The 144179-nt window shown below is 46.2% G+C and overlaps 1 protein-coding gene across 1 annotated transcript; it reads left to right on the forward strand.

Moving 5' to 3' along the window:
• The first annotated feature begins 25570 nt into the window (after positions 1–25570).
• On the forward strand, positions 25571–106787 carry LOC144772155 (pepsin A-like). Its single transcript, XM_078656303.1, has 9 exons — positions 25571–25667; positions 28838–28994; positions 38780–38897; positions 52254–52372; positions 66495–66691; positions 71048–71164; positions 84033–84177; positions 102045–102143; positions 106571–106787. Exons 1-9 carry the CDS (start codon positions 25615–25617, stop codon positions 106706–106708), a joined length of 1143 nt encoding a protein of 380 aa, XP_078512429.1. The 5' UTR covers positions 25571–25614; the 3' UTR covers positions 106709–106787.
• Positions 106788–144179: the final 37392 nt, after the last annotated feature.

A 144179-nucleotide genomic window follows, 5' to 3' on the forward strand; every position in this document is an offset into this window, starting at 1 on the left:
TTTTGTGAATACCAAATAGTAGTACGTTTAGGATTTAGTCTTAAGTTCATTTTGTGAATCGGGCCCTTCATTCTGTGAATCCCGAAAGTAGTAAGTTCACTCTGTGAATCCCGAAAGTAGTAAGTGCATTCTGTGAATACCAAATAGTAGTAAGTTTAGGATTTAGTCTTAAGTTCATTCTGTGAATCGGGCCCTATGTGTTTTGTTTTTTCGGATAACCAAATCTTATTCTCACTTTGCCATGACAAATAAACAATCGTACCCCATCTAGATTTGCACTCTAAATTCCAAATCTAGGTAAACAGTAGAAAGATTGCCCCTCACGCAATCAAATCAGAGCAGCCAAGTTCAGAATAAGTCCACCATCGACCCCATATCTTGGCATACTTACGCCAGCAGCCCCTGGCCCGGTAAATGAGTTCATCCAGTTTGGGACACCAGTCCATTGCCAGGTGAGAGTCCTCAATCTTGGGACGGTGTGTGGCATTCCAGTAGCACGAGTTTAGCGAGCAACATACCCATGCCCACCAACATGATTTTCACCAGGGTTCTCCGAAGTTCACCAAGATTACCAGTAGCCGTAGTTTAGGGGAAAGTTTGACTGGCCTCTCTAATACTTCGGTCAGCACCCTGCCATGGGACAACCAGTACTGGTCAATACTGGGACAAGACCACACCACATGGTAAACGTCAGCGTTTGAGGCTTCACACAGGTTAGACTGCAAGTTCCCCTACCTGACTTTCAGAGGCACATTGGGGTAAGGTGAACAACATGCAGATAATGGAGCTGGATGAGTCGCAGGCAGAAGGAGATAATAATTATTCAGGGGGGGCATTCATGTATCTCTTCAATCTGCATTACCAACTAGTCTACCCAAGCTTCCTATTTTTGTTTGAGGAGACAACATTTATCAGGGAAATTGATGATCAGTGATTTACATAGCTGTGAAATCCCTCTTTTACCTTGTGGGTCCTGAAGCAGTTTGGCCTTGAGTGGGTTATATTTGGGGTGGGGTACAGTGGTCACAGCTGTAGGTACTTGTGGAGCTCTGTAGCGGAAAGTGAGAACTGTGCTTGCAAATCTTGGAATGTTATGACTGATGTTCACTTCCACACATCACCCAGGTATGGAATATCAATTCTGTCCCATTTCTGAAAACTTTCCAGGCAAGACACTTGTACAGTCTTTGAATACTCCTAGATGTGTTTGTTGGGTGGTTATCTTTTCCCAACCCAGTTGTTTCAACTCCATTTACAATGTGGAAATTACCACCCTGGTAGGTTCTGGGAGGAAGCAGGGGAGAGGGCCCCGGTAGAGCAAATGAAGTACATTGTACAGACCAAGCAGGGAAAGCTCCAGTTTATATGCTGGGTATCCCCACCCCCCATTCATCCAGCCATTAATAACCAACAGTTGCAAGGCCCAGTAATACAGGTGGAAGTCAACCCCGCCCAGGCCCCCATTAACGGTTGATTGCCAACATTTGTTTCAGGCAATGTGAGGGGGAGTGCCCCACCAAGAGCAAGGATCTAAATATTGCCATTCAATCCTGGGGCCATGCCACGGGGATATATTATGGAAAGTTTGGCAGAACATAAAAAATCTCATCAAAACAGTCATTTTAATAGCGCTACTCTGCCAAGTACCAGGAGGGGGAGGTGCCTAAAGACCTATTTCATTTTAGTCAGAAGTCGGGGGGGGATTTAGGAACCAGATCAGGGCAGGTTCCAGTGAGGCACACATACCAAGATAGAGAAAGCTAAGACGTTTGACCACAATTAGGAGCGACTTTGCCCTGTTAGTGTGTTTGTGTGTAATCCTGAGACCTCCCTGTAAAGGGACAACATTCTCATCACTCATAGAGCCAAGTCCTATGGGTTTCATCAAATAAAGGATGATATCATCCCAGTAAGGCAGTATTCTGTCCTCCACTCCCCCTCACTAGCACCAGCCCTGTATCATAAAGGTGAAGAGCTACGATGATAAGGGGCAGCCCTGCCGAGTTCCTTTGCGGATGGGAAGGGGTCCAATATTCCCTCGTCGGCTCACACCTGTGTAGAGGGGGAAGAGTATAAGAGTTTAACTTATTGTGTGAACCTCAGCCTGAAATCAATGCGTGGCCGTTCTTGATCTAGAAATCCCCAGTCAACAGAATCGAAGGCCTTCTCAAAATCGATAAGCAAGAGGGCGTGCAACTCTTCGATCTCTGTGTGTCCGTCCAGCACCATAGACAGCCGCCTAATGCAAGGCCTCATACTGCACCCTGGTTGGAATCTAAATATGCTGTACCCTTCTCCCCAAGGCATTCTGGTTATCAGCTACAAACTAGGCATTAGATGACAAATTGGTCATGTCTACCCTCGTTGCATGATGCCGCGCGCATAACAAACTTGCTCGCTACCGCGCACGCTGAGGCTGTGAGCTGTGTACACACAGAGCCTACGTTGTTTCATGTAAGTACCTCTATGGAGGATCCGGGTAACTGTCTAGGACCCGCTCTTAATGCGCACCATGTCTATCTGCGTAAACGCTGCCCAGACACTGATAATCCTCTCACGAGGTGGCACCATTGTTCGTTAATTTAAATCGATCAGTCGGTGTATCGCACGTAGTTGTAACCGCTGTTGAACAATTGAGGAATAATGCATGTTATGCGGATATCTTGGGACACTGTTTACTTTCATTAGCATGTTTCACTCGTTATCCATGCGTCAGGACTTGTGCACACTGGATTATCTTCGAGTATTATTTATATCCATATACATACAGGTCTGTTGTTTCACATTTTTGAAGTTAAAGCTGTAGCACATCTATGAGGTTATGGTTATGGGCATAATAGTATATGATATGGCATTGATATCGTTTTGTTTTCCTTTATGTTTATAGAGCTATCCCCTGAAGAAGGGCTTTAACTCAGCCCGAAATGCATTGGGAGTTATGACCATTGGATAAATATCGTTTATGGATAATGCTGATTTTGAAAAACTCATGATTTTTGAAAACTTGAGACATGGAATAAATCATTGATGAACTGTCATTAGTCTTTTGGACTTAACTGTTGTTGAACTGAAACACTGGTACTAGACAGGATTGTCTTTTTCACGCAGTGCACCGGGAGTCTCCTCCCAGCGGGGGGAGCCTTTTAATAGTCCTTGAACTTTACGCTGTTAGGCCAGACGGCGTCGTTCCTGGGAGCACGCTATTAACATATAATTTGTTTAACGAGGATTTACTGAGCTGTGCAAGTCTGCTTCAACTTGTTGTTGATGGTGGAATTAATCAGGCTGGGGGAGGACAGGACCGACACAACCTCTGGCATAATCATCGGACCGTTTACTTGTTCGACCAGACCTCCAATTTTGACCATACATTCTCGGTGTTGCCATCACGGCCAACCATGTCCAACTTACAGACTTCCATTATATTTTTTAAACACTCTGCTAATCTGGGAGGGGCAGCTGACTTCCATTCTTTACATATTTCTCTTCTAGCGATAACAACCACATAAAAAATAAACTGTGAATGTAAGTTATTGATGTTGTAGTCATGTGGTAAACCAAAAAATACTAGCCTGGGTGTACATATAATAATTGTTAATAGTACCTCACCCAGGAAGCCAACTATCCCTCTCCAGTACTCCTGAATCTCCGGGCAATCCAAAAATATATGGATGTCATCTGCAGCTATAAGTTTACAGCGGGGGCAGTGGTAATTGTTCTGCGTTATCTTATATAATTTAGCCGGGGTCCAATATACTGTATAGGCCGTGAATAAATGATTCCGCCTTAAATTAGCTGGTTTAATTAATTTCTGGGATAAAGAGAAGGAATCTGACCAGATTTTACTGCGCTCTTCGGGTAATTCAGCTATTATGTTACCCCAGAGGCTTGTCAGTTCCAGACGTAAATTATTCTCTTCGTCAGTAGTAAACAATTCATACCAGAATGAAACTTCTCTAATCCATCTCCCCCTTCTACAAATTGCGTCCAGGATTCCAGTGTCTTTTTCCCGCTGTAAAGTCTGGCTTGACCACCAAGCAGATAATTGGTAGAATTTGAATCTCGTCAGTAGCCAGTTTGTAAGCAATGTTAGGGAGTTCCAGTCCATAAGGCCTGAGTCTACCCATAAATCCCCCAATTCAAAATTCCAGCTAGTCTCAACGGAAGTGAAAGTTGATCCTGAAGATACAAAGGAGTGCCAGGAGAATCCCAGATTGGGGTATATGTGTGATAATAGGGAATTCCCAACACCTTACGGATAAACCCCAAGGGGCAGATTTATGTGGGACTTGCGCCACGTTTACGCCGCCGTTGCGTCACGCAATGGCGCGGAAACGTGGCGCATCCCTGCGACCTATTTACAACGTGACGCATCTAGGCAGATGCGTGACGTTGTAAAGCCCTGCGCCACATGAAACCTGCGCCAGGTTTCATGTGGGCATTCTGTCGCAGGGTGGGCGTTCCCTCGTAGGAAAGCCCCATAAAACTAACGCAGTGAAATCTACAAGATTTCACGGAGTCAGTTTTACGACGCTGCTGGGTCAAATCCTTACGCCTGCTTGAAGCAGGCATAAGGAGTGACGCACCATGTTATGTATGGGTGGCCTCTGTACATTGCAGGAGTTGCGTCGCACTTGCTACGCTACTCCAGCAATGCGCCGCCCGTACACCACAAGATGCGTCACGCATCTGCCCTTCCTTGCACCATGGTGCGCCGCATTGTAAATGCGGCGCATCTGTGGTGCCGCAAGGAGGGAATTGCGTGACGCATCAGTTCTGGCGCATCCCTACTGATTTGCAGAGATGCGCCAGAAGGAGTAGTTTCTGTCCTGTAACTCCAGTTCTGTAGTAGGGGTATCTCTGTTATAGTCATAATCTAGTGAATAGTCCCGCCCATGTGCGTGGACCCCGGAGCAATCAAAAATAATCTCTTACAGTGTCAAAAAATGCAGAAAATGCATAGACACTTAAGAGAGAATTTAAAGACAGATAATGCAGCCAAAAGGCTACACTGTCCAGTACTTCAACTAGAAATTTCCACCATAAAATCCACAAAACAGCAAAGCCTGTACAGATTTCCCTTGCTTAACAGCAAAATCCCTCAGGAATGATAGAGAGAAGAACCTGGACAGACAAGCCCCATAGGCTGCCATTATGTGGCTTAATTAGGATACTGTGCCTTTAAGAGAACCTTCCAGAACCTTCTCTCAGTATCCCAGAATGCATAGCAGGTCCAACTTAGCCTCAGTTCTTTTCGAGGGCGTAGGAAACGCCAGACCTGTAGCATTATGATCATGAACAACACTCCACCGGGGAGGCGGGAGGGCGCTTATGACTATAACAGAGATACCCCTACTACAGAACTGGAGTTACAGGACAGAAACTACTCCTTCTGTAGTAGGGGATCTCTGTGTATAGTCATAATCTAGTGAATAGAATGGCAAGCCCATCCCCACACCAAGCGGCGGTGGAGAATAAAATAACGCCACTACTGTGCGAACAGATTCCGCAGCGAAGCCTGCCCAACCTGAGCGTCTGCCCTGGCATCAGTGTCCAGGCAGTAATGCTTAGCAAAGGTATGGACCGACTTCCAAGTGGCCGCCTTGCAGATCTCTGCAATGGGAACATTACGGAGCATAGCTGTCGTAGCAGCTTTGCCCCTGGTGGAATGAGCCTTAGGCTTACCTCCTAAGGTCTTATTAGCTTTGTAGTAACACAACTGTATGCAGGACACAATCCACCTCGAGATGGACTGTTTAGAGGTAGCAAGACCTGTCCTGACTGAGCCATAATTGACGAACAATTGGTCTGACCTACGAATATCTTTAGTCTTATCAAGATAAAACTTCAGCACCCTCCGCACATCCAGGGAATGTAAAGACCTTTCCGCCGGAGATGAAGGATTCTGAAAGAACGTAGGCAAAGTGATAGTCTGATTGATATGAAAATCAGAAACAACCTTGGGAAGAAACTTAGGGTGAGTACGCATAACAACTTTAGCATTATGAAATACAGTATAAGGTTCTTGGCAACACAATGCCTGAATCTCACTCACCCTGCGGGCCGATGTAATGGCCACGAGGAACGCCGCCTTCCAGGACAGGTGCTGCAACGAAGCCTTATGAATGGGTTCAAAAGGCTCCTTCATCAATCTGGACAGCACCACATTCAAGTCCCATGAAGGCGAAGGAAGCCTGACAGGAGGGAACACTTTCTTCAAGCCTTCCAAAAAATCTTTGATCACAGGGATCTGGAAAAAGGAAGTCTGTGAAGGGCCTTTCCTGTAGGCAGTCAAAGCAGCCAGATGAACCTTAATGGAATGGACATTAAGGCCCGACTGCGCCAGATGAAGCAGATATGGAAGGATGACATCTTCCTTGCATGACGTAGGGTCATAGTTCTTAGACTTGCACCAGATGCAAAACCTCTTCCACTTGTAAGCATAGGAAGTCCTAGTGGAAGGTCGCTTAGCCTCCTTCAGTATGCCCATACAATCCTCTGGGAGATTCAGATGGCCATATTGCACTATTTCAGGAGCCATGCCGCCAAACTCAAAGACGAGAGGTTGGGGTGCACCATCCGCCCCCCGAACTTCGTGAGAAGGTCCGGCCTGCACGGCAGCTTCATGTGAGGAAGGAGAGATCGGTGAAGCAGGTCCGTGAACCACCACTGTCTGGGCCATTCCGGGGCAATCAGAATCATTCTCGCCCTGGATTGAGACAGCTTGATGAGAACCGCCGGAATCAGGGGAATTGGTGGAAAAGCGTACAGAAAGCTGTTCGACCAGTTGATCCATAACGCGTTCCCCAGCGTCCCTGGCTGGTAGTACCTGGAGGCGAAGCCTCGGCATTTGCTGTTTTCGGCGGTGGCAAACAGATCTACGTCTGGAGTTCCCCACCTTGCGAAGACTTCTCCTAGTACTTCGTCGTTTATGACCCATTCGTGGTTTTCCTGCACGATTCTGCTCAGCTCGTCTGCCTGAACATTCTGCACACCTGGCAGATGGGTGGCCGTTATCGACAGTCCTCGAGCCAGAAGCCAGTGCCAGATCGCCTGCGCCTCCTGCGACAGAGTGCGCGATCTCGAGCCCCCCTGCTTGTTGAGGTAATACATCGTAGTCGTGTTGTCCGTCTGAACAAGCAGAGAGTTGGTCTGAAAGGACGGATGAAAGGCCTTCAGTGCCAAGTGAACAGCTCTCAGTTCCAGGAAATTGATGTGGTACGTGGACTCCGTCGGGGACCACGTCCCTTGAATTTGCAGATCTCCGGAATGCGCCCCCCAACCTAGGAGAGACGCATCCGTCACGATGGTCTGTGTGGGAATGTCCTTGTGGAAGGGAACGCCTCTGAGGAGATTCTCCTTCGAGCACCACCACTTCAGAGACTGAAGAGCATGTAGAGACAGTCGTATCCTGTCGTCCCAAGAACCTCTCCTCTGGTCCCACTGATCCTCCAAGCACTCCTGCAGAGGACGCATCTGTAGCCGTGCGTGAGGAGTGAGAAAAATGCAAGAGGCCATCGATCCCAGTAGAGAAGACACGGTCCTCACCGTCGTAGACGGAGTTTTCATGAGAGCCTGAGCCTTCCGAACGAGTGATAAACGTCGCTCTTCCGAAGGAGACACGCTTGCTGACAGCGTATTGATGGAGGCCCCCAAGTACTGGATGCACTGCACCGGAATCGGGACCGACTTGGACATGTTGATGTGCAACCCCAGCCTGTTCAAGAGAACGCACGTCTTCTGGAAGTGTGCTCGAGCTTCCGAGAAGGAGGAGGCCTTGATCAACCAATCGTCCAGGTACGGGTAGACAAACACCTTGTTCTTCCTCAGGTGTGCCGCTACCACTGCCATACATTTTGAGAATGTCCTGGGTGCAGACTTCAGTCCGAAGGGTAGCACCGTGTACTGATAGTGATTGGTGCCGACTTGAAAGCGCAGAAATTTTCTGTGTTTGCATGCAATGGGCACGTGGAAGTATGCGTCCTGTAGATCTATGGCACACATCCAGTCTCCCCGTTGCAGCTGAGGGTAGATCTGATGCAACGACAGCATGCGAAACTTTTCTCTGCGAATCCACTTGTTTGCCTGCCGCAAATCCAGAATGGGCCTGAACTCGTTTTTGTCCTTCTTGCGGACAAGAAAGAACCGAGAGTACAGACCTCTTCCTCTTTGAGACAGAGGTACGTCTTCGATCGCCCTTTTCCTTAGCAGAACGTCCGCCTCCGTCTGAAGCTCGCGCAGTTGATACTGCGAGCTGACGGGAGGAATCGATGGAGGAGGGCTGGTGAAACGTAGACTGTATCCATTGCAAACAATATTCAGCACCCACTTGTCCTGAGTAATTTTTCTCCACTCTGCCAGAAAAAATTGAACGCTTCCCCCCACCGGAGCGGGTAACGGACGAGGGGGAAGTAACAGCTCAGGGACGGGACCCGGCCGGGCCCTTGGTCGCGGTAGAGGACTGTTGACGACCTCTACCACCCTGTCGCTTCTGGAAGGGCTGCCTGTACTGCTGCTGCTGCTGCCGCTGTTGATGTTGACCAGCAGACTGCCCCCTTCCACGACCCTGCGCCCCAAACCGACGCTGGTACTGTCGGAAGGGTTTCTTTTCCTTGGGCTTTTCCAGGCCCACTGCCGTCAGGGTCTCCGCTTCGGCCTTCATCCTGGCCATCTCATCATCCGCGTGCTTCCCGAAGAGGGTATCTCCGGAAAACGGGAGATTCGCCACGCGTTGCTGCGCCTCCGGTTTCAACGATGTCAACCTGAGCCAAGCATGGCGTCTCTGGTGAATCCCGTGGCAATATCCGTGCGCGGACAGCAACGATATGTCTGCTGCAGCGCCGATGGCCTGATTAGAGACCAACATCCCCTCCTTGACGATCTCCACAAAGTCCTCCTTGCGGTCTCGAGGGACGAGGTCTGCGAACTGCTCCATCGAGTCCCAAAGGGACCGGTCGTAACGTCCCAGCAAAGCCGAGTCACTGGCAGCCTTCATGGACGAGGCGGATGTCCCACACGCCTTGCGACCAGCAGAATCGATCCACCGGCTCTCCTTGTCCGGAGGCACCGTGGACGCAGGGGAGGTGGAATGAAGCTTCCGAGCAGCAGTCACGATGACTGAATCCGGTACCGGGTCTTTCCTCAAGAAGGCTGGGTCTGAGTCCGGAGCCCTGTACTTTTTCAGTATCCTGGAAGGGACAGATCTCACCGTCGCCGGCGTCAGGAATAGCTGTTCGGCGGGCTCAAGGAGCCCCGGCACCAGAGGTAACAGGGGGCGAGACAAGTGCCTCTTGTGTAAAGTCTCAAAGATTACCGAGGTAGAAGCCGTAGGCGCTTCAACCTCAATGCCCAACTTCGCCGCACCACGCAGGAGAACCTCCTGAAATGTGCTAATATCGTCTATCGGAGACACCCTAGTCTCCGGCGAATCGGACAGCGTGGGCGAGTAGGAACGGGTCCCAGAAGGAGAACGTGACCTGGACCGACGCCTCTTGTGATGATGCCTGGATCGTGATGAAGATCCGCGGCCACTCCTCGATCTGTCCCGTCTCCCCGAGCGAGACCTCGACCTCTTGGGCCTCGGACGCTCCTTCGGCCTCCCAGGGTCAGGAGCTCCAGGCTTCTTAGGAGTCTTCTTCGGAGGCGTCGGGAACTTAGGCATCGACACCTCCCTCGGTGGGATCGGGGGTGGAGGGGCAACCGGACGCGGGTCCCGCGGAGCCGGCTTCGGAGGCGGGGTAGGGGCCTTCGGAGGAGGACCCTTCGGCACAGCAGGCCGCGGAGGAGGCGTAGACGGCTTCATCGGAGTATCCACCCCGGAATGCGCCAGTCCCGGCGAGCCATCACCTCTACCAGAGAGTGGGGAGCCCCCCACAGTCCTGGGCCTGTCCTTAGGACCTACAGACGCTGAAGACCGGTGTCCAGACGACGACCGATGTCCCCTCGACGTCGAACGGTCCTTCGGCGTCGACCGAATCACACTCCTCGACGTCGAACCGTGTCTACGTCTCGACGTCGACCCCGACCAGATCGACGAGCCACGAAACCTCGACGACGGGCGATGGTGCCTCGACGGCGACCTCGACCTCTTCGCCGGTCTCGACGTCGACTTCCTGGATCGCTTCGACGGCGACCCTTTGGATCTCCTCGACGTCGACCTCTCCGACCTTCTCGACGTCGATCTTCTCGACCGTCTCGACGTCGGCCTTTCGGAATGCTTCGACGTCGACCTCTTCGGCGCCGGAGATGCCTTTTGTCTCGACGGCGACCTTGACGACGAGGATCCCCTCGACGACGATGTCCTCGACGGCGAACGGCGGTGTCGCCTCGACGGCGAGCGCCGACGCCGGGCCCTCCGATGTCGATCACTCGACGCCGACAGCGACGACGAGGATATCGACACCGGCTTCGACGGCGGCCGGAACACGTTCCTCGACGTCGACGGGCGACGTTTTCTCGACCCAGAGCCCTGGGGAGACCTGGAACTGGCCGTTGACCGTCCCCTCGACGTCGTGGTCAGCGCAACTGACCCAGACGGAGACCTTGGGCGCGGGCTGGTCTTCCTGCCCCTGGGGAGCCCCCCAGAGGCCTCAGCATGGGTAGAAGGAGCCCCTCCTGACCCACCTCGTGCCTTCAGCTTCCTCTCCTCAAGCCCCTGAAGCCTGATCTTCTTCCTCTCCTTCAGGGTCCTTCCAGAGAAGCTTCTGCAGATCCTACACTCCTCAGGGATGTGGGAAGAGGGAAGGCAGAGAATACAGACCTCATGGGAGTCTGTCTTGGCCTTCTTTCTTGAGCACTCAGGGCACTTGTCGAATAATGCAGGCATTATTGGACAAAAAAGAGTGCAGAAACACAGAAAGAAAGTCACCAGAGTACTTTAAAAGTACCAAAAATCGAAATCAGTGTAAAACACCAACAAAAACCCTTGAAAGGGAGAGCTCAATGCTCCAGGGTCCTGCTTGCAGGAGCCGGAAAAAAGAACTGAGGCTAAGTTGGACCTGCTATGCATTCTGGGATACTGAGAGAAGGTTCTGGAAGGTTCTCTTAAAGGCACAGTATCCTAATTAAGCCACATAATGGCAGCCTATGGGGCTTGTCTGTCCAGGTTCTTCTCTCTATCATTCCTGAGGGATTTTGCTGTTAAGCAAGGGAAATCTGTACAGGCTTTGCTGTTTTGTGGATTTTATGGTGGAAATTTCTAGTTGAAGTACTGGACAGTGTAGCCTTTTGGCTGCATTATCTGTCTTTAAATTCTCTCTTAAGTGTCTATGCATTTTCTGCATTTTTTGACACTGTAAGAGATTATTTTTGATTGCTCCGGGGTCCACGCACATGGGCGGGACTATTCACTAGATTATGACTATACACAGAGATCCCCTACTACAGAACTCATAAATCTGCCCCCCAGTTTTTTAGTGCGGTCTGTAAGATCTTAAGATGAACTTTCTTGAAAAATGTTTGGTCTCCAAACCTAAATAGAAAGAAGTCATGACCTTGTGGTAAATCATGCAATAAAGCCTGGAACAGACCGCCCTGTGAAGATGCGTCTAATTTGTTAGCAAGTAACCTAAAGTTTTTAAAATGGAAGGCGTGGCAATATGCTAGTAAGTCCGGTAAGGCCAGACCTCCAATTTTTAAGCCCGTCCTCAATTTTTTCCAGGCTATCCTGGAGGATTTACAGGCCCATATAAAAGATCCAATCTTACCCTGGAGGTTGGTAATATCTTTTACCGGGAAAGATAAAGGGATGGAATTATAAAGAAAAGTCAATTTGGGGAGTATGGTCATTTTAATGAGATTAACTCGTCCATATATATTTAATGGGAGATTACCCCATCTAGTTAATGTTTTAGTGATGTCTTTAACAACTGTCTGCAGACTAATTATCGGTAAATTTTTTAGATCTTGAGTTAAATAAATTCCCAAATATCTCATCTTTTGTTTCACCCCCTGTATGGGAATATCATTGTTCCACCCCATTATCTCTGTCTTCTCCTTGTTAATCTGATAGCCTGACAGTTTTCCGAATTCCTCTGCCAGGTGGAATAGCCTAGGTATAGCTTCTGTATGGTTAGATGTATATAAGAGGAGATCATCAGCATATAGGGCAGTTTTTAACTCCAAGTTAGCCATCCTGAATGGTTGAATAACATTATCCCTTCTAATGCCACAAACAAAAGGCTCCATAAAAATGTCAAACAAAAGAGGGGATAAGGGGCAGCCCTGTCGAGTTCCTTGGGAAATGTCAAACCCGTCGGATAATACCCCGTTAACCAGTACTTTTGCCGATGGATTGTAGTACAATGATTTAATACCCTTTATAAACCCTGGGGGAAAACCAAATGCATTCATTGTGGCCCAAAGATAGTTCCAATTGACCTGATCAAAGGCCTTGGCGGCGTCAATCGCCACCAAGGCTAACGGGAGGCCTATATCTTTGGCGTAATCTATGGCTCCTATCACTTGAAAGGTTAATTCATTAAGTTGTCTCCCTGGGATAAAGCCTCTTTGATCGATGTGAATTATGGATTTTATAATCTTCGCGAGTCTGGTCGCTAAAATCCCAGAATATAATTTCATGTCTATATTTAGAAGAGAGATTGGCCTGTAAGACTCAATTCTCTTGGGGTCTTTATTGGGTTGAGCGATAAGCGTTATTGTGGCTTCAGCCCAAGTAGAGGGGATGCTGTGACCGTGGGATAATAAGTGGTTAAAAAGTGTTATAAGTATGGGTAGCAATTGTTCTATATGGTCTAAATAGAGCTCAAACGGAAGCCCATCTGAACCTGCCGCTTTGCCCCGTTTCATATTATTTAATTAGTTTAATATTTCCCCCTCCCTAATCTCACTTTCTAGAATTCTCTTATCCAGGTCAGAAACTTGCGGTAAGTTTTTCTGAGACAACCAGGTTTCTATCTCTTCTAACTTTGGATCTTTATCTTCAGTATAGAGGCTTTTCATAAAACTCCTAGCTTCATCTCTAATATCAGCGTCTTCCACAATCGGGTCTCCTGTCTCTCTCTGAGTTAAGACTTTTATATTGTTCCTGGTTCTTTCCTCTCTAGATTTCCAAGCTAGGAGAGCCCCACATTTTTCGCCATATTCGAAGTTCTTTAATTTACTAGTCTCCCATTTTTCTTTTATAATTTTCTCGTCACAGATTTTAAGCTGAAGTTGTAACTCACCAAGCTCCTTTTCTAAAACCCGGAACATTGATTCTGACCCACTGTGAATCAGTATTTTGTGAACAAACTTAATTTGCAAAATATCAACGGATTCAATAGAAATTGTTGAGCAAATTGCAACCTCTTCTACAGAATCTATTCTTCTACATCCCAATTAAAAAATCACAAACTCTAAAAAATTATGTTTTGTACTTTTCCATTTTTGAAATGAAACTATTGTACATGAAGGCCCTGGCTCTTTGTCTGGTCTAGCAGCAGAAACCACGTATTTTTCACTTATTCTTCACATTGGAAGAAGTATCTTGTGTAATCACACAGAATGTGCAGGATTTGTAAACCTGGTGTTGACCCCTCTCACTTGCCTCCACAGAGTACACCCTTTCTGAGTGCTTCTTTCCTTGTGGATTTCCCTCTGCTTTTCTTTCCATTCTATCTCTACAAAGTAAGCACAATTATTTTAACCACTTATCCTTATCAGTTTTTAATGCAGCTGCCAAGGTGAAAATACCTGCAAATTGAGCCACTAATCTGAAGTTCTTTGACCTTTCCCTGTGTGTTATCTGTGTGTTTAAATAAGTTATTATGACTTTGCTGTATTATATTTTATTACAAATTGATAAGAAACACAAACATCAGTTGAATCAATTTTTGACTGAAACATACATTTTATTTTGAAAGATCAGTGGTTGGATTATTTACAGAGGGTAAGCAAGAGGCCCCTTAAGTGCGGCCAATGATACCCCTGAGGACCAACCAGGGGCAAAGACGACCTCTGGTTCCTCAAGGGATACAGCAAAGAACCAACTCACCATCTTAGGCATTAGGGCTGGGTGGAATGTTTCATTGTGCCCGCAAAATTGGTGGAATTTGGTGACTCCGCATTAGCCTTGTAATGCGGAGTTCTGGCCAAATCGACGCGTGGCTGAAATTCTTCCTTCCAGGTTCCTGAAATAAGAGTGATTTTTGTAAAGTGGGCGGTCGCCAGCAGTCGCGGTCAGAGGTCTTCTTTTGGAGTAGATCTGCTGCCACTCGAGTAGATTTGCTGCTTCTGAAGTAGATTTACTGCCATTCAAGTAGATTTGCTGCTCCTGAAGTAGATTTGCTGCCATTCTAGTAGATTCGCTGCTTCTCGAGGAAATTTACTGCCACTAGAGTAGATTTTCTACCTAAGCGGTAGAAAAATGAACTTGAATGGACAGGACGACGCTTACCTGGGCTTGACGCCACTTCCTCCCACAGTGCTATTTCACGGCTCGCGGCACCCGCTTCGCGGGAGCCGCTCCTAGCCGGAGTCTGTGCTGTTTGTTTTGCTGCTGCTCCCAATGCCCGGGAACCACAAGGACCAGAAGCACCTGGACAACGCTTACCTGGGCTTGACGCCACTTCCTCCCTCAGTGCTATTTCACGGCTCGCGGCACCCGCTTCGCGGGAGCCGCTCCTAGCCGGAGTCTGTGCTGTTTGTTTTGCTGCTGCTCCCAATGCCCGGGAAGCACAAGGATCAGAAGCACCTGGATGAGGCTTACCTGGGCTTGACGCCACTTCCTCAGAGCAGTGCTATTTCACGGCTCGCGGCACCCGCTTCGCGGGAGCCGCTCCTAGCTGGAGTCTGTGCTGTTTGTTTTGCTGCTGCTCCCAATGCCCGGGAAGCACAAGGACCAGAAGCACCTGGACGATGCTTACCTGGGCTTGACGCCACTTCCGCCCACAGCGCTATTTCACGGATCGCGGGCGCCGCTCGTAGCCGGAGTCTGTGCTGTTTGTTTTGCTGCTGCTCCCAACGCCCGGGGACCACAAGGACCAGGAGCACCTGGACGACGCTTACCTGGGCTTGACGCCACTTCCGCCCACAGTGCCTTTTCACGGCTTGTGGTGCGTGCCAGGGCGAAGCCCGGGCCAAGGGCGGGCCTGTCTGAGCCCGTCCGAGGCCGTTTGGGGCCGGGCTGGGCCACCACTCGAACACCTAAGGACCTGTAAGCATATTTATAAATTGGACTTTGAACTATATAGCCCATTTGAAATATATTTTATTTTGTGAACATAACAGTGTGCAGTCTAAGGACAAATGGCGGCACGTGCTGGACAAGGGAGAAAGGCAGCGATTGGTTGGAGTGTTATGGGAACACTGGATAATTTTATAACTACGGCCACTACTGTATTAGAGCATGAAATAGCCCTAACAGAACGCCGTCTCTCACTAGAACCACTGTATTCTAAATGATCATCACTGGGGAGAATAACGTTAGCAGTTACACCAGAGCAATGAAGAAAAAACACCAATGATAATAATGTGAGAGACAGCGATGGCCACCAGTCACTTGAAATGATTATTTTAGCCGCGACAATTGATAGTAGTCCCATTGCTGTAATGAATGATTCCAGTGAGTCAAGCTCAGCTAACATATCGATTGAAACCGCCCCACATTCTTTGAGGAGATCCAAGTCTAAAAATCCTCAAATTGCACAGCAGCTGTTAGTCATGGGATCAAATGCAAAGGGGAAACAGGGAGGGAAGTCTCTGAAGGTAAAAAGTGTGAAAGCGATTAATAAGCATAGAATAACTAAAAACGCTGTAACACAGACCTCAACTTCATTAGAAACTATACCTCCAATGATTCCTAATCCCTTGTCCAAAACAGTGTCTGTGGATTGGGCTAAACCCTGTGCGCCTCCCCCACAATTTGCAGAGGATTTTATGGGGAAGATTGAGCATTTCTTTAAATCATTAATGTTACCCTTGCTTGAGAGGATAAAAATGATAGGTGACAGGCTAGGAAAACTCGAACACGCAACTTTAGTTAACAACGAGATAGTGAGGAAATATGCTGAGAATATTCGTAGACAAGGTCTGGTGAATCCAATTAAGGACTCGGCAAGCACAATAGCCCCATTGTTTACCCCAACACTGACTAATATACCCCCGCAGCTGACGAATGGAACCAGCCAGGATATTTTAGTTTTAGAAAATAGGACACCGAGCACATAGGGAGGGGAAGACAAGGGAAGGAGGTAGGGGGGTTGGTAAAGGCATTAAGCGACAATGGGTTGGCCAAAAAAGACAGATGCGTAGTTAAGAGAACACAAGATACTGTAAAACAAAAGAATATACTTCCATGTATTGATTTACCACCAGAGTCTTTTCCATACACTGTCGTGCTGACGGGGATCCCTGAGTTGGATGAGGGTAAATTAGAAAATGATCCCGAATTGAAAAATAAAGTAACCTTCTGGCTGAATAAGAATAGACCTATCGCGACTTACATGCATGGCGAAATCCTGCATGTCCGAAGAATAAGTTGGGTGGGCCATAGACCTAAGGACCTACCAGGCAAATGTGTTATTGTCAATTTCTATAGACAGACGGGTGGTTAGTCATATTTGTGGATTGATCAAACAAAGAGGAGTGGGTGGGATTCAAACCTTAGATTTAAGAAATTTTTATCCTCCTTTTTTATTTGCTCCATTACATTTTTATCCCCTGGGGTTGCCAGCAGGAGGAGGCACCACGGTAGCACATAATAATCAATTTAATATCCCCACCTTTAATCGTTTTGACACTCTCTATGGACGTCAGGGAGTGGATTGACTGTGTCGGGGGAATTCTAGTGCTGGTAATTTAGAACATAATCCTTCAAGAATGACATCTATGACAAAACTACCCCTAGAAGAGAAAACTGCTCACAAGTAGCCGTTAGCGTGAGAGTAGGGGTCACTGATTTTGAAGAGCCGGTTGCATTGAGGGATAGTGGTACTGAAATGAATATTTTGAGTGAAGAGCTTAATAATGTTAATCGTAATTTGAGTAGTACTACACAGGTTGATACCATCCCAAAAAAGGGCACGCAGTCAATAATGTTCTGGAATATCGCGGGCATAAAAACTAAGATGTCTAATCAAATCTGGTTGAACCTTGTCAATGAATTTGATATAGTTCGTTTGCAAGAATCCTGGGCTAAGGTTGCGCACCATTTGTGTGGTTTTAAAACTTTTTTTTCACCAGCAGTAGGCTCAGTTTTTGGTAGAGCCAAAGGGGGGCTATGCACTTATGTATCGAATCTTTTTAAATGTGTGAAAATAGAGTTTCCCATTAATAATGGACACTATCATATGGTTAAGGTACATATTAATAACGTGCTGTGTCTGCTTATTGTAAATTTTGATAACAACGCTTCGGTGGAGGTATTGAATGATATGTTAAAAGGACTGAGTGCAGATCTTAAATATATGTTAGGAGGGAAAACCAAGGAAGTCTTCTCTATCTGGGAGGCGACTTTAACTCCTCATTATGTAAAAGAGGGGAACAAGGAGTATGCGGTACATTGTTGAATAAAGAGATTAGTTTATCTCTCTTCGAACATTCTGTATGTGGGGCTCTTTTGAAAGAGATTATGTTCTTATGTTCTTGTGCGATATGGGCTTTGCAAACAAAGCTTGTCAACCGGAGGTCCCTTTTCCCCCCACATTTAATGGGAGAGGTGCATTCTCAACAATTGATTTTATTTTAACTTCGGCTAGATATAGTGAGCAGGTTATACATTTTAACACTCTAGATACTGCACTAATTAATCACTTCCCGCTAAGCATGGACATTTTTTCCGATTATGATTTTGACAAAGACAGCGTAATAAGACAGGTTGCAGATGATATTGTTCTGAACCGACAAAACGGGTATTCCCTGAAATGGACCAAAGTGGTCCTGGAAGATTTCCTTCAGAATTTAATTAGGAAATGTGAACCCAGTTTTGACGTTTGTCTGGATGGAAATGCTTCTGACTCAGCAATTATTAAAAATTTCTTAATTATAAGCACACACCTTCAGACTAGCCTGTGGGTTGGTAAGAAAAACCCTAAAGATAATGTAGCTAGCTGGTTTGATACAGCTTGCACTAAGGCTTATTCTAACCTTAAACATGCCGTAACTGATCCTGTAAGAGAATAGAATTTAATTAGGGAATTGCGAAAGGTTTACAAAAATATGTTGAAACAGAGAAAGGATACCCTGAAAAAGGAGGCATGGGAATCCTTGTGTGAGGCTTCCTTGAGTAGAGACACTGCTGCTTTCTGGAAAGCAGTCAACGCACCCTTCCTTGGTGAGAAACTTAAGGCTAGAATAGAGATAGCTATCTCGGATAGTGAATGGCTAGAGCATTATGTAGATATATATAGTGTGGCGATGCCTCTGGATCAGATTCCACCTGTTAATGTGGTGGATGAGGAGATTTTAAATAGTAATAGAAAAATGGAACTGTGTATTATTCTGAATGAAGTCATCGCGGGTATAAAAGCTAGCCTGGGAGGTATGGCCCCTTGCCCCGATGGGGTGCCAGTTGATCTGTATAAAAACAACATGGCCTTATGGGGTCCAATCCTTACGAAACTTTTTAATGCATCTTACTCGAATGGATTGTTACCCTCTTGGTTTGAGTCTATTATTGTACCTATATTTAAAAAGGGAGATAGGACAAGTTGTATCTGCTATCGCCCAATATCATTGTTAGACTCAACCATTAAGATTTTTGGGCGCGTAATTTTAAAAAGACTGCAAATATGGGCTGAAACACTCAATAATAAGTGATCTTCAATATGGTTTAAGGAACGCCTTGGCACCATTGAACAGGGTCTTAATCTGCACATTATTTTAATAAAATATACCTCTGTTAGGAGAAGTCGCATATTCTTAACTTTTGTCCACCTAACGTCGGCATTTGATTGCGTCACCCATAGTAAGCTTTGGCTTATTTTGCAAAAATTGGGTGTGGAGGAAAATATAGTTTCTTTCCTTAGGGAACTTTACATGGGAGCACGGGCCATAGTTAGATTTGGTAGGAATGGAGAATGTACTAAGCCTATCAATATCGCAAGAGGAGTACGGCAAGGTTGCGTGCTTGTTCCCTTCTTATTCACAATCTACATTAACGATCTGGAAAAAATATTACTCCGGTAGTGCAGGGACATGCCTATGAAAGCCAAAAGATCGGTCCCTGCACTACTAAACGCGGATGATGCGGTTTTGATGGCCTGGACACCCTTGGCCATGCAAAGGATGATTACATCTTTTTCCAATTTCATGACCAATTTGGATTTAAGAATTAATTGTACAAAAACGTTTTGAATGAATTGTGGTCCTGGGGCACAAAAGAAGAAGAAAGTAATGTACATTAATTCTAAACCATTGGAATTTACTCCAACTTTCCCGTACTTAGGTATACTGTTTGATCAAACTGGCCTATGGAATACAACAATAAAGACACGGAGGTTGTTGTTTTGTAAATCCATAATGGCCCTTACAAATTTTAGCAGAAAATTGGGCAAGAAACCGATTGGGGAACTTTTAACTTTATATAGAGCGACATGTGTTTCAATCGTCGCATATGGCACAGGAATATGGGGGTATGCTATTGTGAAATCATTACAGGTGGCAGAAAATTGTTTTATGAGATACCTCCTAACAGTCCCAGACAGTGTGTTTACGTATATTTGCCACGCTGAACTGGGACAACCATATATAGAGGATGATATCAAAGTCCAACCAGTACTACTGTGACATAGGGTTTGGACTAAGGAGGAGTGTGTCTTTAACCAATTGATATTGAGAGATGCGATGAATCTGGATAATGCCAGTAAAATAAGATGGTTATCATATCTAAAGATGTTTCTCTCAGAAATAGGCCACCGAGATTACTTTGATGATCCGTTAATGCTGACTCATGTGTCAAGGACAGAATTAAAGAAACTATGTATGACGGACTTGGGGGATCAAAGAACGAGCATTGAGATTAGGAAAAGTACTGTGGTTGCTCATCAATTGACAATGATCACTAGCGATACCCAGCCATATGTTAAATTACACATGAAAGATTTTGAAAGGTTTTTATTGACCCGTTTTAGATTAAACATTTTATTTAGATTCTTTAGTTTCCCCAAAATGAATGATTGGACAAAGCAACTTAGCAAATGTCCATGTGATGAATTGTCCAATCAATCGGATATGCATATATTGCTATTTTGTAAGTTTTATATTGTGCAGAGGAAAAGATGGATTGTGCCCATATTGAAGATCGTGGATTTTAATCAGTGTCGCCCTGCTTTTTTAGCCATCCAGAAACTACATAACATTCTAACTATTGCTTCTGTCTCTGCCTTTTTTAAAAATGTTTTTAGAGTACGAAAATCAATTCAAGCCTCACCGTAATATGTTACCTTTTTTTAAAGTGTAATGATGATTGTGTATATATATTTGTCTTTTTTATATTTTGTTTTTATGTTGTAATTTAAAAAAATGTACTTTTATTGTTGTTTTTCTTTTCATGCAACAACCGAATAAAGTTAATAATGAATGAATGAATGAATGAATGAATGAATGGCCAGGTGCTCTTGTGCACTTCATGGTGCCAATCATGTAGTTTTTTTCACTGCTGGTCAAGCTACTGGAACAAAATTGCAGCGTGTCATGCATATTTCCACCCATTTGTGGAGTTCTACAGAATCTTGCAAAGTTTATATGTAACTCTGCAAGTTCAGCCCACTCCTATTTGACATTAGAACAATATTGTTTGAAACAAGGCAGGGTAGGAATAAGTATGAGTGAAATTGGTGGTATACTGGGAAACTGATGCACAATTTGTGAATTTGTTATTACATGAAGTATACTTATATGGTGGTGTTTGGTTTAGCATGAATTATTTCCAATTATTTTTAGACACGGAACAGAGACTCAAGCAGAAGATATCTCACTGGGGGGATTTCTTTCCTTTCACGACTTTCAGATTAAAAGTATGCCCTCATGTGCTTCTTTCATGGGAGATACCGGCCGGTTATATTGTACACAACGCTTTCATATATTTTGTACAATACTTTGCAAACTTCATAGACACTTACACAGGATCTTAAAATGTACAATTCACAATTTCGAGCTTTTAAAGCTATACGTGCAGTAAAATGCAACACACCAAAAACACGCTAGTTTATTAAATAACCCACTTCTTAGACCACACTATGCACTAACATCCACATTGCACATGAAATGCTGAATACTTTTCACCTGTTAAAATCCGCAATATTTTTCCTGTCAAAATTTAATGAAAGGTGAGATATGTTACTCATTGAGGGGCATATGTATGAAAATCCGTGTTTACGATTCCCAAATAGCGATTTTTTGAGAATCGCTATTTGAGAATTGCAAAATAGGATGTAGTTAGAAATTCGAAATAGTTTTGCGATTTCTTAGTGTTCCTTAGTTGCGATTAGCAAATTGCAAAATCACAATTAAGGAATACCTTCCCATTCATTCCTATGGGCCAGGAGGCCCATAGGAATAAATGGGAAGTCATTCTCAATTTGCGATTCGCAATTTGCGAATTGCAATTTGAGAATAATTTCAAGGGTGCAAGTTTCATAAGGACACCCTGATGCACCCCTGAAATGAGCATGTGTGCGCATATGGCACCTTGAAAAATGGCAAAAGTGAATTTTTGAAAGAAATCGCAAATTACCACCAACTTCAAGTTGGTGGTAATTTATGATTTCTTAAGGAGAAATCGCACAACTTGGGTGCTTGTTACATAGCATTTAAGGAATCGCAATTTGCGATTCCTTAAATGCTTACGCAAAATTAAGGGATCTGCAATTTTGCGATTCCTTAAAGTTGCGATGAGAAAACAGCTTATACATCGTGTTTAGCGATTTTTTATTTGCAAACGCTGTTTTTTTGTGAATCGCAGCGTTTGCGAATAAAAAATCGCTTGATACATATGCCCCCAAGTGATTACTGGGAAAGCTAAATAACACTTAACTTGTAATTGCGACCCCTGTGCAAATAAACAGGCTATATCCTTACTGAGTGACCTCTTGGCGCACAGCATGCCCATCAATAACTAACATGTAAAAAAAGAAAATCGGGGGGGACTGATGTTAATATCCCTTTGCCAGGCCTCATGTTCTCAAAATAATATCTGTCGATCTGAGGCCAAAGAGTTTCCTTTTTTATGCAATTTTCCAAGTCTCAACACTATATAAGAGCAACACACAGCAAAGAGGTCACCCCTACAAGCATTGGCAAAGGGAGCTATTCAATGATCTGCGCCATACACTTTGACCAATTCATTCAAGTAGTCCACTTCTGCCAGCCGGGGGCTCTCCTCTTTAGGTTAGGTCTTTCAGAAATCCAACAGCTGGGACTCAACTAGCTCAACCTAAGGATTACCTTGGCAAGCATCGTACATTTGCACACTTTCGCGGATACTTCTACCACTGATGTGCTGCTTGGACCTTAAGTTATTGATTGTGAGTTGGAGATTTCCAAACCAAACCCCAGATCACAGGGTAACATTAGTTCACGCTCTAAATGCCAATGCAGATATGGCATCTTTGAAGCTACGTGCGAAGGTAACTGTTTCAGTCCTTTCTCAGTTATGACCTTCTGAGTTTCATTAACAACTACAACTGTTAACCCAGTTTTATGTGTTTCACAAGTATTTCACTGACATGACTTTCCATCTTTACTGGTTCCAGTTGATTGTCATAGTCCATCTGGACCCAAAGCATTACCCTTCCTAGAGTCCACCTTGCCTCCTCGACTGCTTTACCAGTAGAGAATCAAATGTACGAAGAAGCCTTGGCAAATTATTCAGAACAGGAGTTCACATGTATGTGAGACATGATTGGAAAACAAATACACCAACCAAGGACATTGCCCAGTGACTAACAGCTGCTTCAAAACCTTGAGGACAGTCCTGACATGGGGCCCGATGTGCAAAGCGTTTTTGAGTTCATTAATTAGACAATATGCTTTTTGTTCTAAACAAACATGAAACATGAATGGGTCATTTTCAGGTGCTCTCTCAGTCTTCCTTTCTATGTTATTTGTATGTTTTTTGGACTGATGTGTAGAAATACATTGTTCAATATTTATTCACAAGTCCTTGGCTTGTGGTGGTGTGCACTTTTGTTAAGGTTTGTCTGTTAGTGTGTAGGTAGCATGGTATTTTATAACAAGGATGTATCTATTAATTATAATTATCGTACTCCTTTGTTGTTTATTAGGATTCTAACTTTACATTGTAGCGTGTCATTCATTCTATTGGTGCACTATGCAAATCAACATAACATAACATAACTTATTTTAGGTTTATTGAGGGTGAGTGATTGCCCTGTTCTTAGTTGTTGGTTGCTTTGTTCTTTTTGTAGGGCTACCCTGAATTTGAGTGTAGGTTGGGTTCTCCCGAGAGTGGCTTGAAAGGCATTCCTCCATTCATCTACTGTGTTGTTGCTTTTGACTTCTTGAGCCCTGGTGCTGTCATAGACATTCCACCATGGCATTTGGAATTTGGGTTCTGTAAATTAGTCCAATAGACAACTTAGTTTGTGTTCCATCATTGGACCTCTAATAAGAAGGTTGTAGTGATTAGCTACCTTTGTTAGAGGGACATAGGCGAGTGTTATTAGTTTCTTTACTACAAAGGCACACTGCCTGTTTGTTGCATATGCTAGACTTGATGCATATTTCTGGAGATATCTCCAAGTGCTTTGATTAAAATGGTAGCAAACATCTTGAATGGCTGTGTGGGTACAGTTTAAGTATTGTTTATACCATAGTGTGTTCAAAGTCTATTCATATTTTACAATGTTACATGTGGGAGTAGTTGTTTGTTTTAGTTTTCATGAGGTTTAGTAGTTTATAATAAGTGACACTTTGTTTATTAGGTAGCAAGGCGTACATGAGGGGTATATTAGTGTTTTGTTATTTATCATGCATGATATAGAACTGAGTGAATGGTTTAGGACATATTTAGAATGTTATGTCCAAAATCTATTTTTTGATATTGGCTTAGGCTTAATAAGTTATTTGCTGTAGCAAATATAATAATGCATTTTTCATTATTTAGGTTCTCATGTGGAATGAAGGGTTTATCATTAAGTGCGGTCATTAAGCGGGACAGCAGGAGTGTCACCGTTGCGTTTTTTATCTCTTAAACATTTTAAAGTTGTTATATCTGGTAGCTCTCTTGAGATTTGTACAAATACTTTAGGGATATTTTTAGAGATGTATATTTTAGGAGATTGGCTGTGGGTTCTTGCGGACTAGTGTTTCTTGTTTTAAATCTTGAAACACAGAACATACTTCAATTTGGGTGACATTTGGGTGTGGTTGTGTTCTCTCATGTTAATAACATCCCTTTTTTGCAGTAGCCCTCCCATAACGGGAACTACAGTAGTATGTTGTACATTTCTAGTTAACATTTCAGTGCTTGTGCTCTCTTGGCTGTGGCAAGTGTTGAACTGTTCTGTGACTCTTACGTGGTATTTTTAATTAAGTTCCTATTATTATTGGATAGCTTGCTTTATGGTTGTTTTAACTGGTTAATGTTAATTTAGTTGGATTTTTTTGCATCATCTGTTGCCTTGTACGGTGGACGCTAATTAGTGTTAATGGTGAAGGCTAACTAGTATTTATGTGTTATTGTGTTATTTTGGATGCAAGTTTTTGTTACATTTTGTTTAGTAATGTTTACGCTTTATATTGCATCAATAGTTGAAAGTATCTTTTGTTTGCTTATTTTTTTATCATTTGCAATGTATTTAAAGAATTTTTTATATGTATTTTGAGGGTATTTTTTTGTTATGAAATTTAAATAATATAGCTAGATTATTTATGGATTTATGTACTCCTTAATTTTGTGGGTTGTTTTAATTAAAATAGTTATTATATTAGTTAGTCATATTGTCTTTATTTTTTGTGCTATTAGTTTAGATATTATTTTGTGTTTCGATATTTTTGATCTTTCAAATATTTATTTTGTTTGTAAGAATATTTTTGTTTAGGATATTTGTTGTTTCGATATTAGTTGAAATGGACATTTTTAGCTGCAATATTTTAGTCATCTATATATATGTTGTTGGTAATTAAGTAGAGGATGGCAATATTTTTTGTAAATTGTATTTTTTTCAGATATTTTTGTGAATCGATATTGTTTTCAACAATTTGGTCATTGATCCCAAATTTGTTACCTACAACATTGTAAGTCTCTAAGTAGTTCCTTATCACATTGTTCAAGGTGCCTTAGTTCTGACAATGTGACATAATATAAACATGTTCTATTGGAAATGTGCATTTATGTATTGATAGATTAGCATGCCCTTGAAAGTAGGTTCACGTTTTTCCTAAACTTTATCTGACCTATGCTACTGACAAAAGTGTGCTTGCGTCACTAACATTACTTAAAGTTACTGAGATTAGAAGTGTTGAAAATGGTCTCTTATCTGGGTCTTTGATAAGATTTTTATCTCTTATCTCACTCAAACCTTCTTATCAGGCTGTGAAGGTTGTGTGAGGGGCACCCACAGCAGTATATTAGGGACCCTCTTGACTTTGCCCTTCACAGCTGAAAGCCTGAGTCTTAGATTCATTCTGATACTTTGGACAGAAGTAAGAACCATGAAGTGGCTGCTGCTCCTGGGGCTGGTGGCCCTCTCTGAGTGTGTAGTCAGGTGAGTAGTTACGAAAAAGCTTATTTTAGCAGAGGGTTCTGCATGAGAAAGATTGAGGTATTTATTCTCAAAGCACAGACTGAAAACTGTGTCACAGAGACTGGAGGACTGAAATAAAGGGGGTCTCAGAAGTTGTTCAACTAAGGGCACATTGAAAGGGAGTTTGGCCTAGACTGTGCTGTGACATTTCCATATTGCTGATCAGATATCCATGAAATGTGTAGGGTGTGAATACTTATGTTGTATATATGAAATATTTTCAGTATATCAATTCATAACATACTTTTTTTGCTACTTCTAAGCAGTTTCAGTAGCAAATGCTACTATTTCATTTTAATTGTTGTCATATGAGGATTGATCATACTTGGACGAACATGTGGCATAGTTGGTCTTTTGCATTTAACACTCCAGGGCTCAGATTTACTAACAATCATGCAACGTGGCACAGCAAGTAAAGTTCTTGGACTGCGTTACGCGAACAAGAAACAGCAGAGCTGTTCCATATCTACCAAGATGTGGTGCTGCTCTGCTCTGCACTTTTAGCTGCAGATACAGACACCCTTGCACCACAGTGCAAAGTTGCATGTGTTGTGGTGAGCATTGATTTTGCACAGGAAGGGGTCCCTTCCAGCACAAATGAAAAGTGGAAAAAAAAGATAAATGAAAACATTTCTCCTTGTTACACCTGCATCTGGGAGCACAGGATATTGGCACACACCTCTGTCTGCAATGTTTTTTTACATGAGGATGTGTCAGCACCCATGGTTGGTTGCATGGCAACACTCATGCACCCCCCATGGAATGCCACCTTGACCCAAACTACTTCAAGGAAGTGAAAGGCTCAGCTTTGCGTTACTTTTGATTATCATCCAAAGCAAATCACAATGTGTGTGGAATTGTAAATCCCACACTACACTTTGTGGCAGGTTTGTTTTTCAAAAATAGCACAAACTAGAAGCAGTGCAGTGATATACAGAGTTGGTTGGTTTACAAAAACACTTGCCAGCCAGAGCCCGACAGCGGAGATAGAGTGTATGGTGATATTTCTTGTGTACTTACCAGGCAGCAATTCATATTGTAGAATATAATTAATGAAAAAAGTATATGAATGAAACCTTTGCATTTCTGAAACGTGCCCTAACTAGTGAGTTTTGGGAATAGTGATTATTAGTACAGCTCTGGATTTGGGGTTACCCATATTATCATTATTCTAAATATGGGCCGATATGTCGGCCACATGCATGTGTCTCACTGGGTCATCTTGCCAGCCCATGATTTATCAGGCACAGAGAGCACCCATTGTGAAATGTGGTGCAGTCCTGCATATGTAGGACCCATGCTTCCCAAACATAGAGCAATTAGATCCTGTTTACTTTATATTTACACTCTTGTGGAGATCACAGTGTTGTCAGCTAGTTATCAGCTGTCCCAGCAGGGGCTTTATCAACAAACCAGACCTAGTGTGACTTAAAAGAGGTCTGCTTTTATGGTCACCATTGCTGGAAGGCTTGTCTTGCTTACTCTTTAGGAGATCCTTCCCTAGGACTCATATCCCATTAAACACTGGACCGGTGAGTGAAGTGGGAGCCCCAGATACCCTCTGAAGCACTAAGTGCCTGTTTTAATTTCTGAGGCCCATTCCTCCTTCAAGGACCTGATGGTCACGTATTTAGATACAAGTCTTCATCTCTTGGTTCACATAGTCAGAGGAGGCAGCATCCTCGGCTCCGAGCAGGCACCTCCCCACTGCTGAACGCTCATGGTTGTGAGGGTGAGGGGCGTGGACCTGGCCATGCTAAAGGCATGGATCCTCAATAAATCAATCAATCAGGATTTGTAGAGTGCGGCAAATCACCCGTGAGGGTCATCGGCCACTACTATGCTAGGTGCTTCGTAGTGATCTGTTCATTCGACCAGCCAGGTCTTGAGTCCTTTCCTGAATTGCTTTAGCGTTGGGGAGGTGCAGGGGAAGGTTGTTCTAGAGATTGGCCACCAGGTGTGAGAAGGAGCGTCCTTCGCTGTTGGCTCAATGTATCCGGGGACAAAGCGTCCTCCATTGTTGGCTCGTGGGTCCGGAGAGTGTCCATGAGGAAGAGGGAGGCGGAATGTAGATGTCTGTTTATGTACTTTGGTCCCTCGTTGTGCACGGCCTTGTATGCGTGGATCACCATCTTGAATCTCCTCACATCTATATACTTGCTGATGCCCACGAACATACTGTTCCAACTATGGAAACACTTGTGAATTTAAACCTAATAAAGACAGAGAGAGGGTGTGTAGGGAGCACCCCCATATTTCATGTGATGTGGGGGCAGACAGCATCACAAGGGGAAACATTCTGGCTCTTCAGAAACCTTGCACCTGTATGAAGGCATAAACTACAGGACTTTACAGGGGCCAGGAGGAGAGTTCTTTGAACCCGAGTCTGACTGACTGTCCCAGGGGCACTCAGAGGATGTTTAAAAATCACCAATCCCCTAAAGTCTATTCTGAATGTAGGAAGAGAGCTGCATGAGTAGATTGGAAAGCTTCAGCAGGACTTTGAAACAAAGGAACTGATTTACAAAGAAGACACTGTTGAAATACTTTGTGTGGCCCATCGCCTCTGTACCCTGCACTGCTGATCTGAGCTGAGGAAGGGGCTTTGTGTGGCCCATCTCCCCTGCACCCTGCACTGCTGATCTAAGAAGAGGAAGGTGCTTTGTGTGGCCCATCTCCCCTGTACCCCTGCACTGCTGATCATAGCAGGGGAAGGTGCTTTGTGTGGCCCATCGCCCCAGTACCTCTGCACTGCTGAGCTGAGCTGAGGATGGTGCTTTGTTTGTCCCATGACCCCTGTCTCCCTGGACTGCTTATCTGAACAGAGGAAGGTGCTTTGTGTGGCCCATATACTACATCAAAATGTCTTTGAGTATTTGTCAATGACATGGATTTTTCCACCTTGTGGTTCCAAGTGATACTATCATGAACCCTCACCTCACTCTTGACCCCTATCTAATGTCACTTGAAACCCTTGATGGAAAACAACCCTGTTTTTCACAGAGATCCTTGCACCTATATATGCCCGTCACTTTATAAATGCAATCCTGTCCTTCCTCAGGTTGAAGCTCAATGCCTGTTCTGCTCCTGCCCTCTCTGTCTTCTACTTACTGTGTTTTCCTTCCCTTCAGGGTCCCTCTGACCAAAGGGAAATCCCTCCGGGATCATCTGAGGGAAGAGGGCAAGCTGAGCGATTACTTGAAGACGTACGAAGAAGAAGCGGCCAGTAAATTCTCACAGACCGAGGACGCTGTGGTCACCTATGAGTCAATGAGGAATTTCTTGGATGTGAGTAAAAGAGCCCTTTTCAGCCACAAAAACCCTTCCTTATGAGGACTGTCTGCAACCTGCCATGATTGCAGGCATGAATTTGTTTTGTTGTGGATCCTGTGAGCTGTAGTGTCTGCCCATGGACAATCAAAGGCCCAGAGGGCTCTCCGATCTATCTTTGGGAAGGAGATGAGGTTTGAGTTGATTTACTTGACTGTCCATTGTACCCTTGTGTATAGGAGGCTGTAAATATAATCTCTAGGACCAGATGGATGTGTGGTGTGTCTGTGTGTGATGGGTGTGTGATGGATGGGTGGTGGGGTGTGGTGGGTGTGCAGTGTGTGTGTGTGTGTGTGTGGTAGGGGTGTGGGAAGTGCGTGGTGGGTGTTTGGTGGGGTGGAGGTGTGGTGGGGTGGATGTGTGGTGGGTGGTCAATGATGGTGCAGACTACATTTGTAACACATCTGCATGAAAAGTGACATTACCTCCATGTGTGGCTGCTCACTTATCTTTTGGATCATAAGACTCTGTACTTCCATGAATGTAGGGTACCTCTCTGGTATTTTGTTTCTGACAGGCTTAGAGCACAGAGGTTGAAAACTGATGTGATGCAAGCCAAAGTCTGCTTGGAGTTTGGGTGCAGTCGAAGTCAGAATGAACCCACAGGAATGGGGAAGCAAAAGGCAGCATGTCTGCACTAACGTAAGGGTGAAAAAATATATATATATATTCCAACATGTGTGGGCGCTGGTGAGGATGTACAGCACTGCTCATGTGTTCCATCAGGTGTGTGCACACAGCACTGCTCATGTGTTCCACCAGGTGTGTGCACGTAGCACTGCTCATGTGTTCCACCAGCTGTGTGAACGCAGCACTGCACATGAGTTCCACCAGGTGTAAGTACGCAGCACTGCACATGTGTTCCACCAGGTGTGGGCACGCAGCACCTGCTCATGAGTTCCACCAGGTGTGGGCATACATCACCTGATCATGAGTTCCACCAGGTGTGGGCACGCAGCACCTGCTCATGAGTTACACCAGGTGTGTGCATACAGCACCTGCTCATGAGTACCACCAGGTGTGTGCACACAGCACTGCTCTTGAGTTCCACCAGCTGTGGGCATGCAGCACTGCTAATGTGTTCCAGCAGGTGTGGGCACACAGCACTGCTCATGAGTTCCACCAGGTGTGGGCATACAGCACCTGCTCATGAGTTCCACCAGGTGTGTGCACACAGCACTGCTCATGAGTTCCACCAGGTGTGGGCATACAGCACCTGCTCATGAGTTCCACCAGGTGTGTGCACACAGCACTGCTCATGAGTTCCACCAGGTGTGGGCATACAGCACCTGCTCATGAGTTCCACCAGGTGTGTGCACACAGCACCTGCTCATGAGTTCCACCAGGTGTGTGCACACAGCACTGCTCATGAGTTCCACCCGGTGTGGGCATACAGCACCTGCTCATGAGTTCCACCAGGTGTGGGCACACATCACTGCTCATGAGTTCCACCAGGTGTGGGCATACAGCACCTGCTCATAAGTTCCACCAGGTGTTGGCACACATCACTGCTCATGAGTTCCACCAGGTGTGGGCACACATCACTGCTCATGAGTTCCACCAGGTGTGTGCATGCAGCACTGCTCATGAGTTCCACCCGGTGTGGGCATACCGCACTGTTCAGGCACCAGATCCTCCTTTGTTTTCTTGTTTGGTAGCGCTGCTTCTGTGTTGACGCGCTGTATTCTAAGGATATTGAATTTCCTCTTTCCTATGAGTAGCATTGTTCACATACCCTCCTCCTTTTTACTTATCGTGTCTGACATTGAAACCTAACTGTGGAATCGGCTCTAAGGAAGAGCGTGTGCATGGTATGTTATTCTCTCAAAGAGCATACAATGCTGCATTAGGTGGACCGTGGTGTCATCAGGCTTCAGTACACTCTATACACAAATGTAGGGGATCATTTATGGGAAAGTCTACCAGTGAAGTGCAGCAAATGACCTTTCTACACTGCCTGACAGGGAAAGGACAGGAATACGCTCTATTTAGGACAATGCTGCACAATCCTGTCCTTTCCCTTCTGCTTGCACCCTTTTGGCAGTCTAGTGCCAACGCAGGCGCCCGTGCACTATAGTGCCATGGTGCCTGCATTGCATGCAGGTTTGTTTCTGGGCAGAAAGGGACACTTTGCTGCCGAAAAACAATCCTCCGAGGCAAATTCACATTTCTATGTGTGCTGCAGAATACAGCACAAATATAACGAGGAAGAACCTGGGAGAAATAGAGATATTTTTCCTTGTTTTTGCTCCCCTGGAAAGATGTGGGAGTTTTGCATATCCCACAATTTACGAGTTCTTGTAAGTCTAGGAATGCATCAAAATCCTTGGGAAATGTGTGGGAACACACGCAACACCCACGGAAAGCCTCCCGAAGTCAGAGTAATTCAATACAGCGATTCGGGCTGGTTGCATTACTCCAGATTTTTGGAGCCACTCAGAGCCACACAAAGGGGCTTTGCATGCTTCAAAAATCTGTCTTAAATTTTGCATCGCTCTTGCACCACATTACATGGTGCAAGAGCGAAGCAAACAGGTTGATAAATAGGCCCAGTGTATTCTTTTTAGTTGCTGTTTTTGTAAAGAGCGACTTCCTGGCCTCAAATTGTATGCATACATTGCATTTATGTCCTTCCTTCATGTTGGCTCTTCTCCATTTGCAGCCGCCTCTAACAAAAGGTAGTGGGCGGTGGGTGGAGTGTGGGGAGGTAGGGCAAAGGGGGGGATTTTGGGTTAATAATAATTTTTAAAAAGTACCTGGCGCCTCCTGCATTGCGTTGCTCCTGCTGCCCTTTTCCAGGGTCCCAGCAGCCCCTTGGACAGACCCCCAGCCAATCTCTGTGCTGTAGAGCACTGCTGGGATTGGCCTGAGTGGGCTGAAAAGACATCCTGCACAGACCAGGTAGTATGTGGGGGTTTCTCCAGCCCGGCAGCTAAATGCATCCGGGCTGGAGAAACCTAAGTGTGCATGTGTGTTTTGGTGGGCCTGAGACGGCCAGCCAAACACACATGAACACTACCGGAGTGAACAAGCACTCCTCTTCCACCCTTCCATTTCTGCCCCTCCATGCACACGCTGGCGAACGAAAAATAAAACCATGCCAAAAGCATTGTGTTATTTTTCGTTTGCTGGCTCTGCCCCAGGCAGGGGGGCGACCTTAATCCGCCTTTGTGCAGGAGCCGCCACTGCTCTTCGGTGCAGTAACCCTCCATAATGACCCTTAGAAAATCTGTATTAAGTATAATTTTCTTTGTGATGGGGCTATTACTCACAGATGTATTAAAACATAATTTAAGCCTGAGTGTTAACATCACCTCTAGACACAGTTCAGACTGTGTGGACATGCCAGCCTGCAGAGGAAACCCACCTCAATCACACATCTTGCAATATTAAGTTTGGGTTTAGTGCGAGGACACTAAACGTTCCAAGGAAAAGGGCAACCTATGCCTATGGGTCACAAGTAAACCCCCAGACATTGGTCACTCTCAGGGGGTGCATGCAGGTACAGAGTGCCTCCACCAGAGAAACAAACATCTCTAATAAGAAGCATTTTGATGCACTAATACCTGTTTGTGCTGACCTCACACTTGAGGATTGTCCGCCATGGAATATGAGGCATAGGGACATCCCCTGGAAATGTACTATCTGCCAGTGTTATGTGAATGGTGATGGGGATGTTGTGAGCCTCAGAATGTGGAGACTTTACTTAAGGATACGAGGAAACCTCATTTGAGTATATTTAAAACTTTTAGAACTAAGTGTGAACCGACGACTTTGGCTGTTTGACCTCAATTTGGCAGCCTGCTGCGCCGTTTCAACCCGGCCCGGAGACACCGATGCCTGATTTCCCTGTCCGTCCATCCTGGAACTGCTCCCTATTGCTACCTTGCCTCATTGCTCTTCTGACTGGGGCTGCCACTCTATCCTGACCGGTACTCAGCTACCCGTTGAGGGTTGTTTTCTCTGCAGCTTCTACAATGTGGCCTACAATACCCTTGTGAGCCTGCGACTTTAAAATTGAACCGCAGCCTCGCTCGGCAGTCCGACACCGAGCGTACGGATGACTTTGACTGTCCCTAGGGCTGTCTCCTCACCCTGATTTAATTTGTAGCCCTGCCTAGCTTTTTGGGGATTTTCCAAAATCTATAATTATAAGCACTGGCCATTAATCTTATTGTTTTTGCTAACTCTGTAGCAACCAGTCGTATACTATGTGTCTCGCAAGTTTAAAACCATGACTTATATGTAGCAGCCTATCTTATACTGTGTGTTATGCAAGTTTAAACAACTACCTATATGTAGCAGCCTGTCTTGTACTATGTGTTATGATAGTTGAATACTAGGTGTCATACAAGTTTAAAACCACAACTTATATGCAGCCGCTTGTCTTATACTGTATGTTATGATAACTGAAAATAATGACTTGCATGTAGCAGCCTATTTTATACTTTGTGTTATGCAAGCTTATAACAACGACTTATATGCAGCAGTCGGTCTTATACTGTGTGTCATGCTAGTTTAAAATAAGTATTTAAATGTAGCAGCCTATCTTATACTGTATGTTATGCTAGTTTAAAATATTGACCTACATGTAGCAGTCTGTCTCTTAATGTGTGCTGCTCAAGTTTAAAACAACAACTTACATGTAGCAACCTGTCGTATATTGTATGTTAGGCTAGTTTAAAATAACCTCTTACATGTAGTAGCCTTGTCTTATATTGTGTGTTATTCCAAGTTTTAAAAAAACGACTTACTTGTTCACTTATCCCCCCAATAGCTACTCGACCCTTACGTCTGCTCTCTACCTCACACCCCTAACTCTGAACTCCCTCTCTCACCTTCTCGCCGCCTGCCCCTCCACCTTCAACTCAGCGACCTAACGTGCCCCCCCTAAATCACCCCCTCACCCCCGAGGCTCTACCCTAATCAGACATGGCCCCAACTCATGGTCAATTACTTATCTTCCTAATCTCTCAAAAAATGCTTAGAATTGTTTTAAACATAAATTGCTAATTCAGCATCCTAAAACACTCATTGTATAGAACAACCTCAGCCTTGCCTCTCCGATAAAAACCAACTACATCTTCCACTCCAAACGCCCCTCCAAATGGAAGAGCATCTTCCTTTAACACCTCCCAATATCTAAATCTATGAAAATTCCTTATGGATTCAAACTATCCACTACCCCGTCCCCAATTTTTCGCGCAGAAATTGATATCCCCATATTTAAAACTGGTAACATTCTCATACAATCCTCCGAACACCACCTTTCCATCTTTGAGCAGCACTTCCAGACTCTGTCCTTCCATCTATCCAAATCCTTGTCTAACTCCCCTTCTACTCAACCCCTCAATGCCCTTTGGCACTCTCTATCTCCCCGACTCAAATCCTCCCTCCCCCCAACGTCTCTACAGCTAATGCTGAACCTCAACTCTCTTCCTCCAGTCACACAGTCTCTCCTGAGAGCCTCCCCCGGCCCCCAAACTACTTCATCCATCTCCCTAACTCTTGCACTCTCCGATGACTTTTCCCCTCCAACCCCTATTGTTTCCCCAGATCACACTCCTGTCGCCGTTTCCCCCTCCCCAGAACCCCCTAATTCCCCTCATTTGACCCAGACCCCTTTCTTACCCTCTTTGAACTGCAGTCCCCCCTACACCCACTGTCGCTTACCCCCTCCCTCATCACAGCTTAGCACCTTCTCAAGACCCTCCTCCGAACTCTAGGAATGTCCCGACCTCCCCATCGGACATCCTTACTTCTTACAACGCAGACTCTCCTCCTATCCCCCTTCCCTAACTGTCTCCTTCACCTCACACCAGGTCTTCTCCGACCAATACAGAAGCCTTCCTTCCCCCACCCCTTCCCTAACTGCACTCTCCCACACCCTTTTAATTCAGACTCTGTCCAAGATTGAACACAATCTCACAACCTTGATCACTGAACTCACACGACTGAGAGAAGATGTCAACTCCCTCTACTCTAGATCCCCATCTAACCGCTCCAACTCCGTCTACCCTGGCCCTCAACACTTATCGAATCCTCAACTATGGAACACCACTCCCTTTGGCTGCCCTTCTCTTAGGCCCCACTGCACATAGAATCACCTCACCGCTTCTGACCTTCATACCCTCTGCAACACCTACCCTCCTAACTCCACTAGTAACGTTCCTCCCCCTCCTCACTCCAACATCCCCATTATTTTGGAGACCAGCAGATTCCCCCCCTCTCCTGTCTCCCCAGTCCCTCTCCCCAATGCACCACCATCCATTCACGCTTTCCCCTCATAGACTTCCCTAAACCCCTCTCCTGCATTCTCCCTAGATCCAACATTCCTGTCATTGTAGGTACCACCAAATGCCCACCCTCTCCAGTCTCCCCCATCCCAACGTACTACCATCCATTCATGCCCTCCCCCCAAAGACTGCACTAAACCCCTCGCCTGCATGCTAGTGAACTGCTGTTCGGCCTTCAGGAATGCAACTGAAATTTCAGAAACCATTCTTAGCGAAAACATCGACATAGCCTTCCCCAGTGAAACCTGGCTCAATGACCACTCTACTTCCAGCCTTGACTTACTCTCTACCCTCCCCCCCCTGGGTTACTCTATCATTAGAGAAAAGACAGGACAGAGAGAACAGGGGGTGAACTAGCGATTATTTTTAAAAATGAACTCCAACCTTCCCTTGTCAAAAATCCTGACCGCAATACCCTCGAATACCTTGAAACCAAACTTATGTCTCAAGGTTTCCCCCGATTCGACTGCACAATATCTATCACCCACCTGGTGACCCACTCCCCTTCGTTGAGGAACTATCCGAACTTCTTAACCAATCCTCTCTCTCTAACCCCAAAACCTCTTCCTTGAAGATTTTAATCTTCACTGGAACATGACTGATGACTCCTCAGTCCATCTCCTCACCAATCTTCTTGAGATCAATGAACTCAAACAACTCTGCCAATCTCCCACCCACTTCAAATGAGCCACTCGTGATGACTTGGCTTCACTCTCTGACATCATACCCATCAACTGGTCTGATCATAACCTCATTCTGTTCTCTTTCGCATACATTGACCCTTCCCCCCTCACCAACAACATTAAAGTCTCAAAGTGGACCAGAAATCTTAATCGAATCCCCCCTGCTAAACCTGAATCTAAACTCCAAACCCAACTTCTGCTTTTCCCTCTCTCCCTAAATGCTAATGAACTCACTGAACATTTTAACGAAACCGCCATCGATGTCCTAGACCAAATTGCCCTGTCCAAACTTAAAACCCTAAGAAACATTCCATCTAAATCATGGCACAATTCCAACCTCAATTTCGAAAGGGGTGCTCTTAGACTCACTGAAATAACCTGGAGACAACAAGCTTCCCCCGCCCATCTTGCTCTCCTCAGATCCGCCAGAGCCACATATAAGAAAAACATTTTCTCGGAAAAGGCCTCCTTCTTCCGTACCCAATTCAATCGAGCGAAAAATTGACCCAGAGAGCTGTTCAGCATAGTTCGAAACCAAACCTCCTCGGCCCCTCCAACCCTGACGGCCACAACTGACAAATGTGAAGAAATTGCTAACTTCTTCTCCGAAAAAATAGCCATTGTAGACCAATCCTTCATAGCATCTCCACCACATCCCCTACCTATCGATGTCTCTACTTCTCAACCTCCCTCCCTATCAACTACCCCCTCCTTCCTCCCTTCTGACGCTACCGCTCCGGACTCCAATATGTCTACCCCTCATCCTAAAAACAACGCCTCCTGGCTCAATTTTCACCCCGTTATGGAACATGAAGTCTCTAACATCATCTCCAAACTTAAACCTTTCTCACACACCAAAGACCCTCTTTCCTGCTAACCTCGTTCAGGAGCTGAAGCACAACATTGCTCCTTACAGGACCTCTATCATCAATTTCTCCTTTACCTCGGGATGTATCCCTCCCTCCCTCCCTCCAACTCGGACAAATCACTTCTATTTTTAAAAATCCCAATGCTGACCCTAAGGACCTCAATAATCTCCGCCCCATCTCCAACCTCCCCCTCCTTTCTAAAGCTCTTGAAAAATGTGCCCTTCATCAACTGGACAAACGCATTGTCTCCTTTAACCTACTTGACTCCTTACAATCCGGATTCCAAAAAGGCTGCAGAACAGAAACTGCCATACTAAGTATTGTTGACAACATCCATCACTCCCTTGACAATGGCAAGACGTACCTACTCATTCTCATTGACCTCTGTGCAACTTTTGATATGGTTAACCACCCTGCCATACTTAATGCGCTCAAAATTAGATTTGGCATAAATGGCCTTGTACTTAAATGGTTCTCCTCCTTCCTACACCACAGAACTCATCAAAATCTACGATTGCCTCTCTAATGCCACACCCATATTCCTAGGTGTCCCTCAGGCTTCTATTCTCCCCCACTCGCTCTTCAACCTCTTTATGGAGCCTTACCATCATTCTAAAACAAGCCGGTATCAACTATCACCTATATGCCGATAACACCCAACTTTACTATAAGATCAGATCCCACTCTGATGTTCTACACCTTAATAACACCCTGTCTAAAATCCAATCCAGGTTCCACTCTAACCATCTCAAACTTAACCTTAAAAAAACGGAAATTATTCTCTTCTCTCCAAAAAACAGCCCTCTTCCTATCCAAAGATGGATCTCTGACCTTAATGCCCTCAATTGTCACCTCACCTTATCTAGCTCAGAAAAATCACTTGGCACCACCATTGACAACATCCTAACACTTGAGACCCACATAAAAAATGTGATCAAAGGAGTGCTGTTCACCCTACGCCATCTCAAGAAAATCAAACCCTTAATCCCAGCTAATGACTTTAAATCGGTCGTCCAATCACTGGTCCTCTCAAAAATGGATTATGGTAACGCCCTCTTCTCCGGAGCCCTAAAAGTTCACCTAGCCCCTCTCAAATCTGTGCTAAACCTAGCGGCCAGACTGATCACTGACTGCAAACGCTTCAACCACATCTCCCCAGCCCTTAAGGCCCTGAAATAGCTGCCCATTGCAGGCAGATCCACCTATAAGATGGCATGCATTACGCACAAAGCCCTTCACCAAAAAGCCCCACTTTATCTAACTGATAAACTCCACAAAACAGGATGTGCCCGACCGTTGAGAAGCACCAACGTCCTCCTCCTCATCCCACCCCTGACAAAAAAGAAAAACACTCAGTCTCGCTCTTTCTCTGGCAATACCCCCAGCATATGGAATGTCCTCCCCAAAGACCTGCGCTGCAACCCCTCCTACACCAGCTTAAAAAAAGACCTCAAACCTGAACTTGCTCAAGAAATATTGGGGTCCATAATCCTTTCTTTCCCCTACCTTTCCCTCCCCCTCCTCCTTTTCCTCTCCTTTTCCCTACCTGCCTTACCTCCTAGCCCTCCTCCATCTCAGGATACTATATACTACACGACCACTTGTACCCATTTATTTCTGTTTCTTATCCCTCTCGCGTCGTCATTTTGTCTATTTGTATTTTGCTACTTGTTCTCCTAAATCGAACCTCGGTTATCCCCATGATCCGAACAAATGAAATATACCTGTATTATCTTCACTCATGTAAAGCACTCTGATACCACCGGGTCCAGCCAGCACTATACAAAACCTTTAAAATAAATAAATAAAGTGTGTGCATTGCGTGTGTGAGAGTAGAATATTAAAGAGTCGCAATTCTGCAAATTGTAATTTATTTTCCCTTCATTCTCCTTCAGGCGTGCTATTACGGCACAATCGCCATTGGGACCCCACCTCAGGCCTTTAGGGTGATGTTTGACACGGGCTCCTCCAATCTCTGGGTACCGTCCATCAACTGCAACAGTCCTGCCTGCAGTAAGTATGTGTACGAACATTGAACAGTCAAGGGGCATACCGTCAAGCCCTCATTTTATGTTACTCTTTATCAATGCTACTTCTTGAACCGCAGACACAACCACACACGCACTCCCAAGCACACACACACATGCACACACACACCCACACATAGACAAACACATGCACACACACACACACGCACACACACACACATACAAGTGCAAAAACACACGCAAGCACACGCATACACACACAACACATGCATACACACACAACACATGCACACACATGCACACACAAGCACACACACACACAAGCACACACACATGCACACACACATATACATGCGCACATGCACACACAAGTTCATTCACACATGCATACATGCACACACCTACAGACGCATACACAAAAACACACACACACACACATGCACATACCTTCCATGTAACAGAATTAAAAACAATTTAAGCTGTGCTGCGTGCTTTCTTCTACCTGGCAGACGTCCCAGCCATGAAACATACACACATGCATGCATGCAAACACGCATAAACACACATACATTCCATATTGTTGTGTGTTTTCTTCTACCCAGAATCAGGCATAACAATACAAAGCAACACACATACGCACACACGCACACATGCACGCATACACGCACACACTTACGCAGACATTCTATGTAACAGAATTAAAAACAATTCACAGATCAATGGGGAGAAAACATATCATTTAGCAATTACACATGGATTGTTGTGCAGAAGTGTCCACTAGAAGGTACGCGTACATCAACAAGATTCACTTGAAGGCCTTGGAGCGAAGAGCGCTTACAGAGCCTGGTGGGGATGGAGCAAGGTCTGTTACCTTGAAGGGTGAATGCCCATTCTCTACTGAGACTTCCCAGTTGCATTAGCGATAATAGCTTGCTGGGGTTTGATGTGTAATCATAAGAATGTTCTCACAAACAAAATGTGGGGACAGAACTCACATTCAAACAATTTCAAAGGACCTAAGGGTAAGACAGGGATTCTGCCACAGCCCAACCTGTATTTAGGATTGTACATTAATAACTTAGTAGTCACTTTAGAAGAAGCAGCATCCTCAGGAGTGCTACTAGAGAATGTATTGATTAGTACCTGCTCTACACAGATGGTCTTTCCCACTCACATAAAGCTCTTAAAAAGAGATGCCTGTTACACAGAGCTGGAGCATAAAGTGCTGAAATAAGTAAAACTACCACCAATCCAAAGCAATGGTCTTTAGTAAACTCCTAGGTAAAAGAACAACCAAAACCAGTTTCTGGTAAAGGAGGACATCTGATAATTAAACCTGGGGCCAGATTTATCAAGGTTTTGTGTCAAACTAGTGCCATGCATGGGGGCGCAAGGGCACTGCAAAACCTAAGTGAGATGTATCATGCACCTCAAGCCCACTTTGTGTGGCCCTGCATGGCTTGATACATCTGGAGTAACACAACATATATTGCTCCCTTGCATTACACTGCCCCAGGGAGACATTCCATGGGTAGAGCCTGGGTGTTCGAACTCATCCACCCATAGATTTTGCAGCATTCCCAGATTTATAATTAGTGGTAGACCTGCGATTGCATCAACATGTGACACCTCCCCAGGTAAGGCATAGTGAGGAGAAACATCTTTATTTCTCCTCGTGTCTTCCTCTTTCTACATGTGCTTCCTTCTGCAGCATGCATCGAAAGAGGAAAATGCCTCCATGACTTGTTTTTGTGCACGAAGGTGTTCCTGCCTACAATGCAGGCACCGTTGCACCATGACGCAATAGTGTCTGCTTTGGATCTAGACAGCCAAAAGTGAGCCAGCACTAGGAAAGGACAGGAATGTGCCTTATAATGTTAAATATGGTGAATTCCAGCCCTTGCCCTTTCATGCAGCACAGCACAGCAAGGTAGCTCGCTGCGTTGCATTGATGAAAACATGATAAAATATAGGCCCTTGGACATGAACTGACTCCAAGGACAAAGGAAGGAGTCCACCTGTAAAACCGTGGATGGAGATTTTTGGGGTTGTCAAAGCAGTACCGTTCTAGGACAGAAACATCTGGAACCCCACAAACCAATGGTTAAGCTAATGGGAATCAAGTCTAAGAGAGAACACACAACTGCAGGTCGATTTGTTGAAGGCCCAAAGGAATGCTTCAGATGATGCAGACTGAGTTGAGTTTCAAGGAATTTGAGAAACAGACTGGTCGGGGGGGAGTCAGTGATTAGGAGAGAGAGAGAGTCTGAAAGAAAGAGGAAGTGATGGGACAAGAAAACAGGGTGGTCAGGAGAGAGGGTGAGACAGAGTAGGAACAAAGAGAGATAGAGAGGGAGCGAAATGAGAGGGGACAGTAAAAGCTAGAGAGATGCAAAGAGTGACAACAAATTTGGAAGAAGAATAAGAGGGAAAGACAGGGATAGAGAATTGTGGGGAAGTACAAAGAGACAGTGAGAGGAGATAGAAAGACAGGAAGTAGAGTATGGGGCAAGGAGATTACACATTATGGAAACTAGAGCAAGAGAGAGAAAGCAGGATATAGAAGAAAGGAGTCAGTGGAAGGGAGAGGGAGATAAAGATAATTAAGACAGAGAATAGCAAGAAAAGAAAAAGAATCAGTGAGGTGGAGAAAAACAGAGTGAAATAAAATGAGAGACAAAGAGATGGGGGACTGGCGAGAGGCACAAAGACAAATAGGGGCATAGAAAGAGTGAGCTGGAGGAAGAAAAAGAGAGAAGAAGACATATAGTAAGAGTAAGAGATAGAGAGAAACAGTGTGACGCCCGCACACTAGCACCTCCTTTGGAGAGAATCCTAAATGTATGACTTTGTTTGGATGGTTACAATATGACCATGCCTCACCTCAGTACTTGATGACTGTGCGCATCCAGCGTGGCGCAGTTTTTTTACTTAGTAGCCTGATTACAATCTTGGTAGATGGGTTACTGCATCACAATGGTGACGGATATTCTGGCTGATGGGATTTATATTGTGGCGTATGCGATATCCGTCACCGCTGTGACAGAGTAACCCACCCTTCAGGATCGTAATCAGGCCCTCAGTGGTGCAAACTTTCAACATTCCTGACTCCCTTCTTGCTCCTGGTGTACACAGTTATCAGCATTTGCAACATCCTTGAACCCCGAAAACAATTACAGTATTACATAGGGATCGCACGTCCTTGCGCAGCCCCTTCTATAATTCAGAACATCAAGTGCAAACCTAGCGCCGGTGTGACATACATGGAGCCAATTGGGGTCCACTCACAGATACGGGTGGACAGATTCACCAATATGGGATGATCTCAAGGGTGTGTAAATGAGGGAATCTTCCTCCTTGGCATCGATCCATATTACCGATGCAGGTGTAGAGGCAAAGAGTCCAATGAGAGGCCCACTGGTTAGAGGTTCTACAGAGTCAATGCAGCCATGGCTGCACCACTTAAAAATACAATATTAGGGGCCGTGGGACATCCAAGGCATTCCCCTTCAAGCAAGGGCAGTCAATCAATACAACCTCCTCCAGGAGGGACTCTGACCCTCTTTGAAAGCCAGGCCACTTTACTCCTGCAAAGGAAAAGGCAGATCAGAGGCTTAAAATAGCCAGCCTGGGGGGTGTGGCTTGGCTAGCCATCATGACGGACATGTGCTAAGTGAGGTCCGTCCAGCCCGCTGCATTATCCTACAGATATCCTGCTCCTCCGGCTGCAGCATCCACACAGGACTCCCCCTGTGGTGTAGAGACTTGGTGTCGCTTCCAGGGGCAAATATGGACCTCCGCCATATCCTGCGGCGGCAGGGTGGTGACTTTAGCCCCTGAGGCCTTGCGGCGGCGCTGAGACCGCGGACTTGAGTGAGGCTCTGCCTGCGATCTTGGGAGGGGGAGAAGCCGCGGTGATTGATCTGTCCCTCCTGGTGGAGCTGAATGGGCTTTCGTCTCCCTCCCGGAGTCTGTCCTCGGCTGAGCTCTCATTCCTCCACTGTGCAGGGCCCCCCCCTTACTCAGTGATCGCATCGGATCACAGGGGTGAGTGGGCAGGATCAGGTGCCACCTGGTGCGGATACCGCCATTTTGTGCCACCCGGGCCGCGGAGTGCTTGGCCCCCAGTGGTGCGGTGGATTTATCGTTTGTGGCCAGGTGCCCTGAAGATAGAGCTCCTATGAGTTGGTGGCGTAGTGGGCATTGGTGCCTGCCCTGTGCAGAGTCCTGGGGCGGCGGTGCTCACGTGCTTGTTGCTGGAACCTGCGGGTGACCTGGGGATCGTGGCCCGGCAAGGGGCCCTCCCCTCGTAAGCTTGGAACTGCGGGGGTGAATCAGGCCTCTTCTCGGTGTTCTGCGATGGGCCCTGCACATCCATCGGATTCCATCCTTCGGTCCTGGCCTGTCATGAAACTGAATCTCCCTGCTCGGCGGCCAATTGGGGACGTAGGAGTGGTGCCCTGGTGGCTCATGGAACACTGACTGAGTCACCGCCAGCCATATGATGCCTGGATCGTGGTGTGAGTAGCTTATCCCTAGTTTGCTGCCTTTCCTTGGGTGGCCATGGGGGGCTTCTGACTATGTGTGCACCAGTTCAAGTTCAAGTTCAAATGATCTTTATTCGGAATTTAGGACATCCATAAAAGTACATACAGAATGAAACACATTAAAAGCACATAGAAAAAACATGTATAAAAGTTAAAAACAAGGTTTTCCAATTGAGTTTGAGCAGCTTATATGGCATACATGATAAAAGAAACATGTACATATAATCATAGGTTTCAATTGATCCACTCCCTAAAATAATCATACATATCCAGACACACATATAGTTAATTTGTGTACAAATTATATCTGAATAGTAAAGTGCAATGTGCATTCCGTAGCGCAATACTGTAGTCCATTATGCATGTTCCATACTTGCCCTTGATCTCACACAGACTTTTATAAAACAGCTTACAGTATATATAACTTCATCTGTTGACAACATTTGCAAAAATCTTAGTGCCAGATTAAAATCCCTTAGGTTATATTTGCGGAAGATTGGCATTAAATATTGGCGGATATACAATTTATAATAGCCACAGAACAGAAAGTAATGCAACAAACTTTGTTTCCCACCTTCAGAACAAGGACAGTCCAACTCTTCAAATTTTTTGTTATAACCAAGGGGGAAGCTTAGTAAGTTAACAATGCTTCCGTCCCGGAACCGGAATAAAAGACTTTGGTTCCATCTTCCTATTGCGCCAGTTACCAGTGTGAGGTTCCCCCCTTGCCCCCCTGACCGGGGTTTGGCAGCATTTTCGGGCCGCGTGGGGGTGTTGGCTTAAGATCACCACCTGGGGCCGCTTGCCTGCCTCGTGGTGGCCCTGTGGTGTGTCCCTTGGGTCCTGTCCTCATGGGGATTGATTTGGCGATTGGCTCGAGCCGCGTGGATTACTGTTGGGCGCCGTCGCCACCCTTGGATCACCGGAGTTGACCGGTTGACCGAGGACGGGTGTGCCATCAACAAACCACCTGGTGAAGGTGGTGGGAGGGAACACTTGGTCCGTCATGACGAGGAACAGGCCCGGGGGTGGCTCATCCAAACAGAGCACACTGGATACATTTGCTGGTCCTGGGAACCCCGCGGCGGCATCAGGTGTGACCCAGGGAGATGTGCTGACAATGACCCTCTCCTGGCTGTTATTACTCAGTCCAGGGACATGCTTGATGCCAAAATCGGAGCTGTGGGATCAGACATTCTATATTGTGTCAGGACCTGCGAAATGCTGTGGCATGCATCACGGACACTGAGACGAGAATCTCCGGAGTGGAAGACGCTGATCACCACCTTGCAACAGCGAGTGTTGTCCTTGGAGAGCACCCAGCGTGGCCTGGCATCACGGGTGGAGGATGCGGAGGGCTGGGCACGCTTTGTTGGTTTTCCGGAGGGGTGTGAGTCCGGAGATATGGAGAGGTTCCTTACCCAGTGGCTGGAGTGTTGGCTGCAACCAGAATCCCTATCCAAGTGGTTTGTGGTTGAGCCTGCCCATAGGGCTCTGATGCAGAATCCCTAGCCGGGGGCTCGCCCGCTGCCAGTGATTGCGAAATTGCTTAATTATCATGACAGAGACGCTACCCTGAAACAGGCCGGGCCAAAGAAGCCCTGAGGCACGGTAATGTCTGCCTCCTGATATTCCCTGACTATACTAAACTGGTCCAACAGCAGCCGCAATCATTCCTAGTGGCCAAGGCCCTTCTGCATGAGCTCAACTTCCGTATCCATTGCTCTATCCGGCTCGGCTGCGGGTCATTTATCGTTCTCCCCAGAGGAGGTGTTCCAGTGGACGGACAAGACGGTGCAGCCGTGCCCTCACTCGCTGCCTGGGAGAGACCTGATTCGTCCTCGAGTGGAGTGGCTAGAACTTTGCCTAATGTCAAGGGGAAGGGGTCTACGCGATCCAGGTCTAGAAGGAGGTCCAAGTCAGGCAATGCCTCAGCACGAAGGGGTTCTGCTGCGAGACATGCGGCACCAGCTGATTAAATTATGTTTGTGTTTATAAATTTAAAGCCCACAGGTGCTTAGAGCTGGCGGACATTCTCCCCCATGGGCTCTTGGAATAGTCACCGGTGGCCATTACTCTGCGCGTTGGACTGGCAATTGGGCCGTTCTGGTGGCGCCTCTCCACATGGAATCTTCAGAACTAAGATTACAGGTACAAAGCCGTTGACAAATATCTATCCCATAATGTGGGGTCGGTGTCTGCCGTGGAATCCCTCTGGGAGGCAATGGAGCCCACTCTTCGTGGGGTGGACATCTCCTTTTGTGCTGCGGCCCGTAGAGATTCTCTTATTCAGGCAGAAGCTACACTCTTGGATCTGGAGGGGCGTAGCAGGGAGGAGGGGGCGGCTGGTTTGCCCCCAACTGATACACGCGCAACAAAGCTACTCATCCCTCCCGCTTGACGAGGCCCATCAGGCTTGGCTGGCAACCCGGAGTAGGATACACCAGTGGGGAGACAAATCAAGTAAGCTATTACACAGATTGTGTAGGGGTGTGTCGGGTTCCCTTGTTCTTCCGGGCATTGTCGGACCGGATGGGTTGCCCAAATTAGATCCATAGGCTTTAGCAGAGAGTTTTGTGGTGTATTATGCGGACTTATATACTCCCAGGGACTGTCTGCCAGCGGAAGTGATAGGCCAGTTTTTAGATGATCTTCTGCCTCGGGCCCTCTATGACGAGGTCAGTACTGAACTGGACCACCCACTCACTGAGGACGAACTGGGTTCTGATCTATGGGAGCTGCGCCCTGGGAAAGCCTCTGGTCCCAATGGTTTTCCGAACAAATTCTTCAAACAGTACTTCCTCCGGCTTGGCCCTCACCACCGTAAAGTGGTGGAGGAATCCAGGGAGCTTTGTCATTTGCCTAGTGATTGGCGGCATGCAGAGGTGGTGGTCTTTCATAAACCCGGTAGACCGCATGAGCACCATGCGTCGTATCATCCCATCTCCCTCCTCAATGTCGAGGCCAAGGTCCTGACCAAGGCTTTGGCCAACTGTCTTCGGCCTCATATCTCCTCCCTGGTACATCCGGACCAAGCTGAGTTTATGCCCCAGCGGGTGACCCGTCATAATATCTGCATAGAGCAAACAGCTATTGCAGCAGTTCGGGGCCTGGGGGTACGTGCAACACTATTGCTCGCGGATATGGATTGTGCTTTTGACTCATTGAGTTGGGAGTATTTAATTGCGCTCCTCCGCAGATTGAATTTAGGGCCTCACTTCTTATTCTATCTAACCCTGCTTTATACTGATATAATGGTGTCTGTACGCGTGGCGGGCTCTGTGTCGTCAGTTTTTACCATTGACTGTGGCACCAGGCAAGGGTGCCCACTGTCTTCGTATCTGTTCGCCATGGCGATGGAGCCCCTGGCAGCCTGGGTGCGCATCGATGCGCAAGTGGCTGGTCTTGAGTGGGTGAGACAGGTTAGCGCACCGTATAGCCCTATATGCCGATCATGTGTTGTTTTTTCTTACTAATTTGGATAGGACCGGCCCGCGACTGTTGCGCATAATGCAGGTGTTCGGCGAGACCTCTGGCCTCTATATGACTGAGCAAAAATCTACCCTTTGGGCGGAGGGGGCGATTTTGGCAATTGGGCCTCCGTGGTAAGGGTGGTACACGATGGGCTGAAATAACTAGGTGTGTTCCTCTCTGATTCGCAGCCGACTGCATGGGACAGAAATCTATTGCCACTGTGGAACAGGGTGCACGAAGATATTAAAACATGGTCCCAAATGCCCTTATCTATATATGGTCACTCTGCTATTTTTAAGATGGTCTCTCTTCCCCGTCTATTATATCAGCTACAAAATCATCCATTTCCCATCTCCCCAAGATGGTTTCGCCAGGTCAATGCGGTCTTGGGTCAGTTTTTATGGGGGGTGGGATGGCCAGAGTGACTCTTCGTATCTGTTTTCAATCCCCATATTGTGGAGGGCTTGCGACATCGGACATTCTTTCATAATATATGGCTTTGCACCTTCTTGTCCTTAATGAATGGTGGTATTGGGACAGGTTGGATCTGGCGTTTGCAGTGGAACGGCGGCTCACGGGTGATCACTTGCTGCACACTCTCCTATATTCTGCGCCCCTGCGGCGCTCTTTCCCGGTCGCCACACAGCTCATTTTTCGGATCTGGAGGCAGGCTTTGCGGAGGATGAGTTGGTGGAACCATTTGACCTGGGAGACCCCATTGTGACAGAATGGACGCCTGCCGCAGTTGGAGGCCATGCCTGGATTTCGTGGTTGGGACGCGACCGGGATCTCCGTGCTGGGGGATGTCATGCGGGGGCCTGTGTTGAAGTCATTTTAAGACCTGCAGAAAGACTTTCAAATGGCGCGTACCCAATTTTTTAAATGTTTGCAATTTCGACATGCTATTTTCCCTAGCTTGGAGGGAATGAAGGAGCTGGCTGATTTTAGCCTGGTTGAAGCAAAAGTTTTCATGGACGATTTGAAGGACCATAAGATCTCCAAAATGTATCAATCCCTTTGTCACGCACAGCTCCCCATCCCTGCAGCGTCTTCGTGAGGTGTGGGAAAGAGATGTAGGCCCACTCGAAGAGGAGGCCTGGGTGGAGGCCATTACCTCCCCTCATGGGGCAGCCACTGCCATGAGCCTTCGGCTTATTCAGATGAAATACCTTCATAGGGTATATTTCACTAGAGTCAGGCTGCACAGGGCGGGCTTGGTAGCTTCCCCAGTGTGTCTACGTTGTATGCATGAAGAGGGCACCCTGCTCCATACTATATGGGATTGTTCCGCGCTGGCACAGTTCTGGTGGGGAGTGATGACATGCCTGTCAGAGGTTTTGGGTTGGGACCTCCCTCGCTCACCTATGCTGGTGCTCCTGCATGTTATGTATGAAATCGGGGGCAACATCTATTAAAGTCATCGAATGCTCCTGGGCTTTACCATTGCCAAGCGCGACATTGCTCGAGCCTGGATGGCGACAGTGGCGCCATCCGTCTTGGTTTGGAAACGGGACTTGATTTTTGTATGGGTTTGGAGGCTCCTATCTTTATAGTGAGGGGGTGCCCTTGTGAGCACTATAAGATCTGGAAGCATTGGGCGGACTATCGGGGACTAGATCTGGAGCCTGTTCCAGCACAGGGCTTGGACCGGCTTTGATCTTCTCCCCCCCCTCCTCCCCCTCTTCTCTATATTTATTTTGGTGGGGTTACTAGTTCATTTCCTTTTATCTGATTGTGGGATTGTGCCCTTCTGTAAGGTATTGTAGTGAGCGTAGGATTGATGCTCCGACTGTATTCTTTGATTTTGCTCGGTTAACAGTACGGTTGGGTGGGACAAAGCACCCTACACATCCTGTGGCCCCAGTTCTCTAAACAATTTGGACTCTAGCAGTATCCTCAGTACTTCTTCCTCAACCAAAAATCCTACTACAGGAAAAACAAAAGGGCTCCAATGCACAAACCAGACTTACGTAGAACTTTCTGGCAGACTCCGGATACAGAGCACTAAATGGAGGGTTGGCAGAAGATCAGCCCTCTGCACCAATTTATTGGGGACCTGTGGCCCCCACCACCATAGACTGCACATTTGTCCATTGGTCTTGTTTACATCTATGTAAAAGATATGCTATCATTCAGAGGACTAAGAGTGACCATGATCCTCACAGGTTAGAAGTGAACATTAAATATGATCACTGGAAGGCCAGGGCAGCGGCGAACTGTGACCGAATGATTGCTGTCAATGGCAAGAGGCTCATCTGGAAAAACAAAGCGTCTGGGTGGAGACTTAGCATTGGTTATTAAAACAGACTTTGCTCAATTGAAGACAGGTGACGATTGGTTGAACATCTGGCAAATCATTGCATATTGTCAGTTGTGATGACAGACTTACAAAATCCATGAGCAAAAAGCTTTTTTCATTTAATCAGCAAATAAATGAGTCAAAGAGAGTGTATCGTAAGGCAGTGCGGCATAACCTAAAATTTCCTGTGTCTAAGGATCGTGACTTGAGACTTTAAGAACAAAAGAGGGAATTGAAGATTTGAAATGCACAGATAAAACAGGACAGTGAAGATAATGCCTATGCAAAATTGTTCCATGACATTTCTTCACAAAACAAACAAGCATTTTGGCCTTTTCTGGGATAGGGCACAAGCTCGTATAAGCATCCAGATGATCTGTTTATCCAAAGATATCAATGGTAAACTCACAAAGTCCCTGTACAAATCAATAATCACTTGCTCCTTCAAACCAGTAATAGACCATATCCAGATATTACAAAGAAGGAAATATCAAAGCTAATAGAAGGTTCTAGCTTGTTCAAAAGCACCTGGACCAAATGGTTTACCCATAGATGTGGTCAAGTTAGATATTACTTTTTGGAGCACACTGCTAGAACATTTTTTTTTCGTATGTAGCTCAGTCTGGGAAAGCTTCATCGTCTTTGAATGGGGCGATTGCACATCATATATATAAACGAGGTCTCAAACAAGATCCAACCAGCTATAGATTAATAGCTTCCTAGACTTTGAAGGGAAACTGGATGCTAAGCATCTTCAAAATAAATGAAGGGTTTGGGCAGAAGAAAAATCTTGATTCCATCAACACAAATAGCATTCTGTGCAGGCTGCTCAACAGTTGATAATATCACAACACTGGTTCTACTTGGGAAAAAATCCTATATACAGAAAACTATGCTATAAGCTTGTTTCATGGACTATTCCACGGCTATCGATAAAGTGAACTGTGGGACAAGCTTATAATGTAGGAAATAGATCTTAACTTTCTGCGCTTTATCATCGAATTGCATACAGAAATATGGCTACAGTAAAGCTATCAACTGACAATAACCTGTCTTCAAAATGTCTTAGACAAGGATGTATTCTCGCTCCTCTATTATTCTCCTTGTACATTACTAACTTAACCGAATAATTAAGGTCAAATCAGGGTATTCCTCCAAAGTTAGGAGGCATAAAAATGAACACATTTGTCCTACCCTGATGATCTGGTGATCCTGTCATAGACGCCAAAAGGACTACAGTATCAACTAAACTAATGACATAGCTACTACTTGGAGAATTGGTTAATTGCTAATCCGTCCAAAACTAAAATCTTGGGGCATATTACCAACAAGTAGCGATAATTATCGCTAAATAGGCTTAGCGATGATTTTTTTATCGCTGCCTATCGCTGGATATGTTAGCGGAGAAAACATGCTATTAGCAACGTTTTTCTCCATTGTGCTAAAATATCCAGCGATAGCGGCGAAATGCATGAATATCGCTGAGAATACAGCGGTATTCACGCATTAGCGACAATATGCTCTTAGCCATGTTATCCACCTGCCATTGGATAACATGGCTAAGAACTGGTCTGAGCAGGCGTTAATCTTTGGCGATAGCGGGAATATTTCCATCGCTACGCCTGCCTTGGTAATAGGCAATAGCGACGTTAGCGACTGCTTTCAGTCGCTAACAGGTTGGGTACGCCCACTTTGCATGTCATTAGCGATAAATATCGCTGACATGCAAAGCGGGTCCCAAACCGCTCGCTATCACCTAAAAGCTGTCACTAACATCAGTTAGCGACAGCTTGCTAATAGAGCGATAGAATTAGCGCCGCCTAGCGGTCGAAAACGGCCGCTAAACCGGCGATAATTGCCTATCGTCACCCTTGGTAATGTGCCCCCTTGACCTTTGGGCAGGCAGCTAAATCCATGGAATTGCTTCTAGGATACACTTCAGTTTAAATAGTAAAACAATGTGACTATCTCAAAGTGACTTTCGACAGCAAGTTATCATGATTAAACCACCATTAGCAAAGGTTGGAGGTTGGTTTGTAGCTGAAAAGCTATCTTGCCACTTCCTAGTGCATTCAAGATATACTGCAGCTTCACTTCCTTCTCCATCAAACACGCCTTTGTTTCTCTGTGGAGACAGAGAGATGCCTCCTCGTGGACTTTGAGCCAGTGGTCACAGTGGGGGCTCTAGGGATGGCTGATTCATCCTTTCTTGCTTGATCATTCTATACATCATCTTTGTCCAGAAATATCTTAAAGAGATTATTTAACATTTGCAAAGGTTTATTAAGCAACCACCCAAGTCACTGGAATGGCCAAGTGTGTCATGTGGGGAGAACTTCAAACAGGATCTAAGGGGCATATTATCAAGCAGGGCGTTAAAATTATCGCTGTTTTAGCGGCAGAAAACTGCCGCTAAAGGGGCGATAATAGGCTTGATAATATGGCCTTGTGAATTCCAATAGAAACCCATGTTCTGGTGTGAACATGGACTTCTATTGGAATTCTCAAGGGCATATTATCAAGCCCATTATCACCGCTTTAGCGGCAGAAAACTGACGATACAACGGCGATAATTTTAACGCCCTGCTTGATAATATACCCCTAAATTCCCTAAGTGTCTTCAGTGCTGTCAAGTAATCTGTCCTAGCAGAGTCTTCTGCCCAAGGTCACAGGCTACACTTTCAGATGAACGATATTGATAAAGCAGATGGTATTTCTAGATCGATGCCATCATGTCTAATATTTGTCAGTTCACTCTCTTGTTACCAGCACGATTTCACTAGGGGTAAGGGTAGAAGCTTTTCACAATGGAACACAAGAGCTGGAGAACAAAAACTGATCTCAGTCATCGGTCAAAGTTCAAGATCAGGGACTCAGACAAGGTTTCACCAAAGACAAATAAGACCACCAATGGGAGGCATGAGCTGGAGTGAGAGCCTCAGCACATTCCCATTAAAAGAGAGCGTGGCAAATGGTCACTGTGGTACCATTCAAGTGTTCTTAGCTGATACATGATCTTGTCTTCCTTGTCGTTAAGCATTAAACACTTGTGTATCCGCAGGAAATCGCTGGCGTTTCGATCCTGCCAGTTCTTCAACATTCAAGTCCAACAATGTACAGAGTGTCCTTGGTTACGGCATGGGAAGCGTGTCCGGAGTCCTGGGCAATGACACTGTCCAGGTAAGTGGACTGGAGAATGTGCATTACTTTTACATAATATTACCATTATTGGGTTACACGTGAGACAGAGGACAGAAACCAGGGTTTCGCCAGGAGGAGGGGCTGGGACTATAAAATTGTCATAGTAGTAAGTAGAAGAACGCCCAGGAGTTTTTTTGTTTTAAATTTATAAATATTCACATTACACACAGATAAAACTCAGGGAAAAAAACATGAAATTATTTGCACAGAATCACATGGTTTTAGTTCAATAAAAAATTCTGGTTTCGAAACCTTGGGGCATATTTACAAGCGCCTTGAGACACTGGTGAATCAATTTTTGTGACGTACTATCGGTGCAGTGTAGTGCTCCATATTTACAAGGACACGTAAAGTCACCCTGCTACCTTTTCATGTCTTTGTAAATACGGCCCCTTTTCAGACAGCAGTTTGCGTGAAAGGAGTGTTCCATGTGTCACGGCTGCTAGTCCTCAGGATCGGAAAGATGCTCAATAGGGGTCCACCTCCTGACGTCTCCACACTCTGACTGAGTATTTCCAGAGTATAAAAGCAGTCAGGCGAGGGAAAAACAGGGAAGGGGAAAGGGACAGCAGGGATAAGGACCTGTAACGACAAGGAAGGACACGTTAGTTCCTTGTACTCTAACTCCTTAACTATGTCACAAGTGCTGTTGTGAATCCTCACCTGATAACTCTCAGGAAAATAGACCCTTCCCTCTGATGGAATCTTCCTCAGACTAAATGAAAGAACAGTTTGTTATGGCCTGTCTATTTCCTGATAGAGACACACACATCAACCTCCCACATGTATCACCCTCATTCACTCACCAGTAGCCTGTGGAAATCGTGACTGAACATGGGGTTCTCAAGAGGCGTCTGGATAGATAACAGTCTCTCCCAGCCGCTTCTTGTAAGGTGCACCAGCATCCGCTGATGGAAAAAAGAACAACAAACTGTAAACAAACTAGAAAGCCAGCCGGCTTCTCCTGCTCACAGTTCAAGGATGAAAAACACAACAAAAATAAAGTCCCAGAAACAGGAGGGGGCAATCCTGCGTCTCCCGTTCAGTGTTCTCAGCCGAGAAACACCATTCAAACATAGATAAGCGTGGAGGGTGAAATCCCGCGTCTCCCTCGCCACCTATGGAATACAACACCAGCCGGTGTTTGTTGCACAGATAAATCCGCGTCCCGTGAGTGACAGTGAGGGGGAAATCCAGGCGTCTCCTGCTCACTCACATAAACAAATATAATCAGGATCGCAAGAACGCGGAGGGGGCAATCCTGGCGTCTCACGCGTCTTGCGGTAGTAACCTCTTGACAGTACCAGCCGGTACCTGTCGTCACGTGGATCACTACAGCTTGCTCTGCAGCCACAGAACAAACGAACCACACCTTCCCTGGAACTCCGCGGGGACAGGGCGTCCGCAACCATAGGCTCAACAAGACAAATCACAAGCACCAGTAGATGGCGTCCAAGAGAATATATGCCTTCTGAGGCCCTCCCCCTTCATGCTAGGCATTCTGGGAGGTGTAGTCCAATTCTAGGTAGGCACGTTAGTCAGACCCTGACAGTATGCCCCCCTGCCCTGTGCCTCCTAGCGCCCGGCTTCGTCGGGTTGCGAGCAAAGAAGGACCGAATCAGGCGCGGAGCGTGGACATCACAGCAGGGCTCCCACGAGTCATCCTCGGAACCATAGCCCTTCCAAGAGACCAGAAACCACAGCTTCCCCTGACGGATCTTGGAGTCCATGATACGCCGGACCTCGAACTCCATCTGTCCGTCCCTCAGCACCGGTGGCGCGGCCCTTTGTTGCAACGAACCAGCTGGTTTCAGCAAACTGCTGTGAAACACCGGGTGTATTCGCATAGACATGGGCAGTTTCAGCTTGTACGCCACTGGGTTGATTCTCTTGATGATAGCATAAGGACCGATAAATCGTGGATGGAAAATACTGCGATACCTGAACCGAATGTTTTTGGTAGACAACCAGACCTTGTCTCCTATCTGGTACACAGGACTCTCCTGTCGATGTTTGTCTGCCCATTTCTTATAGGAGCCTTTTGCTTGACCCAGAGACTTTTGGATCTGTCGATGAGTCTCCAGCAACGCCTTTACATGTGCCGCCACATTGGGTTGATTCTGAACTTCACCGGGTACTGTCATGGGTAAGGTGTTAGCGTGGAACCCAGTATTCGCCTTGAATGGAGATTCTTTTATAGCACTGTGCCATGCGTTATTGTATGATAGCTCCGCCAACCAGAGAAGAGAAACCCAAGAATGACTGGCTTCTTCCGAATAGCACCTCAGATATTGTTTGAGAGTTTGGTTCAGCCGCTCTGTCTGACCGTCTGTCTGGGGGTGGAAACTGGTAGACAGAGCGTCTTCCACTTTCAGAGCCTTACACCACATGTGCCAGAACCTGGCCACGAACTGCGGCCCCCGATCCGAGATTATCACCCGTGGGAGTCCGTGTATCCGTACCACTTGAGTCAAAAGCATTTGAACAGTCTGGCTGGCAGTAGGTAAGTTCTTGCAGGGAACGAAGTGCCCCATTTTGGTCAGGCTGTCCACAACTACCATAATCGCGTTGTACCCTTGGTCCATGGGCAACCCCACGATGAAATCAAGGCTGATGGTGTGCCACGGACGTGACGGAGTGGGCAGTGGTCTGAGTTTCCCACGACTCATGGCATGGTCCCCCTTTGCTCTTGCACATGTGTCACACTGTCCTATCCATTTCTCCACGTCTTTCACTAGAGTGTCCCACCAAAAATGGCGTTTCACGAGGTGAACTGTTTTTCTCACCCCAGGATGGCCTGCCATAGCGTTCCCATGACACCAGTTGAACGCCTGGAGACGCAGTTCGTGCGAGGGCAAAAACAACTTCCCTCCGTGCAAGGGCACTCCATGGTGGATGGTACGGATGTCGTTCTGACTTGCCCAATATCGCCATTGGCCTTGATCTCTGTCCTTTTGTACTTGCTCAATGAATCGGTCAGCTGTCACCAGACACACCACTTTCTCTGGATCGATTATCGCTCTTGTTTGTTCCTTTGCTGGCACCGTATCCCCCCCTTGACGAGAGAGTGAATCTGCTTTTCTGTTTTCTGTTCCGGGACGGAACGTAACGATGAAATTGCATTCTGCGAAAAACAGCATCCACCGCATTTGACGCTGGGACAAGTGGCGAGCGGTTTTCATGAACAACAAGTTCTTATGGTCGGAAAATACAGTCACTGGGTGTTGTGAACCCCACAAATAGTGCCTCCACTCCTGAAATGCTCGCTTGATGGCCAGCAGTTCCTTCTCTGAGATAGTGTAGTTGGCTTCAGCAGCATTCAGTTTCTTTGACAGAAAGGCCACCGGATGTAGTTGACCCGTCTCCCTGTCTCTTTGTGACAGCACAGCTCCCAATGCTGTATCGGAGGCATCCGCCTCGACGATAAAGGGCAGATCTAGTTGAGGGTGCGTCAAGATTGGGGCAGTGACAAAGGCTTCCTTCAGTGACTCAAAAGCTTCCATGGCTTCAGCGTTCCACTGGAACGTACATCCTTTCCTTAGCAGTTTGGTAATGGGAGAGGCCAACAAGGAGAACTGGGAGATGAAACGTCTGTAATAGTTGGCGGAGCCAAGGAAACACTGCACCTCTTTCACACAGGTAGGTACTGGCCAGGCACGCACTGCATCAACCTTTCTCTCTGCCATGTGAAACCCTCCTGGTGTCAGGATAACCCCTAGGAACTCCACCTCCTCCACACCAAACTCACATTTACTGAGTTTACAGTAGAGTCGGTGCTCCAGCAACTTTTGTAACACCAGGAGGACATGACTGGCGTGTTGTTGACGTGTATCCGAGTAGACCAGAATGTCATCGATGTACACGATGACAAACTGGTCCAGATACTCTTTCAACACATCATTTAAAAAGTATTGGAATGCCGCCGGGGCGTTACAAAGCCCGAACGGCATTACCAGATACTCAAAAAGGCCATAACGGGTTTTGAAGGCCGTCTTCCACTCATCACCGCTGCGTATTCTGACCAGGTGATAGGCCCCACGAAGATCCAGCCGGGTGTAGATCACGGCCTCCCTCACCTGATCCAACAGCACGGGGATGAGCGGAAGAGGATACCGATTCCGTATGGTCTGTTTGTTCAACTGGCGATAGTCGATGAGGGTGCGCAGCTCCCCATTGGCCTTCGATGTAAAGAACAGAGGGGACGCTGCTGGTGACCGGGAGGGCCTGATAAAGCCGATAGCACTAAAGTGCGCCAGATATTCTTGTAAATGTTTGGACTCGGGTTCTAACAACGCGTATACCCTACAAGAAGGAATAACAGCACCTTCCACCAGGTCTATACGGCAGTCATACTCCCGATGTGGGGGTAGCACCTCGGCCTGACTCTCACTGAACACCTCACTGTACTCGTGATACTCTTTGGGCAAGACAGTTAACTTTTCCGCCGCGGTAGCGACGTACATTGTCTGAGTTAATGCTACAGTGTGTGCTGTGGATGTATGTAAACACAAGTCCTGGCACTCAACAGACCGAAAAGCCAACGTTTTCTCTCTCCAGTCAATAGAAGGATTGTGTTTCTCCAACCACGGAATACCCAATATCAGTTCGTACTGCGGAGCTTCGATTATGTTTAACACTATCCTCTCGACATGGGAAAGAGCACTGTTTTCCAGTATCAATACCAGTTCCTCCGTACGCTCAATGATGGGACCAGATTTGAGGGGGGTGCCATCCACCGCCAACATGGTCTCCGGGTTGTCGACGGACACTCTTCCCAACCCTAGACGACGCACCAAACCGTCGTCCACAAAATTCCCTGTTGCCCCCGAATCCACCATGCTCCACACCGCATGTGTCTTTCCCTGAGACAACAGGGAAGTGGGCAAGGCTACGTGAGTGATCGGGGCTTCGTTCTCAACCGAAGCTAACGATGTCAGTCTCCATTCCTTAGTTTCCCGGCCTTTAACTGAAGGAGCGTCTTCAACGTTTCTCTCGGACTCAGCTGTGGTGAGAGCCACTTTCTTACCCGAGAAAAAGGTCTTGGATCTCTTGGGCTTAGAGGGACACTCCTTAACGTAGTGCCCCTTCTTCCCGCAATACATGCACAGGCCCTGTGCGCGGCGGGTTTCTCTTTCTGCTCTGGTAAGTGGGGACCTGATGGCGCCAACATCCATCGGCTCAGACGGGCTATCGCTAGGTCGAGGACCGGATGGAGGTCCTTGTCCCATAGAACCTGAAGGGCCATCATGTCTCCTACGGTCACCTCCTCGCTCGCCTAGACGATGATCCAAGCGGAGCGTGAGGTTAATTAAATTGACACAGGTTGCTGGTTGAGGATCAATCTGAGCTATTACATCCTTCAACTCGTCTGACAGGCCTTGGTAGTACAGCGCCATCCTTTTTTCTTCGGGCCATGCTGTTTCGGCCACCAGACGGTTGAAAGTAGTCATGTATGTGACCAGATCTTTCTTCCCCTGTCTAAGACCCAGCAGCTGTCTGTCTGCACTCAGGGTTGTCGCTCTGCGATCAAACACCCGTTCAAACTCACGGCGAAAGGCCGTCCAATCATTCAGGATAGGGTCGTCATTTCTGACGAAAGGGACCGCCCAGTTCGCCGCATCTCCGGATAAATAAGAGATGGCGAAAGCCACTCGAGACATATTGTTAGGGAACGACGCTGGTCGACACGAAAAATGCAAGGTGACTTGTGTCAGGAATGCTTGGATTTTTTGAGGGTCACCTGAATATCTTTCTGGGCTGGCTAAAGGTATCGGGGGGGGAACGGTTACTTGGATAGCGCGGCCACTGGTGGCAGCATCGAAAGGATTGGCCTGTTGCCGATCTAGCCTTTCTTTTAAGGCAGTAGTCTCTGCCTCGATGCCGCTAGTTCCCGTTGGACTAATACCAGGGCCTGGAGCACGTCGTCCATTGTCGCCATGGTTTGAGCAAATTTCCGACCAGGAGGAGCAATTTCTTGGGCTTGTGATTCTGTCACGGCTGCTAGTCCTCAGGATCGGAAAGATGCTCAATAGGGGTCCACCTCCTGACGTCTCCACACTCTGACTGAGTATTTCCAGAGTATAAAAGCAGTCAGGCGAGGGAAAAACAGGGAAGGGGAAAGGGACAGCAGGGATAAGGACCTGTAACGACAAGGAAGGACACGTTAGTTCCTTGTACTCTAACTCCTTAACTATGTCACAAGTGCTGTTGTGAATCCTCACCTGATAACTCTCAGGAAAATAGACCCTTCCCTCTGATGGAATCTTCCTCAGACTAAATGAAAGAACAGTTTGTTATGGCCTGTCTATTTCCTGATAGAGACACACACATCAACCTCCCACATGTATCACCCTCATTCACTCACCAGTAGCCTGTGGAAATCGTGACTGAACATGGGGTTCTCAAGAGGCGTCTGGATAGATAACAGTCTCTCCCAGCCGCTTCTTGTAAGGTGCACCAGCATCCGCTGATGGAAAAAAGAACAACAAACTGTAAACGAACTAGAAAGCCAGCCGGCTTCTCCTGCTCACAGTTCAAGGATGAAAAACACAACAAAAATAAAGTCCCAGAAACAGGAGGGGGCAATCCTGCGTCTCCCGTTCAGTGTTCTCAGCCGAGAAACACCATTCAAACATAGATAAGCGTGGAGGGTGAAATCCCGCGTCTCCCTCGCCACCTATGGAATACAACACCAGCCGGTGTTTGTTGCACAGATAAATCCGCGTCCCGTGAGTGACAGTGAGGGGGAAATCCAGGCGTCTCCTGCTCACTCACATAAACAAATATAATCAGGATCGCAAGAACGCGGAGGGGGCAATCCTGGCGTCTCACGCGTCTTGCGGTAGTAACCTCTTGACAGTACCAGCCGGTACCTGTCGTCACGTGGATCACTACAGCCTGCTCTGCAGCCACAGAACAAACGAACCACACCTTCCCTGGAACTCCGCGGGGACAGGGCGTCCGCAACCATAGGCTCAACAAGACAAATCACAAGCACCAGTAGATGGCGTCCAAGAGAATATATGCCTTCTGAGGCCCTCCCCCTTCATGCTAGGCATTCTGGGAGGTGTAGTCCAATTCTAGGTAGGCACGTTAGTCAGACCCTGACACCATGGGTGTTCCTGTGGGTTTTCCAAAGCAACAACCATGGATTCTGCCGCATTTCCAGATTTGCAACGTTTCGTAAACTTGGGAATGCGTCAGAATCCTATGTCTCCCCAGGGGAGGTGCAAGGAGGCACAACGAGGAGAAATACTTTTATTTCTCCACATTTTTCATCTTTCTATGCGAGCACGATTAGAAGGAGGAAACCACCTCCTGTGATTGTTTCTGTGCAGGAAGGTGTCCCTTCCTACACAAAAACAATCATCCCTGCAATGCAGGCACCCTTGCGCCATGGAATCAAGCATCCTAGGACCAGTTTCTGGCTATCAGCCGTCATCAACCAGGATAGCTTGACTCCAGTGGCGTGGAGAGCACTGGACTCACGTCGGAACATACCCGTCCCACTTGGGGTGACAAATGCAAAAACAACTGTTGACGGACAGAATGCAGAACAATGTCATACATTCACCCCAGTACAGAGATCTGGGCCTAAATCCATCGTTTTCTTGCTCACCAAGCCACCCCAGTTCAGACATGGCTATATGCAAATCAGCCTTGACCCTGTACCTCATGGGAACAGTCCAGCCTGAACTGCCAAGCCATGTCTTCCCTGGACCGGAATCAAGCATCCAAGGACCGGTTTCTGGCTATCAGTAATCATCAGCCTGGATAGCTTGACTCCAGTGGCGTGGAGAGCGCAGGACTCACGTCTGAGCATACCCCTCCCACTTGCGGTGACAAATGCAAAAACAACAGTTGATGAGCAGAATGCAGAACAATGTCATACATTCACCCAGTACAGAGATCTGAGCGTAAATCCATCGTTATTTTGCTCACTAAGCCACCCCAGTTCAGACATGGCCATATGCAAATCAGCATTGACCCTGTGACTCATGGGAACTGTCCAGCCCGAACAACCAAACCATGTCTTCCCTGGGCCGGAATCAAGCATCCTAGGACCGGTTTCTGGCTATCAGCCGTCATCAGCCAGGATAGCTTGACTCCAGTGGCGTGGAGAGCACGGGACTCGCGTCTGAGCATACCCGTTCCACTTGGGGTGACAAATGCAAAAAACAACAGTTGATGGACAGAATGCAGAATAATGTCATACATTCACCCCGTAAAGAGATCTGGACCTAAATCCATCGTTTGTTTGGTCACCAAGCCACCCCAGTTCAGACATGACCATATGCAAATCAGCCTTGACCCTGTGCCTCATGGGAATAGTCCAGCCCGAACTGCCAAGCCATGTTTTCCCTGGACCAGAATCAAGCACCCTAGGTTTGGTTTCTGGCTATCAGCCGTCATCAGCCAGGATAGCTTGACTCCAGTGGCGTGGAGAGCACGGGACTCACGTCTGAGCATACCCGTCCCACTTGGGGTGACAAATGCAAAAACAACAGTTGATGGACAGAATGCAGAACAATGTCATACATCCACCCCAGTACAGAGATCTGGGCCTAAATCCATCATTTTTTTGCTCACCAAGCCACCCCAGTTCAGACATGGCCATATGCAAATCAGCCTTGACCCTGTGCCTCATGGGAACACTCCAGCCCAAACTGCCAAGCCATGTCTTCCCTGGACTGGAATCAAGCATCCTAGGATCGGTTTCTGGCTATCAGCCGTCATCAGCCAGGATAGCTTGACTCCAGTGGGGTGGAGAGCACGGGACTCACGTCTGAGCATACCCGTCCCACTTGGGGTGAGAAATGCAAAAACAACAGTTGATGGACAGAATGTAGAACAATGTCATACATTCACCGCAGTACAGAGATCTGGGCTTAAATCCATCTTTTTTTTGCTCACCAAGCCACCCCAGTTCAGACCTGGCCATATGCAAATCAGCCTTGACCCTGTGCCTCATGGGAACAGTCCAGCCCGAACTGCCAAGCCATGTCTTCCCTGGACCAGAATCAAGCATCCTAGGATCAGTTTCTGGCAATCAGCCGTCATCAGCCAGGATAGCTTGACTCCAGTGGCGTGGAGAGCACGGGACTCACGTCTGAGCATACCCGTTCCACTTTGGTGGCAAATGCAAAAACCACAGTTGATGGACAGAATGAAGAACAATGTCATACATTCACCCCATTACAGAGATCTGGGCCTAAATCCATTGTTTTTTTGCTCACCAAGCCACCCCAGTTCAGACATGGCCATATGCAAATCAGCCTTGACCCTGTGCCTCATGGGAACAGTCCAGCTCAAACTGCCAAGCAATCTCTTCCCTGGACCGGAATCAAGCATCCTAGGACAGGTTTCTGGCTATCAGTCGTCATCAGCCAGGATAGCTTGACTCCAGTGGCATGGAGAGCACGGGATTCCCATCTGAGCATATCCATCCCACTTGGGTGACAAATGCAAAAACTACAGTTGATGGCCAGAATTCAGAAGAATGTCATACATTCACCCATTACAGAGATCTGGGCCTAAATCCATCATTTTTTTGCTCACCAAGCCACCCAAGTTCAGACATGGCCATATGCAAATCAGCCTTGATCCTGTGCCTCATGGGAACAGTCCGGCCCGAACTGCTAAGCCATGTATTCCCTGTATCGGAATCAAGCATCCTAGGACCAGTTTCTGGCTATCAGCAGTCATCAGCCAGGATAGCTTGACTCCAGTGGCGTGGAGAGCACGGGACTTCCGTCTGAGCATACCCATCCCACTTGGAGTGACAAATGCAAAAACACCAGTTGATGGACAGAATGCCGAACAATGTCATATATTCACCCCAGTACAGAGATCTGGGCCTAAATCCATTGTTTTTTTGTTCACAAAACCACCCCAGTACAGACATGGCCATATGCAAATCAGCCTTGACCCTGTGCCTCATGGGAACAGTCCGGCCCGTACTGCCAAGCCATCTATTCCCTGGACCGGAATCAAGCATCCTAGGACACGTTTCTGGCTATCAGCCGTCATCAGCCAGGATAGCTTGACTCCAGTGGCGTGGAGAGCACGGGACTCACGTCTGAGCATACCCGTTCCACTTGGGTGGCAAATGCAAAAACCACAGTTGATGGACAGAATGAAGAACAATGTCATACATTCACCCCATTACAGAGATCTGGGCCTAAATCCATTGTTGTTTTGCTCACCAAGCCACCCCAGTTCAGACATGGCCATATGCAAATCAGCCTTGACCCTGTGCCTCATGGGAAAAGTCCAGCCCAAACTGCCAAGCCATGTCTTCCCTGGACCGGAATCAAGCATCCTAGGATCGGTTTCTGGCTTTCAGCCATCATCAGCCAGGATCGCTTGACTCCAGTGGTGTGGAGAGCACGGGACTCCCGTCTGAGCATACCCATCCCACTTCAGGTGACAAATGCAAAAACAACAGTTGATGGACAGAATGGAGAACAATGTCATACATTCACCCCAGTAGAGAGATCTGGGCCTAAATCCATCGTTTTATTTGCTCACCAAGCCACCCCAGTTCAGACATGGCCATATGCAAATCAGCCTTGACCCTGTGACTCATGGAAACAGTCCAGCCCGAACTGCCAAGCCATCTCTTCCCTGGACCGGAATCAAGCATCCTAGGACACGTTTCTGGCTATCAGCCGTCATCAGCCAGGATAGCTTGACTCCAGTGGCGTGGAGAGCACGGGACTCACGTCTGAGCATACCTGTCCCACTTGGGTGACAAATGCAAAAACCACAGTTGATGGACAGAATGCAGAACAATGTCATACATTCACCCATAACAGAGTTCTGGGCCTAAATCCATCGTTTTTTTTGCTCACCAAGCTACCCCAGTTCAGACATGGCCATATGCAAATCAGCCTTGACTCTGTGCCTCATGGGAACAGTCCAGCCCAAACTGCCAAGCCATGTCTTCCCTGGACCGGAATCAAGCATCCTAGGACCGGTTTCTGGCTTTCAGCCATCATCAGCCAGGATCGCTTGACTCCAGTGGTGTGGAGAGCACGGGACTCCCGTCTGAGCATACCCGTCCCACTTCGGGTGACAAATGCAAAAATAACAGTTGATGGACAGAATGGAGAACAATGTCATACATTCACCCCAGTACAGAGATCTGGGCCTAAATCCAACGTTTTTTTGCTCAGCAAGCCACCCCAGTTCAGACATGGCCATATGCAAATCAGCCTTGACTCTGTGCCTCATGGGAACAGTCCAGCCCAAACTGCCAAGCCATGTCTTCCCTGGACCGGAATCAAGCATCCTAGGACCGGTTTCTGGCTTTCAGCCATCATCAGCCAGGATCACTTGACTCCAGTGGTGTGGAGAGCACGGGACTCCCGTCTGAGCATATCCGTCCCACTTGGGATGACAAATGCAAAAACAACAGTTGATGGACAGAATGCAGAACAATATCAAACGTTCACCCCAGTACAGAGATGTGGGCCTAAATCCATAGTATTTTTGCTCACCAAGCCACCCCAGTTCAGACATGACCATATGCAAATCAGCCTTGACCCATTGCCTCATGGGAACAGTCCAGCCCGCACTACCAAGCCATCGCTTTCCTGGACTGGAATCAAGCATCCTAGGACCGGTTTCTGGCTATTAGCCATCATCAGGCAGGATAGCTTGACTCCAGTGGCATGCAGAGCACGGGACTCACGTCTGAGCATACCCGTCCCACTTGGGGTGACAAATGCAAAAACAACAGTTGATGGACAGAATGCAGAACAATATCATACATTCACCCCAGTACAGAGATGTGGGCCTAATTCCATCGTTCTTTTGCTCACCAAGCCACCCCAGTTCAGACATGACCATATGCAAATCAGCCTTGACCCTATGCCTCATGGGAATAGTCCAGCCCGAACTGCCAAGCCATCTCTTTCCTGGACTGGAATCAAGCATCCTAGGACCGGTTTCTGGCTATCAGCCGTCATCAGTCAGGATAGGGGCAGATATGTTCTGACAGAAGAGAACATGCAGCTGTGGGTGTGATGGGACAAGCCGGATAATGCAGCTTGGATGATCTGAATACACTGCCTCTAGCAAGTGTTTTTTAGGTTCCACTAGGGCATAGATCCCAGAAATCACAAGGTAACACAGATGAACATACTTGTTGAATCATGGAGACACTTAAGCGTTTCCAGAGGTCCTCGACATGCATGTCAGAGATTTCTCAATATTGTATTTGAAAACAAACCAATATTATTTTTTCCTATATTAACAATAGAAGCAGGCTTTGGTGCCTGCTTAGGGTTTTTGTGCCCTCAAATGGCAGAGGAATTGAGTTTGAGGCAGAAGGTTTATGAGTGTAGCAGTCTGCAGAGGCTAATCACAACCCATTATAAAGTGCCCAGATCACTCCGCAACCAGAACACACTGGGACATCATTACTAGACCCCCCATATGAGGCTCTTGCAAATCATGAGACACTTTCATTTTAGAATTCACCAACTGTATAGAGATTGAGGGGCCTATTACCAAGCAGGGCGATAGGCGAATATCGCAGCGTAGGCGGCCATTTACGGCCGCTAAGCGGCGATAATTCTATTGCCCTATTAACAAGCTGTTGCTAATTGCAGTTAGCGACGGCTTGTAGGCGATAGCGAGCGGTTTGGGGCCCGCTTTGCATGTCAGCGATATTTATCGCTACTGACATGCAAAGTGGGCGTACCCAACCCGTTAGCGACTGAAAGCAGTCGCTAATGTCGCTATCGCGTATTAGCAAGGCAGGCGTAGCGATGGAAATATTCGCGCTAAGCGTGAATATCTCCAAATACTAACACCTGCCCAGACCAGATCTTAGCCATTTTATCCAATGGGAGGTGGATAACATGGCTAAGAGCATTTTGTCGCTAATGCGTGAATATCGCTGTATTCTCAGCGATATTCACGCATTTGGCTGCTATCGCCTGGATTTTTATCGCTTTTGAGATAAACCTTGCTAATAGCAAGTTATCTCAGCGATAAAAAACGGTGATGTGCGGCGATAAAAATATTGCCGCTAACCCTACTTAGCGATAAATATCGCTATTTGTTGGTAATATGCCTCTGAATTACTAATTTCTACTGAATAGTTTCAGTCCTATTTTGTAATCCGTAATAACTGCCACTTCATTCTTAATGTAATTTGATGCTTCAATCTGATTCTTTCTGCTGGTGTCAGAGTAGAGAAGTACCTTCCATTGCAAATTAATTATCTGCCCATGAATTTCTCGCCTCAGGTGGTTGCAAAAGGCTGCAATACCTGTGATTCCTTTACTTGTCCTCACCTCTGTAATCCCTGAAACCAATCCTAACCATTGTCTATTATAAGCAGATAAGCTCTCCAAAGACACCATTACTAGAAGAACCCCCATAGTTCAGGAGTCACCCACAGCTGTGTCCTTCCTTTGTCCGCATGAATTCTTAGCAAACTTTCTTGCAAAAGTTTAAAATCTTGAAATAGAAAATAGACAATTGAGACCTCACTGAGAATACATTCATCATTTAATGTCCTCGAAGGAGACTCCTAATATCCAAACCTGACACTTTGCATCATCTACCTTTCTGCCTTCTTATGCCCAACCCAAGTAAGCGAAGGGGGGATGTATGACGGTACAACGCGTGCTTTCACAACGCGTACCGTTACTACGCAGGCTTTACAACGACTTGCGTTGGGGGGCGCTGGATAGTGAATAGTTTCATTTACTATTCCAACTCCAGTCCCCGTGAATAGGAGGGAAGGTGTTGGATAGTAAATTAAACTATTTCCTATCCTACAGCGCCCTCCAGCGCAAGTCGTTGTAACGACTTGCTTTGTAAAACCTGCGTGGCAATGGTACCGCGTTGTGAAAGTTTCGTTATAAAGGATGTTTCCCGTGAAGGGGATGGGATCAAAGAGTCCTGTTTTCAATGACTGTGATGCCCCATGGCTGGGGGCTTCAGCAAGCTGTGTGTTAGAAGGGATGTTTATCTCAATGAGTTACATTTCATGTACCTTCATCTTCTTTTCTTGAATTAAGGTATTCACATATTAAATTACAAAGATAAAGCTGAACATGTTCTGACTTTTTTCTCCTTGGAGGTTGGAAGTCTTGTGGTCACCAACCAGGCCTTTACTTTGACCAATGCTGAGGTCAACAGATTTGCTCGTGTGCCTTATGATGGCTTCCTGGGACTATCATATCCCGATATGTTTAATGATGGAACGACAACCGTGTTCGACAACATGTGGAACCAGGGTTTGATTCCCGATGACCTTTTCTCTATCTACCTGAGCAGGTAGGTGAAGTTTCTTCTGGTAATAGGAAAAGAATGAACAGTGAGAGATGTCAATCGAAAAAAAGCATTTCCATTTAGAATTTGAGAACAGAGTGACGTTTTTTGCTTGAAAACTAGAATCCTGTCACTGAAATAAGACTACAGATGCGAAGTACATTACTGTTTAACACTTTGCGGTCACCACATTTTCTGCTATGCTTCGGCCACCAGTGTTTTACTAGTGGGGGAAGCAGATACTAGTGCATTTCGTTTTCAGAAGCTGAACATGTACTCAGAATACTCTAATTAAAGGCTCATGAAAGGTACAAAACAAAAGAAGTATAATCAACTGGATAGACTTAAAGCATTGTTAAATTTGCTTGGAAACTGCATCTCCAGCTTATTAACCCAGAATGCCTCCTGCAATAACTATCTCCTATCTCTTTCACCTCTCCTTGGGTCTGCAGTCACATGCTCAATCTTTATAAACACAAGCTGGCACTTGTCTAAATTCACCAAAGTGCTACAGAGTCATCACAGTTCCTCACCATTTTGAATATTGTTTTTGGTTTCATGAGCTTGCATTATTACATTGTGGTTTCTTGCCCTGACCAGCAAGTCACATTCCACAAATATATGTGTTTAGATAAGCTACCTACTCTCTCCCTTTTTGCCTTCACCCTACTTCAATATTTCAGAGCACCCCATTCCACAGGCATTCCCAGCAAAGGGAAGACACAGGCAAGGGCATCGCCTGTTTGAGCTTCATATGGCCTTGGGCCAGAACCCCTGTTCTTCTGAAACATATAAGGTACAATACAATCATGTGTCTTACCCTGAAGCCCATACTGCCAAGCCCCACAATCACACACATACCAAAACCACCCAAACACTTACATAACATTCCCATTAAACAAAGAGCCAACCTCGTATACATCTCACTAACTACGACACACCCTTAAACTACAGAACACACACTCCAACTCATGCTTGTTAATGTGCCCTCTGCAGTACTCCAGAGACCAGATATCACAGACATCATCACCTTTCACAAGGTTGATACCTTCTTCAGACACATGGTTCAATCTAACATCATTGCACACCTTAGGTGTCCTTCTTCCCACAGGCTACAACATCCATCATGTGCAATGCACACTTAAGAAGGGAAGAGTCGTCGCTGTCATTCAAGAGTCATCCTAGTTCTTCACCCTAGGATGTCGAGTGACACTCAAATCCATGGAGTTGCTGCTATGCCGTTTCCCACTCTCTGCAACTGCAAACTTCACCTACCATCTCTCCCAAAGGCCTCCTAAGCAGAACAAAGCCTTCATTGATGAATTCTCAAATCTCTACACCACCTCACCCATCCAACATGCTGGTACCACCTCCCAGACAACATCAGGTCAAAGAAAACAAGAGACACTCTTCAGACTCATTGACATATTAACATTTACACAACCAACCCACTCAAAGACCACATCTTCAAACGTGTGTTCTCAACATCCCCAATAGTCCAATACAAACTGCCCATACCCCTGAGTTGGACTGACCACTTTGCCATACCTATTTCTATGGTCAGCAACTGATCAACAAACTAAGGTCAATACAAAAGATAAGACCAAACTTTCTGATCCTTCAAAGACATCTCCATAGACAAGCTAATATTTGAACTTATCTCTCACTCTATCAATTCTGCGTCTGGGGCCACCACCCGTCTAAACAACTTCAAAAAATGTTTGCAAAACTATGTGAACAGCCATGCCCCATTCAAAACCTTCAAGTGTGAATCAGAGCCTTCAGCACCCTAGTACTATAAACGCCTCTCTGGCAATAAAAACTCCATCTGCAGACAGGGAAGAAAATGGAGGAGAGACAGAATCTCTGATGACCTCATAGTACAAAAGTCTCTCCATGCACACACAGGTGGCTCATCACATCAGCCAAAGCATGGTACTATGCCACCACCATCACTGATGCCACCAACAGAACCAGAACTCTTTTCAAGACAATCAAGCATTGATAAACCCCCCTGCTGGACCCACCCATTCACCACTCCATGGAAAAATGCAATGACATCAACCTATCCTCCAGTGAAAAGTACAAAAGATCCAACAGCACATCAATGACACCAAGCCTGCTTCAACTCTTATATCTGGTCCCTCACACTGGTCAACCTTCAAAGCGCTATATGTTGCACTTCACACTGATATATTCAACCCCTCAGAGCACCTTCTTTGAAAATTATATCTTACCCTCATCCTTCATCAACGCTGTTTCTGGAGATGCTCTCTCACCTCTGGTCACCATTGTCAATGCCTCCCTCACTCAAGGCATCACGGCAGAAGCTCTCAAGACAGGCCGACTACTCCCACTCCTAAAAGAATCCTACACTGGACCCGATGACCCCCATCTACTAGCCCATCCCTCACCTAGTGTTCATTAGCAAGATCATTGTAAAAACAGTATCAGGCACATGTAACAACTATGTTTGCGAGTGCAAACAGTGCGATTTGCAAAAATCGTCAGTTTGCCCCCGCAAATAGGGCTTCTGCGATGCATTAACCTGTCTGGCTCCGCAATTTAAAGAAATGTAAATTATTGAGATTTCTTAATTTGCAATTGCTTTTAAGGAATTGCAAATTGCGATTCCTTAAATGCAATGCGTGATGGAATCGCAAATTGCGATTCTTCTAATAGGAGGCGCAAATTACCATCAATTTCTACTTGATGGTAATTTGCAAAAACTTTGAAAAATACACTAATGTACATTTTTCCTTGGGGCATGTGTGTACGCAACATGTGTGCACAGATCAATTTCAGAGGTGCCGCAGGGTGTCCTTTTGACACCCTTGCACCCTTGAAATTGCTTGCGCAATTTCCGAGTACCTATTGGTACTCGCAAATTGCGCTTGCAAACTCCCATTCATTCCTATGAGCCTTTAGGCCCATAGGAATTAAATGGGAAGGCATTCCTTAATTGCGACTAGCAATTTGCGACTCGCAACTAAGGAATGTTTGGGAATCGCTAATTTTCAAAAGCCTACATTGATGTATTTGCCTGTATATCTTCAACTCAAATATCACATTAATGGCAACAATCTCCTGCAGTGCTGTTGGAAATGACCATCATTTGTACAGTATTTCCTCAGATTCTTGCCATGCAAGTTTTCGTTAGCTGTAGAACTCTGTACACTTTACCCCTGCTAACCTGAGGTAAAGTGTTGTGCTCCAATCCGCCCTTAAACATGAAGAAATTGGCATCCCCGATTAGTATATTTAACTACCTTAGTATATAAAAACAGGGTGCAACCGGGGCTTGTAGGTTAAGTGTCACAATTGGACTGCAGCACCCATTGTGCCATCCACTACAGTGAAAATATATGACCCCCCATCTACTAGCCCATCACTCAAATAGTGTTCATCTGCAAGATCACTGTAAAAACAGTATCAGGCACAAGCATCAACCATTTTTGCAAGCGCAAATGGCGCGATTCGCAAAAATCAGCAGTTTGCTTCCGCAAAAAGGGATTCTGCGATGCATTATCCTGTCAGCCTCTCGCAATTTAAGAAATCGCAAATCATTGAGATTTCTTAATTTGTAAATGCATTTAAGGAATTGCAAATTGCGATTCCTTAAATGCAATGCTTGATGGAATCGCAAATTGTGATTTTGCTAATAGGGGGCGCAAATTACCATCAATTTCTACTTGATGGTAATTTGCAAAGATTTTGAAAAATGCATTAAAGTGCATTTTTCAAAGTTGTAGGTTACACACACACATGCCTTTGGGGCATGTGTGTGTGCATTATGTGTGCGCAGATCAATTTCAGGGGTGCAACAGGGTGCCCTTTTGACACCCTTGCACCCTTGAAATTGCATGCGCAATTTGCGAGTACTTATTGGTACTCACAAATTACGCATGAAATCTCCCATTCATTCCTATGGTCCTACAGGCACATAGGAATAAATGAGAAGGCATTCCTTAATTGCGACTCGTAATTAGGGAATGTTTGGGAATCGCTAATCGTAGAGGGGGCTGATAACAATGGCAGACTTGTGCAGCATAGTGAGATGTCTCCTATGCGTTGCATACGTAGCTGAAATATGAGTTGTGTTTATCAAAGATGGTGCTGATGTGCTTACTGGGGTGATATTAGTGGAATGAATCGTGCCCCAAGTTTTGAGTGTTGATTAGGTCTCTTTGAAGGAAAAGAGGGACTGGAGGTGCAGTTGTGATGTTTCTTGGTTCTTCGCGTGGTGGTGTGGATGTGCACGATGGAGGTACATGAAAGCACCAGGTCTACATGCACGGTAACTCTGGAAACGTCATCAGTTGATTGTCTTATCGAGCAATGTTCTCTAATTTATCTTCACAGCTATGGAGACAGTGGAAGTATGGTGATCTTTGGGGCCATTGACCCTTCATATTACCTTGGAAACATCTACTGGGTGCCAGTCTCCAAGGAGCGATACTGGCAGATTACTATGGAAAGGTACTCACATGAATGCACAAATGAATGAATGTATGCTTTATCCTGATGTTATTTAAGAATACAAAATAAATCAAACTGCAAAAAAGTCATATTTTAAATTATGAAACACAAACAGCGAGATCTCGAGAAAATGTAAACTCAGTATGGCACTGGTCCTATACATTACAGAAAAAAAATTGCTTCATTGAATTAACTTAAAAAGATTCAAATACTAGTAACAACATTTTCTCCCTTCAAAAAATACCTAGCATATATAACTCCTTCCCGAAGGAAGCCCAGAACTGTCCTATCGAACTATAAGAGAAATCTACTGAGCTGGGTTTTACAACCCTGAGGGAGTTTCTTGCCCCCCTACCCCCTGCGACAGAGCTCAAGGAAGCGGCTTTAAAAATCAAATCAGGCTCCCCTGCCAATCCTGCAGCACCCAACAGAATAAAGGAGGGCATTGAATTGCTAATACCTCTTATACAGCAACTAATAGGTGCATCCTTTAAATGTGGAGAGGTCCCTAGGTCATGGAAACACGCGACTGGTATATCTCTAAAAAAAATCCTCAGCTAACCCTGAGCTACTGGATAATCTCCGCCCCATCTCTCTGCTCCCCTACATCTCTAAAATCACTTTAAAGGTTATGAATAAACAATTAGTGACACATATCAACTCACACAACCTTCTTCATCCCACACAATCAGATTTCAGAGCATCCTTTTCTACCGCATCTGCTCTCTTTTTTGCAACGGAGACTATACGGAGATGGGTGGATGCTGGTCAGACAGTGGCCATGGTCCTGTTGGACCTAAGTGCCGCCTTCGACACGGTATCCCATAAACTACTTCTTCAGCATCTATAGGTGTGCGGACTAGAGGGGGTGGCACTACAGTGGATGCGGTCCTTCTTTGAAGATCGTAGTTTCCAAATTGTACAGCACCCTCACCGATCTAAAAGTCTGCCACTCAATTAAGGGGTCCCACTGGGATTTATCCTGAGTCCCACCATTTTCAATATGTACATTGGTCCGTTGGCTGAGAATATGGACAATTACAAGATCACTATGGTGTCAAACGCTGAAGACATACGGCTTGTAGTTACCCCTGCGCAAGACTTGGGTGAGTCAGTGTTACAGTTTTCTTCCTGTCTCAATGATCTGGACTCATGTATGCCTAACAACGGCCTTAAATTGAATTGTATCAAGACAGAGGTCATGATCGTCGGGAAATCCCCCTCCATCTGGAGTGATGCCTGGTGGCCCCAGACACGGGGGCCTGTCCCTGCACCCAAAACAGAGGTAAAGAACCTGGGAGTGTGGCTCGATCCTAAACTTTCGTTCGAGTCTCAAACTAGAAAGGTGGCAGGGAGGTGCTTTAGCATCCTTAAGATGGTAAAAACATTACCTTAAACATCCTTCCCGTATCAGCAAGAAAAACCATAGTTTTCACTTTGGCGACCCCGCAACTTGACTGCGGGAATGTCTTATATCTGGGTGCCCCAAAAGACTGCCTGAATCATCTTCAAAATGAACTCAAAATGCGGCGGCACGCCTTGTTCTTAATCTACCTACCCGTGCTTCAATGACGAAACCCCTTGATTACCCTCTACTAGTTGCCAATTTGGAAGAGAATTCTTTTCAAAGCCATGTACTTCTGTCATGAAAGGCCATATCTACCTACACGTCTTCCTCACACCGCACAATCCTAGTCGACAGCTAAGATCGACAGGAGCGCATTTACACAAGATTCCTAGGAAAAGAAAGGCAGAGAGGTTGGTCAAAGCGTAAAGCATTATGTCAGAGAGTTGCAGGATAAGCTGTTTGTCGTCTGCGGATAGGTCCAATGATTAGAGGTCAGAGGTGACACCTCTGTCCATGATCAGATGTAATCGGTGGGAGCGATGAGAGTGGTCTCAGTACTGTGGTTGGGCCTGAATCCAGACTGAGCTGTGTTGAGGAGGTGGTTGTTGTTGAGGTGGTTGGGTAGTCATCTGGACATGATCTTCTCTATGACTTTTACTCAGTAGGACATTACGGAAATGGGCCCATAGTTGGATAGAGGATTCGGATCAGCTGAGGGCTTTGTTGGCGGAGAATTGGAATTTACAGGCTTCTGAGAAGTGGACTGTGCTGATTGAGTCATTCAGGATTGGGGCGAGGGCTGCATTGATTGGGGCCAGTCCTCTCATGAAGACTGGGTGAGGATAGGGGTCCAAGGGTGTTCCAGAGTGTGTGGACCATATAGTCACTGTGGTTTCTTAAGAGTGATGGTGGGCCAGGTGGTCAGGGAGATCCTCTGGATTTGATGTGATGGGTAGGCAGGCTGTGAGGGTGGAACGGTCCAATTAGGACTCAAAGTTGTTGTAGATACTGGTGAGCCTGCTGCTGCAGAAGAGGCTAGTTAGGGGCAGAGGTCCTGTGAGGGGGTGACACTGGCAGAGCATGCTGCTGGAGATGTGACCACTTTCACAATGGTAAAGATTTCCTTCCTGATCCTCACAGTACAGTCATTGTAAGTAGAATGTTTGATTGCTCTGGTTTGTTGGTGGGAGTGTCAGAGGGTGGTAAATGAACAATTCCACTAGGAGAGATATGTGCATCCCATATGGACATGATATCACCTGTAATTGCTGCTCTGAAGCACTTTGTGTTCACACCATACTCAGGCACCAAAAGTACACTTAGGCAAAGGGTAAGGAAAAGGTTTTGTTAGAGTACTCTGGCTGTGGTTTTGGAGCAGCAACGGCACTGACCCTGGGACATGTCATGCATCGCCTTACGAGTGCTCAGCTAGTCATTGTATGTCTACAGCAGACATACCAAATCAGATGAGAGCCATATTTTCCATATTGTGGCCAGCCAATCTGTATCCAGCCATTCAGTCAGTTTGAACGGGCCAAACAGCACACATCTAGACACCAAAGGTCCACATATCTCTTTTTACTAGCATTAACCCCTTTATGGCCATTCAACACACCTTTTTAAACTTTAGCTGCTTGGTCTTTTTCTCCTAGAATGTTAAGCCCTTTTTTTTAATATTTGATGTATTTCATGTTCACGCCTTCATAATGTTTTTTTCTCATATGGAAGCCACTTCAAATTAGAATCTTTTTTGCCAACATTCTGGGAAGTTGTAAAGTAACCAGGGATTGTGGATTCCCATTAAAGGGACCAAAAAAATAAAGCCAACACGGATACATTTTTTGTTGTTGTTGTGAAGAATGGGATAAAAAGTGCTGCACATTAAAGCACTTTTTCTAGAAATGGTATCAACAAAAGGTTTTATGAGCTTCAATCATAATCTTCCCAGCTTTCTCGAGCGAGCACAGTTCTTGCATTTATCTAAGCGGCACTCCATTTTTCACAATTTATGTGGTTTCAACCTACTTGCAGTTTGTGGTGGAAACTGGTGCTAACCCCAAAGGTGAACCCCAAAAGCTAAGGGCCCTCTTATGAGTTTGACGGTCTTGAATCAGGCCACCATTCCAAGACCACTAAACCCATAATGAGACTGGGCGCTGGTTTCCAACTGGAATGCAGGTCCGGCGGTTCTGCGGCAGCTGGCCCATGGCAGTGCTGTGCTAAGGCCCAAATGTTTGCCTTAGAAAGGCATGGCAATGGGAATGCCATTGCACATTCCTGCAGGGAATGGACTGTTAAGTCCTTGCCCTGCAGGAACTGGGGGTTATGCATACAGAGGGGCAAACCATGTGTCCCCCTGCATGCTTCCCCTTGTGCAGAGAATATAGGAGGCAGAGAATATAGGAGGGACAATAAACATCCCACTCCAAATTCATAAAACTAGTTATATTGTTATCTTTAAATAGACATCAAAAAGACAAACCTGTAATGAACGGAGCCGGAGTTAATATTTTTTATAGCTGTTTATAAGACACTGTCAAAGTTCATGCTGACCGCGATGGAGCGTTGGATCAGACGCAAGGGCCCGGTGGGTCGCGGTCAAACTAAACTCTCACAATTAGAAACTTTTCTGGTTCTTTTTCCTTGTCTATGGATTAGTTGACTGAGTCGTCTGCAACTTCAGTGTGCAGTTTGAAGTAGGTGGATGAGTGAAGTCCAGTGGTCTGGTACAAGTCATCGGTCTTGGGCTGAACTCAAGGCTATCCGCAAACCAGCTCTCAGTCTGCAGTGGTAGCAATCTGACGTCTGTGGCCCTGGGGCTTTAACAATGATAGTGTGATGAGTGGCAGTAGCATATGAACATCTGGTTCTTTTAAGAAAAACATTGTCCTTGAGCTCTAGACTCACAAGGTGCAGTTCCTACGGAAGGCAGAGTAAATTGTAGCACCAGACATGGGTCCAGGAACTTCTAGGCACCTTGCGCGGACTACAACTCTATCACTAAGAGAGCACCAATGGGGTCCAGGGCAATTCCAGTTTTTCCCAGGCAGCTGGGCTCCTGCCGATGCAGGACTTCATAAGCTTTTAAGGTTCTGAAGCTTATTATTTATTATTATTATTATTAAGCGTTCTTATATAGCGCTCGATTACCCGTAGGCATCTCGGCGCTTGCCTTGGGAACCCGTCCTGGTTTTTCCCTGTGAGATACCCGTACTGGGCATCCCCAAGGTGAAAGCCAGGCATCCCGCCGCGGGGGCCGTAGTGGAAATTAAGCAAGCTAATGCCCAGAGCTGCAGAGTGTGAACCAGTGACTCGAGTAGGCACCGAAACGAGAATTATCGAGTCCGTGGATATTTGGGCTCAAGACCCTGCCGCGTCGGGAATTGAACCCTGGTCCCGGGTCTGACCTCTGCTTCAGGGTCTGCCGCCTCTAACCAGTGAGCCACACTTCTCCACCCTTTAAGAGGAGGCTAGTCAATGAGCCCTGGGAGTCCATTTTGTGGTCCTTAGCACAAGTGAAAGCAGATTCAGCCCTTGGGGTCTCTTTACAAAGTCAACAGCAGGAGAAGAAGGCTTTCTCCTGAAGTCCTGTCTTTGTTTCAGCAGATGCAGCCTTCGTGTCTGAGGTAGACAGGTACAGCAGGAGCGGCCCTTCTGCAGTCCAGGAGTGCTCTAAAGAGAGGATCCAGGGGTGTCACATTTATGCCAATCTCAACTTTGTGAGTGGGGAGAACTCCTTAACCAATGGGGGCAAAATTCCAAAGAGCAGCCCTAACCATTGTTGCATCACTTCCTTGTGGATTGGCAAGAACCAATCGCACAGTGCGTACATCTGCCCAGATCCAAAATATCAGAACCCGCCTTCCCTGGGTCTAAGCTATGGGGACACCCCTGCGGTGTGTCAAGTTTTATGGTCATACTCCTCCTGGAAATGTTCTCAAATAGTTTTTCTTTCTCTGGGTATAGAGGCCAGGCTATCTACTGCGACAAAGGAAAGGGAAGGCTACCCTATGACTCACATTTGTCTATCAGGGACGGCTGCCATTTTGAAGTTGGGCCATCTCTGGCCATGCTGTCAGGAGGTCACGCCTCCTCTCACAACATGTCCTTAAAGAGCAGGAAGACAGCAGGTAGCCCCAGGTGACAAATGTTGTAGTTAATCAGAAATAGATACTTAGGGGCATATTTACAATAACTTGCACATCCCTGCAAATCAGCAGGGATGCACCAGTTATTGTGCGCCACAGCTCCGCCATCATGGATGTGCCGCATTTACAATGCAGCGCACCATGGTGCAAAAACGGCACAGATGCGTCACACATCTGTACCGTAAAAGTGACGCATTGCTGGAGTTGCGTCGCAAGCGTGACGCAGCTCCAGCAATGCTCTGGGGTGCCCTTTCTAGTTAATACTGCGTCAATCCTTACGCCTGCTTCAGGCAGGCGCAGGGTTTTGACGCAGCATGGGCCCCAAAGTGGCTGAGTGAAATCTTGCAGATTTCACTCAGCCACTTTTAGGAGGCATTCCTGCGCCGGAACCCCCCCTGCACAGGAATGCCTACATGTGGCGTAGGGCATTACAACGTGACGCATCTCCCAGATGCGTCACGTTGTAAGTACCCCACACCATGGCGCAGGATTTGCGCCGCCGCTGCGTCACAAAATGATGAGACAGCGGCATAAATGAGGCCCAAGGGGCTTGTAAATCTGCCCCTAAAAACTTGGGGCAAGAATGGGGTGAATTTCTAAAGTCCCCTCAACTTTACATTACAATATATATATATATGATCTCACTGCATCAGGTTTAAGCTAAAATGTATTTGAAACCTTGAAGTATCATATTTGGTGGTCCTAAATGGAAATTAGCAGTCTGTGGTTGGGCTAGTGTAACCCTGTGTTAGCCAATGGGACCACCAGTCTTGCTCCAGTGAAAATGACAAGAAGACGTTTTCACTGTCAGTGCATGTAAAACACACCGTAACACTTCCTGCTTTTTTAAAATCTAGCACCTTGTCTTATGGACTTATATGGCTTGCCTTTGGGTGACTTATAACTATTAAAAGCAGGTGTAGTTTAAAAGCTGCCAGACTAATCTTCACTGACAGGCCAAGAGTCATGTTTTCACCTTGTCACTATAAGTCCTGCTGTCCAATGTGCTATTTAAATCACAGGCCCTGGGCACACAAAGAACCATATAACAGGGCCTTATATGTAAGTTAAATATAAGAATCAGGTGATATTCAATTGGAGACACAGCACATGTGCTGGGGTCTGGGCAGCATGCCCCAGTACTCTCCAGAGTCTGAAAACCAGCAGCATTAATCCAAAAACCTGAGGGTGATCAGCAAAAAAGGCATTTACTTAGAGTTATGAAAGAAACCTATGTGCTTAAGAAATGTACACAACCTACTGAGTTTATTAACAGTGGTTATTGGTACACCTCTGAATTTGGGGTTACCCATATTGTCATGTGATTTCAAGGGAAATGTGCTAAATGTTTTCTTTCTTGCTCATCGGTTTATATTTAGCATCCACAAATGCAGAAAAATTCAATCGGTAACCATATGTTTCTCAATTAAAATGGTACCCCACTTTAGTGGCTGGGCTTAGACCCTGCACTCAAAATGCCCAAAAATGCCAGCTGGAGACATCATATTTCAGCCAGGAGAATCCACCCTTTAAAAAAAAAAATAGTTAGTTGTATGAGTGAATAAGGGTAGTTTATTAGTCAATTAAAATCCTAAACATTACAAAAGCCATACCATGTAAAAGATATTTACCTAAAAGGATTAAAAACGAATCAACCATCAGCAGCAAACCACTTAATTTCTAAAATGTCAATCAATCAGAATACCAATATGCACAGTTTGAAAAGGCTTAGAAAGGCAAATGATCCCCAACGCCTACCTACAATCTAAAAATATGTATTGATTCTAAACCAACGTTTTCATGTCTTGCTTAAGGAACATATATATATAACAAGCATTTACAATGCAATGGTCTCGGCATTATTAAAGGTAGAGCTATTGGCATTGTTCATGACATTTTTTTTATTTTTTATAAATCATAAATAAATGGCATTGTCATTTACATTGCCAATAGCTTAATCGTTAAATAAATGGCATTGTCCTTTACAATGCCAATAGCTTAATCGCTCGCAAATGCATGACCTATTGCATTTACACCCACACAGAGCCACACACACAGAGCCACAGACACACACACAGAGCCACACACACAGAGCCCCCCCACACACACACAGAGCCCCACACACACAGAGCCCCAGACACACAGAGCCCCACACACACAGAGCCCCCACACACACAGAGCCCACACACACACACAGAGCCCACACACAGAGCCCCCCACACACAGACCCCCCCACAAACACAGAGCCCCCCACACACACAGGGCCCCCCACACACACAGAGCCCCCACACACACAGAGCCCCCCCACACACACAGAGCCACACACACACCCAGAGCCCCACACACAGAGCCCCACACACAGAGCCCCACACACACAGAGCCCCCCCACACACAGAGCCACCCCACACACACAGAGCCCCCCCCACACACAGAGCCCCCCCACACAGAGCCCCCACACACACACAGAGCCACACACACACCCAGAGCCACACACACCCAGAGCCACACACACACCCAGAGCCACACACACACCCAGAGCCACACACACACCCAGAGCCACATACACACCCAGAGCCACATACACACCCAGAGCCACATACACACACAGGAGAGCAAGCACAGTGAGGGGGCAGGGAAACAAGCACATCGAGGTGGCAGGGGAGCAAGCACAACCAGGGGGCAGGGGAGCAAGCACAGCCAGGGGGCAGGGGAGCAAGCACAGCGAGGTCCTCAACCTAAAAATGAATTGCTTAATCTAGCTGATGGAAGACGTGGTGGATCCTCCACATTCTGCATCCACAATATGACAACTGGTCCTGATTTATGACTCCCTGTTCTGCTTGAACAAACGTGTTTATGTCTTGGCCGGTTCTTAAAACAGGAAACATCAGCGAGAATTCCAAACACAGGAAGGCTGAAGTGAGAAAAGCAGCAAGCAATAAAACTACACCTTTCTCCTCTCCTACACAGGGATATTTGCTTCTCATGCATCGACCCCCAGGATAGCCTGCTCAAATGTGACCCTGAACTCGCCCCCTACGGTCATCTGAGCCCGTCCGAGCTCGCAACGCTGTGTGATGGTGACTTGTGCCCCTTATCCACCTCTGCTGCGTGAAGTGAAGGAGCGCCGACGAGCTCCCTCCACCAGCACCGGGTCAGTTACACACTGGTGCAAACCTGACTGTAGTGGTTACAATCGCTCACCACGTCCTGGTGCATGGACGTACTGTACCGGCATGTTCTGATATGAAACGCCACAAACGTATTCTTGGCGAGATTCCTATGGACAAACAAAGGCTTGTAAACTGAGATCGAGGAATGACAGCTTTGGCTGTATCGATCTGATGCTGCCTCCCTTCAGCGTACATACCGATACAGTTGCGTGAGTAGGCCAGCACCCACGCCTCAAAGATAACGCCCAATAGGAGAGAGTTATTGCCCACTATGTATCCTCAAACAAAACATGAAGCGCTCCTCTCCTGCAAGGTCCTATTTTTTCTACTTCGGGCTTTCTTTACAGTGAAGTCCATGGCAAAATAGCGCCCGCTATTCCCCACGGTCAAAAGCCCGTTGCCTGGGCTCTCCCAGTACTCCCCGTTACTCTACCATCAAAGCCTCCCGATGACCCCGCAACGAGATCTTATGCTACTCATCTTCCCCATCCACAACCTCTCCCAGCTGACGTCACTCTGTTCTCTCCCTTAACCCTTCGCACCTCACTCAGCCCCTTACCATGCTCTCCTGTCCGTCAGTCAAAGGAGACCCTCCACCTTCCATTCCAATGCCCCATTAACCCACAGCACACCACAGGTCTGCCTCATCGATCTCCAAGTCAGATTACCCCAAACACCCACCAAGCACCCCTCCCTTCAAGACATCTATTCAGCCTCTTTTTAACCCCTCTCCCACAAACACTCATTCCCAAACTAGTCCCCGCGAACCCCTGACCCACTTGAGGACTCACCTCCTTCTAACAGAGTCGCGCACGTGACCCCATCCAGTCCGCAGACCCCACATCAGCCCAGCTGCCGCCAGGTTCATTCCGCTTTCTCATGAGGGAAGGGGGGAGCGGGGATAATGGGAGGTGCAGGGGCAAGAGAAGAGCCACGCAGGGCGAAGGAGACGAGGGGAAGAAAAGAACATGAAGAGGAAGAGAGCGAACGACAGGAAAGAGAAACGGAGGAAAAGGGAAGAAGTAGGCAGAAAAGGAGTGTCCAGGGTGATAAACTAGGGAAAAAGGCAAGAAAAAGACGAGCGCAGCTAGGGAAGAAAACTTACCGACTCGGGGGACGCCATGCACACCACCATCTTTCTCCGAGGCGATGCAGAAATGCCTCATAGAAACACACTGCCATTTTGGGATTCGGGGGCGTGTTTTTAGGTTTGAGTGACGGATGCCGTCACCGATAGAAAGAACCTAAAAAATACACCCCCGAATCCGAAAAAGACGGGGCTTGGTCCGAGTGACGCTCCTCTCCTCCAATGGATGGCCTCCGTTTAGGAAGCCAGCCAATGGAGAAGAGGGGCGTGTGCCAAGCCCCCTCTAAGAAACATTAAATCTCGGGCTCCGCCAACTGCTACGCAGTGCGACGGTCCTCGACCTAAAAATGCCTATGAGTAAAATAAAATGCGGTTAAAGTGCCAAATAATACAGCAGGTTGTCAATTTACTCTATTATTAAGCTTCTTCGCTGATTTACGGGAACAGGACAGATACATATAACGTGTTGTAGAGTTTCAGCCCCCTGATGACACAGGCAGCAACTATTTTCCTGCACCACCTTTCCTCCATTTTTGGAAGAAGCCTAGTGTAAGTATTTCACCAAGTCCTAGTGCCAGGCTGTCTGTTTTACATTCCAATGGTAGGGTGTTCCTAAAGTAAGGATTCTCTTAGGCTTGAATAAGATTTCAGTACCAGCCATCCGTGAAGGCGCTTGGACAACTTTTCTTTGTCTGCGATCCAGCTTTGGAGTTTATTCAGCTTATTTACTATTTTCTTAAAGATTTGCCCAGATATGTTGGCGTTCCATAGATCTCCCAGTTCTAGCCTCTCAATGCTGATCTCCAAATATTTCTGATAGGCTCCATTACCCCGTCGGAGATTGATTTCGGTCCAAACTCGTTTAGCCAGTGTCTTGTCGGCAGCTGCGCACAGTTTGCGGATGAGCTTTACAAATGCCGCAGGTCTGGCAAGTGACTGGTTTGTTATTGAAAACTCCAGCTGAACTTGAGCAGGCGAGGAAAATCTGGGTAGCCAAAAGGTTTCTTTATACGATCTTTTCACTAGTTTGTCAAGGAGGCTGACCTCAGTGCCTAGCATTATCTCTGATCCATTTGCAACGGAAGGTATACGTTTGGCCTTAATTCCTGCCCCCAAAGATTCAGACCGTGGCCTCGAAAGGATCTTGCCCACACTGAAAAGGCAAAATGGATTGCTTGGGTTTTCTCATTAATTGCCTTTCTTTGGGGTACAGATGTGCCCTTTGCTTCTATTGTTGCCCCTAAATCCACATGGGTAGATACCTCATCTATAAAGTTTTTACTGACGTACCATTTGCAGTTTTTTTTATTATATACGCCGATTAAAAGCAATCACATTTGTTGTTTTGCGGTTTACTTCCAGGCCATTCTTTTCTGTGTAAGTGCCAAGACAGGAGAGAAGCTAAAAAATTCCTATTTGTGAGTGGTAATAAGACATCAGCGTAGAGAATACTTGACAGTTGTTCTCCACCAAAGCTCGGACATGTGCTGTCAGCTCATCTAACTTTGTTGAGAGATCCACAATATATAAACAAGAGGGGTTCTAACACGCAGACTTGCTTTACGCCCGTTGATGTTCAAACTTTCTCCGATACATGAGTACCATCCCAATCTTTATCTTAACCCACATGTCGAGTATTCTATATAGTTAGCTGTAGATTTTTGGGCCTAGGTAAGGCATGGTTCTCATGTGGTGTTCTTACCCAGAAGAGCTTGCAAACATCAAACTTTGGCTAAAAACACACATTCTCCTCACATTTCTGGGAGGGAATCTTCTGGCATCTGAGGGGATCCACAAACTTCCTACACTTATCATTCCTCCAAGTCGCCAAATCAAAATGATACATTCCTTTTGTGACTATGCTTAGTGCCCATGGCAGGAAAGGACCCAAAATGTTACATGGCTACTGTACATTTTACACTGAAAAGTAAAACGGACCCATTTTATTTTACGATTTGGGTGGGTGTAGGTTTTCGACTGTTGCTCAGCCGGCACCTATTGAAACCTACCGAAGCAGTCTGGAAACAAGACACCCATGGAATTCCACCGTGGCATGACTTGCATGGCTCGCACCAGGTTTTCTCACCCAGAAGCCCTTAGGCTAAAAACAAATGTTCCCCACATTTCCGTAACTGAAGGTTCTGGAATCTGCGGGGATTCATAAATATCCTACCATCCGGCATCCCCCCACATCACCCATTAAATAATGTTCCTTACTTCTGTGGGTGGGTCTAGCGCCCACATTGGGAAGGGGCCCAAAGCACAACTTGGACACCTCACATTTTTCAATGAAAATCAACCCTCTTTTGCAATCTGGGCAGCTGTGGATTCTGGGAAGTAGTTCAGCCAGTCTTTTCATGTATGGGAGTTTTATCCCTAAACCATATTTCATTGAAATTATAGTCTCTTGCTGCCACCTTTCAAAGCTGAAATTTAGTAGAAATTATTTTTAGGACAGTGCCTACTTGTTATTTCCACGGGCCACAGGCAGATATGGTTAGACAAAGGTGAACCTTGCGAAATAGTGGCCAAGCTTAAAGACACACATGCGTGTATGATCATACAAGATTGTTGTGTACACAGATGATCTATTTACAGTAACACGTAAAACCTCCCAGTGAAAACCTAGTGACCTAGCAGAGTTTGTTTCTGTATCCGATTAGTAGGGAATGCAGTGTAGGAGAAGGGTTAATCTTCTCAAATATGAATTGTAGGATTGAGCCATTTTCATCAGATCTCATACCCTACAGAAGATCAATGCTTGAGGTTAGGATATAAAACAAATCTGGAGATAGTCTGAGGCAGACTGAAATCATTACTAAGTATTACAACTAGAAAACCAAACAGGATATAACAGGTTATGCCAGGACACCTGTTACTGGATGAGTTGATGATATATACGATAGTGTTTGAAATGTGTATGCACATCTGTGACTTTATCTCCAGTGAGAAGCCCAGATCAGGTGATGGTGCTTCCCTTACCAGGATGAGAAACTCTGAAAATGTTAGATCTGTTTCTCACAATTAAGACTTGAGAACACTTGAGTTAATATATATTTAATTTGCCTCTTGAGAGCCTCCATTGATATTAGTCTCTTGCTTCCAACCTCAGTGTCTCCGTGAATGGAAACATTATCGCCTGCGATGGAGGATGTCAAGCTATAGTGGACTCTGGAACAACTATGATTGGTGGTCCCAGATCTGGAATTATAAATATCCTCAATGTTATTGGAGCAACTATGGACTCTAATCGGGAGGTAAGTGTCAATACCTCTCCATTTCAGATATAGGATCAAAGAATTAACAAACTTTTCAGCTAGAAGCAATTGTTTTGTACAATGATGGCCAGCCCCTTAATGTAAACAGATTCTAAATCAATCAGAAAATCTAACTGTAGCATTGATTTTTTAATACAGTTAAACTGACCTGTTAAAAGTCATATTCCATCTATATATACAAAGTTCATTTCTACTACATTGCAAGGCTGATCTAGTGATTTATTATTCTACTATATTATTGTTATATAGTCTGTAATGTCCATAAAAGCTAAACGTACATACAGAAAAAGACATTTGTATCAAGCATTTTGTTAATGAGTGTTCTAGACAATTTCTAAGTCTAATAATTTCTCAATATATGTTTGATACTGCAAAACAATCTAGGGCACAACAAATTCACTAGAAATGTCCCACAATTCCTAGATCCCAGTAGCTGTGTGGAAGGGCACACACATTTCCACTTGATATTGAATGCATTCGGGAATTCCCAAAGGTATACCCAATTTATGCCCGGCTGAAATTTACAAAAGGATTCCTTACAGGTACAATGACTACAGAGAAATCAGCATTAAAACCTACTTAAAACATAGGAAGTGAACTTTCCAAAGCATGGTTTGCCTTGGAAGTTGGGGAAAAGCACGCTGCATGTAGGGCTGTGGAAATTCCCAAACTCTGATCCATTACTCTACTATCCAACAAATGGTTAGAGAATGTAGGAAAGTAGGGTTTTCCTACTATGGTTACCCCCACTTTTCGCTGGTGTTTCATTGTTTCTCGAATTTACTCTATCTGGGGCCCTGCTAATCAGGACCCCAGCCTAGCTGCTTCCTCTCTAAATTGATTGCATGTACTTTAGTTACACTCCAGATTGGTTACTGGGTTATCCTTGTGAGTCCCTAGTATATGGTACCCTAGGTACCAAGGGTATAGGTACCCCAGAGGCCTACCAGGGGCTGCAGCATGTATTATGCCACCCCTGGAAAGCTTTCCAAAAAGACACCAGAGGTCTGCTACTGCAGCCTGGGTAATATGGTTCATGCGCCCCTTACTAAGATATAGGTTACCTATATCTACCTTTAATCACTGACACATATAAACCTATCAGTCATCCCTATGGCAGGCCTTATCAATCCTGGGGGCAGAGTGCTTGGTTTTGTGTGAGAGGGTGCCCATGCATGAGCAAGACCCCTCTGCAGCTTTCGGGATCTATTCTCTGAGGATGCTCTATGATGCGGCCAGAGCATATACTCTTAAGTGCATTATAACCTCGCGATAAATGCTTACTTTGGAATGGCTGCATGGAAACATGTTGTGTTTGGTGTCAAACACTTTGGAATCCTACCCCTTGCCAGTCCTGGCAGTGGGGGTAGATTTCACACTTCTAGAGGGAGAGACATGTGCACACTGGTCTGACCGGTTTTAGTTTAAAAGAACACTAGGATCACAAAATGGATGCTGCAGCCACAGACACATTTCTGACCTTCTGCTGCTAGACAAAACTCCGTCATGGGAGGCCTGGACAATAGGTTTCCTGTCACAATGAGGTGTAACCACCTCCCAGAAAGACTTTAGTGTATTGGGACTGGGTGGGTGCATTCAGAGAATGCTTTTCAGACAGTGCTAGGGGCACACTTGGTGTCCCTGTGCATAGCCTAGTTCAGACCAGTTGCAGGGGCACTCAGCCCCTGCTCTGGTACGAAACTGGACAAAAGGAAAGGGGTGTAACCGCCCCTCTCCCCAGACCCTCCCGTAGGTGGGTCCTCAGAGTATGTCCAACCCCCTATCTTAGTATGAGTATGGGACCCCAGTCCTTAGGACTTCAGATTACACCTGAATGAAACTCTGCAACATATATCCTGGAACTTCAACGTTCTATTCGACTAGAAGACCGAAGAATCTCCCTTGGGGTCAAGGAGTGACTCCCCTTTTCAAACAGGCAACAACAAAGCATTTGCCGGTCTGCATCTTCGAAGCTCCTGCCAGAATCCGAAGTACCTGCAGCCCAGGAAGAGGATTTCCAGACTTCCCTAAGAGTGACACAAGTCCTCAGCAAAGCTGAGACCCGCATCCCAAACGAGTGATGTGGAACCGGCACTCCTGACACCGTGCATATTTGCTAGTGCATTGACTTCAGGAGTTTACCTGAAGCTGTGCTTTGGGTTACTTGTATCATTATCTGCACTGAAGATCGTGGGCCTACACTCCACAAGTGTTCCGTGGGCCTGCTTCTTGTATTTCCGCTGAAGGATCCTTTGCGATCCCTAGTCCATTGACTGGTGGGTTCCCTACAAGATAACTCTACTTTTACTTGGGCTACCCTGGTTGCTCCAGATGTGCCCTGACTTCCTACCAAGTGGTGAGTTGCGCAGACCTTGTTGGTCTGCACCGAAGCCTATCTCTGCATTCTGCGTGGGCTGCTGTTGCCAAGGCTTGTTGGGTCCAATCCGGGCACCGACATGGCAGCACTGGACATCCTTCATGGGACAGTTCGAATCCAGCTCCTGGTCATCGTCGACATCTCCGGGGCCTTGTGGCTGAAGAGTCAAGCTTCACCTTCTTCACCTGTAGGCACCTGACATCAGTGGGCATCCGCTCATCGCCTTCCTGGTCACTGGCTAGTGACCCAGAGTCTGTTGCCTCTGCTTTCAGGTTCTTCACATCTCTGATCGAGGCTTGGATCCCTCTGGACACTTTCCTCTTGGACGCCAGCAGCACTTTGCAGCACATCGCTATTGATAACGACGACGAAACTCCACACGAAAAGACACCTATGCACCCGGCTTCCCTGGGTGAGGTAACTCGAGTACTTCGGTGCTCCTGTGGGTGTTGACTCTAGAACCTCCTAGTTCTAAAGGGGTTTGCTCCAAGTCCTCTTCTAAGGGTCCTGTATCTTGAAATTCCAACTGCGACTTTCCCCATAGAAAGTTAATGGTGATTCGCGGCTGTGTTCACACACTGCACGTGTCCTCCGTGGGGCCCCTTTGGCTCTAGCTTGGGTGGTTCCTGGTGGCCCCAGCGGTTCTAAAGGCTCTAAGCCTTGTATCTATGCAAGTCGTGGTTCTCATAACACTTTATTGATATATGGTTTGGTACGCCTCTAGGGCTCAACGTATATTGTGCTAATTTACTGTGTGCTAAATAAGGATGTGTTTAGAATAAATACATATATTTTATATATATACCTGGTGTTGCTCTCTTTTCATTTGGTCATTCAAGAGATTATAGACTGGTAAAACAAGCTGCTTTACATTCCTTCAAAACTTAGCGTGAAGGCGGCTCTCCACAGCCACCAGTAGGATAGCTTTCTATATAGGTTGTCTTTAAACCTATCATCAATAAGGGTCGTTTGGACTGGTGCAAGGTGCCCACTAGAATAGTGGGCAGCATATGCCAGGCCAACTTCTCGCATTTTTGGCAGCTCTGGGATTCCAGCTTGCCATTGTTTTACCAGATAATCTCAAGTGATTGGTCATTTGAAAACCACTAAAGGTACCAGAGGGAAATATAATACAAGCTTAAATACAGTAAGTTCTACTGAACTTAGAGTTGTGTGTCAAGGGCTCAGCACTCCCTTTCTATAACTCAAGAGAGTTAAATAGGTAACAACTAGAGTAGGTAGGTGCATACACCACACCTCACTAGTATTGTCTTCAGTGCCAGGACCCAGTGTGTCCTTGCCAGATGTCAGTACTCTACAGACATCTAAGTATGACACATTCCCCTTCTCTGAGTTAAGGGCTCTGTGTATTACAAGGAAACTGAAGACAGGCAAAGGTGCCAACACCCAAAGCCTCATAGAGGTATTACTGTTAGACGACCTTAGAAAGGCTTCACAGCCTGAAAGGGTGGGCAGTGGGTTGGGAGCAGCAGATGAGGAAGATCCCAGTGGTCCAATCCCACAGGAATCAGACTATGATGCTGACCAGGCAGGTGACAATGACCTTGACCTGGATAATGAAGCTCCTACTGGAGATGGAGATGGAGGCCGAGTGGGTCCCTTCTTTGTCCCCCCCCCCCCCCAGGAAGAGTTAGAGGTGTGCCTAAAAGGCCATGATCTTCTTCACAGGAATCTAACCATTTTGACACATCTGCAGGGACATCTGTCTCTTCTCTTAGGAGGACACCTCCCAGGAGAAGAGAGAGCATCAGATGAGACTTGAAGAAGCTCAGCTGAGGATAAGGAGACAAAGAGTAGCCTTAGAAAGGGAGGCCCTGGAGCTTGAAAAAGCTAGACAAAAGATGGGACTAGAGTCCCATGGTGGCAGCAACTTCCCTAGTGGTAGGGAAATGTCTTATGACCATAGCAACTTAAACAAGATTGTCCCTCCCTACCAGAGTGGGGATAACATCCACAAATGGATAACTGCCCTGGAAAGGACCTGCAAAGTACAGAAGGTCCCCCAGGAGCAGTGATCAGCAATCTTGTGGCTCTCCTTTGCAGAAAAAGGTAAAGACAAGCTATTCACTGTAAGAGAAGAGGATGCTGATGATTACAAAGTCCCGAAGAGTTCTCTCATAGATGAGTTTGGCCTAAACACTGAGCAGTATAGAAAACAGTTCAGAGACACCCAGAAGACTCCGACTCAGGACTGTGTTGACTTTGTAGATTGTGTTACTAAGGCTCTGGAGGACTGGTTACTGGGCAGTAAAGTGCGTCATTATACAGGATTATACAACTTGATTATGAGGGAGCAGATCCTTATTAACTGTCAGAACTAGTTATTGCATCAGCACCAGGTAGACTCTGATCTGACCTCTTCCCAAGAACTGGGAAAGAAGGCAGACAAATGGGTCAGAATCAAGGTGAAGCAGAAGGTACAGGACCAAGGTGGTCACCAGAAGAAGAAAGATCCTAATAAGGGGGGGGAGAAGGGTAAAGACCAGAAGTCTTCACAAGGTCCCAAAAAAGCTTTTAAAGGTGGGGATTCCAAATCTTCCAAGAAGAAAGGCCAACATAAACCATGGTGTTAAGTCTGTAAGCAGAGCAGCTGTTGGAGTAGTGATTGTACTAGAAATAGAGATTCAAATCCAGCCACCACTGCCCCTAAGGCAACTGTTCCCCCTAGTTCAGCTCCAGGTGGTGGTACTCAGCAGAAGGGTGTAGTAGGGTTAACCCTGGGTTCTGAGATGGACTCTGGCCTAGTCAGAGTTCCAACTCGGGCTGTACTGATCTGTGATGGAGGCATGGATATGTCCTCCTTTGTGAGTCTCAGTAACTTGGGGAAATGCAGACAGCAGCCTTTGATAAATGGAAAAGAGGATATGGCCTACAGGGACACAGGGACAAGTGTCACAATGGCGACAGAATACTTTGTGGACCCTGGAAAGATCATACTTGGTGAACTTTACCAAGGGACCAATGCTAGCAAAGTCAGGACTAACAATGCCTTGGCAGTTGTTAATTTTTCCTGGGGAGGAGTAACTGGCCTCAAGAAAGTTCTGGTAAGTGCAGACCTCGCTGTTGAATGCTTGCTTGGCAATGATTTAAAGACTTCAGCCTGGTCTGAAGTGGAGTTAAGGACCCATGCAGAAATGTTAGGAATCTCTGCACATGTGTTTGCTGTGACCAGGTCACAGGCCAAAATGTCTAAAACTGAACAGGCCCTGGATTCTGGAATAATGGAGCAGGTGCCTTACAAGAAAAGGAGCATTAGGGTAAAGGCAGTGCCTTCTCCCCTGACTCAGAGTGAGGATCAGTCTCTTGAGGGAGATGATTGTGCTCATGAAGAAGGAACTGTCCCAGATGAGCTTGAGCCTGATCAGGTTAAGTTCCTGGGGACAGGGGGCCCTTCCAGGGCAGATCTGAGTCAGGAGCAGCTGAGATGTCCTTCACTTGAACCCCTCAGACAGCAGGCAGCTTCTGAGGCTGCTGGGAATGCTAGTGGCACCCATAAGATTTATTGGGATGATAGACTCCTGTATTCAGAGAGTAGAGACCCCAAGCCTGGTGCAGCCAGGAGGTTGGTTATACCTTTGAAATTCATGGGCTTCCTATTGACACTAGCCCAGGATATTCCTCTAGCAGGACACTTGGGCCAAAATAAGACTTGGAACAGATTTGTCCCTCACTTTCATTGGCCCCACATGTCTGAAGACACAAAGGAGTTTTGTCGCTCTTGAGTCACCTGTCAAGCCAGTGGCAAGCCATGTGGTACTACCTCTGGAGGGGGTTTCCTTTGAGAGGGTAGGGATTGACATTGTCGGTCCCATGGATCCTCAGACAGCATCTGGGCACAGATTTATCCTGGTGGTGGTAGACCACCCCACTAGGTACCCAGGGGCAATTCTCTTAGGATCACTACATCCCCTGTGGTGACAAGAGCCCTCTTTGGAGTGTTCTCAAGAGTGGGTTTCCCTAAGGATGTAGTTTCTGACAGATGTGCAAACTTTATGTCTAGCTACGTGACTGCAATGTGGAAGGAGTGTGGACTGAATTACAAATTCACCACATCCTATCTCCCACAATGCAATGGTTTATTTGAGAGGTTCAACAAAACCTTAAAGGGTATGATCAAGGGTCTCCCAGAAAAGCTTAGGCAGAGATGGGACATCCTACTACCCTGCCTTTTATTTGCATACAGGGAGGTTCCTCAGAAGGGGGTTGGTTACAGCCCTTTTGAACTTCTGTTTGGGCATCCTGTCAGAGGTCCATTGTGTCTGGTGAAGGAGGGATGGGAGTTACCTCTCAACCCCCCTAAGCAGGACATAGTGGACACCCCAGTTTGGTTACTGAGGTACCCTTGTGAGTCCCTAGCATATGGTACACTAGGTACTAAGAGGCAGATTTACAAGCCCCTTTTGCCTCTTTTACGCCGCCGTTGCGTCACTTTGGTGACGCAGCAGCGGCGCAACAGATGCGCCATGGTGCAGGGTATTTACGACGTGACGCATCTGGGAGATGCGTCACGTTGTGAAGCCCTGCCCCAGGAGGAGCTGTTTCGGCGCTGGGGGGGGGGCATTCTACAAGATTTCACTCAGTCACTTTTAGGCCCATGCTGCGTCAAAACCCTGTGCCAGCTTGAAGCAGGCGTAAGGATTGACGCAGCATTAAAAAGATAGGGCCCCCAAGAGCCTTGCTGGAGCTGCGTAGCGCTTGTGATGCAACTCCAGCAATGCGCCACTTTTACGGCACAGATGCGTGACGCTTCTGTGCTGTTTTTGCCCCATGGTGTGGCGCATTGTAAATGCGGCACATCTATGGTGGCGGAGGCATTGCGCACAATAACTGGCGCATCCCTGCTGATACGCAGAGATGCGCCACTTATTGTAAATATGCTCCTAAGGGCATAAGTACCCCAGAGGCCTACCAGGTGCTGAAGCATGTATTATGCCACCCCTGGAAGCCTTCCAAAATGGCAACACAGGACTGCTACTACAGCCTGGGTAAGGTGGTGCATGCACCCCTTAGTAAGATATAGGTTACCTATATCTACCTTTATTCAATGACACATATAAACCTACCAGTCAGTCCTAAAGCAGTCCTTATCAATCCTGAAGGCAGAGTGATTGGTTTTGTGTGAGAGGGTTCCCATGCATGAGCAGGACCCCCCCTCTGCAGCTTTCAAAATCTATTCTCTGAAGCTGTTCTGTGATGCAGCCAGTCCATATACTTTTAAGTGCATTATAACCTCGCTGTAAATGCTAAATTTGGAATGGCTACATGGAAACATTTCGTGTTTGGTGACAAACACTTTGGAATCCTACCCCCTGCCAGTCCTGGTGGCGGGGGTAGAATTCTACCTTTCTAGAGAGAGAAGACATGTACACACTGGTCTGCCAGGTAATAGTTTAAACGAGCCCCAGCATCACAAAATGGATGCTGCTGCCACAGACACACGTCTGACCTCCTGCTGCTGGACCAAACTCCGGAGTGGGGCCTGGACAATAGGTTTCCTGTCACAGGAAGGTGTAACCACTTCCCAGACAGGCTTTAGTGTATTGGGGCTGGGCGGGTGCACTTTGAGAGTGCCAGAAAGTCTGCACTGGGGGCACATTTGGTGTCCCTGTGCATAGTCCCGTTCAAACCGGTAGCAGTTACTCAGCCCCAGCTCTGGCGCGAAACTGGACAAAGGAAATGGGTGTAAACTTTATCACTGAACTGCACTCCACAGCCGGCAACACCCTCACATCCATGGTGGCCATCCGGGACGAATTCTTAGATTACTATACTACACTTTACACTTCTAGAGCAGATCCCACAGGTAAGGCCCGGACTGCATACCTAGATGAAATTGCATTGGTATTCTTGGAGAAATATATGCTAGACTTCATGGCCAAACCAATAACCGTCGTCGACGTCATTCTAGCCATAGATCCCCTGCGAGGATCTACTGTCCTGCGATTAGATGGCTTTACTGGAGACGCCTATAAAGAGTTCAAGAACATTTTAGCCCCCTAGTTAATTGAGGTATATGCGAAGGCTCTGGAAAGGCAAAGTCTCCCCCCCACAATGTGTGAAAGTGTCATTATCCTTCTTCCAAAGCCAGGAAAGGAACACAAACAGTGCGGCTCTTATCGGCCGCTGTCCCTGTTAAACTTTGACTACAAAATGTTAGCGAGTCACTCGTCAACAAGCTTTCACAGCTGATGGAATACATAATTTCCCCAATGCAGTCTGGCTTTGTCCCCGGACGTTTTGAACCTCCGAACCTTATTCACTGTGCTGCACAGAACACAGCCCGAAGTCCCGGCAGTGGTGGTGCTACTTGACGCCGAGAAAGCGTTTGACTCTTTGGATTGGCCGTTCCTGGTTGAGGTTATGAAGCAAATGGGTCTGCCTTATGCCTTCATTGCAACTGTTTCCTTACTATTCAGTGGCCCCACAGTGCGACTACGCTTGAATGGCACTCTGTCAAGGCCGTTTGGGTTACACCGTGGGACCCGTCAGGGATGCCCCCTGTCCCCCCTATTGTTCATACTAGCAATGGACCCACTAATTAGACATTTCCAAGAGCGCCATCTACACAGAGGCCTACAATTCAAGACGTGCTCTCTTTTAGCGTACCTTTATCCGGACAATACCATCCTGTATATCCGCGAACCCCACTTAAACCTGGCCCTTCTGATCCGTGAAATTATCCGTTTGGCAGATTTTCGGGGCTGGGTATCAATTGGCATAAGTCCATTATATTTCAGTTAACGAAGAGCACTGTCAGATGGGATTGTGAATTCCCTCTTGAATGGTGCCAGGACTCAGCTAAGTATCTTGGCATCCATATCCACCTGAACACAACTCAGGAGGGCAGGCTGGCCATATTAAAAATGGTGGTACGCTCCAAATTTATCTCTTTAACAATATTCCTGTGCCCCTGGCAGGCGGTTTCTTTCGCACCCTATGGACACTCATGATCAGACTGGTACGGGGGGTAAACGGCCCCGCGTGCGCTGGTCCATCCTGACCCTGCCATACGACATTTTAACATCCCAGATTTCCAATTGTACTATTTGGTGGCCCAATGCCGCTACAAACATGCCTGGTTTGACCCTGACGCCCGAATCCCATTTTTGAGACTAGAGGCGGACCTAGTTCTACCGGGCAAATTGAGTGAGGTGTTGCCGGTTGGCTTCCGACGAGACAGGCAGGACATTCAGACGATGTCAACTACTGCTTGGGCTTGGGACAAGCTGAGAAAGCACACGGGTGCTACATCTCTATACTCTTCTGCTCTGCCATTGCTCAATGCCAGATGGTTCCCACTCACTGGGGAAGGAATAGTACAGCGCGTGTTGGCAGCAGCTGACATTGGGAAGATAGGCGATTGCTCCCGGGGGCTATATTTTCTCCATAGACGAAGACGACAGGTTCACCGAATGCAGCTTTATGACTCGCTTCTTAATGAACAGAATGAAATCCGCATTGCGTGCGGCATTCCCCTCATATCCGGTCGAACCGGATTCGTTCCCCCGCTTAGTTTGGTCCTGGAGAATACGAATGGTGCACGCCTCATTTCCAAACTGTACAAGGCATGCGCCCAAATGCTCCCTGTAGAAGACTTCAAGATAAGACAGGAATGGGAGGCAGATACGAGTAGAGAGATCACAGTTGACCAATGGGAGAAGTGTTGCAGGGTCACCCGAGACGTCTCGCTTAACAGTCGCCATAAGTTATTACAATTTTCAAATTTCTCCGCCGTGCCTACCGTGCCTACTTTACGCCAGCCAAGGCCCAGAAGATTGATTCTACTAAGTCACACAATTGTCAAGGCATTTTTAACTGCTCTATCTCCCCCACTCTGCTACAAACTAGGAACCTTTGGGGCTTTAACCTCCTTGGTCACGACAGACATATCTACCTAGTACAGGCACCAATAGGTGGGCCTGTATTATCACAATAGCATGTACTAAATTTAAGTATACTTTTTAGTTTCTGTGAACAAGATGCAACGTATATTGTCAAACTAATATGTAGCATACTATATTTCGTATTTCAGATTTGAAGAACCCCCTCATTTTATTAAATGTATGTGTATGTATTTGTCTGGCCCTGAAGAAGGTGATGCAAATCATATAGATCACCGAAACGTACATAGGCCCTATGCATCAGGGACCCTTACATAAAGAAATATTAAAAGAAGAAGAAATAAATGAAATAACAACATATAAATTGAACTCAACAAGAGAGAAAAAAATGGATATTTAATGAAAAAAGATCAAATGAGGATCTCAGATGTATTGTTGTTCTCTGTTGTCTTTTATTGTATTCAGTAACTAATAAGAGTATTTATGTAATTTGAATGAAAGATGTAGTATGAGTGATAGAAAGATAGGCAGCACTGTTTGGTTTTTATGTGGGGTTCAAAATAAGTCAGTTGATTACAAACAATGTGTTTTCCGGTACTGAACTATTTATTTGTCTTATGTTAAAAAATATCAAATAATGCTAAAAAAACATTTTTTCTATCCTAAATTTTGAAAATGAAAATAAATGAAATACTACAGAATATTATGTCCATTTGAATACCTTCTATTGATGTTGCATCTCTGTTGAAAGGTTTTGATTAATTCTCTCTTGAACGACTAACAGGTCAGATTAGAGGTTTTATGTCCATAACAGGACTTTAGATCACACCTGGATGAAACTCTGAAACAGAATCCTGGAACTTCAACGCTCTTCTAACGAATAGAATACATAAGAATCTCTCCTGGGGTCAAGGAGTGACTCCCCTGTTTAAACAGGTACCAATGAAGCATTTGCCGGTCTTTATCTTCGAAGCTTCCGCCGGACTCCATAGTACCTGCAGCCCAGGAAGAGGATTTCCAGACTAAGACTGACCTGAGTCTCCAGCAAAGCTGAGACCCGAAATCCTCATAAGTGATGTGGAACCAGAAATCTGGACACCGTGCACATTTGTCAAGTTCATTCACTTCCTGAGGTCTCTGGAAGTTGTGCTTTGGATTATGTGTAACCCAAGTCCCGGGCATTATCTGCACCGAAGATTGTGGGCCAACACTCCACGAGTGTTCCGTTAGCCTGCTTTTTGCATTTCCCTTCGAGGCGCCTTTGCGATCCCCAGTCCGTCGACTGGTGGGTCCCCTCAAAGGTAACTCTGATTTTCCTTGGGCTTCCCTGGTTGCTGTAGACGTGCCCTGACGTCCTACCAAGTGATGAGTCACTCAGATCTAGCTGGTATTCACCGTAGCCTATCTCTGCTTTCTGCATGGATTGCTGTTGCCAACGCTTGTTGGGTCCAATCCGGGCACCGACACAGCAGCACTCGACAACTTTTGTGGGACAGCTTGAATCCAGCTTCTGGTTGTCGTCGATGTTGCCAGGACCTCGTGGCTGAAGAGTCAAGCTTCACCTTCTTCTCCTGAAATCACCCAACATCGGTGGGTATCCGCCAATCGTGCTCCTGGTCACTGGTAAGTGACCCAGACTCTGTTCCCTCTGCTTTCAGGTTCCTCTCATCTTTGATCCAGGCTTGGATCACACCGGACACTTTCCACTTGGACGGTTGCAGCGCTTTGCAGCAGCTCACAATTGAAAACGACGATGAAACCCGACAAGAAAAGACACCTATTCACCCGGCTTCTCTGGGTGAGGTAACTCGAGTACTCCAGTGCTCCCGTGGGTGTTGACTCTAGAACGACCAAGTTCTAAAGGGGTTTGCTCCAAGTCCTCTTCTAAGTGTCATTTATCCTTAACCACTTGGATGCAAATGACAAGGGTAACTCGTCATGGAGTTGCCATTCATTTCAATGGAAATGAAGAACAAAAATTAGGAACTGCCTTAGCATCCAAATTCAACCGTGACTTTCCCCATAGCAGTGAATGGTGATTCGCGGCTGTGTTCACACACTGCATGTGTCCCCTGTGGGTCCCCTGTGTCACAACCTTGGGTGGTTCCTGGTGGCCCCAGCTGTTCCAAAGGCTCTAGGCCTTGTGTCTATGCAAGTCATAGTTCTTATACCACTTTCTTAATTTATGGTTTGGTACGCCCCTATAGCTCAACGTATATTGTGCTAATTTACTGTGGGCTATTAAGTTCACTGAATGTACTTTTGCCTCTAGCCTCATAAAGAGACTAGAGGGATGTGTTTCGAATAAATACATACCTGGTGTGGTTCTCCTTTTATTTGGGCATTCACGAGATTATAGACTGGTAAAATAAGCTGCTTTACATTCCTTCAAGACTTAGCCTGAAGGCTGCTCTCCACAGCTACCACTGGGATAGCTTTCTATTACGATTGTCTTTAACCTACCATCAATAAGGGTCGTTTGGACTGGTGCAAGGTGGCCACTAGAATAGTGGACAGCAAATGCCAGGCCAACTTCTCACAGCTGGGTCTAAACTGAGGTGGCACGGTGACCAAAATAACAATGAACTGTGATGCAACCTGAGAAATTAGCAGTGGCTGAGATTAATCGGGCATTCTATCCATCAGTATTGCCTATTCCTCACTGTGTCGCCCTAAGCAGGACGGCTATGCCCGGGCATTGGTACTCTGCACACTGCACCACTGGAAGCACTAGGCTTGGACATAATTGTAATTACTAAAGTTGTGCTGTCAGCGGTGTAGGCAAATGTTGGCTGCACACGTATAATAGTTCTCAATCTGTTTGTTACTTTATAATGCCCAACTTTTCGTGACCCCACAGCTTAGAAGTCACAATAAAAAGAAGATATTTCTCCAAATAATCAAGCAATGAAAAGGAGCACCCAATTATACACAATGAGTTTGTGAAATACAATCAATATATCAAAATCCACAAAATCCAAAAAGTATTGAGCACGGAGTCTTGAAGTTTCTTTTTTTCAATTATTCCTTATTTGCAGTCATAAGCGATATGCATACATCAGCCCAGCCAACGCGTTTCTACCAACATGGACTTACTCAGGGTTGGGTATATCTTTCAAAAATAGCTGATACGATCTCCTTAATATTCCGATGTTAACATACGCTGGGGTTCCCCGTAGCATCCAGATTATCATAGGTTTAAAGGATTATTGCCCTCATATCCAATCTGCAGTGTTCTTCGTTCAAGTTCGAATGCTGTCTCAGACTTCTTTATGGTATAAAACCTTCACCCTTTCAAAGATCCCAACAATATATCCTGAACTGATCTGCATTGTACAGATAGGTCAGTCTCTAAACCTTCCCTGCCACACCCAAACACCTGCTACCAGCACAGTACTCTTAAAAGCACTTGTTGCATTTTTTAGCCATGAAGCATAACACAATACAATGCCACACTCAGTACACAGTGCACTTCTGCCCCTCACAAGGTGCAGGAAACGTGGAAGATAATAAAGGGAGCTTTACAACACTGGCTTTTTGGTTATCTTTCCAGTTCCTCCAGATTATTTTCCAACATTATTTATTAATATATAGTTAAAGAAATTATTAAATTCCAATTGTACACCAGGGGTCTTACAAGCCCCTTGCGCTGACGGCGAATCACTTTTTCCCATGTTAAAAGTGACGCGCCGGCAGCACGAGTGGCTTGTAATTAAGCCCATGAATCTGTTCCATTCACTGGACAGTAAACCCTCAGCCAACTATAAATGACTTTGGGCCATATTATCAAGAAAGGGTGATACATTATCGCAGCTTTTATCGGCAGGAAACTGCCGCTAAGGCGGTTATAATGGGCTTGATAATACGCCCTTGTGAATTTCCATAGAAGCCCAGGTTCTGGTGTTAACCTGGGCTTCTATGGGAATTAACAAGGGCATATTATCAAGCCCATTATCGTCGCTTTGGCGTCAGTTTCCTGCCGAAAAAAGTGACGTAATCTATCGCCCTTGCTTGATAATATGCCCCTTTGTTCTCTGCAAATCACACACTTTCAGAACACTTGACATTCCGCAGCAGGCTCTTCTCTGTCTCACACTAGGAGGACAGCATCATTCTTCGTATCTGGATTCTGGGATATTCCTTTGTCTTTTAGATTTGTAAGTTTGCAAAAAATGTGACATGACAAGGATCCAGGCGTTCCCATGGTGCACATTACTTTGTTTGGTCACAAAGGGATGAAATGGCATCAACTGCGGTCTGTGGTGCAAAGCAATTCGAATTATGAGCACCTTGATGCTATGATAATTCTCAGAGACCATTGCATGGGGTTCATCTGCCACAGTAACATCCACTTTGACATGCCTGGTATCTTTGGAAGAGGCAGAGTGTATTTGACAGCAGAAGGGAATAAACAACTTAAAGGAATGTATCCAGGTCTACCACTAAATGTGAACAATGCACTAGGAACAAAAAGGCTCTTGTCAGAGCCATCTCATTCTCACAAGTATACATCGTATTTTTATTCAAAATCGTTCCACAAAGTTTTTGAGGTACTGCATTACTCTCACAGTACTGTGACACCATGGCAGAGTTTATTTGGCCATGCACAGCTGGGGTGTGGACGTCAGGGCCTGGCTTGTCCAACCCAGTCATGGGCGCCCAACACTCTACTGTGCATAAGGCGAGTACTTATAAAAGAGACCCCCATCCAGTTTTACTGATTTTGCGACAATCTGACAGCATGTCAGCACAGAAGATGTAACCAACTTGCTGTCACTGCTGCGGCTCCCTATTTATGTTAAACAGTTTCCCACTGGTACATATTGATAAATTCAGAAGCCACTACTTTTCACACAGGCCAGACAGAGCCTCTTGTGTTTTCACCAGTGCCAGACTATTCCCAGGGCCCAATGGGACCACCTGCTCTTGATAGCAACATAATCTGAATCTAGGATTTAAAAGCGAAGAGGCTATCATACTAGATACTACTCATATTGGTGGTCACATTTTAGATCCTTTTTTCACCAACTTAGAGAAAGTTAGCATTTCTACTCCATCTCAGCTCACCTGGACTGATCACTATCTGGTTTGCATCCAGTGCCCCCTTTATGAGCCGCAATTTAAACCCTCGGTGCGCTCTATTCCTAGACGGCGGTGGAATAAATTGAAACTTGATGACTTTATTCATCTTCTGTCTACCGACCCGCTAGGTCTATCTGAGACTGTGGATGTGGGCTATGATCGTTTCTGCGAGTGGGTCACTAGGGCTCTTGATTCCCTTGTTCCAGTAGTTTCTTGTAAATGTGGGGCAAGGGATCCAAGCCCGTGGTACGATGAGTCGCTGCCGGTGCTTAAAAGCACCTGTAGGCGTGCCGAGCGGGAATGGCGCAAAACTTATAACAGCGATAAAAAAGCTTTGTATATGGCCACTGTAAAACTCTACCATCGTGCAGTGTGCAGAACCCGCGCGGCCTTTTACGCCTTGCAATTCAGCACCAGTACCAACCCCTCCAAAACTATTTTTAAGGCCCTGAAAGACCTTACTGCTAAAAAGGCGGCTGTGATCCATCAGAGTTCTACCGCACATTGTGAAATCTTGGCGGATTTCTTTCTGGAAAAGGTTCATGCCATCTACAGAGCCTTTCCCTCGACTGTGCCCTTGGTCGGTAGTCCTCTTAAGCCCATAGCTCTGGATGTTTTACATTCCTTCCCGAGTTTAACACCAGAAAGGTTTAGTACACTGGCCCAGCAGGTGAAGTCAGGGTCACCGGCTGATCCTTTACGGCCAGCTTTGTTCAAAGACCTAGTATCCTCCGGTCTCTCACCGGTTTGCTCCTTGATCAATATGTCTCTAACATCTGGCGTAGTCCCACTGAAGTGGAAACAGGCAGTGGTCATGCCTATTCTTAAGAAACCATCCTTGGACATCGGCAAGCCCGAGAATTATCGTCCAATCTCACTTCTCCCGTGGCCTGCCAAAGTAGCAGAGGCGTATGTCAACTCTGTCCTCTCGGACCATCTTCTTCCGGCAAATATCCTAGACAACACGCAGAATGGTTTTCGGGCCGGGCATAGCACGGAGACTGCTCTTCTGTATATGGTGAAGCATCTCCGCTCCGTGCTAGATGCGGGGCAAACGGCGGCGCTGATATTATTAGACCTAAGCGCCGCCTTTGACACCGTGTCCCACCCGATCCTTCTGCTTCGTCTGGAGGAGGCTGGTGTTACTGGCCTTGCTCTCCAGTGGTTCCGTTCCTTTCTTGCCAACCGTTCTTTCTGCGTGGCCGTCCCGCCTCATCAGTCCAAATCCCATCTTCTGGATCTGGGGGTTCCCCAGGGCTCCTCGCTGAGTCCCACGTTATTCAATCTTTACGTGAGACCGCCGGCTGAGGTGGTTAGGCATTGGGGTATGACCATGGTGTCATACGCCGATGACACCCAGCTAGCGGTCACGATCAGCGGGGATGCGGATGTGGATGCCCCCAGATTTCAGAATGGACTTCGGGCGGTCACCAGCTGGATGACTTCCAACTGTCTCCAGCTGAACGCAAGTAAGATGGAGGTCATGATCTTTGGCAAACATACGGAACTCTGGGGAGACAGGTGGTGTCCGTCGGATCTGGGTTCTACGCCAACTCCGGTCACTGAGTTAAAAAACCTTGGGGTATGGCTTGACCCAACTCTCACCTTTGTCTGCCATACTAAGCGCACGGCGGCGTGCTGCTTTGGCATTTTGCGCGGGCTACGGCCTGTGCTAAAAATTTTCGATGGTGCCAGTAGGCAACTCGTGATTCAAGCAACTGTGATTTCGAGGCTTGATTACGCCAGTTCCTTGTTACTGGGATTAAACCAATCGGAAATCACTCGCCTGCAGCGCATTCAGAACGCCGCAGCGAGAGCTGTTGTGGGATTGCCTAGATTCTGTCCCACTGCTAACACCCTGCGTACGCTGCATTGGCTTCCGATTGCGCAAAGGATCCGGTTTAAGGCCCTTTGCGTAGCCTATAAAATTCTTAAGGGATCCTCTGCCACCATCCTTTCCAACCTTTTGTCCTGCTATGTTCCGGTCCGGGCTTTAAGATCCTCTGACCTAGAACTTGCAGTCATCCCTCGCTTCAAGTGTAGCAGGGCAGGTGGCCGCTCTTTTCAAGTTCGGGCCGCATTGCTGTGGAATTCCCTCCCCCCGGCGATGCGTGCCCTCAGGGACCTGCTTTCTTTCCTTCGAGCAGTAAAAACTTTTCTGTTCCCTTAATTTTTCCTGCTTTTTCCAATTCAGTCGTGTTGTGTTGCTACCTTGTCGGGCGCCAGGACGCTCCTTTGCTGGAGCATCTGTGTGCCAAGTAAATGAGTATAACATAACATAACATAACATAACAGAAGCTCCCCTTGTTTCATGATGGCCAGTTCTGGGCCTCAGCAGGGGCCATATGCCACACATTTCTCAATTCCATGTTTGATGCCAGCAGTTATATACATTTTAAGTGCATCTGACTTGCCATTTCTAAACATCTTCAAATTATTAACTTTACCTTTCTGTTGCCACAAGAGATCTATGATATTTGCATCTAACTTATGATAAAATGTTCTCTCTTCTTCTTATACTTTAGTTTAGTGTTGACTGTTACACTATTGATGATTTACCAGACTTGCATTTCACTATCAACGGGAAGGCGTTCATCGTGCCTGCCAGAGCCTACATCAACCAGGTAGGTGACAGTCAAGCCCATATTTGTCTCCTTTCATTTCTCCTTCCACTCCTCACACATTCCTGTTCTTTCTCCTGCTTGCTATTTTCTGTTTTTCCTTTTTCACATATCCTTCTATCTGTGGTGTTTCATCTTACCTCTCTGTTCTATTTTAGTAAATCTGTGTTCTTTGTCATCTTACAACTCTGCTGCGTCTCCTCCATCTCTTTCCATGCTGCCCTCTCCCACTCCTTTGTTCTCTGTTAATTCTCCTTTCTCACTCTTCTGTTTTGGTTTTTCCCATGTCTCTCTGTGCTGTCCCCTCCAATCTCTGTTTGTGTCTCTCCTTTCGCCTTCAATGCTAGTGTTCTATTTTTCCTCCTTAAATTTCAGTTTTTCATCTCATCCCTCTATTCTTTCTCTACTTTCTCTCTATTCTGCTCTTTCTATATCTTTTGTTTTTGTTTGTTTCCTTCTATATCTCGGTTCTTCCACTCTTCTCATTGCATTATTAGTGAAATCTCTCTGTATCTTGTCCGGATCCTCCTATCTCTTTGGTCTGTCTCTACACATATCTCTGTTTTCTCTACTTCATCTCTGTGTTGTCATCACCCTGTGCTCAATATAATCCTATCTCTGTGTTCTTTTAGTTTCCATCTCTTCACTGTCTTCCTCCAATGCTCTCTGTTTTGCCCCGTCCTACATCATAGTTCTTTCTTCTCTTTTATGTCTTATCTATCATTGTTTACCTCTGTCTCCCACAACCTCTTTTTTTGTCTCTGCAAATCTATCTCTTCTGCCTTTCAGCATCACTGCAGTCTCTCACCCCCTCTGGTTCACAGCATCTATTTGTTCTTTTGTTACCATCTCTGTGCTGTTTCTTTCCATCACTCCATGTCTGGTCCATTCATATCTCTCTTTTCTTTATCCTCCTATGTCAGTGTTCTGCCTTCTCCTGTCTTTTTTGTCTCCTTCTATCTTTCTGTCCTCTCTATCTTATTCTATCTCCTCTCCTTCCTCCCTCTCTGTAATGTCGGCTGTTACATCTGTTTTTTATTCTATCTCTCCTTTCTGAGCCTGCTGTGCCTTCTGTCTCCGTTTTTCCCTCTCCTTTCTCTGTTGTTCCGTTCTGTTCTATCGCTATTCCGTCTTCTGAAAACTCCTATATTTTATATACTTTCTTTCTGTCCTATCTGTTCATCTGTCCCTTCTTTCCACCATTTTTGTGCCTTCTTCTTTCTCCATTTTGTTTCCTTTTATCTCTATATTTTTACTCTTTCCCCTATGTTGTGTCACTATCTACGTTCTTGTTCTGTCCCTTCCTAGCTCTCTATCATTGTATCCATAGATCAATTGATTAAGTATCACTGCATTTTCCCCCCGCTCGGTTCTGCATCCTTCTGTCTTTATCTTATGAGTAATAAAATCTCTGCTCTGTTCTACATCCTTCTGCCTTTCCCTTATGATTTTTAAAACCTCAGGGGCATATCAACAAGGCCCAGCGTTAAAATTATCGCCGCTTTAGCGTCGATTTTAGGGCGAAAAGCGGCGATAATTTTATCGCCCTAACAGCATGGACACGCTAACGTGTGAATCTATGCCTTTGCGCCCATTTTCTTTGCGCCTCGCATCGCTAATGGGATGCGAGGTAGGCGTTCCCGACTGAAATTCAGCGGAAACAATTGCTAACACAGCTTCTTCCTATCAACAAGGAAAACCCTAACCCGTCTAGCGACATAAAAAGTAGAGGTAACCGGGTATATCGCCGGTTTCTTATGCCTGCCATTTTCCCTACTTAGCCATATGTGGAGAAGTGTGGCTCACCCGTTAGAGGAGGCAGACCCGGATGCAGAGATCAGACCCGGGACCAGGGTTCAATTCCAAACGCGGCAGGGTCTTGAGCTCATAATGTCCACGGACTCGATAATTCTCGCCTCGGTGCCTACTCGAATCGTGGGTTCGCACTCTGCAACTCTGGGCAATAGCTTGCTTAATCTCCACTACGGCCCCACCGCGATGGGATGCCTGGTCTTCACCTAGGGGATGCCCAGTAGGAGTAATCTCGCAGGGAAAGACCAGGACGGGTTCCCAAAGCAAGCGCCTTGAGACCTTACGGTGATAAGGCGCTATACAAGAGCGTATGATTACGATTTTTTATATGTATCATGGGAGGTGGATCATAATGCTGAGTCCACATTTCCCATCTACAATGTTTACCCTAATGCTTCTTTTTTATAGCTGGTAATCCTGTGATATTGCTGCTTATCGCCGCTATTGCCGGGATTTCTATCACCTCGGCGATGCACGTTGTTAACAGTGCGCTGACCGGCGATAGAATCCGGTGATAGACGGCAATAGAATTGTACATGCTAAAAGCGGCCAGCGATAACTATCGCTGCTGCTTGATGATATACCCCTCTGTTCTGTCTCATTCCATCCCTAATTGGTCACTCAGAGGCATATCAACAAGGCCCGGCGTTAAAATGATCGCCACTTTAGCATCCATTTTCGGGCAAAAAGCTGTGATAATTTTACCGTCCTATTAGCATGGACACGCTAACGCGTGAATCCATGCCTTTGCGCCCATTTTCTTTGTGCCTCGCCTAGCCTTGCTAATGAGATGCGAGGTAGGCATTCCCGACTGAAATTCAGCGGAAACAATCACTAACACAGCTTCTCCCTATCAACAAGGGAATCGCTAACCCGTCTAGCAACATAAAAAGAAGCACTAAGCGGGTATATCCCGGTTTCTTACGCCTGCTATTTTCCCAACTTAGCCATATGTATAATGGGAGGTGGGTCATAATGCTGAGTCCACATCTCCCTATCTACAATGTTTTCCCTAACGCTTCTTTTTTATCGCCGGTAATCCTGCGATATTGCCGCTTATTGCAGCTATTGCCGTGATTTCTATCACTTTGGCGATGCTCGTTGTTAATAGTGCGCTGACCGGGCGATAGAATTTGGCGATAGACGATGTTAGAATTGTCCACGCTAAAAGTGGGCAGCGATAGATGAAATGCCCCATATATCTTCTTGTTCTTCATCTACTTCCTTTCAGTGTTCTGTCTCCCCCTATTACTCTGTGACGTGTCTTCCTATCTCTGCATTTTTAATAATTCTCTATCTCTCAATTCTCTCTCTCACTCTCTCTCTCTGCTATCCCTTCCTATATTTCTATTCTTTGCCTATTTTTCTGTTCTATGTTTTCCTGTCTTTTTATGCCTCCCCAACACTTTCTGTTGTTTGCCCTCCTATGTCTGTGTTTTGTATATTTCTGTCTCTTCTATTTCTGAGATCTGGTTCAATCTCTCCCCCGTATCTATTTCTCTGATATATCTCACCCTATTTCTCTTTTCTATTTTCTCACATCTCTCAGATCTGTTTGCTCCAATCTTTCTGTTCTCTCTTACAATCTTTCTGCTGCCCCCTTCCATCTCTCACTTGTTTCTCACCCCTTTCCAGACATCTGTCTGCTCCTAGCTCACTGTTTTGTTTCCAGGCATCTATCTCTGCTTTGTCTTACTACCTCTCTGCAGCTCATCTATGTGTTGTCATCTCTTATCTTTCTATTATGTGCCCACTTTCTCTGTATTCATCGTTTTGCTTCTCTCATTTATTTCTACTCTTATACCTGTTGTACATTTTATCTGCGTTCAACCTCTTCAATTCTCTCTTCTCTGGCCCCTCCCACATCTTTGTTGTGTTTCCTTCTAGCTCTTTGATTTTACCTGCATACATCTGCCTCTCTCTCTCTCTCTCTCTCTCTCTCTCTCTCTCTCTCTCTCTCTCTCTCTCTCTCTCTCTCTCACACACATGAACAGATTCCAAATGCACAAGTTTGATTTTGTAAAACAAAAAATATTTCCCTGAGAGCTTCTCCAAAGAGTAAAAAGAGTGCATCACTCTGTAAATGGGGTGATGGTCTCATGTACTTACACAAATGGCCCCAAGTCTGTTGGGGCATCAGGGTGAGATTTCCACCAGCAGAACGGGCGGGGGCAGCCAGTGCAACATGATCGTCCGCCCACCCTCAATGGAGTGGGCGGGCCATCAGCATGTTGGAGAGATGCTCCTACGTTTGTGGTGGAGTACCCTGTCTGTCAAATTCTAAATAAGACCCACAGTCTGAACCAAGCGAGGCATAAGAGGGACAAAATGCCATAGCAGCCTTTTTGGACAATTGTCGCTATATCTTGACAATAGTCTGTACAGAGCACCTTGCTTGAGTCAATTGTCCATTTAAAGAGTTCCACACAAATGCCTGGCACCGACACTGACACATTCAAGAAAAGATTTTGTGCATGAGGATGGAAAAGTAAATATCACTTCATATCCTGCATGACAGCAACACACATGACAAGGAGTAAATCAGCTGTAAATAATCAATGTATTAAATCATGAAGTCGATCTTGCTAATAGATCACGCTCTTTCTGTCCTCCAATAGAAAACCTGCACCGCCAAATTCATAATGAGACATTCCTACATGCCTGATCTCTGGGTCCTTGGAGATGTCTTCATGAGGGAGTACTACACCGTCTTCGACAGAGCTAACAACAATGTTGGCTTTGCCACCGCCGCCTGAATTGAGCACCTTGGCACAGCCTGAGACTATGGAGTAGACAGCATTGTAATTTTAAAAAGTGTGACTGTGAATACTCACTATGGTCTCAAATGAATAAACAGGCATTCTGAAGCATAAATTCCTTCTTCATGTGTTGCTTCTGTCGAAAGATTGTGGTTGCGCTTAACACAGATGCAGCAATGAAACCCCAGTCTCTACAGTGCTTAAGATGCCCACAGTATGACATGTTTGATCATCATCAGGCCAGGTCAGCATCATGTCACAACTGCCTGCAGTATGCCAAAGATGTGCAGGGTTATATTGGGATCAGCTGCAGACATCCACTGTATGACTACAGATGTTGACAGTATGACTACAGATCGCTACAGATGTTCACAGTATTACTACAGACATCCTCAGTATGACTACATATGTCAACACAATCACTACAGAACACCACAGATGTCCACCGTATGACTAGAGATTTTTATAGACAGCCACACCATGACTGCAGATCACTGGAGATGTCCTCAGTATGACTACAGACATCCGGATGTATGACATTACAACGCATGATTTTACATCGCATGCTTTTACAACGCGGTTTTTACAACGCATACCATTACAACGCATAGTGCTTTTAGGCGCTGGTTAGTGAATTGTTTAATTTACTATTCCAACTCCAGTCCCCGTGGATAGTAGGGAAGGTGTTGGATAGTACATTAAACCTATTCCCTATCCTAGAGCGCCCCCCAGCGCAATGCGTTGCAATGGTTTGCGTTGTAAAAGTTGCGTTGTAAAAGCACTGCGTGGTATAAGTTGCGTTGTAAAGGTTGTTTACCCAGACATCCACCCTATGACTAAAGATGCTCACAGTAGGACTACAGATTTCCACAGATATCCATAGTATGATTACAGATGTCCGCAATATGACTAGAGATTACTACAGACGTCAACAGTATGACTATAGATGTCCACAGTATCACTACAGACATTCACAGTATCACTACAGATGTTGACAGTATGGCTACAGATCACTACAGATGTCCACAGTATCATGACAGATGACTACAGACATCTACAGCATTACTACAGATGTCCACGTTATGACTACAGATGTCCACGTTTTCACTACAGATGTCAACAGTATGACTGCTGATATCCTCAGTATGGCTATAGATTTGTACAGACATCCACAGTATGACAACAGATGTCAGGAGTATGACTACAAATTTATACAGATGTTCATAGTATGACTACGGCTGTCCAGAGTATGACTTAATATTTCTACAGACACCCATAGTTTGTATGACTACAGATGTCCACAATATGACTGGAGATGATTACAGATGTCCACAGTGTGGAGTACATATGATCACAATATTACTACAGATCACTACAGGTGCCCACAGTATGACTACAGATGTCTACAAACGTTCATGGTATGGTTACAGAAGTCCAGAGTATGACTACAGATTGCTGCAGATGTCCAAATTATGACTTGATACGTCCACAGCATTACTACAGTTGTCCACAGTATAACTACAGATGTCCACAGTATCACTACAGACATCCACAGTATGAGTACATATGACTACAGATATCCACATTATTAGTACAGAAGACCACAGTATGACTACAGATGTCCACAGTATCACTACAGATGTCCACGGTATCACTACAGACAACCTAACCATGACTACAGATGTCCAGAGTATGACTACAGATGTCCAGAGTATGACTACAGATATCCACAGTATGCCTGCAGATGTCCACGGTATCACTTCATACATCCTAACCATGACTACAGATGTCCAGAGTATGACTACAGATGTCCACAGTATGACTATAGATTTGTACAGACATCCACAGTATGGCTACAGATGTCCACAGTGTTAATACAAATTTCTACATACATCCACATTATGACTACACATGTCCAGAGTATGGCTACAGATGTCCACAGTATGACTACAGATGTCCACAGTATGACTACAAATTTCTACAGCTGTTCACAGTATGTCCCTACAGATTTCCACAGTGGTTCTACAGACATCCACCATTTGACTACAGATGACTACAGATATCCAAATTATTAGTACAGAAGACCACAGTATGACTACAGATGTCCACAGTATCACTACAAATGTCCATGGTATCACTACAGACAACCTAACCTTGACTACAGAAGTCCAGAGTATGACTACAAATGTCCATAGTATGACTACAGATATCCACAGAATGACTGCAGATGTCCACGGTATCACTTCATACATCCTAACCATGACTACAGATGTCCAGAGTATGACTGCACATGTCCACAGTATGACTGTCTATCACCATAGACACCCACAGTATGACTACAGATGTCCACAGTATGACTACACATGTCCACAGTATGACTACAGATCACTATAGTCTCCTACAGTAGGACTATAGAAGTCCAAAGTCCTCTTGCTCACTGACAATGTGCATGACAATGTGTGGAAACTTCCATGCACTGCATATCTTCAGCCAGCAAAGCTTTGAATCAAAGCCTAGTTCTTTTCAAATTGATAGGAGATTTGTGTTAAATGTAATACCATTGGTACGAGTGAGAAACTGATCAGACAGACATGAAATGTGCCCTAAATTCTTCCATATCTTACATTTTGCATGCGCGGAAGTGATGTTGAGTAGAAAACTCTATCGCAGCTAATAGTTCAACCACGTCTGTGCTCGTTAGATTTGAGTCCAGGAGAAATCCGAGTAAATATCTGATTCTCCATAACGTTGGACTTAAATCCGGAACACAAACCCAACAGCAGCCCTGTCACAGATCAATGCAAGACCAAGAACCATCTGGGATTCACAAACGTTGCCTATAACTCTGCACAGTTTGACATAGACTTGACTTATCCCATACAACAGAACATGCAGCAACAACAGACCTGCCATACTGTTCTCTACCTCTCTGCATCTCTAAATCTATAGTATCATTTATGTCATCATATAAAAGTTGAGCAAAGACATACCCTTTTTTGTCAACTCAGAGACCCTGGGGGCATATCATCAAGGCCATCCGATAATTATCGATCAGCGCTCTTAGCGCGAGTATAATTATCGCCGGTCAACTCTGAATTTATCGCTGAGATAGTGTGCTACCAGCAACGCTTATCTCCAAAGCGATAAAATTCAGAGCGCAAGCTTCCAATTGTGCGATTATTGCTGGAAATACATTGATAATCGCACAAGGTTTGGCGAAAGCTTGCTAATAGGGCCAGACATGCTTAGCCATGATATCCACCTTGCATAGTTTTGAAGCAGGCGTAAGGAAAGTAGCGATAAAGAAGGTTATTGCTACTTTGCTTGTCGCTCTACAGGTTAGCGTGCCCATCGATAACTGGAGAAATGTCGCTTAGCGACATTTCTCCAGTTATGTCAGGGCAGGAACGCCCTCTTTGCATCTCATTAGAGATGCAAAGATGGGCGTTCAGGGAAAGGACAATAATGCAAGGATTCACACAATAGCGTGACCTTGCTGATTAGGCGATAAAATTATCGCCGCTTTCCGTCCGAAAACGGATGCTAAAGCGGCGATAATTTTATCTCCGGGGCTTGATGATATGCCCCTTAACTAGGTAAAACTTCACTTACTTAACATATCATGAAAATACTCCCCATCTTTGGCACTTCTTAGCTTTGACATGCATTCCCCATCACATATACGAGACCAGTATAAGACAAATTATGCAAATATGTAACTTTTTGGAAAAAGTCTCAGAATCTTGTAAAAAAAAAATACAGAGTGTCTTGATACCCAGAAATACAGCACAGCTCTCCAATCCTACGCTCTACTCTAACCTGTGTGTAGCCGGGGGCCAGACCCAGAAATTAATGTTGGCATGAATCTGAACTTTTATACCATACTAACCAACGTTGAGGATTCAAGCTGGAAAAATTAAAGGAGGAATGTGTGCCTAGGGACTGCAATTCAACGAGGGGCCCTTCGGTGTGATTGTACCATTTAGGGTCTGCCCCCAAATCAGGAATGGAAGGGGCATTCATTTTTTTAGATGTAGCCAATCCAAAGCAAGTGGTTTGTGAAAATGTAGAATTCAATAACAACATGTGGTTCGGGATGAGATATGCACGATGCAAAGCTTCAGTGCCTTGTACCTGCCAGCTTTTGGAACCCAAAACAGATTTAAGATCAATTGTATCTTTCCACAGCTCATAACCCCCTATAGCTAATTGATCCATAAAGGACTTTGAATATAATAATTTAGTGTGGGTGAGTCTAACTTTGGAAGAGGACTATGCAGTCATTTTGAAATAAAAGGCTTCAGTATTTGATCGATTAAAATCAGTAAAATACGTACATGTTTTCAAAAAAGTTTTCGAACTGCCTTCAATGGGAGCTGAGCAATGTTCCCATTGTGTATAATTAACCACATTTCTAAACGTAATTGCTTTATGCAGGAAATGAGTGCCATAGTGCTGATAGCAGAATAAGTCTGCATAATTAGCAGAGTCTAAGTACAAATCTTGAGCATCAAATGCCGCATAATATTTCAAATTAGAAAAATGAGCCTCCACGGCTTGGACATCCCAATCATCAGCTTATATTTTGTTTAACCACATCCCCCATTGAATCACGAAGTACATTGGGTACATTAATAACCTCTGTAGGGCCAGGAATTTGAAATTTTACAGCATCCCAAACAATCCCGTCCAATACAGACCAGGCGGTGATGTTAACAAAAGTCTGGTCCCTCTTCATTCTCTGTGAATAGGAGTGGGGAGCCAAAGTTCCATCAATTCATCTAATGGAAGATCTTTCTTTAAGATAATGTCCATTCACAAGATGAAAAAACATAATTACAAATCCAATCAACATGAACCAAAAAAATGGAGAAGAGCACCAACCAAATGTAAGTCCAAGGGGAAATTAAAAAGTGTATTTTAAATCAAACTGAAAAAATAGAAATTTGCGATATGGCTCTTGATGTTGTAGAGTCAGAGTCAAATGAACTGCACACCAGGCAACGACACATCCATGGGATAGCTATACTCAGTATCTTCTTTGGGATCACTACAGGAGAGTAGGATCTGCTTACTATGGTTACCCCCACTTTTTGCTGGTGTTTCACTGTTTCTCTACTTTAGTCTAGCTGTTTCCTCTCTAAATTGATTGCCTGTACATTAGGTACACTCCAGATTGGGTACTGGGCTACCCTTGTGAGTCCCTGTATATGGTACATTTGATACCCAGGGAATAGGTACCCCAGAGCCCTACCAGGGGCTGAAGCATGTATCATGCCACCCCTGGGAAGCCTTCCAAAATAGCACCACAGGTCTGCTACTGCAGCCTGGGTAAGGTGGTGCATGCACCCCTTACTAAGATATAGGTTACCTATATCTACCGTTAATCACCGACACATATAAACCTGTCAGTCACTCTTAAGGCAGGCCTTATCAATCCTGAAGGCAGAGTGCTTTGTTTTGTGTGAGAGGGTGCCCATGCATGAGCAGGACCCCTCTGCAGTATTCGGAATCTATTCTCTGAGGTTGTTCTATGATGCAGCCAGACCATATACTCTTAAGTGCATTATAACATTGCGGTAAATGCTAACTTTGGAAGGGCTGCAATGAAAAATGTCGTGTTTGGTGTCAAACACTTTGGAATCCTACCCCGCCAGTCCTGGTAGCGGGGGTAGAATTCCACTCTTCTAGACATGTACACACTTACCTGTGTTGGCTTGAGGTTATCGACACTCCTGAGGCGGAAGCCAGGAGAGACACTCGTGTTTTTAAAAATACTGTAAACTTTCATTTGCTGTTTTTACCTGTATGTTTGTCGTTCTTTGGGCACTTTTCACTTTATCCTCCATCTGGCTAATGCCGCGCAGCGGATGTAAGCGCTGCCACGGGCTGGGATCTCAGTCATTGCCGCCATTATTCGAACAGCTCACAGGCCATGCCCACTGATGTGAGGCCACGCCCCTTTCTCCTATATTAAGCCGCGCTGAGTACAAGCCCGTGCTTCAGGTTATCGACACTCCTGAGACGGAAGCCGGGAGAGACACTCGTGTTTTTAAAAATACTGTAAACTTTCATTTGCTGTTTTTAACTGTATGTTTGTCGTTCTTTGGGCACTTTTCACTTTATCCTCCATCTGGCTAACCCCGCGCAGCGGATGTAAGCGCTGCCGCGGGCTGGGATTACAGTCATTGCCGCCATTATTCGAACAGCCCACAGGCCACGCCCACTAATGTGAGGCCACGCCCCTTTCTCCTATATTAAGACGCGCTGAGTACAAGCCCGTGCTTGAGGTTATCGACACTCCTGAGGCGGAGGCCGGGAGAGACACTCGTGTTTTTAAAAATACTGTAAACTTTCATTTGCTGTTTTTACCTGTATGTTTGTCGTTCTTTGGGCACTTTTCACTTTATCCTCCATCTGGCTAACCCCGCGCAGCGGATGTAAGCGCTGCCGCAGGCTGGGATTACAGTCATTGCCGTCATAATTCGAACAGCCCATGGGCCACGCCCACTGACGTGCGGCCACGCACCCTTTCCTCACCCTATAGAAATGTGTATATCTTGGACGCGCAGCGGACGAGCGCAGCGGTCGTGCCGCCAGCGCGCCGAAGGCAAGCCCATCTGCGCCCGTCCGTGGCCAGTCGGGGCATGGGGCATGTCCCTCTGCCGGTTTTATTAAATACTCTTCTGCAGATCTGATCCGACTGCATTCCTATTGGCCCATTCCCCCCGCGACTCTATCGAGTTTTGAGCCACTGGGGTTTCTCTGTGTTAGAGATACCTTTCCTGAGATAGTTCCCCCTCTGTCCTCAGTCCCTCCCTCGGTCACCCCGCCTCTCTCAGCCATCAATCCTCCATCCAACAAAGGACTCCCACCCCCCAATCTCACAGTGAGCTATCTTAATACTCGCTCACTGGTAAAACACCAGCTGGAAATCTTTGCTATGTTAGATTCCGGGAAACCGGATATATTGCTGCTGACGGAGACTTGGCTCAATGAGGAGTCTACCCCTGACATTCTCGCTGCAATCCCCACTGGCTATTACATCCTCCAAGCGAACAGAGCTTCTGGCAGGCCAGGAGGTGGGGTAGCAGCGATAGTTAAACATCCTATCCGATTCTCCGCCCTGACCACTGTCAGTATTCCCTCGGTCGACTACCTTGTGCTGAGACTGGAATCCCCTGTGTCCCCCTTTATCTGTGTCCTAGTTTACCGCCCTCCCCAGTCCATGCCTGATTTCCCTACGATGTTTGGTGACATGCTCTCCCAACTTGTTATTAATAATTCTAAAATCTTAGTCTTAGGTGATTTTAATTACTGGCCCTTTGATGATAAGGAGAGTGTTTGCTCTGTTGCATTCTCTGATCTCCTATCTAGCATGAATTGCCTCCCACATATAAATTCAGCGACCCACATTAAGGGTCACATTTTGGACCAGGTTTGGACCTCCAACCAGGACATTTCTGCTCCCCTTTTCTCACCCTGCGTATGGTCAGACCATTTTATAATCTCCTTCTCTCTCACGGCTACCTCCTGCCCTAGCAGAGCTTTGGAGGGCAACCTCTCGGCCCAGAATTGGAATAGGGCCGACCTCAGTAAATTTGTCACCTTACTCAGAACTTCCACCCCCCCAATCTCGGCTCCATTGACACCCAATCTTCTGCCCTCACACACTGGCTGGGATCAGCCAGTGACATTGTAGCTCCGCTTAGACAGATTAAACTTAAGCGCCTTCATGACGCTCAAAGGTGGTTCACTGAGGACCTCAAAGTCCTGAAGCTGGGTCTTAGGCAGGCCGAGCACCGCTGGCGACGCGGCTATGCTGCCGACATGAAACTGCGGTTTACGACTCTGCTTAAAGAGTACAAAGCAGCGGTCTTACAAGCTAAGACCTCCTATTTCTCAAAAAAGATTGTTGACTCCGCCACCAAAACCAAGGATATCTTTTCCATTGTGGAGGAGCTGTCAAATCCAGACAGGGTTACTATTAAACCTCTCCCTTGCCACGCACTTTGTGACTCCTTAAATCAGTTCTTTGTGGAAAAAATTGCCAATATCAAAAACTGCATCTTGTCCTCGGCCCGCTTCATCCCCCTAGATCTGACTTCTCCCCGCCCTCCCCTAATCCTCAGCGGCTGACTCGGATTCCTCCAATTTCGGAGATGGAGTTTCTGGCCCTCGTAAACAAAGTTGGTTCTGGATCCCCTACCGACTGTTGCCCTCCTTTAATCCTCTGTGAGGCCTTCACAGCCTGCCCTACCCTCCCTCTGGAGCTACTGAACAATTCTCTTTCCTCTGGCCTAGTCCCTAGGTCATTTAAAATCGCCGAGGTTGTGCCCATTCTCAAAAAACCTACGTCAGACCCTACGGTCATGAGTAATTTCCGTCCCATTTCCCTCCTTCCCTACCTCAGCAAAGTTCTTGAGTCTCACGTTACTAACATCTTGAGCACTTTTATCGAAGACTCCCATTTTCTCGACACCCAACAGGCCGGCTTCAGACCCGCGCATTCCACGGTATCTGTTATACTCTCAGTTATGTAGTAACTGCAGAGAGGGGCGGACTCTAACATCAGTTAGGTTCTGGTGCTCCTGGACTTGTCGGCCGCCTTCGACACGGTCGACCATGATATTTTGGTCGGCCGTGTCGGGGAGGCTGTCATCCGGGGCAGCGCCCTTGACTGGGTTCGCTCCTTCTTGAGCAACCGCCGCCAGGTGGTCCGGCTCTCTCGGTTTTCTGCTGACGGGGTCGGGCTGACTTCTTTTTAATTTATACCTGACCCCCCTTAGTCGATCCTTACGAGGGAGCAGTGTCACCGCGTTCAATTACGCGGATGACATCCAGCTGGTCTTCGATATTAACTCCACGGACCAGTCCATCGACAACTTTCGGTCTGACCTTTGTCACATCAGCGACTGGATGGGGGTGAATCACCTGAAACTCAACCCCGACAAGACAGAGCTGGTGCTTGTCGGGGGGGCTGCCAATCCATGGAAATCCACCTTTTGGCCCACAAGATTGGGTCCTCCCCCCAATCCTGTCAACTCAGTAAAAAGCCTTGGGGTCATCATCAGTAATGACCTAACTATGAAGCCCCAGATCAATGCGGTAGTTTCCTCCAGTTTTTTTCAGTTAAGGAAAATCCGAAAGATTGCTCGCTTCCTGATCACTGAGGCCCTTACCCTGGTCCTGTTGGCTTTAGTCATCTCTAGGCTAGACTATGCCAACTCCCTTTATGTTGGTATACCGGCATACCAACTGAAGAGGCTACAACTTGTCCAAAATCAGGCCGCACGTCTCATTTATTATCAGCCCAAACACCAACACGTCCGTACTTTGTTAAAATCCCTTCACTGGCTCCCTGTCTCTGAGCGCTGCAAATTCAAATTGGGTTGCATTATTTTTAAGTCCCTGGCTGGTATGGGCCCTTCTTTTATCTCTTCACTATTGCACCCATACGTTCCCTCCCGCAATCTCCGTTCCTCCCATCTGGCCTTACTTAAGGTTCCGACCTTTAAACACAAGAAACAGGGAGGACTAAGGTTCTCATTCCTTGCTCCGCTTTTCTGGAATCCACTCCCTTTAGGTTTAAGACATGCCTCTCCTTATACCCGTTTTAGGTCCCTTCTTAAAACCCATCTGTTCTGTAATGCCTATAATTAACGCTCTTCGCCCTACGGAATGTCTGTCTCCTTATGCTTTAGCGCCAAGAAACCGCTGGGTGTTAGTTGCGCTTTATACATTTTTTTTACATTACATTACATTACCTGACCGGTAATAGTTTAAAGGAGCCCCAGCATCACAAAATGGATGCTGCAGCCACAGACACGAGCCTGACCTTCTGCTATTGGATGAAACTCCGGCAGGGGAGGCCTGGACAATAGGTTTACTGTCACAGGGAGGGGTAACCACCTCCCAGACAGGCTTTAGTGTATTGGGGCTAGGTGGGTTCATTCATAGAATGCTTTTCAGACAGTGCTGGGGGCACACCTGATATCCCTGTGTATATCCCAGTTCAAACCGGTTGCAGGGGCACTCAGCCCCTGCTCTGGCGTGAAACTGGACAAAGGGAAAGGGGTGTAACCACCCCCTCCCTGGGTCCTCCCATAGGTGGGACCCTAGAGTAAGTCCAACCCCTAAACTTAGTATAAGGTTAGGAACCCAGTCCTTAGGACTTTAGTTTATACCTGGACGAAACTCTGCAACATATATCCTGGAACATTGACATTCTATTTCGACTAGAAGACAGAAGAATCTCCCTTGGGGTCAAGGAGTGACTCCCCTGTTCAAACAGGCACCAAGAAGCAACTTGCGGGTCTGCATTTCCGAGGCTCCCGCCGGACCCCTAAGTATCTGCAACTCAGGACATGGACTTCCAGACTTCTCAAAGGCCGAAACTAGATCCCCGCAAAGCTGAGACCCGCAGCCCTCACGAGTGATGTGGAACTGGAACTCCTGGACACCGTGCACATCCACTTCCCAAGCTTTTCTGAAGCTGTGCATTGAGCTATTTGAAGTCCATGCCCGAGCACCATCTGCACTAAAGATTGTGGGCCTAAACTCCACGGGTGTTCCATCAGCCCACTTCTAGCATTTCTGCTCGAGGCTCCTTCACGATCCCTGTTCCATCGGCTAGTGGGTCTCCACAAAGGCACTCTTCTTTCCTTTGGGCTTTACTGGTTGCTCCTGACATGCTCTGACTCCCTATCACAAGGTGAGTCTCCCAGACCATGCTGGTCTGCAATGAAGCCAATCTCTGCTTTCTGCATGGGTTGCTGTTGTCAAGGCTTGTTGGTTCCAATCCGGAATCCGACACCGCAGCACTCGACATCCACCGTGGAACAGCTTGAATCCAGCACCTGGTTGTCATCGACGCCCTATGGTCCTCGTGGCTGAAGAGTCAAACTTCACCTTCTTCACCTGCAAGCACTCGACATCGGTGGGCATCCGCTCATCGCCTTCCTGGTCACTGGCTAGTGACCCAGACTCTAGTGACCCAGACTCTGTCCCCTCTGCTTTCAGATCTTCTCCGATCCAGGCTTGAATCCACCCAGACACTTTCCACTTGGACGCCAGCAGTATTCTGCAGCAGCTCTCCATTGAAATCAACAACGAAACCTGACACGAAAAGACACCTATGCACCCGGCTTCCCTGGTTGAGGTAACTCTAGTATTCTAGTGCTTCCATGGGTGTTGACTCTAGAACCTCCTAAGTCTAAAGGGGTTGCTCCAAGTCCTCTTCTAAGTGTCAGGCCTGTTGGTGTTAGCTGGGGCCAAAACAGAATTTCTCAGCATTGCTGGACAAGAGACCGCTGGAGTCATACTAAGAAGAATCGGCCACTCTTTGTAATTTGGCATCGTCAATTGAGATGTAGGTAATATGACTGTTCTTGTACCCTGCTCGCCAAGCACTGGACCCGCTGCACGATAAGGGGGGCCAAACTTTTTGTTCTCCACCTTCTCACGGACCAGGTCACCGACTCGAGGTAGCCAGCCAACTACCAGAATCTGAAGTGCAGCATCAGTTGTGGAGGGCATGTGTTCCTTTGCAAGACTGTCTCGAGTCTCTTGTCCGTTCGGTAATACAGCAGAATAATCATCTACGTCAAAGGGTGCGGCAGACGCCACCATGTCTAGACCCTCAAGTTCCGGGACACACATCTTTATGCCAAAGAGCATTTCGTATGGGGTCCGCCCACCCAGAGCCCTTCTAGGGAGATTATTAAGTGTACGTTGTATGCTATACAAATAGGCGAACCAGTTCCTGCCAGTACCTAAAACCCTAGCTGTCAAGGATTGCTTTAAGTCACGCTTCATCTGCTCCACAACAGAATTGCCCTCAGGCCAGTATGGAGACAAAAATTGGACCTCAACCCCCAAAGACCGCATGGCTTCTTTGTGCGCTTTAGAAGCGAACGCAGGACCTTGAGCAGAATGGAGAGTGTCAAATGCAAAAAGTCCCACAAAGACAGGCAAATCCCTGATGACAGTTCGAGCATCAGCGCTGCGTTGTGGCCAGACCCATAAAAAGTGTGTGCACAAATCCTCTGCAACTAAGATAAACGTATACGCAGTATCAGAAGAGAAAGGACCACAGTGATCTAAATAAACACACCCAAGTGGTTTAATAGATATGTACAACTGTGTTTGTGGTGGACGCACAGCAGTTGAAGGTTTATTCTGCTGGCAAATGTCACAAGTAAGGACTTAATCGCGAGTCTGTTTGTACAATCCGCGCCGCCAATAACATTGCTGCAAGACAGAGACAGTCGCTGAAACTCCGGCATGAGCCGAGGCAATCCCCTCGTGAGCAGCTGTTATTAAAGAAAGCCTACGCTCCATGTTGGGAATCAATCTGTCACCAATGTTGTTAAATCTCACATAGGGAACTTTATCAGGACTTAAAGTATTTAGAAGGGAAGCCACTAGTGTAATCACTTCCCTTTTCTGTTGCGGCAATAGCTGCCAAGATATCATCATCCATCTTACTTTTGGATCTTGTAACTGCTGCTACTAAATATGTCGCCACTGCTGTCTTTGCTGCCTCGTTAGCAAGACTGTTACAAAGAGTATGAATTACATTTACGAGAGGCAGACACTCTTTAAGTTCTGCAACTCTAACCCAAACATTTTGTGTTTGATTGTGCTACCTGTAGTAAGAGTCACTTACAATAAGAGTAGTCACACGGTGATCAGCATACACTAGTGCAAGCACCAGAGCACGTAGCTCTGCCAACTGGGCGGTGCAGTCTCGTAGTGTCTGCGTTTGCATGACATCGGACCTGAACTCTCCATCCACCAAGGTACCAACCACTATTGCGTAGTCCGCTGAATAAGCCTGCTTAGATCCTGTCACTGTCTGCGTCGAACCGTCAATATAAATGATACATTGGTAATCCTCAAACGGGCGCAATTACAAAGGAGCAGGATGAACAAACTCATACTGTAAGAACTCTTGAGTCTGCAATGAGGGATCAAAAATAAACGTGACATCCGGAGACGTCAGTGAAGTAACCCATTGTATCCAACAAGGAAGTAAAGCTTTTGAATTTGGCACACTGGCTTTCATCACTGCCTCAGGGCAGGATATGGGGTAACAACCAACATGCGTTTTCCTTTTGACAGCGCTTTCGCTTTAAGAATCGCCATCTGCACTGCTGTCAAAACTTTCTCGACAGTAGAAAATCGCATTTCAGCCGATGTGTACAAGTGTGACAAGTAAGCAATAGGGACTGTGTCTCCTTCATTAAATGTCAAAGTATGTGAAACCCACTATGCCTGGCATAATTCTTATTACCAGATTTGTGTAGTTATCATGTGTCAGTAAGAATTTAGATTCAAGAAGATCAGCCTGCAATGGTTGCAGTATAGCTGAATGTTCTGGAAGCCAGCAAGCTTTGGTAAAAGTAGGTTGTATCAAGGCAAATATTGGCTTGATTCGCTGGGCATAATCGGGAATGTAAGTACGCCCGAAATTCAGAAAACCCAACAAAGAATGTAGATTTTTCACCGTCGATGGAGCGTGCAAACATGCGCATTTCTCCAGGAAGTGAGGTGCTAAACCTCGACCTACATTGTTGAGATCATAGCCCAAAACAACACTGTGTACTCTGCAAAGTGTGATTTTGCAAAGTTACATTTATAACCGAAGTCCGCAAACATAACAATGATGCAGTCAACGTGACACAGATGCTGCCATAATTTGTCGTCAGTGAGATATATATCATCGACGTACGAGTATGCATCAGGGTCGTGCCTCACTAACAGAGAGTTGAAAATGGCTAGTTAACAATCAAGTTAACTGAGACTTAGATGCGCACTACTTAGTAGGTTATTCAACACAGTCATACCTGTTTTAATACATTCTTGACATCATTAACATTTATTCACAAATATTTTTAAACACAATTTGAAGTAATCATTTTCATTATTTGAAATATATTAACTGAATTTCATTATACAAGCTTCATTCAGTATTCAACTAATTATTCAACAGAAAGATGATCGTAACCCAATGCATTTTGGGACACATTGATAGTCCCTTTGTCAGGGGTAATGCTGTAAACCAAAAAAGATACAGGCACGTCAGTAACGTTTTTTTGTTAATACAGAAACATGTTCAGGTTAAACTTAAGTTAACACCATCACCAAAAAACGAAATCATCTCATATGCCCTGTGTGACATAAAAGTCAATGATTAAACAAACTTACTCAAAATAATGAAGAAACCACCTCTCTGATAAGTCTAAATCTCGTCCAAAAAACGACTCAACTCCTCCTATGACCGGAAAAAACACATACTTACTAAATACGTTCTTATGTGTTCAACAGACGTATTGCCTAAAAGCTCTAAAATGTTAGCATACCTTAAAGACGTCAAAACTTGATGCTGTTGATTGTAATGCCAAACTGCTATTTTGAATACTCTGTGTTTAAACAAAGAAGACATCAAGTTTTAGTCTATGTAACCTAAACCGTTGCGTTAATAACCACTAGCAACCATACACTGCTTACCCATTAAATGGATGTTTAGAAAAACGGCATTCTCCACGTCCAAACTTCTGCATTTTTTATTTCACTCGCAACCCTGCCGAAGTTAAAAACAGCGAGTCAAAAATCAATTCCGACTAACAATTCGTTACTTAATATTACCGAGAACCTGCCCTTACTCTTATCGCAATGTACGCCTCAATGCTCAAAACACGATGCAGATCCAATCTGTTCCGATAACCGAACCTGTTCTCAGACATTCATATAACCACATGTTTACGCGATCCAATGAGACGCAAGAATCAAACTCAACCAATCAGTGTTCATCTACCATTAGCATTGCGTCATGTGCACGGCACTCTCCGTTAAATCATCACCATGACTGCCCCTGTAAACACGGCTGAAATTCAATCCAATGCTAACTTTACGTGCATATCACAATGAACATCAAAGCGATGTGTACTTCGCGGTGTGTGAAAAATAAAAATCAAGATAAAGAAAATTAAACATACAGGTAATTCAAATAAGCTGAAGGAAAACACGCAACCTTTTACAAAAAAACATGTGAATACAATACATGTGTTGAAACAATAGTGATTAATGGTAAACTACCAGAAACATATTTTATATTTCCTGCAATGATTTGTTTAATTTATAAAAAGCTACTAAGTTCAATCTGGTCATTAAGACCACCTGGGGTCAGAGTATTCAGAGTTTTTATCCAATAGGACTCTCTTTGTAACAATTTTCTGTTCATGTCAGTACCTTCACGGGCCAGTACTACCTCTAGTATTTGAAACCTAAGTTGTGCTATGGTATGTTGTTTATTTTGCCAATGCATGGCCAGTGGTGAAGTCGTAGATTTATTTCTGATTCTGCTTTTATGTTCTGAAATTCATATCTTTAATTTTCTCTCTGTTTTTCCGATATATAGTAATACACACGGACATTTGATGGTATATATGACGTGGTCAGTGTTACAATCTCCCTCAAAATTCAATTTAATAGTTTGCCCTGTGTGCGGATGAGAGATGGAATTTCCAGTAGTTGCATTATTGCAATGCACACAGTTCGCGCATCTGCGCATGCCTTTCAGTGCTCAGAACACACTATCTTTTCTTCACTAACAGAGAGACCACACAAGCGGCAAAGTCACCTGGGCTGTTTTTGTAGCCCATGGCCAATCTTTTGAACTGGCTTTATTTGCCGCATGAGGTAAAAGCTGTCCATTGACTACAAAAGGACAGATTTTGGCTAAAAAAGCCATTGGAAATGTCCACTGTGGTTTAAAACCTTTTTCTCACGAGACTATCGACCAGGGCAGAACCGTGGGTATTCTGTTCAGCGCACGTCAGACAATGAGAGTTCAAATGTCGATAATCGTATACTAGGCTGTACGACTCATCAGGCTTGGTTACAGTGAAAAGAGAATTATTCATGGGAGACACACCTGTTTCAATTACACCTTGATATTCCAATTGTTCTGGGATTTCTACAACGGGAGCTTTCGCTTCTCGCCGCATGGGATATTGGGGTTGTGCTGTGGCATTGACCACAATGGAATCTCGTGTCAGAGCGAAAGTTTATCCCACCCTACTTGAGTACTGTACAAAGCTGGCGCAAGCGCCAGAGCCCACTCTTCAGCAACATTTTGCGCCTGTATCTTGGGCAAAGTGTGTGCGAAACTAGGGAGGATTTCCTCCTCCCCTCTCGGAGCGGCAAAAACGAAAGGTGGGGGCCAGTCTGTCTCCGCTAACAAAATGTCATATGTGGGAGTCAGATTTTCTCCAAAAATCGCTTTTATTTTAAGTTGTATGTCACCCTCAATTATAAGGACTATTTCATATAGTCTGTCAGCGGGAGCCATGCTAGTGTCAGCTGTCTCTACAGTGACAAATGTTTCAGTTGCGGTCACCTTCAAATACGGACCCAGTGCTTGCCGCACAACTATAATCTCAGCTGCTCTGTCCAGCCGATTTAGTGCCCATGTCTGGTTCTGAAGCTGTGTTCTCACTATCTGTGGCATACTTCGCTGTTAACGTAGCAACTTTCTTTTTCAGAAACTGAGGTCGCTGACGTTGAAAGTCGTCCTGCTTGCCTTTACCATCAGCCGGATGGGGCTGCTCACGTCCTTGTCCGGGACCCCAACCACTGCTGTGTTCTCCTCCATTGGCTTGTGAGACCGATGTTTCCTGTGAAGAACGAGGAGCACGTTGACCAGGAACCTGAAATCTATCAGAGGACCTCATTCTCGCGCGGTCGCGCAAATCATATGTGCGCTCAGTAGACACTAGTATTGGTGACGCAGGATGCAAACCTTGTTTCTGTTGCTTTTTCCCCTGTTTTTTAATTTTCCAATTTTGTTTAGGAAAAACTGGACACTCGTCTTTAGTACACTTAGCCATCTGAGTTTGCGAATGTGCTGCTGTCTTAGAAAAAAGCTTAACACCCAAACTATTGCGGCCAGTGGTTCCATAAGCCTCCGCAATAATCTTCAGCAACTGTCAGAGTTCATCAGCTTCGGGGACATTGCTTAAAGCATTAGACACCTGAAAGTTAACCGCATCTCCCTTGACGTTAGCAAGGATGAGATCGGAAACTACGTCAAACACTCCAACAAGTCTCATACCCAATTCTACAGCCGCCTACGGACCGTGTTGATCCTGAACACGCTTGATCACGGAGGTTAAAACAGTCATAGACGCCGTGCCAAAGCACTTCAAATAGACTGCTGCAAATACTTTACCCCAGTTCTCACAATCTGTCACCTCTGGTACTAAGTCTTTCTGCAAACTAATGGTTGGAATCCTGTGCTTCTCCACAGGACACGTATTAGGAAATACTGCTTCTAGTTGTTCCAATTTCTCGGCAAGCCAAAAGGCATCTCTTCTTTTTCTTAAGGGTGCTTGCCCATAACCAAAGTAACCATGACGGGACTAATCTGTATCCCTGCCGGTCCAACTGGTTGCCCTGCGGCTCCAGGTGCCCCCACCTGCATGTTGCATGAAACGTATTGCACTAAACCCTATGTACCCCTACAATAGAGGCATTGAGTACTCATAACTCAGCAATAGGGAATGTCAGAAAACGTGGATGTGGAGTAAACCCGGCCAGAACTGGCCAAGTGGTCCCAGGAATTGATAAGACACCTAACCGAACCACAACCACGGTTTGGGGGAGGACGCCATTAAACCAAACTTGATGCTGCCATGCTGATATTGGAATCTCTTGTGTCCTATATGGTGCATAGACTGCAGGCACGGTCGAGTGAGTGTAAGTATGGAATGTACCATCCTCCGCATTCACTGCAGGAAACGTAATCCAAGAGTAGAAAAGCTCAAATGGGTGTGCTGCATCGGCACTCACTACAAAAAGTACTGCCATGCCATCAGCGGGCACCCCAAACATCGTCAAATGATTCTGAAAGGGTACTCAACTATGCAGGACTATATCAATATCACCCATGAGGATACAAAACAGGAAAAACAATCTATAGAAGATGTAGCACAAACGGGTAGTAATTCAAAGTTCAAACCTTTTAAATATTTCAAGCTTGAATGAACCCATGATTTATCCATATATACGTAGGGTGATCCGCCACTGCTGTCAACCGGAAACAGGAGTAAGGGTGTTGTGTACTAATTTAAGCACTATTCAAGCATCTCGAATATAAGACCAAACAATAGGTGCGCCATGTTGCAGGGATTCTGCTTATGCACAGAACTATGCACAGGAAACCAGAACCTCAATGAATTGTGGTGTACCAAACAACTCACCTCAATACCCAGAACCCCTATCCGACTAGCATCAGTGTCCTATTAGCTCTCCGTCCTACAGTGTAGTTACCAATGATTAGACTACTCAGAACATGCGACTTAGGGTACTCTCAGGAATGGTGGGAATCAAGAACACTCTTTCATTTTATTCTCATATCAGTCCACAAAGGGCTAGATGTAGGTAATCTGAATTTACCGATTCATAAATACCGAATTTTACCGATTCGGTATTTATGAATCGGTAAATTTGAAGGGGGGAGATGTAGGTATTTCCAGATGTTGAAATACCGAATCGTTAAAATTCGGTATTTACCGATTCGGTAAATACGGAATCGGTATTTCCTATTGATTCCTATAGGCTGTGAAGCCCATAGGAATCAATGGGAAATACCGAACCGGTAATTACCGAATCGGTAAATACCAAATTTTGCAAGGGTGCAGGGGGTGTCACTTTGACACCCTCTGGCTCCCCAAAAACAGGCATGTGCGCCATGTGGCACACAGACATGCCCTAAGGGCATGTCTGTCTGTCACATGGCTAGGTGTGCATGCACACATGTGCATCCACACCTGAATTCGGTATTTTAACACCCAATTGGATTGGGTGGTAAAATACCGAATTTGTAGGGCCTTTGGGACTCAGAAGAGTCCCACCTACATCTGGGATTTACCGAATCGGTAAAAATACCGATTCGGTATTTTACAGAATCGGTAAATTTAACGAATCGGTAAATTTACCGAATCTGTAAAAATATGCCCCTACATGCCAAGTCTTAAATACTGGTCGTTACCGACCGGTATTTAGGCTCCTACATCTGGCCCTAAGTGAGTAATCAGAGACATGGAAAAGTTTAAAATGTTCATTTTTAACTAGGTGCTCTAAGATGCAGTATTTTGGCTAACATAAGCAGGCATATGATTAGAAATAAAACAATCAACATTGTTACAATTCCATAAAACACAAAGGGAGAAATCATGTTACAATGATAGTGGAAACAAGTCCTATAGCGCCTTGTGTACCACCCTCCCCTGCTAGGAACTAGGTTGTATAATAATAATAGAAGGTCTTTAGGCTTAAATGGGAAACCCCATACCGCCAAGATCAGCAGGGGTGAATCACATCTCAGGATCAGCAAAGCTCTCTGTCACTGGAAAAGGTTTTTATCCAAGTGCCAAAATCTTGCATGCAATGCAATATTAAAGGCACTAAAATTTCAGTTGGATGCAGCTGTGTGCATGTTGTGTCTAGAGCGTGGGCCGATATACCTGAATCACAGCATACATTGTTATTATGACCTTGAAGACTGCTGCATGTAGTGTACAGGCTAAGGTCACTGTGTAAGTCTAGGGATGTGAAAAACAGATTGTTCTCAGGCGAAGAAAATCAAGAAGTTCAACTAACAACACTTATTTGTAGTGTCCTGTGCAAAAGCTTAACATAGCAATGTGTGCAAGCAGAGCCCTGCCTTCCCTACAAATCCTAACGTTTCTCTCTATTCTTGAATGGTACCTCCTCCTAATATAATAATAATCATTTCATTTGAAAACAGCACAAGACACAAGCATGGCAAACCGATCTTGGGTTTTTTGTGTTTGGTTCAGGGAGGACCTAGGGGGCAGTTTGACATGGACGTTTTTTTTATTGGGACAGGGTCAAGACTGATTTGCATTGGCTGGGTCCAGACTTCAGTGGCATGGTGAGCAAAAGGGCAATGGACTGGGATGTGCCCTGAGTAATTACCAGTGGTTGTGATTCATTCATGCATTCCATCCATCATGTTTTGTATACTTTAGCATGTCGCCCCAAGTGGGATGGATATGCCCAGATGCGGGTCCGGTCTACACTCTGCACGAGACCCAAGCTATTACCAATGGAAGAGATTTTACAAGGGCTTAACGAGTAGTGGGTTGCTTTTGATATAGTTAAGGGTGGACGTGGCCCATATGTTTGGCCAGGCCTGTTTCTACTGGAGCAGGTTCAAGATTTATTTGCATATGGCTGGATGCAAACTGAGGAGGCATGCTGTGCCAAATAACAATAGACTGGAATGTAAATCCGAGTAGTTACTGGTGGCTGAGATTAACTCAAGTATTCCATCCATCCCATTTGTATACTGTAATTCACCTTAGCTCGTTCAGATTGGGCCCACTCCTTAAGAACAGTTGCCTAAGTGCCAATGAATGTAAGGACACACATTGATAAAGAAGTCAGAAATCGCCGTTGGAGGAATGCCCACGGGCTTTGCAAGACAGAAAGGTTGAAGCTATTTCACAAATCATTCCAAACATGATAACTATTCTGGGAAAGTTCTCAAGAGATATTAAAAATGATTGTGCTCGAGCCAGAACAGTGAACCAGAACACTCCCCTGGACCGGCCAGAAGCAATCACAAACTCCCAAATTTAGCACCTTCAACAAAAAAAAATGGCTCCTGTTTGGAATCAAATTATTTAGCTGGCTGGGTCCTAAAGAACATTTTGGCATATTTACAAGCTCCTTTCACCACAGGAACGTCACTTTTAAAGGCGTTCCTGTGGCGATACGGGCTTCGCCTTATTTACAACACTGCACTGTGAATAAGGCACCCTTTCATGCTACACTTAGCAAGAAAGGGACGTGCAATGGGTGTTGCGGTGGACGTTCAGTCACAACACGCATTGATTTTGATGCCGCCCCCTATTTACAAGGGTGGCGTAAATAGGAGGCAGCGCCAACATTAAGAGCAAAAAAACCTTGAGTCTCATTTATGAGAAATGACACATCGCTGCATGAAAGCAGTGATGCGTCACTTCTCAGTGCGCCCTCCTTGTGACCTACCTGATGCGTCATATTTATTGTATGACGCATCACGTCGCAAGGAGTTACAGATATGTCAGTATTTCTGACGTATCTGTAAGCGCAAAAGTGACGCATTGCTGGAGTGTGCCCCATGTGAAAGGGCCTGCGTCAGGCTTACGCCTGCTGTGAGGCAGGCTCAAGATTTTGACGCAACGACGTTCTAGAAGTGACGCAGTGAAATCTCATAGATTTCAGTGCGTCACTTCTACGAGTCTTTTTGTGGGGGAACGCCCCCCCCCCTGCATACATTATACCTGACGCAGGTATAATGTAGCGCAGGGGTTTACAAAGTGACGCATCTGCTTAGATGCCTCACTTTGTAAATAGTGCGCAACAGGAGGCATGTTTTACGCCACCGATGCGTCACAAAAAGTGACGCATCGGAAGCGCAAAACTGACGCAAGGCCTCATAAATGAGGCCCCTTGGTCGTAACATGGGAAAACAAAGAGAAATTACTTATTTCTCTTTGTTTTTGCTGCTTTGTGCAGCACACATAGAAACAGCAAAATGCCACGCCATTCCTGTACATGAACAATCATTTTAAAAATGATGATTTGTAAATTTTATGTGTGCTGAACAAAGGATCACGCATACAAGTTACAAATCACCATTTAAGATTGTTTCTGTGCAGGAATTGAAATATTTAGGTAAAAATAGCCCCTAAAAGCACAAAACGCCCGCTGTGGTTATCTTAAACAAAGTCACAATTTCAAACCAAAAACAATGGGGTATGGGTCAGATACAGAGACCAGGTGGTCCCGCTGAGAGGTGTGTCTTATGTCCTTGATGCGAGGCTTCACCTTGTGCTGCATCAGTTCCGATTGGGAGCTGTAAGGGCTGTGATTCCAGGTCCTCCGTTGAGTTGAATCATGCTGTGCCGGTTCCAACGAGGCTGCCAGTCAGCAGCTATGAGGGGCACAGATGCGAGGTCCTGCGTCTAATTGTATTGTGCTTCGTCGCTTCCATTGGAGCAACAAATCAGGAGCTATAAGAGGCTACAATGCGAGGTCCTTCAAAAAGTTTCATCAGGCTGCATCGGATTTGATAGAATCCAAAGTTAGGCTGGGAGGAGTACACTCTGATACCAGCCAAGTGTCCAGGACCTCTTTAAAGTGAAGTGCAGATCGAGCGTTGATGGTCATCACTGGCGGTTGCAGTAGTGAGAAGTGATGCTCAGCATTGGCGGTCGGCACGTGTTGCAAGCTCTTGGCACAAACTGGTCAGTTTGCATTTGCAAAGAGCCCAAACCTTCAGGATTTCTTGTTTCTTTCAGGAGGAGCTCACCTTATGTCACACCAAGGGCCCAGGACGTGGGAGGCATCTCTTGGGGATCAAGACTCACTCCAGGCAGAGACCATCAGCAGTGCTCAGGCAGGTTCAGTTGCAGGTCTAGTGCAGTAGGTCAGCTGGGCAGTTGCCTGGAGGCCTCTGGAGCTTATTGTGTCGCTATAGCTCACACAGGAGTTGAAGCACCTGATACTTGGAGTCACGTAAGCAGGTACAGTCTTCCTACTCAGAAAGCAAGGCAGTTCTTCCAGCAGCAGGATAGTCATCTTTCAGCAGGGCAGTCCTTCTATATTATCCATTGGTTCAGGAGAGTTCTCATGAGTGGGTCTGGAGGTTCAGTGATTATACCTGGTGCCGGCATTTGTGACTCCCTGTTCTACCCACACATTGGTTTCGGGAAAGTTCTTCTAATTTCCCTGTCAAGTCTCCAAACTGTCTTGGGGGAGACAAAGGCAGCCAGGCCTTGTGACAGATTTCTCTGAGTATGTGAGCAGAGCCCTTTGAAGTGCAAGTGGGGCTGGGTGCAACTCCTGTCCAGCCATCTTGCTGGGATGCTTCATCTTGTCCACACCTTTGTCCCTTTTGTGTCATTGTCTGGAGGTAAAATGCAAAAACTAATAGCAGAGCTCTTCACAGTCACATGACCCAGGACAATGGCAGAGGTACATATGGTTACCACAAGAAAATGTCAACTTTCTAAAAGTTCCACATAGGGGGGGCTACGTTCTTAGCAAACCAGGTATGGACGAGTAACAATACTAGTTTATGAAAACGAGAGTACCTGGTTTGTTTGTTTACCACTTTTTTATTTTATGCGGAAATCAAAACAATGACCCAAAGGTTCATATGTTCAGTGGCAAACATTAACGTTTCGTTTGGCAAGACATGTACAGAACACATTTGCAGTTTTTATCTGAGAAACAATACATCTTACATTTACGAAAAACAATTTTATATACATCCTAAATAAATAAGGCAAAGTGACAATAATTGTACAATGAAAAATTATAACAATGAAATAACAACAATAACTTCCAGAATTCATCCAAAGGAATACACCAGCTGGTAATTTCAAAAACACAACAACTCCATTCACCTAGAAATAGGTAATTGTCACGAAGTTGCTTAAAGCTGCATGGGCAATTATTATTAACCCCTACAGAATGCTTAAGTCATTATACACCCTCATTTTTGGGGCTTAAAGTTAATTACACGCGCTATGCAGTGATTATATTGAAAAGGCCGGTGCGTTTCTAATCCCTGCTGTGTCTTGCGGGATTATCATCAGGGCACTGGGCGCACGGTGTAACTGAAATTCGTGAGATCCCCTCACATTGGTGAATGTAGGTGGTATCTCTTCCAAGTAGGATTTGTCTTATAGATAGATGGAAGGGGATGTTCGCTTGGTTGAGGATGATGGTCAGGGGTTCCAAGTGGATATTGAACAGAGTGGGGGAGAGGACAGAGCCTTGAAAGACACCCCTGGTTATTGCCGTTGTATCTAAAGCTTGATTGCTTATTTTATGTGTTGACAGTGGTTTTGTAGGAAGGATGTGAACCAGCTTTGGACCACCCCATCCGCAACAATCCTTTATTGGAGGAAATCTAGGAGAATCTTGTGGTCAACCGTGTCAAAGGCCGCAAATAGGTCTAGGAGTATGAGCATGCAACATCAATCTGTAACCAGGGATGTGTGTAGGTTATCTACTATGTTCAAGATAGCAGTTTCCACATTGCATCCATTTCTGAAACCACATTGGTGTGGATCCATGAGATTGTTTTTGTTTAGGTGTTGGTTAACTTTTGAGAGAAGACACCTCTCTGAAGTTTCGGCTAGGAAGGGGGGATTTGAGACAGGTCTAAAGTTATTGAGGTCATTGGGTTCTGCTCCCGGTTTTTTGAGCAGTGGCATTATTTTCGTGAGTTTGAGACAGTCAGGTATCACTTCAGTCATCAGGGAGCTGTTTATAATCTTGTTCCGGAGGGGGTTAGTACGTGGTAGAATTTGTTTGCCAGGGAGGCTGGGATTGGGTCCACTAGGTAGGAGGAGGATTTGGGCATAGCCAACAGAACGGATATGCCCACCTCCGGGAGTGGGTTGAATAACTTTGTGTTTCTAGGAGTAAGGCTCTTGGATATGACTGTACCCATTTTTGTCCTGTGGAATGATGGTTGCTAAGATATCTGTGGAGGGAGAGGAGGTGTTGTTATCTCCATTTCTGGAAAAGGGGTTTCATTTGAAATAGTGGTTTTGATTGTCAAGGGAGAAGTTGATCTTGTTCGGTTTGGAGATTTGTTGTTTGATGATATTGAAGATCTTTTTGGGGCTGTGTTTGGCCTTGTCTAGAATGTTACAGAAGAAGGAGGCTTTTTCATTCATGACATGTTCTTTTTTTTTAAATTCTTGCATTCCCTCCTGAGTTGGTCAAGGTTTGCTGTGAAGGGATATGTTTGCCAGAGTCTTTCAGATGCTCTGAACTGTCTTCTTTCCGAGTTGACGTCTTTGCTGAACTAGGATCTTAATGGTGTGTTTTTTCATTTTGTTTTGTTTCAGAGGGGCTACTTTGTCTAGGATGGAGGACATTGTTGAGTTGTAGTGAGAGGTGAGTTCAGTGGTCGAGAGGTTTTCTGATGAGGGTGGGGTGTAGTGACAACATGCTTTTTTCAAGGTCCATAAGAGGATCGTGATTTATGTTTCTCATCCGTTGGAGGTTTTTTTCCATACAAATTATGTTTGGGAGTACTTTGTTCATATGAAACAAAATGATGCGGTAGTCTGACCAGTCAATAGGGTGGTCTCCATCTACTCCCAAGCCAAATCACTTACTAAATGTAATAGAGCAGACAAGTGTTTGTAAATGGGAGACAGAGGCCTTGCAATGCTAGGAAATGTCAAACTTTACCACACGTGTCCGACTTTTGAAATACAATATAACTCTCCTCTTTGAGTCATCAGGACCTACCTTAGGGGTGACCTCTACGTATTCAAAAGAAAGGTTTGTGACCAGCAAAGGGTTTATTTTGACAGACAGAAACAGCAGTTTAAACTCTACTACAGAACGCAGTGGCAGGCCTGAGACATTAATGATAACGCTGCCTAAGAGGATGGCACAATGAGTGCCGCAGGCCCACTAGTAGCATTTAATGTACAGGCCCTTGGTACAGTCAGTACCATTTACTGGGGACTTACAAGTAAATAAATGTGCCAGAGGTGCAATCCAATTTTAACATGCTTTAAGAGAGGGTACAAGTACTCTAGCGCTGCTTAGCAGTGGTAACCTCCACACAGTCCTAACGTCAACCAAAGCAAATTCAACAAAAGCAGTCTGGAGCTCCTAGCTAACTGATTCACAGTCACGTGTTTCTCGAGGGATAAGTCAAATGATTGTGTACTGCAGAAGATTGACATTATCAAAGCTATCCAGCGGATCAACAAGCTAGCTAGTACAGAACATACATTATTTGGGACTTTTCATGAATTATTCTTATTGCAACAAGGATTCTACCTCTGCAGACTCCTCGACTTGACAAACTCCCAGGAAGAGGTGCACTTTAGGGAACATCCCTTGGTAAGGAAATTTCGTAAAGGATTTTTCTGGGCAATTGTTAGAAATTAGGTTTCTGGTTGACAGAGGAATGGAGCATGCCCAAGCAGGAACCACAATCCTAGTCAGGCAAGGTCAGATACACACCCTAAATGACCTGTGCACAACCTTTGGTAGCTTGGCACAGAGCAGTCAAGCTCAACTTAAGAGTTCAAACATTAACACAGGGAAAACTCCACACAAAAGATACCACACCTGGTTAGGAAAATAGAGCTTCATTTAATTTAATGAACAAAACAAGACCAAAATGACAAAAATCCAATAAGTAGAACCGGAGTTATGGATTTTGAAGAATAAACAGAAATGTAGTGATTAAAAGCACAAAGCACTAACCGGGGCTATCTGGTTGCGCTAGACTGGGTCAAATCCAACAATTAAAGCTGACAGCAATGGACAATAGGCCGAATACAGTACCAGAGAAGTCTTGCTAAAGTTTAACTTCTCAAGAATTGTGCCACGTGTCCTGTTTGCAGGAAAGCTGTTCGCCAGGACCAAGGACAGTATTGCTGATTGTGGTCCGTGGTGTGCGAAGAGCTTACGGGTATCACAGATGGACAGACTGGAGTTTCGTCTTCGGAAGCAGCGATACTTGCTTTGCAAAGAGACAAACTTGGAGTCACTCGCTTTCGATTTTTCATTCCAGAGTGAAATTCACGTTCCTAAATGAGCCCAAAGCTCGACTTAAAGAGTATAAAGACCACTTTCAAGGGCCCAGGACCTGAGAGGCGCCTCTTGTGGGCTAGGAGCTCCTTGAAGATGGGTCCAGGGGCTGTGAGGAGTCTGTTATATCTCTAATGTTCATATCAGGAGGCCAGCAGAATAGCCCTTTGAGTCACTCTAAGGGCCATATTATCAAGGAACGGCGATAATATTATCGCGGCTTTAGCGTCAGGAAACTGCTGCTAAAGTGGCGATAAGGGTTTGATAGTATGCCCTTGTGAATTCCCATAGAAGCCCATTTTCTGGTGTTAAGCTGGGCTTCTATGGGAATTCACAAGGGCATATTATCAAGCCCATTATCGCCGCGTTAGCGGCAGTTTCCTGCCGATAAAAGCGGAGATAATGTATCACCCTTTCTTGATAATATGGCCCCAAGATCCTGGGTTCAAGGTTAGTTCGAGGTCTAGATCTTCTTCCCCAGGCAAGAGAGCAGCAAGCAGCAGATCAGCACAGCCAGGCAGCAGGTCCTTCAGAGCAGCAGACCAGCAGAGTGACAGTCCTTTCAGCAGCACAGCAGTCCTTCTTCCTGTCAGAGTATCCTCAGGTCCAGAGGTGTACTGAGTTGGTGTTGTCAGGGGTCCAGTACTTATACCTAGTGGTGTCATTGTAGAGACTTTAAAAAGAGGCCTTTAAAGTGCACAGAGTCTCTGCCCTTCCTGCCCTGACCCCAGACTCACTACGGGAAGGGAGGGGTATGCAGCCCTTTGTGTGGGGACATGAGACAACATATTCAGGTGTAACTGTCAGCTCCTCCCTCCCATCCTGCCCAAGGTGGCTCATCAGGATGTGGATGACCCATCAGTCACAACTAAGGTCCCTTTGTATTTTGCTGTCTAGAGGGAATGCTTAAAGCCCAGCTGTCACCCACCCCAGATGTGTATTCAGAGACAGGCAGAAGAAACCAAATGGTGAAAGTAAGAAAATGACAACTTTCTAAAAGTACAAAAAAACGGCTGGGTTGCACTCTTAAGTAAACAAAATTTAGTCAAAAGTTGGCTTTTTAAAGTGTGCACCCTGGGTAACTATGATGTGTGTCTTAGACCCAGGATGCACTACTGTAATCCACAGCAATTGTGTAATCTGTTTAACCTATACAAGGTAGATGATTTCAACAATATATAACAACAAGTCCAAAACTATGTATAATCAATGTGTGAACAAAATGTCCATGGCAAAATGAACACTTTTACACTGTGACTTGCTCAGTTGGTTTAATATTCAAACGAGATGAGTCTTGAAAGAAAAATCTTCTCCATGAGACTGAGTCCAATATTAAAATATAAGCATCTAATAGTGCGCCGATCTCAATGCATTTCGGGCATACACATTTGCCCTTCATACAAATGGAAAATACTTAAATCAGTCACACAAAATTTTAAATATATATCATTCTGTCTTCAAAAATTCACTTGAATTTTGCAGCAGATTGAAATGGTCAGAATGTCATTTAAACCATCAAGTGTCTGTGTGGATTATACTACGACGGCAAGATCGAGGATACTGTGCATACTATGTCCCTGAGACTTCAATCAGGAGGCAAGACAGCAAGCCCTTGAAGTTACTCTGGTTAAGTGATGTGGATCCAGTCCTTAGCAACAAGGCAAGTAGGGCAGCTGGTCAGCACAGCAAGAAAGCAGTTCATCCAGAGTAGCAGTCTAGCAGAGTGGCAGTCCTTCAGCAGCACAGCAGCCCTTCTTCCTGGCAGAGTATCCACAGGTGCAGTACTGTACTGAAATGATGGGGTTAGAATTCTGGTTCTTATACCCAGTGGTTCTTGTGGAGTGGCAGAGAATTCAAATGAGGACGTTTAAGTGCACAGAGGTCACTTTAGGTGGTTAAGCAGTCTTTGTGTGGGTTGAAACACCGACTATTCAAGTCTAAGTCGGATGATGTGTTCACCTCCCAATCTCCCCAGGATGGCATATCAGGATGTGGATGGCCCACCAAGCCACACCTAGGCTCTCTTTGTGTGTTGCAGTCTAGAGAAAATGCACAAAGCCTAGTTGTCCCGCACCCCATATGTGTATTTGATACACGCTGCAGACCCACAGCTCTAAGAGCAGAAAAATGCCATCTTTCTAAAAGTGGCTTTTTTAAAAATTGTAATGATACATTTGGCTTTTCCAGCAAAAAGGATGTATCATTACAATTCTATAGGTACTAAACATGATAGCTCTGCCTCCTTCTAATCGGGAATGACATCCAAATAAGAGTAATAAGCAATCCCCAGTTTTAACCTGTGAGAGGGGGTAGGCCTCACAGTATTGAAAAATGAGTTTGGGATTTTTTCATTACCAGGACAGGTGAAACTGAATGTTCCACATTTTACTTACAAATCACCATGTCTGAATGTTATAAGTTGCTTGATTTTAGGGACTGATCTGAAAAACGACTAGTAAGGGAAGATATGGCATGGTGATGGAGAGTGCCGTAGCAAAGAAAGTCATTGTGATAGCTGCACTAAAGGATGTTATAAACTCTGAAAAACGTATTGTTATATAATGATGCTAGTTCCTTTTACAGTAGATTGTTTCAATAATTTGTAGGGTTTCCTTTCATTCTCATCAATATATTAGTATATTTTGGTGTTACTTTGTTTGGTGAGCTACTATTCAAGGTGTCCTGTTCTGTGGCTTGAATATAATTGAAACTCTCAGATGTGACATGTTTGACATTTTGCATTTGCTTGAGCCAGCTCCCTGTGTTTTCAGGCAGCCTAAAACTAGGTAATCCCTTTGACTCAAATGAATGCTGCACTTAAGGGTGTCATCGTGTAACACTCAATGATGTATAATAAAACTCCCATTCTGCTGTGAATCTCTCTTTAACATGAGCCTTGAAGCAACTTCCCAATGAATTAGGAGTTGGCCCTCTGCTTGATCGACAGGCAGCCATGACTGTTACCTAACTGCACAAGCTTATGATCATTTTGCAAGTCGATGGCCCAGGTTTGCAAATGCTTTGAATTGTGGTTGCATTACTTTTCTAACACAATACCGACAAGAAGAGGCTCTTTCTCAAAGGGCCCCCTCACTCATGGCAGAGGACCCGCAGTCATTGGGGGGAGTCCCAGGCCCTTGGTGGGGGCTCTGCAATGGGTAACTGCAGCATGGAGGTCCCCTACCAGGAGCGCGTAGACTCTACCATGACTACGGGGCCTCCTCCCGAGTCTGGAGACGCCACCAATACTGCAAATACTCTGCCTAAGAGTGCTGAGATGCCACCATGACTGCAGGGCCTCCGCCACAAATGCGGAGATGCCACCATGACTGCGGGGTCACCGCAACAAGTGCGGAGACGCCACCATGACTGCAGTGCCTCTGCCACGAGTGCGGAGATGCCTCCATGACTGCAGGGACTCTGCCACGACTGTGGGGCCTCCAACATGAGTGCGAAGAATCCACTAAGACTGCGGGCTCCACCATGAGTGCGGAGACGGTACCATGACTGTGGGGCCTCCACCACGAGTGTGGAGACTCCACCACAACTGCGCGACCTCCGCTATGACTGCGGAGACTCCACCATGACTCTGGGGCCTCTGCCACAAGCGAAGGGACTCCACCACAAATGTGTGGCCTCCGCCACAAATGAAGACACTTCACCATGACTCTGAGGACCCCGCAACAAGGCTGAAGACTCCCCAGTGACAGTGAGGCCCATGCCACGAGTGTGGGGACTCCAACATGACTGTTGGGCCCATGCCACGAATGCTGAGACTACACCATGACTGCAGTGCCTCCACCATGAGTGTGGAGACTCCACCATAACTGCGAGGCCTCCACCACGAGAGCAAATATGCCACCATGACTGTGGGCCCTCTGCCACGAGTGTGGAGACACTACCACGACTGCGGAGGTATCCGCCATGAGTGCGGCGACGCCACCATGACTGAGCGGGCTCTGCCACGAGTGCAGAGACGCCACCATGAATGTCGGGCCTCTGCCACGAGTGCACAGACCATACCACGACTGCGGGGCCTCCACCATGAATGCAGAGGCTCCACTATGAGTGCAGAGATGCTACCATGAGTGCGGGGCCTCCGCCACGTGTGCGAAGATGCCAGCATGACTGTGGGGCCTCTGCCACGAGCACGGAGGCCTTTTGCGAATCAGGCCAAAGTGTGCGGGTGGGATTTATTATCCAGCACAAACTATGATTTGCATTGGATGGTAAACCAAGGAAATGCAAAGATGCACAATGCAACAAGAGGGCATTCCACGGTTGGGGCATGAGCATTCCCATGCAACCACCTATGAATTTGAATGAATATGCGTTTAATGAAAATCATCTCCACAAAGAAAAGAAGACTGTGATTTGCATCAAAAGCCTACACTTCTTAAAGGCTTGTGCAACAAGCAGACATGTTTTCGTGTCTCCCTGTTTTTCCCACTTTGCATGTGTGCTACACTGTACAGAAGACATACAAAGAGGAAAACACCTTCATGAATAGTTTTATGCTAGAAGGGACTCCTTCCACATCAAAACCTATGCTTCTCACAACGCAGACACCCTTGCACCACAGTGCAAGGTGTCTGCTTTGGAACATGGCAGCCAAAAGAGCGCCAGCACATGGCAAAAGAGCGCCAGCACAGGGACAGCAGAACAGCGTCAACTCATGGTATATATGGCACGGTTCTGCTGTGTACATTCATGCAACGCAGTGAATCAACTTTATTTGCTTACTCCTGAGGCTGTAGCCGGGAGTTCACCTTTTTAAAAAAATTGTATTCTTTGTGTCACCTTTTCGCCGAGTAAATTGATTGATTTTAAACCCCCATTCATCTGCCTGGCTTCTCCAGAAACGGGCGACAGAAACGCCTAAAACAGCGCATCTCGCTGCAACAAACAATTGGCAGAATTACTTGCCTGCCGCCATTGACGGCGAGGACCCGAGGCCACGCCTACCCTAGGCCACGCCCACCCGCCCAACCCAGTATAAAACGCTGCTCGCAGCGCCACGGAAACAGAACTTGCTTACTCCTGAGGCTGTAGCCGGGAGTTCACCTTTTTAAAAAAATTGTATTCTTTGTGTCACCTTTTCACCGAGTAAATTGATTGATTTTAAACCCCCATTCATCTGCCTGGCTTCTCCAGAAACGGGCGACAGAAACGCCTAAAACAGCGCATCTCGCTGCAACAAACAATTGGCAGAATTACTTGCCTGCCGCCATTGACGGCGAGGACCCGAGGCCACGCCTACCCTAGGCCACGCCCACCCACCCTTTTCCTCCCCCTTAAAAGATGTGCAACCACCGGACGCGCAGCGGACGGGCGCAGCCGACAGCGCGCCGAAGGCGCGCCAAAGGCAAGCCCGTCTGGGCCCGTACGGGCCCAGACGGCCGTAGGCCTAGCCACTATGCCCGATCTGCAAAAGCGCATCTCATACTCCAGAGACTCACTGCTTGCCTGGAACCCGGAAAAACACCCCCAGTGCAAATACATCCACAAGGAGGACACCCCCTATGCAGGATGTAGCCTCTGCAATAAATCCGAGGAATCGGAACGCCACCTAGGACTACGGCTTGGCCTTCTGAATTGCAGATCCTTAGTAAAGCATGCCCACGAAATCAACATCCTCGTCCAAGATTCGCTGCTAGATCTTTTGTTTCTTACGGAAACTTGGCTGACCCCGCACAGCGACTTCGATGTTGCCAATGCTACCCCCCCCGGTTTCCAAATATGCTTCCTAAATAGGCCAATCGGTAGAGGCGGTGGCCTAGCTATAATCTACAAAGATCACCTCAAATGTAGAATCGAGACCGGAACTGCTAAAAACTGTGAGAACTGCCACTTCTCAATTCAGATCACGCCATCTACTTCCCTTTCGGGACTGCTCGTGTATCGTCCTCCAGGCCCTCTAGGCGAATTCACCAGTACACTGATGGACCACATCCTACTTAAGACTATCTCGGTCTCTAACTTTCTCCTCTTAGGGGATTTTAATATGCACTTCTGGATCCTATGGACAATACCGCAGCAAACTTGCTCGCGGATCTTACCACAGCTGACCTCCTTCTGCAAAACCCCACAGCAACCCATGAGAAAGGTCAACTCCTAGACCCTATCTTCTCCAACATTGGGAACCTGTATGCCCAGGACCCCACCCCCCTGCCTTGGACAGACCATATGCTGATTCCTATGCACTGGTCACTCGACACGACACCAGCGCCCAAACAAAAAACAAGGGTACAAGCCAGACGATGGCACAAGTTAGCACCAGAGGAATGGGAGGCCAAACTACGCGATACCATCGCCCCCTTGTCCACGGACCCAAACAGCGCAGACAGAGAATTCATGAATTGGCTAGTCCGACCCCTAGATAGCTCCATTCCACTGACCAGTACGCTAAAACACGTGAAAAGAATCGGCCCCTCCCCTTGGTACACACCTGCCCTTACAGCCCTTAAAAAACAATGTAAAAAGACAGAACGCTCGTGGAGGAAAAATAAGTCAACAGAAGAGAAAAGCGCCTACCACCGCTCCATGAAAGCCTACAAACTAGCTTTACACGACGCCAAAAGGACTTATTATGAGGAAAAGATAAAAATTTCCGCCTGCTCATCCAAGGAGACTTTCTCCATTCTCAAAGAACTCCTCCACGTCCCGGAACCCCCACAGAAACCTATGGACCCCAAAGAAGCCGAGGAAAAATGCGTCAAGCTGGCCACCTTCTTTGACAACAAAATAAAAAAAATTCTCACCTCCCTCCCACCTCCTAACTCTGACTCCTTGGTGAGAGCCAAAGAGCAGATACCCTCCGCCGACAAACCCTCCCTGGAGTCACTTGGCCCAGTCTCAGAAGAAGAAGTAAGAGTCATACTTACCTCAACCAAGAGCGGTGCCCCTAGCGACCCAGTTCCCATACGTTTCGCTAAAAACATCACGCATACTATAGTGCCCCAACTGACAGCCCTGATCAATATCTCACTGGAACAGGGAGAGGTTCCATCTAACTGGAAGGAAGCTGTCGTCAAAGCGCTGCTCAAAAAACCGTCGCTTGACCCCACAGACCTCTCCAACTATAGACCTATCTCACTTCTACCTTGGATAGGTAAAGTCGCCGAAAAACTGGTAAATAAAAAGCTGTCACACTACCTCGAGTCAAACCATCTTCTCAACGACTCACAGACAGGCTTTAGACCAGGGCAGGGCACGGACACTGCCCTCCTTGTGGCAGTAGAAAGAACCAGGGAAATCATCGATACAGGAGGATCAGTGGCAGTGGTCCACCTAGACCTTAGTGCGGCCTTTGACACGGTCAGTCACCAGGTCCTAATCCACCGTCTCGGGACTGTTGGGGTTAAAGGCAGAGCTCGGAAGTGGCTTGCGTCCTTTCTCTCCCGACGCTCCTACCAAGTTTGGGAAGGCGAAAGCCGCTCCCCCTCCATCCCCCTCCAGTGCGGCGTGCCTCAGGGCTCCTCCCTGAGCCCTACGTTGTTTAACGTTTACATGGCCCCACTGGAGGAACTCGTCTCACCCTTTGGAGTCACTATCGTCAGCTACGCCGACGATACACAACTGGTGGTGACACTCTCCCACCCCAAGCTTGAGCCCTCCAATCTCCACGACTGCCTTACCAACGTATATCAGCGGGTCCTTTCCCCGAAGCAGCACTGCAACGGCCATCTTGGGTTGGGGGGGGCTGCTCAGAGGAGCTGCACACGGTCTAGTCGTCGCAAGGACGCTAGACCGGTATTTAAACCGGGCCATGTTGACGCGCAGCGGGCACGCGCGGCGGGCTCGCCGGAGCACCGCCGGAGTCACGCCAGAGTCCAGCCCGTCTGCGCCCGTCCGCGCACGAACGGGCGCGGGGGCTGGGACGGCTGGTCAGCGTCGCATTTACCCCCCCGGGGAGCTGAAATCCTTGAATAGAGGTGAGCCCATGGTAGACCAGGCGGTCTTAATGCTGCTTAATCACTATGGTATATCCCGGAACGGTAGGTGTACACCTGCCGTGGGTAAACATCCCATCTTAAAAATAGCTAGTTTGAACACCCGCTCGCTTCACTGCCACCATCTGGAGGTATATAACATGCTTCAGGACAGTGAGATCGATGTCCTGACCCTCTCGGAGACCTGGACGGATGAGAACTCACTGCCGGACATCATTGCCGCTGTTCCAAGCGGATATGATATAATGTGGCACAACCGCCCAGGGGGCTCACGGGGGGGCGGGGTAGCTATCCTCTACAGGAAGACCATGACAGTGGAAAAACTAGTAACAGAGACGATCGACCTGGCCGATTTGATCGGGGTAAAGGTCACTGTAAACAATGTGTGTTGGGTGATTTTGTCTGTCTATCGCCCGCCCAAGGCAACCCCAACATTCTTTGACCTCTTTTGTCCTATCATATCTGACTTTAGGTCAAGATTTTCAAAAACCTGGTAACGGGGGATTTTAATTTACACTGGGACAAACTCAACTGGGACTCACCCATGCGTCAGCTAGACACTTTAATGTCTGCCCTGGGTTTTAAACAGGTGGTGGATGTTCCAACGCATGTAAAAGGCCACACTCTCGACCTCATGTGGACTACAGACGCTGCCCTAATATTTAGGGAGGCAGCGCCCTGTGCTTGGTCGGATCACCATTTGGTCTCGTGTGAGGTCCCCCTTAACAGTGGGGCTGTTTGCAGCCCACATGGGTCTAGAAAAACGCGGAAATGGGCTGAAGTCAACCTGCTGTCTTTGACCAAGGCTCATTTGGCACCTCCCCAGGCCTCTGAGTCGGACTGTAACCTGGACCGAGAATACTCCGATCTAACGAGATGTATGACTCGAGCGATCGATCAGATAGCGCCAGTGAGAACACAGCAAATAAAGGGATCAGGGAAAGCTCCCTGGTTTACACCACTCTTAAGGGAAACCAAAACAAAGCTAAGGAGACTAGAAAGGTTGTGGAGGAAATCTAAGCAGGACGTAGATAGGAATATCTATAAGGCCTCCCTCCACCAATACAAAAACTTATGATCCAAGCTAAAGCGGACTACCTTGAGTTGCGCCTAAGCAAGGCCACTAACATCCAGAAAGAAACCTTTAAAGTATTGGCCGAGCTGAGTAAAAAGCCGGACAATGCTAAGGCCCCTTTTGACTGCAACACCTTCCAGACCTACTTCCTGGAGAAGGTGAAGATCATTGTCCAAGAGATGGAGAGTGTGGCGGCAACAGGGACTGCGACCAGCCTAACATCTAAAAATGCGAATGACTGCTCCTTTGATGTGTTTCCAGAGATGGATGCACTAATTTTGGAACAACTGATGGGCAAAATTAAATCTGGCTCCCCAGCTGATCCGTGTCCACCTGAGATCTTTCGCATCGCGCGTCCCTTATTAGAGGAGTATATCATCTCTCTCCTCAATAGATCGCTAGGCATGGGATATCTGCCGAATGAACTTAAGGAGGCGCGGGTGAGACCTCTATTGAAAAAACTAGGGTCGGATCCTGCTGTGTTAAAAAACTACAGACCCATCTCCCAGCTTCCCTTTCTCTCAAAAATCCTTGAGCAGCACGTTCTTCAGTCCCTGTCCTGCTATCTGGAATCTCACCACCTACTCCATGATAGACAGGCAGGGTTTCGAGCCCACCACAGCACCGAGCTAGTGATGCTCTCGGTGCTGGATGATCTAAGAGGTCGAGCTGACTGTAAGAATGCGAGCGCCCTGATACTATTAGACCTATCAGCGGCGTTCGACACTGTCAGCCATGCTTTGCTCTTGGATAGATTGAAGAACTCTGGGATTAAGGGCCTGGCTTTTCAGTGGTTGGAATCCTTCCTTATAGGAAGGACCCAAAAGATACAACTGGGGGATGAAACATCAGAGGTGGGGTTCTTGGAGTGTGGGGTACCGCAGGGGTCTGCCCTGTCCCCGCTTCTATTTAACCTATACCTGCAACCACTGATTGCTTCGCTAGCTGCGATGAACTGTAAAGTTTTTAACTACGCTGATGACACGCAGCTACTGCTAAGTATAAATGACACCACGGAGGCACAACTCCAATCCCAGAACATCCTGAGGCTCACGGTGCAATGGATGACGGATAACCTTTTAAAAGTCAATCCTGACAAAACTGAGATCTTGGTTATCCCATCCACTTCTTCACCTTGGAGTGACCTTTACTGGCCTATGGAGTTGGGCCCTGCCCCAAAACCAAGCCTGGCTGTGAAAAGCTTAGGGATTAAACTGGATGCCGACCTGTCGATGGCTGCTCAGATCGCATCGGTGGTAGGCAGCTGTATTAATATCATTCGGCAACTGCGGAAGCTATCCCCTATCCCTTCAGAGTCCATGATGCGATCAATAGTGGCTGCCACCATCATCTCCAGAATCGATTACGGAAATGCTCTCTATCTTGGCTTACCGAAAACCCTCACCAACAGGCTCCAGGTTTTGATGAATGATGCTGCCCGTTTGATCTTTAGACTTCCCAGGAGGTCTAGAGCCACTCCCCTACTACAAAGCCTACATTGGCTTCCAATTAAAGAGAGAGTGGAATTTAAGAGTTTGTGTACAGCTCATAAGGCAATTTACGGTAAGGCTCCAGCCTATATCAAGGAGCGCCTACAGCTGTACTGTCCGACGAGATCACTTCGGTCCTCGGACTCGCAGCTGCTGACCTGCTCTCGCTATAGGCTAGCAACGAAGGGAGGGAGAGCTTTCTCAGTACTGGTTCCCCAGTTGTGGAACAGTCTGCCTGGAGGGCTGCGCGAGGAAGGAAACCTCCTAAGATTCCGAAAGAGCTTAAAAACGCT

Source organism: Lissotriton helveticus, chromosome 8 (genome assembly GCF_964261635.1).
Source record: "Lissotriton helveticus chromosome 8, aLisHel1.1, whole genome shotgun sequence".
In the NCBI taxonomy this organism is placed as follows: domain Eukaryota; kingdom Metazoa; phylum Chordata; class Amphibia; order Caudata; family Salamandridae; genus Lissotriton; species Lissotriton helveticus.

Excerpts from the sequence above, each read along its gene's own strand:
- LOC144772155 (XM_078656303.1), top strand. The coding sequence starts at position 25,615 with ATGAAGTGGCTGCTGCTCCTGGGGCTGGTGGCCCTCTCTGAGTGTGTA. Across the intron at positions 28,995-38,779 it reads CAATGAGGAATTTCTTGGAT|GCGTGCTATTACGGCACAAT; the intron begins GTGAGTAAAAGA and ends ATTCTCCTTCAG. Across the intron at positions 84,178-102,044 it reads CTATGGACTCTAATCGGGAG|TTTAGTGTTGACTGTTACAC; the intron begins GTAAGTGTCAAT and ends CTTATACTTTAG.